The sequence below is a fragment of the Pinus tabuliformis genome, chromosome 3_2 (genome assembly GCF_031772625.1).
Source record: "Pinus tabuliformis cultivar Carrire ecotype Pingquan chromosome 3_2, CPIR1, whole genome shotgun sequence".
Lineage (NCBI taxonomy): Eukaryota > Viridiplantae > Streptophyta > Pinopsida > Pinales > Pinaceae > Pinus > Pinus tabuliformis.
The window spans coordinates 652,843,778-652,987,956 of record NC_142302.1 but is presented as its reverse complement, the minus strand read 5'-3'; the positions used below and the strand labels follow the sequence as shown (position 1 = coordinate 652,987,956).

At 40.5% G+C, this 144,179-nt stretch overlaps 2 protein-coding genes across 6 annotated transcripts; one reads left to right on the top strand and one right to left on the bottom strand.

The window, feature by feature from the left end:
• Positions 1-39,833: 39,833 nt before the first annotated feature.
• On the bottom strand, positions 39,834-102,173 carry LOC149182352 (uncharacterized). 5 transcript variants are annotated; one of them, XR_016257105.1, is made up of 7 exons: positions 101,761-102,159; positions 101,411-101,527; positions 101,246-101,295; positions 100,901-101,041; positions 99,209-99,340; positions 98,834-98,920; positions 98,421-98,619 (listed from the first exon to the last, which is right to left on the bottom strand). XR_016257105.1 is itself a non-coding variant. In XM_089416823.1 (5 exons), the coding sequence occupies exons 2-5, from the start codon at positions 42,792-42,794 to the stop codon at positions 39,962-39,964; spliced, it is 273 nt and encodes a 90-aa protein (XP_089272949.1). In that variant the 5' UTR covers positions 42,795-42,870; positions 101,761-102,173; the 3' UTR covers positions 39,834-39,961. The 5 variants fall into 5 exon arrangements, 2 of the variants coding, with proteins under 2 accessions (XP_089272949.1, XP_089272947.1); XR_016257104.1 differs by lacking the exons at positions 98,421-98,619; positions 98,834-98,920; positions 99,209-99,340; ... (1 more) ...; positions 101,246-101,295; positions 101,411-101,527 and adding exons at positions 39,834-39,965; positions 40,180-40,266; positions 40,554-40,685; positions 42,524-42,573; positions 42,708-42,870 and having other exon boundaries at positions 101,761-102,164; XR_016257103.1 differs by lacking the exons at positions 98,421-98,619; positions 98,834-98,920; positions 99,209-99,340; ... (1 more) ...; positions 101,246-101,295; positions 101,411-101,527 and adding exons at positions 39,834-39,965; positions 40,180-40,266; positions 40,554-40,685; positions 42,524-42,573; positions 42,689-42,870 and having other exon boundaries at positions 101,761-102,158.
• LOC149182353 (uncharacterized) lies at positions 62,985-63,867 on the top strand. Its single transcript, XM_089414533.1, has 2 exons — positions 62,985-63,084; positions 63,301-63,867. The coding sequence occupies exons 1-2, from the start codon at positions 62,985-62,987 to the stop codon at positions 63,786-63,788; spliced, it is 588 nt and encodes a 195-aa protein (XP_089270659.1). The 3' UTR covers positions 63,789-63,867.
• Positions 102,174-144,179: the final 42,006 nt, after the last annotated feature.

The following is a 144,179-nucleotide window of genomic DNA, read 5'->3' as shown; positions in this document are numbered from 1 at the left end:
CATGTCCTAGCTCGATGACACCCGCATCCGGGGTTCTATTTGTTTATCGTTACCAAAAGCCTTCCAATATTTTACATTATCAAGGATAACTAGCATGTGTCTTACTTCTACCACATACTTCCTATTGGGATGAAAAGCCATTTTTCAAGTGCTGGTTGAAACAACCAAGGCTTCAGCTAAAATATTTTGGCCTATAGGAATAACAGACAAATCATATTCAGAAAAGCATTGCAAAAAATCTAAGCCTACATTTCTATATGTTCTTAGTCTAGGGTGTTTAGTAGTTGTTGTAGTGGCTACTACCACCCTCCAAAATTTTTCCTTAGCTTCATTTTGGAGCCTCCCTACCAACCATCCTCAGCAACATGTCTTGTACTGACAAGTAGTTATGCTTTAGTTGAGTTTCTGTGGCTTATCAGCTTGTGTCTGCTAGCTTGTTTGCCTTCCGCCCGCAAGCTGACATCATGTGACTTGGTCACTAATTGGCTATTGTTCTCACTTGAGGAATTGCACAAAAATATAGGGAAACCAATCTTACCCTCTATAATTGTGTAGAGAATTAACACAACCTACTGCTCTCCAGAAATGCATAGAGCAAGTCGGCAACCTTACCTCTGAAACTTGCGCAGAGCAGCCCATCGATGGGCTTGCTCTCAAAATTTTTGCAAATCAGGCTGACAACCTTGACTTCAATCTAGAAATCATGTAGAGCCTGAGGGGCATCCAGAGCCACTCAACCTAGAAACTGTGCAGAAGTCATCCAGAGGCTTGCAGTCCGTTGCTTATGCTCCAAAGTTGACTGGTTCTCTCCGGGACTGAGAAATCTTGCTTTGCATGCATGGGCTGATTTTTCCCAAAAAAGAAAAAAAAAGAATGAAAATAATTCTTGGATTATAGGGATCCATTTTTAGCAGTTGGGGTTACATGCAAAAGGCGTTTTAGAAACCTCCTACCAAGTGTCGCTTTTTCCTAGATCTGTGTCATGCGCGTCATAAGCCTCGATCTTATCAAAACTATTTATTCGATGCTTCAGAGTTCATTCTTCACTTCGATCTCTGGCATCCCCCATCGCATATAGAAGCATTTGACACACTCAACTCAAATTTTTTCGGGTAAGTCCACTTTTCATGTCTTTTGTTTCTTTTCTGTCGCTTTTGTTGTTGTTGTTGTTGTGTGAGTGTTGTTTGCTTGGTTTTCTTGAACACTCGCTGTCGTTTAATGCATGTTAGCTTGTAGAAGCACTGTTTCAAGTTTTCCATTTCATCTCCTTGTTGTCGCATGCATGACTTTCTTTTTGCATTGACAGTCACCGTTGTGGCGACTCACTTCACACACCTACTTGTTTTCCCGTTTACTGAATCTTTCACTCACTGATTACATGCATGTTTACTCACTCATGTTTGTACTCAGCTTCGCACATGCATTTAGCCTTTACTGTTCTTCAGTTGCGCGTCGGCGGGTCTTGGCTGCCTTGGCCCAAACCTTGCCTTGCCCGGCTTGCATTGCACATTTATGAGAGTGAAGGCTCTGCCCTCTGCCCAAGAATTGTGTAGATCTTGCCTCACACTGGTCTCCTAGGATTTCTCTTCACAATTCTGAGAGGCGTGCCCTGTTGGCCCCTAGAATTGCACAGATGCAATTTTACCGGGTTACAGTCAAGCAGACTGAAACTGCGTATTGCACAATTTCAGTCCTCAGAAGGCAAAACTTGATTGTGCTCTGTGCAGTTTCAGCAGTCAGTCAGCTCACCGACTGTCCGGACTGTGTTCTAAACAGTTTTGGCAGTCAATCTCCCAGCGTTCCAGCGAAAATTGCACAAATCTTCCAGTCATCCACCCAAGTGTGTTACATCTCAATCCTCAAGTTGTTTTGGTTTTTCAACTGACATTGTTCTTTACATGAGTGTTGCTCTGTCTCCAGGTATCATAGGTGTTCATCTCTCTCAACAATATAGGTACAATGGCTTTTAAGAAAGCAGGGTCAAAGGACACCGATGTGGTCGAGCACGTGTCTATGAGCTTGCCAATCTATGAAGACACTAAGTTGTTCATAGACAAGGAGATCAAAATGAAATGGAAGGACATCAATGACATCTTTTTAGGCACATTTGAGGAGAATGTGGAGGACCGCAGGGTCTACGTCAACATACACAAGTTTGGCTTGTAGTGGATTGCATGCAGATATCCCGCGTTTCCATGCGCGAACATGATCCACTGGATTGTCTCGCGTACGTCTCCAGAGAGAATGGTGTTGAGTAGTGTCATTGGAACATAAATTTCTACCTTTAGGGCAAAGTAATTTCAAGCGATGTATAACTTGCCGCAGTCGGTGATCACGATGGATACACCCTTCACCAAACCAAACAACAGTGTAAACTCAAGAGACATCTTGAAGAGCTGGGTGAAAGAGTCATATAAGTTCATGATAACAACCAACCAAATGTACAAGACAAGGATACCGGGGAAGGATTATTAGGTCTTGGTCATCTTCACATGCCACATATACGGCCAAGAGAATACAGAAACATTCCCGCAGAGTTGGGTGATTGTGTTGGATTAGCTGGCGAATGAAGGAAGACATTTCAATTGGTCTGACGTGTTGGCTCTCCAGCTGAAGGAACAAGTAACAGAAGCCTAACATCCTCCTAAGGGTCAACAAGAAAATATTTTCATATCCGCTTACGTACTTGATGTAATTTGTGCTCGTCAACGGTTCCTAGGCTTAGGTTGGACATGGACAACTTTAGAAACCCCTGTGCACACCTATTGTAGGTTGTTCTTCGAATGCATCTTCCGTGGAGTTATCATAAAACTATCAGACCACTGCATCACCCCGGTGTACATGATGATATTTGAGAAGGATCCGCTTTGCCTGTTGCAGGCAACAATGAAGGCATTGATTGACATAAAAGATTGGTATGCCTCACCCCTTGGCATGTTCATACAGATGTACAACGTGGAGAAGGCTCAAAATGTTTTGCCGAAGTTTTCCATGGATAAGTTGGTCATGCAAGAAGTTGCATATCACATCTTGACAGGGTTGTTAGCAAGACTGCACAAGAAGAAGAAGGCACCTTGGCCCGATCTTCCTTTGCGGATCGGGTTGTATGGGATCTAGAATCTCAAGCATGATGAGGTCGAGACAGAGGAATTCAAGAGGTTCACCTTCCGCACCAGAAGTTTCAATCCATATGACCCGCATTGCTTAGTGAAAGACCAATGTGCAAAAGTGTATCATCCCTGGATCAACAGCAGCAGAGGGTAGCAGACCTGTGCTTGACAGAGGCAAGAGGAAGGTTATTGATAGCGCAGAGGCGGAGCAAAGTTGCAAGTTCAAAGAAGACCCACTTGTGTTAAGAGAAGCTTTGGATATTGAGGCAAAGAGGCGACAATGTGACAAAAGGATCGCGCAAAGGCAAAGGGAAAAGCAGAAGCTAGAGGAAGCAGAAAAGGAGTTGTAAGAGTTGAAGCAACAACTCAGGGAAGAACAAGAGCTGTGTAGAAGAGAGAAGGAAGCACAACATGAATAAGAACAATAGGAGGTGCAACATGCACATGTTGATGAAACTATGCCCATACATGTTATTGATTCATTCGAGCAGCCAACACATAGCAGATAGGGTGAGCAGTCGCAAGAGAAAGACTTTGCTCAGGAGATTGAATAGATGGATACGAATGTGGTTCAACTAGAGTTAGATCAAGACATTGACCTCATGCCTCAGAACCAAGAGGTAACTCCACCAACTTCACCAGATCTGGGAGTAGAGCAAGTCCTAAGTGGTCAAGGAGACACTGAAATCCTTGAGGACAATCTAGAAGTGAATGTGCAAAAAATATCTTTCGACGAGCGGCAACATAGAGTTGTGTAGTCGTGTAGAGTGCCATTAGGGGATTTTTGAGGTCTAAAATGGGCTTCCTAAGAAAAATGTGTAACCAAAATAAACTTTATAGAAACCAATAGGATTCAATATCATGATGTCAACTATGGGTGATGTTGAAATTAGCAACAAGAAATGCGAAATATAGAAGTGATAGATTTAGTACTGCTATAAATAGCATTTTGGGATACCTTCCTATTTTAGTTAGTCCTTGAACTAAAACAGAGAAGTAAAAATTCGAATTTGATCTTAGCAGTTTTTTGTAAAATAATTAATTAATTCACCTTGAGTTAATTAGTTGTAGATAGAAGTGATAAATTTAGTAATGCTATAAATAGCATTTTGGGATACCTTCCTATTTTAGTTAGTCCTTGAACTAAAACAGAGAAGTAAAAATTCGAATTTGATCTTAGCAGTTTTTTGTAAAATAATTAATTAATTCACCTTGAGTTAATTAGTTGTAGAAAATCAAGCATGAAGTCTATGTGGGGACATGCAACAATTTCTCCATTGATTGAGGAATTTATCCATCAGTTAAAGAATTGGCTCAGTTAACTGAGTCAAGTCCAGTTAGATTAATTCAAACAGTTTGTTGAATTAATTGTGAGTTTAGTTAGTTAATGCATGCATGCACATAACTACCGCACTTCAGATAACTAAATATTCTCTCATAAATAACTCATGCATGTCAGTTCAGACAGAAACCCAGTTGAGATCAGATGGAGGGACAATGTACTATCAGTTGTAGGAATATTCCATTGTGAATATCTCTTGCATGCAGAAGGAATTCATTCCTTGGAGATTGCACAGTTACTTCTTCAATTTAGTGAGTGTGATGAGGCCAATTCACACATGTGACATGATTGTACCCCAAGAAAAACTACGCAAGGAAATAGGAGGCTTGGAGGGCTGAGGGAAGGCATATCTAGGGCCTACTCAATCTGTGAGCTGTATTGTTTGATTGCAGAGAGAGCAGGATAGCTTGTGAGCTGATTCTTTTGGTAACTCGAACATATTTCCACTTGTATGATAATACAGAGATTGGGGTTTTAGGTTGAGGCTTTCCCCAGGTTATTTCTTTTGTGTTATGTGTGATTGATTTCTCATTCTCAGTTATATGTGTTCTCATTGATCTTGCTCATATTTGATTAAGCTTCTGCAAAGTTTGTTGCAGAATTAGATCTTGTATTTTGCTTTAGTATATTGCATAATCTGTTGATCTACAGTGGGAATTTTTACATGGTATCAGAGCAAAGGTGATCAAAGAGAATAGCAATATATAAGAAGGGAGAAGTTCGAAGTTTCAAGTTCCTGAATAGAGAAATCGAGTTCTTATAACATATCAATTTCACCAATGGCGTTCAACGGTTTAAGACTTGAGTATGCCCTTGACGACAGCTCGAATTATATAGCCTGGAAGGATCGCATGGAAGCAGTATTAGAGGATAACGGTTTAAAGGAATTCATTGATCAAGAAGTCCCCAAGCCGACTGATGCTACAGAATTGACGAAATGTAAGAAATGTGTGGCTAGAGCAAGGAGAATCCTCCTAGAGGGAGTTCGAGACCACATTGTCTTGAGCCTCCATGGGAAGGAGACAATGTTTTCGATGTGGAAAACATTGAAAGATCTATATCAAAACAACAACGATCAGAAGAAGCTGGCACTGAAAGAAAAGATTTGGAAAATCAAGTGTGAAAAGGGCGACATGATCTCTGCATATTTGAACAAGCTCACCACCTGCAGGGATGAGCTTGGAAGTGTAGGGATCATGACCGTTGATGATGACATGGCGAGTCTTGCACTCCTCGATCTTCCTAAGAGTTGGCATAGCTACTAAGACTCGGTTAATGGAAGAGAAAAACTTCTAGATTGGGAACGACTTTGGTCGGATATGATGCAGGAGGAGATAAGAAGAAGCAACAAAGATGGATTCTCATCGAAGAAATATGATGAGGGAAATATAGCCTTAGCGAGTAAGGCGAGGAAAGGGAAAGGGAAGGCGTCCCATCCCATATCCGGTTTTTCCCATGGTGGGAAGAAGTTTGACAAATCAAAAGTGCGATGCTTTCATTGTCATGAAGTGGGCCATTATGCTACGAATTGTCAACAGAGGTAATCCAATAAGGGATCCTCGAAGGGATCTAATGGTGAGGCACTGGCCTCACAGTTTGAGTTGGATTTCTCTCTTATCTCATGCATGGTTTCATCCATTGTGGGATGTGTGTGGTACCTGGACAATGGAGCTTCATTCCACATGTTAGGTGATATGAATCTTTTCAGTACCTTGGAGGAGAAGGATCTACAGATGCGGATCGAGATGGGTGATGATGGAAAGTATCGTGTTTCAGGTGAAGGTACAGTTGTGTTTCAGAGGGAGCATGGAGCTCCCCTCACCCTGACTGATGTAAAGTATGTACCAGGTCTGAAGAAGAATCTTGTGTCTGTCGCTATGCTAGAAGATAAAGGCTATGATGTAGTCTTTAGTAAAGGAAAGGTATTCTTGAGGCATATCGGTACTGGACAGACCAAGCGAATTGGGATTCGAGTAAAGAATCTCTACAAGCTGGAGGTAGACGACTGTGCTGCATTGAGTTCCAAAGATGAGATGGTGTAGAGCCAAGATGTTGGTGAGATATGGCATAGAAGACTGGGCCACTTGCACCATGGAGACCTGAAGATCATGCAACAGATTTCTACCAGACTTCCCAAGGGAAAACTAGGGCAGACGAATACATGCAAAGGTTGTACCTTGGGAAAGTATGCAAAATCTTCCTTTCCAAATCGAGACAATAGAGCTGGAGCAATCCTAGAGCAAGTTCACTCAGATGTTTGTGGACCTTTCTCTACAGCCTCCACCGCTAAACAAAGGTACTATGTTATTTTTATTAATGATTTTTCTCGTAGATGCTGGATCTACTTTATGAAAAAGAAGGATCAGACCTTCTTGAGGTTTTGTGAGTTTAAAGCCTTGGCAGAGAAAGAATCTGGAAAGAAAATAAAAGCCTTGCATAGCGACAACGGTGGAGAGTATGTCTCCAACAATTTAAAGACTTTTGCGCTGCAGAAGGAATTAAAGGGGAATTGACGACACCCCATAACCCACAACAGAATGGGGTGGGCGAAAGGAAGAATAGATCGATTGTGGGAGCAACTCGAGCGATGTTGCATGAACAAAGCCTACCACTGCATTTGTGGGCTGAGGCATGCAATACAGCAATATACTTTCAGAACAGAAGCCTGCACCGTATACTGGGAATGAAGAAACCTATGGAAGCCTTTTTCGGGAAGCGACCAGATGTGAGTCACTTCCGAATCTTTGGATCATCAGTTTACTGTCATGTGACCAAAGATGCTCGGAAGAAGCTGGATCCAACAGCTGAGTTGGGAATACTTGTGTGGTACATAGATACAGCCCACAACTATCGAGTGTACCTGCCTACTAGTTATAGGACAGTGGTAGGCAGGGATCTGAAGTTCTACGAGCAAAAATCCATGCGATTATCACTTGAGAGGGAGCTCAAGTTGCATGCAGAGGAGGAACTTTCAGTTCCTAAGGAGGAGGAGTCTCATATTGATGTGAAGTTGCCACATGCAGAGGATCTAGGAGTGGAGACATCCACTCATGCTGAGACTTCCAGAGATGGGTGGAAATGCTCAAGGGAAGTTGACAGGTTGATGCTAGATGCACTGGAGAATGTGGGACAACCATCTTCTCAGCGCAGACAGAGGAGGTCGTGTTGGGTCCCTATAATACTAGTGATTACCCCATTACTATTGTAGTTATACCCCTTATTTATATTGTTGTGCCCCTATTACCCCCATATTGTTATTTCTGTGCCCCTTAGAATCCCTCTATTGTTATTTTTGTGTCTTTATATTATTATTGTTAGGTCGGCTGGATTATATTGTCACTCCTTAGACTCCTATATATAGAAAGGAGGTTTTGTCATTTGTATCATCCAAGAATTGTTCATTTATGTAATGTAAAGGAGGTTGCCCCCTCGAAGAGGCTGAATTCTAAGGCGTTGATCTTTCTTTTCTATCTTTTCTTGAGTTGGTTTCATAACATTTGGTATCAGAGCTTTGGATTCTAGGGTTTCGCTGCTCCAAACAGGTCATTGTGGCATTTTCGCTATAACTTTTTTTCTATGATGTTTCAGAAGTCGCAAAAAAACCCATTTGAGAAGACATCGCGTTGAACCTTGGGTCCGAATTTCAGAGTATTTCGCGCGATATTTTCGGAGATATGATCTGAGGAAGTTGGTCTTTTTGCAGACTCCTGAATTACATTCAAAACAGGTGACCTGGGGAAAATCGTCATAACTTTCTTTCTGAGCATCAGATTGAAATTTCGTAAGAAGGTACAGAAAGAGGACGGACTGTAGTTTTCTTGTATATATGTTTCAGAGTCAAAGGTTTGAACAGTGACACGTTGCACTTCATACAAGTTCGCTCTACTGAACTAGTCTATAATCAGGTCACTGCGGGAGATTGTGCATAACTCTTTCTTGGAGAATCCAATTTGGATCAGACTAGTGGCATTGGAAAGAGGACATAGAAGGCTACTACAGGTCACAGTTTTAGAGCTGGATGATTCGAAATTACAGAGATAAATCAGATTCAATATCAGGCTTCTACAAAGTAAAAAAAGGGTGTGTAGTTTTTTTTTAATTTTTGCATAAGTTTGGTTTGAAGGAATTCAAAGGGCATAGTAAAGCATTATTATCGGTAACTGATGCCCCGAGGAAAGAAAATGCAAACACCTAGTAAGGAACCTGAAAGCTCTAGCATGACTCATGAAGAAGAGGAAGAAATGCTACATGATATATCAAAATTACAAGAACAAGTGCAACAAATGTCACGCTCACAAAAGCTAACAGATGCTAAGATAAATGGCGTGGAATCTAAGATAAATGGCATGGAATCTAAGATAAAGGGCATGGAAGCTAAGATGGATGATCTGAAGACAGATTTGAGGACAGATTTGAAGACAGACATGGCAGATTTGAAGACAGATTTGACAAATTTTCTACAAGAAATACTTACTAATGGTGAAAAGGTTGTAAAGGAAACTCATGATGTGAACAAAAGAAATGTTAATCATGATTCCATAGACTCTAATGTTGGATCGAAGACCCACCATGTTCCAAAAATCGATATGAGGAAGTTTGATGGCAAGGATCCCGCCACATGGATATTACAGATGGAGCAGTTCTTCGATCTCAATAATGTGCAAAACACACAAAAGGTACGTATGGCAACTTTATATTTGGAACCAAATCAGTTTGTATGGTATCAATGGCTTTGCTCTCGTAAACAATTTATCACTTGGGCAATTTTTACGGAAGAATTGATAGCACATTATGAGGATACAAAAAGCAACACTTTTTTTAGCCAATTGATAAGTCTCAAACAAAAGGGTTCAATAATGGAGCACATTGAGGAGTTCCAAAAATTGAACATAAGGGTAAAAGATATTCCAGAGGAGCATAGGATTGATGTGTTCATAGGATCTTTAAAGGATAATATCCAACATGATGTGCGCCTTTGGGAACCTGATTCATTAGAGAAGGCATTCAGGTTAGCAAGAAAAATGGAAAGCAAAATTATGGCAACTAGGAAGCATACCATTCACAACTATAAAGACGGAAGTGTTGTTGCCCATAGTCTTCCACAACCTACAAGGTTGACACCACAACAATTGGAAGAAAAAAGAGCAAAAGGGCTTTGTTACAATTGTGATAGCAAATACACAAAAGGTCATAAGTGTGCTGAGAAGAAATTATTCTACATAGATTGTGAAGAGGAAGAAGAAAAGGAGCAAGAAAGGTCAAAAGAAGAGGATATATTCCAGGAACAAAGCCTAGATGAAGAACAAATAAATCCGACCATATCTTGTAATGCATTGGCGGGAATTACCACTCCTCAAACCATCAAGATAGAAGGACAAATCAAGAAGAAAAAGGTAATAATGTTGATTGATTCAGGAAGCACCCACAATTTTATTCATTGTAGGGTAGCAAAAGAATTGAATTGCTTCCTATATCCAGCACCAGAGTGTCAAGTGATGATTGCAAATGGAGGAACAATAAATTGTTCTGGAAAGTGCCATAATATCAAGCTATCCATGGGAGAATATGTATTGACTAGCCCAATGCTTTCCATTCCAATGGGAGGTGCTGATGTTGTACTAGGAGTCCAATGGCTACAATCATTGGGTACAATAGCTTTTAATTTTCAAGAACTTTTCATGAAATTTTTTGTGGAAGGAAAGGAAGTTGAATTAAGGGGTATTGCAGGGAAACCAGGAAAGATAATCAGCTCTAATGGCATGACAAAGCTTCTAAAAAAGGAGCAAAGAGGTGTAATTGCACAATTATGTTCGCTAGATGTTTCCACATTGGAATCATCTATTTCTCCAGATCTCCAAAAAGTCCTGGACAATCATTCCAAGGTATTTGAGACTCCCAAAGGTCTCCCACCTATGCGTGATCATGATCATGGTATTCATCTGATTCCAGGAAGTTTTCCTCCAAACATCAGGCCGTACAGATATCCATATGTCCAAAAAAGTGAAATTGAACGTATGGTTGCAGAAATGCTAGAGGCTGGTATAATTCAACCGAGTCAAAGTTCTTTCTCAGCTCCAGTAGTATTGGTGCACAAGAAGGATGGATCATGGCGCATGTGTCCAGATTATAGGGAGCTCAACAAGCTCACTATTAAAGATAAGTTCCCCATTCCTGTCATTGATGAATTACTGGATGAATTGCATGGATCAATTTACTTCACCAAGTTGGATCTTCGTTCGGGATATCATCAAATCAGAATGAAGATTGAAGACATTCCGAAAACGGCATTTAGAACTCATGAGGGTCATTATGAATTTTTGGTCATGCCTTTTGGCCTTACCAATGCACCTTCAACATTTCAAGGTTTGATGAATTCAATTTTCAAACCATTCCTTAGAAAATTTGTGTTGGTATTTTTTGATGATATACTAATCTACAACAAGTCTTGGAAGGATCATGTTGAACATGTTGACAAGGTGCTACAACTATTGGAGGAGAAACAATTATATGCAAAAAGATCCAAATGTTTCTTTGGAGTCCAGGAGGTGGAATATTTGGGTCATATTGTATCTCATGAAGGAGTTAAGGTAGACCCTAGCAAAATTAAAGCCATTAAGGAATGGAAAATCCCCACATCCATAAAGCATCTGCGAGGATTTCTTGGGTTGACAGGGTATTATCGCAAGTTCGTTAAGAATTATGGGAGAATAGCAGCACCTCTAACAACATTATTGAAGAAAGATTCATTTTCATGGACTCCGGAAGCAACAAAGGCCTTTAAACATCTTAAAGAGGCAATGTGCCAAGCACCAGTCTTAGCTACACCGGACTTCACAAAAACCTTTATTGTGGAATGTGATGCTTCAGGAAATGGAATTGGTGCTGTTCTAATGCACGATGAAAGACCCATTGCTTTTGAAAGTCGTCCAATCAAGGGAAAGTTTTTAAGCAAAGCTATTTATGAGAAGGAAATGTTGGCAATACTCCATGCACTTAAGAAATGGCGACCCTACCTAATGGGAAGACACTTCAAGGTAAAAACGGATCATGATAGCCTTAAATACTTTTTAGAACAAAGATTATCCTCTGAAGAGCAACAAAAGTGGGTCACAAAGATGTTGGGTTATGACTTTGAAATCATCTAAAAAAAAGGGAAGCAAAATGTGGTGGCAGATGCACTCTCAAGAAAGGATGAGGATATGGAAGCATTTTTGTGTGCCATTTCTATTATCCAACCAGATTGGATAAACGAAGCAAAGGAGGAATGGAAGAATGACGAAGAAGTGTGGGCACTTATTCGAAAGGTACAACAAGATTCCAGTACTTCTGATACATTTAGCTGGCAAAATGGTTCGCTATGGTACAAAGATCGCTTATACCTCTGTAAGAATTCCCAGCTAAAACAAAAGATTCTTATGGAATTGCACACTTCTCCCTTAGGAGGGCACTCAGGATTTTTAAAAACTTACCACAGGGTTAAGAAGGAATTTTTTTGGGATGGCCTTAAATCAGATATTCAAAAGTTTGTGGCGGAATGTTTGGTTTGCCAACAAAATAAAGTTGAAACAATTAAGACACCGGGTCTATTACAACCTTTTTCCAAGCCAACGTTGGGAGGAGGTTTCAATGGATTTTATCACAGGTTTACCCAAGTCTGAGGGAAAGAGTGTCATCATGGTGGTAATTGACAGACTTACCAAGTATGCACACTTTTGTGCATTATCACATCCATTTAAAGCCAGTACAGTTTCTACTGCATTTATGGAAACAGTTCAAAAGCTACATGGAAATCCAAAGATTATTGTAAGTGACAGAGATCCGATTTTCACTGGAAATTTTTGGACAGAATTATTTTCTTGTCTTGGTACTCAGTTAGCTCATAGCTCATCTTATCATCCTCAATCTGATGGGCAAACTGAGATAGTAAACAAATGTTTGGAAGGATATCTTCGTTGCTTTGTATCTGATAAACAGACACAATGGGTCAAATGGTTGCCTCTGGCTGAATGGTGGTATAACACTTCCTTCCATACAGCAACAAAAATGACCCCATTTATGGCACTTTATGGGTACCAACCACCATCAATCACATCATATTTAAGAGAAAATTCTAAGGTTCAGGCAGTGGAACATCACATCGAACATCAACAACAAGTCCTCCAACTCTTAAAGGATAACCTCGTGTTGGCACAAAATAGAATGAAACAACAGGCAGATCAACATCACAGTGAAAGAAGTTTTGATGTAGGTGATTGGGTATCCCTACGGCTACAACCATATAAGCAAATGTCCCTAAAGCAAGCTAATAAAGATAATAAATTATCACCAAAGTATTATGGTCCGTACAAGGTGTTGGAAAAGATTGGTACTATGGCATACAAATTGGAGCTTCCTGCAGCTTCTCGATTGCACCCAGTTTTCCATGTTTCATGTTTAAAGAAGGTTATAGGCGACAAGCTCCTAGTTCAAACAATATTGCCAGAACTTGACGAGGAAGGAAAAATTATATTGGAACCGGAAGCAGTCATAGAAACAAGAACTCGACAGCTACGAAATCGATCAATTTCAGAGTATCTTATCAAGTGGAAGAACTTATCCGCTGAAGATTCCACATGGGAGGATGAGAATTTTATGCAGAAGTATCCAGAACTGCTCAAGCGTTGAGGACAACACTTTTTTGAAGGAGAGGGGCATGTTGGGTCCCTATAATACTAGTGATTACCCCATTACTATTGTAGTTATACCCCTTATTTATATTGTTGTGCCCCTATTACCCCCATATTGTTATTTCTGTGCCCCTTAGAATCCCTCTATTGTTATTTTTGTGACTTTATATTATTATTGTTAGGTCGGCTGGATTATATTGTGACTCCTTAGACTCCTATATATAGAAAGGAGGTTTTGTCATTTGTATCATCCAAGAATTGTTCATTTATGTAATGTAAAGGAGGTTGCCCCCTCGAAGAGGCTGAATTCTAAGGCGTTGATCTTTCTTTTCTATCTTTTCTTGAGCTGGTTTCATAACAGGTTGCCTGAGCGATACACTGGGTACATGGCCCTGGTTGGGGAGTGTGTAGATACCGAACCTTCTTCATTCGAGGAGGCTATGCAGCAACCAGTCTGGGTTGATGCAATGGTAGAGGAGTACGACTCTATCATTCAAAATAGTGTGTGGGATGTTGTCCCAAGACCTCAGGACAAGTCAGTGGTGAGTTCCAGATGGATGTACAAGGTAAAGCAGGCAGCTGATGGCAGTGTTGAGAAACATAAGGCAAGCTTTGTTGCCTGAGGTTTCTCACAGGTCGAGGGGATCTACTACGATGAGACCTTTGCTCTTGTAGCAAGGTACTCATCTATAAGATAGATGTTGGCACTATCAACTCAGATGGGTTGGAAGCTCCATCAGATGGACGTGAAGACAACATTCCTCAATGGGAAGATTGAAAAGGAGGTGTACATTGAGCAGCTAGAGGATTTCGAGACCTTCGATCGTGAGACACATGTGTGTCAACTCAAAAGGGATTTGTATGGGCTGAAGCAAGCACCTCGTGCTTGGTACACCAGGATCGACTGCTATTTCACCGGGTTGGGCTTCACTAAGAGTGAAGTAGATGTGAACCTTTACCACATCATGGTAGAAGGTAAACCATTGATCATTGTTATTTATGTCGATGATATGATTTTGACAAGTGATGATCAGCTGATACAGTCTTGCAAGGAGGACCTTGCAGAGAGTTTGAAATGAAAGAAATGGGTCTTATGCACTACTTTCTAGGCATGGAGGTGTGGCAGAAAGATGGTGAAGTATTTATGTCTCAAGGAAAATAAGCCAATGAGGTACTCAGGCGCTTTCACATGGAGAAGTGCAAGCCCATGCAGACTCCTCTAGCTGGGAACTGGAGGAAGGAGGATGCTACTTCAGGTGAGGTAGTAGCTGCTACTGTTTATCGGCAGCTGGTGGGTTCACTTATGTATTTGGTGAACACATGACCCAACTTATCCTTTGCAGTGAACCAACTGAGTCAAGCTATGGTTCAACCTACCAAGCTCTTTTGGAAGGCAATGAAGCATGTGCTGAGATACCTCAGAGGCACATCTCAATTCGGATTGTGGTACAGACGGATAGAGGGAGTGAAGCTTCAAGGCTTCATAGATGTGGATTGGGCAGGGAGTCCATCAGACCGGAAGAGCACTTCTGGAGGAATCTTCAACCTTGGTTCAGCTGCGGTTTCCTGGTACAGTAGGAAACAGAGGTCAGTTGCACTTAGCTCAACAGAGGCTAAATACATGGATGCTAGTCAGGCTGCATGTGAGGCCATTTGGATGCAGAAAATTCTAGTGGGATTGTTTGGTCAGAGGATGGATCCAACCGTGATCTACTGCGATAATCAAAGTTGTATCAAACTCTCTGAGAATCCATTTTTTCATGACAGGTCCAAGCACATTGATATCTGGTATCACCATATTCGAGACTGTGTGGTTAAGAGGATCATGTTGCTGTATTTTTCGACCGAGGAATAGGATGCAGATATTTTGACTAAGGCATTGTCAAAATGCAAGTTCGAGTTCCACAGAGACAAGATTGGGGTTACCTTGGGCATGGGCCACTTCCCCCGCATGTTCAACACTTGTCGAATCTTCCGTGGATGAACTATGGATATTATCCTGGTGCCCTGCATGGTGATGCTTCCCTCCACCATAGTGAAGCTGCCCTCTCTGATGCGACATGATTGCCTATGCAATACAATTCCAAACTGATTGCGTGGAGGGAACCCCAAATTTCTCACCAAAGCTAAACGCTGTAGTGTAATCTAAGAACCCAAGGACCCAACACTGATGTTGGTCACCATACCCAATGTTGAGATGATCCCCAAGCTAAGAAGGGGTGACTACAATCGAGTCCAACCCCCAGAATATGCACCACATGCAAAGAAAGAAGTAGATTCCAAGAAGCTCAAACACCACAACCCCCAAGCCAAGACACCCAACAACGAGATGCCCACCAAGGACCAGTAAAGGATATCTAAAGAGTTGAGACTGAAACTAGAACTAGGCAAGTCAAAGGGAAGGTAAGCTAGAAAAGAACTCAAATGTGTAAATAACTCTTTAACATAAACCCTCCACCATAGACACAGAGGACCCTTAAAAGGTGCTACAAAGATATTAATACCCACATTTCCTCCGCCACCAGCCCAATTCCACACACCAAGAAGAAAACAAAGTTGCGCTCGAAATCTAAATGCCACTGAAACAAGAAATACAACAAAGAAACAAAAATAAAAAGAGAGGATTACCTGCAATGCACAAGTGCCTAGGGTAGAAGGGTAACTGCACCACAAGTTGTAGCCAGTGTTCCCAAATTCTAGAAAAAGCCCACGGTAGAAACGTGAAACTCCAATCAATTTCACTCCAGGGTCCCAAATGAAAGTCTGGGAGCCGAACCTAAAACAAGTTGCTGCATGACGAGTTACCACTTTGTTTTGCTAGCTGAACCGACTTCAGGGCGAGTGTGCATGATTTTCCTGCTTTGAGAGAGCGTCAGATCTTCCCTTCATGATGATCATCTGTTGTAGTCTTTGCATTTCTTGATCTAGAGAATTTTGTGCTTGGAAGATATTTCCAAAAGTAAGTTGATTCCATTGCTTGATATTTTTTTTTTATATTTTTGAGTTTTTTTTGGAATTGATACATTTTGGATTTAAGAGATCTGTGGTTTGTGTCTTTTGAATCAGTGATCGGAGAATCCACAGTATGAACATTTTTACACCAACGTTGGTGTAAAAATGTTCATACTGTGGATTCTCCGATCACTGATTCAAAAAAATTGATACATTTTTGAGCCATCCAGGGGTTTGAAACTTTTCCAAACTGCATTTATCAGGTTGTTGAAGTCTGGATGCGTCAACCAGAATGCTTCAAAGCGGAAAGGTCGCCGTGTAGTATTACCTGGTCTTTTCCATTGGAGCGATATTGGCCAGTGATCTGAACGTGTGAGAGGTAAGATCGAGGCTGAGAAGTCTCCTCCAAGATGGATTGCATTGTCAGAAAGCAAAAATCTGTCCAATCGAGAGGCAATTTGATGTGTGCTTGCTTGTTTGTTATTCCAAGTGTAGATTCCATTATTAAATGGCATATCTATGAGCCAATTGTTTTGGATGAAGTTTTTTAAATGAATAGTTTCATTATCCAGTTTGGTCCTGCCTCCTATTTTTTCTTCCAGTTTTGTGATCATATTGAAATCTCCTCCCATAATCCAGAGTGGATGAGTTCTGTTGGAGTTGATCAAAGATAAAGTATTTAATATGTCTATCTTATGCATTGCCTCCTAGGGGAAGTAGACATTAGTTAGGTGACCATGCACATTTGTCCCTGTAATATGAAAAGTGGCCTGGATGAAGTGCTTACTCACATGAATGTTTGTAAGCGTGATAGCTCGTTCGTCCCAGACTATTGCTAGACCGCTTGAAGATTCTAAGGAATCCACTGCTACTGCTTGACTGTCTGGCCATGCTTTTGCCAGGGTTTGACCCGGTGTGGTAGAGTTGCATTTAGTTTATTGCATGAAGAAGACTTGGAGTTTCTCCTGCTAAATTATGTTTTTTTATCAATCTGTATTTCCCTGGGCTATTTAGCCCTCGAATATTCCATGAGGTGAGTGTTACACAGCAATTTGTCACCGTTTGTCACCGTCCCTGTTACCCCTCACCCACATACTGGAGGACTCATTCCGGGACCTGTGAGAAGTGACATGACCTGAAACCACTTGCATCATATTCCTCTTAGTATGAGCTTCATTTGCCCTGAAGACATCTCCTGCAAAATCCTCATGAAAATAGCTCTTTTTACATCAGCGCGGGTTCACAGTTCACTGCCCGCGCCAATGAGGGAAATCCTCTATAAAGGGCGCGCCATTGGCGCTCTGTCCCAGAGTCGAACTCGCGCCAACAGAATTGAGTAAAGTTTTCAACGACCAAACTCCCGAAGGTTCTCTTTAACCCATTCACCAACTGAATCTATGTTGAGCTAGGATGGTTTGGCTTTGAATCTCCATAGAAGGGAAAGTGGTTTGCCACCTTTCATGGAAGTTTCCAAGTGATAAAGCCAATCCCATGAATAATGTGGTTGATCCTATCTCTTTCCCTCTCTATCTATAAAAGCTTGCCTCTATGCCTTGAGCAAGCTAGTTGGAGTGGTAGTTAGAATTACAATAGCCTTCTTTGCACTCATAAGGCAAAATCTAAGTAAGGAGATTCTTGTCACCCAAAGAGAGAGAGGCTTGTCCCTCATCCCAACAAGCTTTGCAAGACTTGTGTAGCTGACTACCCAGCCAAAGGAGGATTTGACGTCAGAACAATGGTTGTATTATTCTTTGTTATTTATTAATAATAGATGACTATCATTATGGTTCCACTCTCATTGCTTTATGTTTGATGTTGAGTTATATCTTTTCTCACCGATATATAATTGCATCTACTAGATTTTACGCTTGTTTTCGTGTTGTTCTTTGCATGTGCAGGTATCCTATCACGGAGATCGTGCGGATCGTGACCGACCAGAGCAAAGGAACGAAGGCGACATCTCTTCGACGAACACTAGCGTTGGAATCCAAGTAGGTTCTCACCATCTACTTTGTATTTGCAGTTAGGAACTTGCGTGATAGCATTGTGTGATTGTTGCTAGACCCGGTCTGGGCTAGTAGGGATCGTGTCTGTCCGCAGAGAGGATTTACCTCCACAACAATTTGGCGACTCCGCTGGGGAGATCTTGTTGTTTGATTTGTAAACTTTAGACGGAGCCTGAAGCACGGCCAGGTAGCCTTCGAAACGCTATGGCTTTGCATTAGCGAAGTAGATCAACGCCACTTCAGTCAATCTCCGGTTTGGTTTACGAACTAAACAACTTGGAGTTTGTCTTGTCTCTTTGGTTTTTCTTGTTTTGATTGCTTAGATAGCTTTCTGGGTCAAATTTCTTGCTGTTTCTTGCTTCCTGGTTTGCCTAGATACTGTTCTCAAGCCCTGGGTCACCTGCTTTTGTTTTGATTTAAGTTAACTTGATTAGCGCGCTTTTTAGCCAAAAAGTCGCGCTATTGGTGCAAGTTTCTCGAAGACAACCCGCGCCAATCCTATAAAGGCGCGAGTTGCAGCCTGACAGTCGCGCCAGGCCTGTCAACTTTTCAAGTTCGCTTGTCCTTAAGCCCTCTGAGCTTGGATTTGTGTCTAGCTGTCTTTTTTTCAATTACTGGAGTGTGTTTGGTCCTGATTTGACTGGTTTTAGACCTTCATCATTCGGGTGTTTGCTTTTTTCTATCGGTTTCACATCTTAGCCCTAGGGCATCTAGTGGCATTGTGCGTCGAGCCTCCCGAAGGTGTTTTGTGTTCTCTGATCGTCCGGTCAACATTGTGGTTATTCCTTTGCATTCGCTCAGTAGTTGTCAAAGTTTTTTTTGTTATGCAAGTGATTTGTTTCTTTATCGCCTGGGTTTCACTTGGCTTCATTTGAGCTTGGATCACATAGCTCATAAGAGGCCTTTGTATTTTCTTTTTGGTTTGAAGGACTGTTTTGGTGTTTTTGGGATCCGTTTGTGTTCTCATTGAGTGAAATTGGTCTTTTGCTCGGTGTTACTTTCTCTCAAAATTCATTTTGTGCACTTTTCCATTGAAAAGGAAAACGAATAATCTTTGTTGCGTTACATTAGTTAATTGAAAGTAGAAGCTTTTCATTGATTTAGTGGTTTAAAACAAAAGAAAAGTTTCGTTTATTTGTCATTAGCTGCATCAAAGTGATTCGTGCTTGTTTGTGGTCATTTTGTTTGAAAAATCCTTAACTCTCTTGTAGTTAGCATTCATCGAACGAAATGATATTCTTTGGCATGTAGTTTGCATTTAGGAAATTGTGAGAGATTACATACGGTAGGACCTGAAACTGAAACTTAATCAAAGATCAACCATAAAATGAACTGAATGAACTTAAAAACGCATTGGAACATAACGCTCACTAAGTAGAGGTCTAGGCTAGAGACGTGCTCTGGCGTCATTAAATCTAGTCACTGTTGTTTCACACTACGGTTGGGTGATTCCTCCTTTTGTGACTCGATAGTGGTCTAGCACGGACTTGAGCTCCCACGTACCGTCGCGTATATAGGGGAGACTCCACTAGGTTATCATCCTTGATCCATAGGAAGCCGTGTCTGCCGCCTTACAAGCCGTAACGCACCGAACACAACATTCGGGAAGATTGATTGCAGTACGGAAAGTCCTTGGTTTTCATACGATTGCCAAGGTGTATAAGCAGTTTTACGGATTGTCTTGTAAACCCTTTGCCTAGTTTCTCCAGAGTAGTCACTTTTGATCCTTTTGAGACTCCTTAAACGAAAAGGCTCACTTGAGCAGTTTGTCACTTTGGGCTCATAAAACATTCGAAGGCGACTAGAGTCACCTTTTTGTCCTTTTCTCGACTCTTAAAATATGAAAAGGTCAAGTTGTGTCTTTGCGTCTTAAAATTCATTTGGCCACGATAAACATTACCTGGTTAGATCTTGTGTGCGTTAGTTTGAGTAGGGTCTTTTATCGTTAGAATCCCTTAGGTTTGTTTGAAGTTTGTCATCCTGGCTGAACCGTCGACTCCCGTTCCAAGTGATCAAGGCTCTCCATCTTCCGCTGCTCCTGAGGTACCGGTTGTGAGTGATACTCTTCCTGTTATCCCGAGTATCCAACCGATCAACTCTCGCACTCCGGAAGACGAGGGTTACGAAGTTCATTGGAACCCCATCTGGGAGCCTGACGACGACGATATCCTGTTACCCCACCTGGTGTTTCGTCTTCAATGTCTACCTCCCACATGGATGAGACATCTCCTAGCATGAGTGAGACACCTGTGGTGTCGAATATCGACACTCCCATCCCAGCTACTTCTCCACTCCCCCCACGCTATCAGTCGTTGAGGGACAGGGTAGCTGCCAGGACTTCTGCTTCGACCATGTGGGATCCTCATGTTACTCCCACCACGGGACCTTTTGTTTCACAACCCCATACTACACCTGTTACTTCAGTTCCGAAGAATCCAACTGTTTGTGTAGCACATTCAACTCCGGTCGTTAGTGCCGTAACAACGTCGTCATCTTTGAACACTGGTGCTGGTCCCCATCACGGTCAAGTGAGTAGTGGCCAGCCGGAACTCTCGCCTAGAGTTGTCCACCCTGCACAAAGTGCTCCATCCTCTTCTGGTCCCGTTCCAGGAGGAGGGCCGTATGATGCTTCTGGACAAGCTGTTCAGGATCCGAATGCGCAAGGTCCGTTATTTTATTATGATTCTACCGGTCAATACCTTCAACTATCTCAACCCTTGCCTACTCAACCTATGGTTGAGGTTTCGGTACCGTTATCCATTACTTGGGACCCTAACACTCACTCTTTTCATGGAGGCCAAGCAATGCCTGGACAGCTTCAGGGACCACCTAACCAAGGCCAGCCATCTTATCTGCAAACCCCCCAGGGGCAGCAATATTATGGCCAGTCTTACCCAGGACAATCTAGGGGCCTACAAGGACAACCCTATCAGGGACAACCTTTGGCCGCTGGCAGTCCGTCCTTCACCCATCTGACTCAACCTTCAGGTTATCCGGGGCAACCCGGTACCCAACAAGGTTACCCGTCTGGACAACCAGGACAACCTTATATTCAACAAGGCCAACCTGGTATTCAGCAGGGTTATCCCTCTGGACAAACCAGACAAACTTACATTCCACAAGGTCAACCGGCAGTCCAACAGGGGTATCCTTCTGGGCAAAGGGGGAAACCTTACATACAGCAAGGCCAACCCACTGCCCAGTCTAGTCATCCTTCTGGGCAAGGGGGGCAACCTTACTTACAGAAGGGCCAACCCACTGCCCAGCCTACTCATCCTTCTGGGCAAACGGGCCAGCTCTCCGCACAGCAAGGCCAACCCACTGCCCAGCTCAGTCATCCTTCTGGACAGGCTAGCCAACCTCAAGGTCAACCGGCCGTCCAGTCCACTCAACCGTCTGTCCCGCAAGGACGACCCTTGGTTGTTCAAGGACAACCTGGTACCCAGCAGACATATCCCTCTGGGCAACCAGGCCCGTCCCAAACCCAACCAAGCCAACCTTCCGGCCAGATGGTCCAAGCCCTGCCTGTTCAAGGACATTCTTCTGGGATCCAGACTCAACTTGGTTATCAAATGCAAGGTGGGCCACGACCCCAACCTTCGTACCAAGCGCAACCTTCTTATCAGGCCCAGTATGGAGCTCAGCAAATGTATGGCTACCAGCGACCCCAGGGGCAAACTCAATTTACCCCTTACCAAAATTATCAACAAATGCAGGTTACTCCTTATCAAAATTATCAGCAACAGTACGTTGCACCTGCAGGTCAAGTTGCTAATCCATGGGGAGCTGGGGGGCAGACCCAGGGTCAACTGTCTGCACATGGACAGAACCCCTACGGGCAAAATCCCTATGGGCAAGGCCCCTTCGGGCCAGGCCCATCCGGACAAAGTCCATGGGGGCAACCACCACCTGGTTGGAACCTTGGTACTACCTCTCTTCCACAGCCACAGATGTCCTTTAACCCTCAGTTTCCTTTCTTAGCGACGTTGGAACTTCCGGATGTGTCCAAGTTGACGAATGATCCCATTATTCATAATCCATATTGGCCACCAGTTCCGACTAAAATACCCGGTGATTGCCCAAAATTCGATGGCAAAGCTGGTGAAGACCCTCAAGCCCATGTCATGACCTATCACCTTTGGTGCTCATCGAATTCATGGCTTGATGACTCCATCCGACTTCGCCTCTTTCAAAGAACTCTCACCGGCTCAGCCGCTAAGTGGTATATTGAGCTGAATCGCGGAACATTTCAAGATTTCAACTCGCTGGCTATGGCTTTCCTAACTCATTTTCAGTTACCCATTCGGTATGAGACAGGGACACATCTCCTTACGTCTCTTAAACAGGACACGGCTACGCATATATCCGATCATATACATGAATGGAGACGACGTCGTCGCTTGATCAAATTTTGGATTCCTGATCAACTCCTGACCGATTGGTTCACGACTTCCTTTGTCCCTGCGATTGCGCGAGACATCGCCATGGGAGCTTGTGTAACTGAAGAGCAAGCTATCGCGCGTGCTCAGTACCTTGACTTAGTATACTCTCAGTCAGGTACTTTATATGATTATTTGCCAGACGCCCTGAGACCCGGACAATCCAAAGCTCCGCCAAAACCATCTGTTGACGGAGTTATTGGCTCTGTAAACTCGTCATCAAAGAAATCGCCCACGAACCCTGGGAATAAAAAACAGAACGCTTCTAATGGAAATACTTCTCAGGGCCAATCTAATTCTGGAAGTACCTCCGAGGTTAACGCCGTTCAGTCCACCGCGGCGGATAAATCCTCGAAAGGGAAGAAGAAAGGGAAAGCTAAGAATAAGACTGAACAGCCCAAACAGGACTCCCCTAAAAATCCAACCGAGGAAGGAGCCAAACGAAAACCTAAGTATCCTTGTCTTATCTGTGATGAGGATCACTACACTAAAGACTGCCCGAGGCGGTCCGAAGTTAGTCGGTTATTGAAAGGTGCTCCTGGGACCCCTTGTGCTTAAGGAACCTTTCCCTTCTCAGCAAACTCAAATGGTGGCAGACCCATCTCAACCCTCTTCCTCATTTGGCTCTCAAGTATTTATGGCTGGGACAATTCCCATCCATGTTACTACTCGAGCAAAAGAATATCCCTCTCCTGCCGGGAAAGAGCCGGAGGTCCCCTCCAGCGCTCCTCCGTCTAGTTCTGGTCCTCTCCACATCGAAAGGCCCAGCGCTGAGACGATCCCTCGACCCCCTCCGAAAGGTGTACTCCGGAAGTCGTCTTACAACCCTAATGCTCGTGCTGCCCAGCACTATAGCATTGTTGAGGACTTAGCTCAGGCTCCGTCTGCTATGTCCGCTCTAGAAGTCCTCCAGAGCTGCCCCTCCCAGAGGAAGTCCTTGCTATCGGCTATCGGTGGCATAGACCCGGCTGATTCGGATTTGATTTCTTTCGATATCGAGGGCTTTACACCGAGACTGCCCCACCAAGTCGCTTTCCTTATACAGGTCATCATCAATGGCAAAACAATTCATCGTACAGTCATTGATGAAGGTGCCTCAACTTGCATCATGTCTGTTGCTTGCTGGAAGGCTATTGGTTCTCCTACGTTAAGTCAGTCTCCTACGACGTTAGAAGCCTTTGATGGAAGAGAGTCTCGTCCTTATGGTATCCTCCAACGCTTGCCCATCTCCCTGGAAGGAAAGACGGTAGAAGTGGAGGTAGAAGTCGTTGACACTAATCTCACCTATAATCTCCTCCTCGGACGTAGCTGGACATATGCCATGCAAGCCGTGGCCTCCTCCCTTTTCCGTGTCATTCGTTTCCCTCATCAGGGGAAGATTGTCACGGTGGACAAGCTCTCCTTCTTCGCCTCTTCTTCTGAAGGTAATGTGCCATTTGTGGAGCATACCTCTAAATCATTCGAGAGTGTGGGAGCCGGACTTTTTAAAGATCCCGCTCTAATGGGTGTCTTTCCCCTTCCACCTCCGAATCTCGCCCCTATCAACATGATCTCTGTGCGTTCTGATCCGTGGGTCCTTCCTCCCGCTAATCAGGAAGAATCCTGGGGCGATATGATGCCGTTGAGTCCTGCCGAACTCAACTACGTCGAAGTTGTCGCTGTATCGACTCCCCCTGCTGAACCTGCTCTTCCGGGCAGTGTTCCCGATTCATATGTTCATTTCCCTTAGCTAGGAGATGATGCTACTTCGGATCCATTAAAGGAAATATTTCCTTCCGATGAAGCCATCATAGAGACCATGTCTCTTGAGCAAGCTAGTTGGAGTGATAGTTAGAATTACAATAGCCCCAGGAGTTTAAGAGTTTGAAGCTGCAAGAGCCTTCTTTGCACTCATAAGGCAAAATCTAAGTAAGGAGATTCTTGTCACCCAAAGAGAGAGAGGTTTGTCCCTCATCCCAACAATATTTGCAAGACTTGTGTAGCTGACTACCCAGCCAAAGGAGGATTTGACGTTAGAACAATGGTTGTATTCTTCTTTGTTATTTATTAATAATAGATGACTATCATTATGGTTCCACTCTCATTGCTTTATGTTTGATGTTGAGTTATATCTTTTCTGACCGATATATAATTGCATCTACTAGATTTTACTCTTGTTTTCGTGTTGTTCTTTGCATGTGCAGGTATCCTATCACGGAGATCGTGCGGATCGTGACCGGCCAGAGCAAAGGAACGAAGACGACATCTCTTCGACGAACACTAGCGTTGGAATCCAAGTAGGTTCTCACCATCTACTTTGTATTTGCAGTTAGGAACTTGCGTGATAGCATTGTGTGATTGTTGCTAGACCCGGTCTGGGCTAGTAGGGATCGTCTCTGTCCGCAGAGAGGATTTACCTCCACAACAGTGAGCTTCATGATTCATTATTGGGAAGGGGATTGTAATACTTTGTAATCTTGGAATATCTTCTCGATTCCACCAACATTTCCCCAATGCGGATGGTTCTTTGAAGATCTGTTTTCCTTCCTCTTTTTTTGTTTTCTTTAGGAATGTTTTTGCCATCCCATTGACTTCCAGGCTGAATGCCTAGGGTTCTTTGTTGGCGTGCTCTGGAAAGGATGACTTCCAAGTTTTCCAGTTGTCTTTCTGGGATCTTGTCATATTCCTTTTTCTTGCAAGCTTGTTCTAATCCAAGGATGTCTAGATATCTGATGTCTATGCTCTTAGGCTCCTCTTCCATGTGCTAAGCTTCGCTCCTTTCCTCTACTATTTCGGTTATAGTTGTGGTTTCTGGTTGCACATTGTCGATGTCCATGCCTTGAGATTTCCCTTCCGGAGTCAAATTGGGTGAGGAGGTAATGAGATCTATGGATTGCTTAGGCTTTTGGGGCTTCTTTGAGCTGGTGGGAATGAATTGTGATGTTAGCTTGGGCGCCTCCTCAGAGTGTGAGGGATTCTCAAAGTCATTTAGATCATGCTGGGCTAAGGTCTCAAAGCTATTGCTAGTGGATGTCATGGAAGTATTGGCGGAGGGTTTTTTAGGGTTTGAAACGGTGGTTTTTTTGTGGTTGCTAACCTTGGTAAATCCATCTGAGTCAGTTTTATCTGGGGTAGTAGAGGTTGGGGTTTTTAGATTTGATGGACAATCACGAAAGAGATGGCCAAGGGCATGGCATTTTCTGCATTAAAATGGAACATGCTCATAATCTATTGGTTGAATTCATTCAAAATCGTCATGATATAAACTTACGACATCTGGAAGAACCTTGCTTAGATGCATATAAACACAGATTCGGGCGTAGGAAGTATATCTTCGGAGTTTTGTCTCCTCCGCAGTTTTGATGAATTCCCCTAGACCATTTCCAATATCTTGCAGTGAATCTTCATCCCAGTACTCCAATGGAAGGGAATAGAGGCAGATCTAAACTGGTGCCCAGCTTAGATCTTCTTTGTCTGGGTTGAATGTTTCAATCTAGTCAAGGAGATACAGGCCCGTTGCATTAAAAAAGTATGGTCTGCCATCGAGGACTCCGTTTCGATCTTCTATGCAATTGAAAATTGCCGTAAAGAAACCCTTAGGCCCCAACTGCAGGGTAATGTGCCCTTTTGGTTTCCATTTGGCTGTGATCCATCAATGCAAAGCCTTCTCTATAGGTCAGAAGCCTATAAATTTCCCTATTAAGGCATGATCCTTCATGTACTGGATTTGGGTATTGATTCGTTGACTTGGGAGCTCAATCTTAGGTCTTTCAGTTGCAACAGGCTTACAGGTAGCTGATGTTGCGTTGGGAGCCGCATTTCTGTCCGTATTATCTGTCTGTATAGCAGGTCTCGTTCCCTTTTATTCCTGGGCATTTTTCTGGTATCTTTCGTCTGCATCTGAATGTTTTCACCGTCGTTGGGGGGAGGCGCCGTATCCTCCCCCTGGGGGATGTCCATGATTTGTGCACTATTCCTTGTCGTTTGTTGTTGTTCGTATTACTGGAAAGCTATGACAACGTCGTCGTGGTCTGTGCAGGTCTGACCCAAACCCTAAACCACCATCGTTTAGCCGATTCAAGACCTTGTTAAACATATATATATATATATATATATATATATTTTTTTTTTTTTCTGAGTAAAGAATATTCTATTAAGATTTAAAAGAGAAAAAATATTTACAAAGAGGTTTGAACCTCTGAGGGGGCCATAGCCTGCCCTCTGTCAAAGAACCGTTGTAGGTAGCGCTTTTCCTTCTGTTTACAAAAATGATAATCATAGCCTCAAAACTGCACAGAACTATATAGACCCAAGACTAAACAGAGCTAAACGCTTCAGAGTGAGCTACCCTATTACAAAATACTGTCCTTTACCACAATTACAAAAAAGGAAAGCCAAAATTATATCCTGGAGAATGAACAATTTCATGTTGATGATATCAGAAGCCATGCACACTGAAAATGACACACGAGATCCAGAAAACAAAAACTGACTTGCTGTCCTGTAGCTGAAGCCAAAGGTAATTAAACCTGCAGTGGCGCATCTGTAGCATTTTCATTAACCTGGTTGGGGGAGCTTGTCCAGGTTACCATCACCTCATCTTCAGCTTCCATCAAGTTGCCTTCTGGAGGAGGCACAAGGTGCAGAACACTGTCATAGAGGCGCGCCGGCTCGCAAGCTATGATTTGCTCTTGAGGAGAGTCCGGCTGAGGGCGAGAATCTTCCTGTTGACCCGCTTCGTGCACCGCAGCAGAAACATTGAGGACAGCACCAGCCAAGCTTCTCTGAGAATCATTGGAATTCTGAGAAAGCGACTGTTCCTTGGAAGTTTCATCTGAGCTTGTGAGCTCATCTTCTTCCTCCGAGAAGATAACAATAATTATAGCTGAGATGAGCGGTCTGTTAAGCCTGCTTTTGAACTTAAACCTGGATGTATGAAGAGAACTATTTAGGGAGGGTCCAGAATAGTCTGAGGGCGGAGATGAAGGCGAAGCAGTAGCTAACGGGGATATACGACGAGGCGCAGAGCTACCACGCCCCCTAGACCCTCCATGGGACCCCGAGTTGCTCCCACGCCTGGGAATACCACGACGACGGGCCATAACAAAATATAACAACGGAATGAAGATGCTAAAGGACAGAGGGTGAGGGAGAAGCAACTCGCAGACTAAGAGTAACCAAATTGAAAACCAGACCTTTGAATGTAAGACCCAGCAGCCTAGCACACATAAGATAGACTCGACCTCAAGAAAATACCCAACAGCGACTGAATAAGCCCAATACCCAACCCAGACACCTTCAACAAGGACCAAATCCAAATCCCTTATAGAGATGAACCAGAAGACTGACTTAAGACACCAGACGCAAATGGAGAAAACTAACTTAGTGCACCCGACGCCTTCTGAAAGAGGCAGAACTATATACCTGAAGCTTACCAAATGGGAACATTTATGAGGCCATGACCACCAGAGGAGACCTCTGCTTGAAGAAACCGGAAACACTACATTGATGCCTGAAAAAACCAGAACAAATGAACCATGGAGAGTGCGCACCATCCTGATAACTTCCATCTGTGTACCTCGAGCTCGGGCCTTCATTAATGCTGATTAATTACCTGCCTCGAACCGCCTTACCCTGCTTAATTGCTTGCCAATTGCCGGCTCCGCATGCTCCAGCATTAACATCTATTAAAGACACCCGCATCCGGGTAAGACCTTGTTAAACATTAGTTGCAATTAATTATATAATTTTAGAATTAAAAAAATATCATGAAATTAAAAAAAATATAGATAAAAATTAAATTTAAACTCTTTATGAATAATATTATCATATATGTCAAATAAATTTTTTGTTGTTTTTGTTTAAAGTTCGTCTTTATATTATATGGCCTTTGGGTGTGGAGGTCTCGACAAGTCTCAGTGGGTTGGACTCTGAAAATTGCTGGGGTATTTGGCTCTCCTGGACTGTTCAATATGCGACCTTCCTCGCGTCGTGGGCTCTCCTCCCCCCTACCAAACTAGTCTCTGCGAGTTGCGGGGACCAGGTGAGGCATTAGGGGAGTTTTGAGGTCTAAAATGGACCTACTAAGGAAATTATAAAATAATAGTGGAAATAATAAAATAAGATTAGATTACATCATCAAAGTTTAGAGGGAGAATATATATATATATATATATATATATATATTTATTTATTTTTATTTTATTATTATTATTATTAATTTTTTTTTCAACCTCTTATTTTCAACTTATCTCTCTGTGGGTTTACTCAAATTTGGAGTGGAAACACTCATTGGGTGCAAAATTTTATTCCTCATCCAAGGAGTACCCATGTTGCATACTTTCGATGGATTGTACAACACAAAAAATGAGAAATACATGAAAAATGTGATTACAATCACGCGTTTTCATGTATTTCTCATTTTTTATGAGGCAAGGTCCACCAAAAGTATGCAACATGGGTACTCCTTGGATGAGGAATTAAATTTTGTCTCCAACGATTACTCCGTTTCAAAATTTTAGTAAAAACCTAGGGAGATAAGTTGAAAATACGAGTTGAAAAAGTAGTTTTATTATTTTTTAATATTTTTACATTTTTACTCTGAAAATGCTGAATCATCCCCCATGCTTGACATCATCATATTGAATCTTATTAGTTCTTATAAAGTTTATTTTTGTTGTACATTTTTCTTAAGAGGATCATTTTAAACCTCAAAATTCCCCTAATGCTTGCTCCTTTAGAAGATTCGGCAATGGTGCCATTCGGGACGCGTCAGGGTGGCAACACTGTTGGTCGCTCATGGATATTGACTGTTGGAATGTGTGGCAGTCATGGTGACAGAAAGAAGGTTTCTCATGGAGGTGGAGGTGGGAGGTCTTAGTAACCTCAGTGAAGTGGTGGTGTGCGATGAGGTGGAATGACTAGTTGAGGGTCTAGTCGGCGTGTAGCTCCCAACCCACAGGTAATTCAACATTATTGTCAGGAGAATTGCTGGGAACTAATTGAATCTCTGCTAGATCGGGTGGAATCGGCTAAACGGGTTTGAAGGGAGGAGCATGTTGAGTTGGTGACCACCTTGGAAAGGATCCACTACTTCCTTTGCCAGTTCAGAGAGCGAGTCGTGGTGGTGTGGCGAGGCCAAAACCACCTTGCGGAAAAAGTGGAAAAGCTAGAGACTTGGTCATCGCACTTCGAAGGACATGTCTAGTGAAACTTCTGGCCTCCACCACCTTTAAGAATTACCCTGGATAACCCAACTTCCATTATGTCGGATGGCTAGTATGCTATCAAGTGTTTTCTATGTTTTTTATGTCTTTTGGTGCCTTTGGCCTTTTCATTTATGGACATTGTCCTTAGCCTCATTTTTGTATTTTTGTCGCTTGCTACAAACATTGGTCAACAAACCTAGTCGAGGTGAGACCACCTGCATTTTTCTCTACTGGATGTACATCTTTTTAACAATATGAATAAAATATCGACTTACAAAAAAATGGTTTGTCTTTATATTACTAATGCAAGGAGTTACAAAGAGGTAGTCCATAAGTTATGGGCTGCCTAGTTGGGAGAATGACCCAATAACACAGTTTGAGTTGTTTTATATTGGTAATGTATTTCTTATCAACATGTCATATACTGTGAAAGAGTAATTGTAGCTAAATCTGTTATATCAAGGATTAAAAAAGTGTTGACTCAGATCAGCTTGACCTTCTAGGCCACAACAAAAATTAACATAGTTTGCCATGCTTAAACTAATACAGTAGGTAAAGACATAAGATAACTTGGAGATCACAACGAGTTGATTTGTAGGATGGAGTCATGAATGCTAGAACTGCCAAGAGTTTCCAAGAATTTTCGTTTCAAAGTGCTACCACCGCACTCATACGCTCCAAGAGCTCTACCTTCGTATTCAGGAAAATTGATGAGGAGCAACAATCTAGGCACAAACGACTAAGCACTGACATTAAGTTTAGGCATCACAAACAATGTTCCAACTGAATCCATCCATTCCATCTGTTGTATGGGATTGGTCTGCATCCATGTTTTGAGCAACATTGCTCACTAGGTGATCCCATCTGATTGTCCAAAAGAGTGTTGACAAATTTGAACCCACGAACTCTCAATAGTAGAGCTTCTTTAACGATAGGGACTTGACTGATCAAACTAACCATCAAAGCTAAAATTAAGGCTATTAGATATTATTAAAATGATTATTTTTTAATAATTAATAAATTATAAAATTAAAATTAATTAAATTCTTTTAATAGTTACTAAATTATAGAATTAAAGTCAATTATATATATATATATATATATATATATAATGGAATTAAAAAAATAATTAATTCAATGTAAAAATATATATTTATTTAATTAATAAAAAATTATGAAAATTATTTATACATATTATTAACGTTAAAAATATAAAAAATATTTAAATTTAGATTAGATATCAAAACATACCATCATATCCCCGGATGCGGCTGGCACCATCACCCTTAATGCTTCTCATGCAGAGAATTAAAGTCCGGTACTGCCAGCTGCAAAGCAGTGTGGCTTCCCGAGACTTAACCTTATGCGAGCAGGAGGAAGGTATTAATGCAGGATCGTTTAGCAGATTTTCATTAATGGATTGCGCTGATCGACGCAACATTCTCTCAGTTATAATCATGTTGTTCCTTAGCGGTTTTATCATGCCTTATGCTCAGTCGGTCGGCAACGGAACCTGGTTAGCGGAGGTTGTTGGTGATGCACTGATTTTGGTTCACCGCCGCGAGCTCCAGGCCAACATTATCAAGGGTAAGTTCTCCCCTGTTCTGGATTTACGCACTGGTTGTATTGTGTTGTCGTCTGTGAGTTCTGTTGGGCATCCCTCTCACCTCAACCAACTCTGTTCTGTCGTCTCTCCTCTCTATAATTTCTCTGCGCCCTACCACCTGTCTATCATTATGGTTCGTTCAGGTAAGAGGCATCGTTCAGGGGGGCGTCGTGACAGCCGCTTGCATCCCTCGGCCAGTCACGCTATGGAAACTATGCCGGAACCCATCAACCCCCCCCGTCCACGAAGCTGGGCCATCATTAAGCTCTGGTCGTAAGCCTATTCCGTAAAGTGCCTTCCAAACCACGCACTTTAAATTTCAAAGTAATTTGAATAGGCCCCTTATTACTGCTCACATCACCATTATTCTTTTGGAAGAGGAAAATCAGGTCTCCCCTCTGGCCTGCATTGCTCCTGATCCTTCCCAAAGCAGTGAGCATTCCACGGACAAAGACAGCCTGGAGAACTGGAAAAATGAGAAGTCTGGACAGGAGGAATTTCTCAAAAATCTTCCTCCCCTTGAAGATACAGGACCTGCTGCTGAGGAAGGGACTCAAGGTGAAGCAAGCCATTCCATGGCAATCCCTAGCAGCGATTTGGGTGGCAATGAAAGTCTGAGAACCGGCGGTGCAGGTCTGGCTGAGGAGAAGAATCATGGCATGACAAAGGAGGGGTAGCGCCACCTGGTACTGCCTCTTTATTTTTTGTTTCGACTACTGTTTTAGGCTCACAGTCAGGTTTCAGCGCTCATGACCTACTGTTTTTGGCTTCCAGCTGGGGATTTGGTGATACATTTTGTGCTAGTTTGCATAGATTTTGTGTTTCTGTGGCTCAGTTCTCTTTCTCAGCTAAATATGTCACTCTCTATGTCTTTTATCTGGGTTCTTGATCATTGTAACTGGTCTCCCCAGCTTCTGTTTGTAAGGGGGCAGTTCTGTTCTGTTGAGCGCTCTCAAACTATGTTTCCTGAGGCCTCGACACTATGTAAAAATATTTTGCCTTACAGTTAATAGAATTTAGTATTTGCAGAGAAAAAAAAAAAATAATCATATATATATATATATATATATATATAGAGAGAGAGAGAGAGAGAGAGAGAGAGAGAATTAATATTATTTCTCTAAATTATGAAATTAAAAAAGTTATAATTTTATTAAATTATAATAACAAGATAATAAATATTATTTTTAATATTGATTAAATAAAAAATAATAATCAAATAAATATTTATAATTTAGTTATTTATATATAATTGAAATTATATAAATTTTATTAACATAATTTTATTTTTATTTTTTTTAAATATTTTTTAATTGCAATTCTTGAAATTCATTTCATTAATATAGTACAAAGGACGTGACATTTCATACAACAAATAGAGAGAGTGCACATAAAGACAACTCCACAAGATGGTAAGAAACAAAATGAGACCTTTCTAATGAACACTAAATTATACAACATATTGTCCATTTTTAAAGTGACATAAACACGATACTTCCATAAACGAGACACACTAAAGGAGCGAACCAATAATGTAAAAGTAACCACAAGTACATGTAGATCTGGAGGAGAAGAACACACATGAAATGCTTCTTATAGCACCCTCAAGTATGAGCCTCCCTCGCCATAAGATCTGTAATTGGATGGTCATCAACATACTCATATATCCAAAGCGACTAATACCAAAAATACCAAAACCAATACTTAAACTGACATAAAAAATTTCATGAATGACATGGACATGACTAATAAAAAATGAATAACACTGAAGATACCTTAAATTTATAGAAATATAATTCAAATTTCTCCATGACAATGCAATCCCAAAACATGCACCAGTAATCTTCACACTAATCTGATTAACCAAACCAAGTTGAAAGCGCCATAATGAAACCATACCTCGAGATGGATGACCAAAATTGAAGCAAAAAGAAGAAGACCAACAAAAGTTAATATTAATTAGAGAAGATAATTGTCAAGTATTGTGCATTGTCCATTGGAGGGTTAGTGTGATCACCAAGCAGGTCAGTGAGGTCACCTAAAGCTGAATCCGACACAAGAAAACTTTCAACCTTGGTTAATAACGAATCCATAATATAAACATAATTGTTTATTCATGAGCATATGTTTGGTGTCTTCAAGTGAAAAAAATACATTATAAATCTCGAACTACTTATCCCTAAAAATTAAATGCAACAAGGTATCCATTTGTTGGTGAAGAGATAAGAAACTCAAGAAATGAAACCTGAGTTTCCTGAATCTACCAGGAATAGGGACCCTAGTAATATCTTCATTAGCAATATTTGAATCTGAGTGATATGGATGCTCAATAGACTCTAACTCCAACAAGAGAATTTCCTTTCTCACTTCTAAGGGAATCACATTGAAAAAAGTCTCAACTGAATCATAAGCAAAAGAACGAATACATTTATGCTCAACAATACCCAAGTCGCCCCTTGTGCTCAACATTCTCTCGCGAGGAGGCATAACCATAATGACAAAATAACAAATAGGACCACTCAGAGACCCTCTACCCGTGAAGCAAGATGAAGAACAAAACGTCGATCTTGAAACCCTGACTAAAATATTAGCAGGTCGTGACCCACTAGCCACAACAGAGGACTAAACCCCAACAAATTACCAAATTCCCCACAACAAAAGACATAAAACATTATAATCTCCAATACCTTATTAGAGAGATTGATACAAACAAAGGACAAGAGAAAACTCAACACTCTGACCCAGAGGAAGGGTGAATCCAATGCTTAAAAAACTCAAAAACACTAGCACGGCGAAAGCAAATACTACCATATATAAACTCTACTTTGCAAAGCTGAAGGATAACGATAAAGAGGTACATATGCAACCAATGAAAACAACCTAGAGCAAAGACACCCTAATTGATAAAACAATGACCTATGTAGAGATAATAAGCTCCCAACCTTTGACATAATTCAGAACCAAAAAATGGGACAGAAGTACCTCCAAACTTGCTACCAAAGGCCTAGATTCAAATCGAAGTAGAAACCCAGACTTTGCAACCACACAACAATAAACAAAACACAACGTGGACTCATTGAATAAAAAACCCAAACAATACATCCATGCAACAAGAAACAACACACAACAACCACAAAAGTATCCAAAGGAGGTCGAGGATAACTCCTCACCTCCAATCCCACAGTTCATGTACTTTGGCCACCCCAGTGTCATTTAACATGCATTTAAACTGATGAGGCTGATATCATTCAAACCCAAAACCATCAAATGGTGACTGCCATGCCTTCCCCAAATTGTGACACATGTTATCTATTTTGCGTTTCATACAACAAAACTCCCTATCTACCCACATAACAACACCATCGGAGAAAATAAATTATAAAATTAAAAAAAATATTAATAAAAATGTAACATGAAAATATATTTTAATATTCTAAAAATTATTATTTATGAAAAAAAATTATAAATAAACTTTAATATATTAAACATTGAAATAGTATATTAATAAAATATGAATTTTATTTTAAAATTTTAGATTTAAATGAGTTTTTAAAACTTACCATATTAAAATTAAATTAATATACATAGATGAAATAAAAAAAATTATAAAATAATAATAATATATATTTATAATGATAATAATTAAATAATTTTTTATAATAATATTTGTAAATTTTATTTAATAATAATAATTTTTTTTTATAAATTTATAAAATAATAATGGAATAAATATTTATTATATTAATAATTAATTAAATATTTATAGCAATAATAGCTAAATAATTTTTTTAATAATATTTTCTAATTGTATTTAATAATAATTGTATTTAATAATAATAATAATTCATAGTTTTAAAACTCACAATATTAGAATTAAGTTATTTTTTTTTAATTATATATATATATATATATATATATATTTAATGAAATAATAATAATATATATTTATAATGATAATAATTAAATAATTTTTTAGAATAATATTTTCTAAATTTATTTAATAATAATAAATATAATAATATTTTATAATTTTATTTAATAATAATAAGGGGTTAAATATTATTTTTAGTAACAATGAAATAATACTTATAATCCCCGGATGCGGGTGTTATTGCTGTCATAAATGGCTCTGATGCCAACTGTTAATACCGCGTACTGCATGCTGCAGAGCAGCAGGGCTCCCTAGACCTTCACCTTAAGTAAAATGGATGATCAACAGTTCGACGGAAACGGTGGTGTCTGCGCATTTATGGTTTACTTGGTTCGAAGCATGGCAAGGATGGTTATATTCATTACCACCCGGCTCTTCCGTCTCATGGTGTGTTTCAATTATTCTGGCTCTAAGTTCTAGTCCGCGAAAACTCCAGGAAGTAAGAGGGTCCTCTTTCTCAGAGGCGCGCCTCGCAGGTTTCAGGCACGTCTCAGGGGTAAGCAGCTCACTCATCCTTCTCTGGCTCACACATTTTGTTTTTCAATTGCTCTCTCTGTTGTTTCTGTTGTTTCCGTAGCCCTTCCTTTGCTCTTCAATATGGTCCGACAAGGGGGCAGGAAGAGACCCAAAGGAAATCTCGGTGATGGCTCTCGGCCTTCTGCCAGTAGCTCTGATAACCCTAATCACTCACCTGCTAATCCCCCTCCTTCTCAGGCGAATGTGCAACCCTCTAGCTCTGTACGTAGGCCTATCCCAAACAGTGCTTTTCAGACCACCCATTTTAAATTATAGAGCAACCTCAATAGACCTCTGATCTCTGCCCATATCACCTTAATTCTCTCCGAAGAAGAAAACCAGATTCATCCTCTGGCATGTATCGCTCCGAAACCCTCTCAGAGCAGCGAGCAACAGTTGACCATGGGTAGCCCGGAGAAAGCTCTGGTGGATCAGCCAGGCCATATTGACAGCCAAGAATTACTCTGCCCCATGTAGATATTTACCCTCATGAGGGGGATGAAGCTCTGAATGACTCTAATCGCCCAATTTCGATCCCTGAGGACGATAAGGTCGGCAATGAAGTTCTGTGTTTGGCTAGTGACCGTCCAGCAGAAGAGAAGACTTCTGGCGGGGGCAAGGAAGACTAAGGCCACGCGGCAATGTTCTGGTTCATTTTGCTTTTTGTCTGTCAAGCAGATGACTGTTTCCAAGTTTCATTGATAACACACATGGCTCAATTCCGTCAGCTTGAAGTTTTCGCTCAGTTCCAGGGCAGAGGCAATGTTTTACAGACGAACTTGCAATGGCTACTCGCTTCTATGCTCTCATGCACAATCTTTCTTATCTACTGGTCCTTATCTGACATGTTTTTCTGTTATGAAGTTTTTTGTAGCACCTGTGCTCAGAATCCTTCCATTCTGAGGCGAACTTGCTGTGTACAGAGGCCTCATGTTTCTTCTGAGGCCTCGATTACTTGTAAAAATATTTTTATTTTAAGTTAATAGATATTAGTCTTTGCCGAGAAAAAAAAATAATACTTATAATAATAATAATTAAATAAATATTTATAAAAATATTTTATCTGGCTTGAAAATCATAATAATAATTATCAGATATATGTATTTTAATTTTTTATAATTTTATTAAATAATAATTAATTAAATGCATATATATATGTTTGTGTGTGTGGGGAAAGATTAAATATATTTGTAATATTTATTATATTATAATTTGATTAATTTTAATATACTTTTAAAAATTATTTTATATATTGATATGTTAGAATAATATAAATAATTTAGATATTTTCAAATAAATGATGAAGTTAATTATAGATATAACGGAAAATTACATTGATTATTTAAAATTGGGGATTTATTATTATTTAAAATTGTATAAATAAAAGTATATAAATAATAGTTTCTTTATATTTCAAAGGAACTTCTCTTGGCTTCAAGAATTTTGCGATATAAATTCTCTACTAACGAGGCCAACCACGTGAAGGTGGAAGTTCGTTTGGCCCCTCCCCCTCACTCCTAATTTATGGTTTACTACTGCTTCACTCATCACTCCCCCAGCCCCACCTTCTATGTGATTTCCCTAAGAAATATACTAAAGTTCATTTGAGCTACCCCCTCACTTGTAGATTCTATAATATTACTATTTCACTCAACACTCTCCCAATCCCCCCTTTTAATTTCATGTGCAATAAATTTAAATTGAAAATAGGCATCAAATTTTAATCATTACAAAAATATTATTGCAAATACAAAATGATCCCATATCAAATTTTTCTCATTCTCACACATTCCAAGCATATACCAATTTACAATCAACAATCATCATTACATTAAAAAATATTATATATATGCAAGCATCACATCAAATTTTCATCATTCCATTGAAAACCATATAGATACACAAGTACTAAAACATCATATCATATTTCCATCATTACATTCGAAAACATTATAAATACAAAAACACATAAACATTCCTTGAGATTTTATTACACACAAGATTGTAAATACCCAAACAAACACAATAAGAAAAACATACAATCAAGAATACAAACACATAATAAAAAATGCCTACAATCAAGAGTACACAACACACATACAATGAAGAGTACAAACATAGAATCAAGAGTACAAGTCAAATTTTAATCATTGCAAACAAGATTATAAGAACAAAAGAAATACAAACACACAATAAATACGCAAACATAACAAACATTACAAACACGCAATTATTCAACATCAAAAGCATTGCAAATAATCAAGAGTACAATTCAAGTTTTTAATCATTACAAACAAGATTGTAAGTACAAAAACAATACAAACACACAAGCATTACAAATACACAAACATTCGAACATCAAAAGCATTGCAAATACACAAGCATACAAACATCCCATCAAATTTCTTATTACACACACAAAATTATAAATACATACAAACATTTGCATATCAAATTTTGATCATCATACATAGAAGATTGTAAATATCCAAACATACAAAGTTGATGTAGATACTAAATAAAACCATATGCTAAAGAAAATTCACACACATTTCAAAGTACATACCAAGCATGTCATCCACATCCATTGTAAACGCATAACTATGCAAATGAATCCCAAACTACAACCATTGTCATACACATCACAAATACACATCAAATAATGAATATCACAAAAAGCATTGTAAACACACAAAGATACAAACATTAGATATCAAGCCTTGGCCATCCCACACATTGTAAACACACAAAGATACAAACATTAGATATCATGTCTTGGCCATCCCACACATTGTAAGCACACAAAGATACAAACATTGCATATCAAACTTTGTTCATCACACACAAAAATATACACATCAAATAATGAACATCACAAAACGCATTGTAAACACACAAAGGTACAAACATTAGATATCATGTCTTGGCCATCCCACACATTGTAAACACACAAAGATACAAACATTGCATATCAAATTTTGGTCATCACACACAAAAATATACACATCAAATAATGAACATCACAAAAAACATTGTAAACACACAAAGATACAAACATTGCATATCAAATTTTGGTCATCACACACAAAAATATACACATCAAATAATGAACATCACAAAAAGCATTGTAAACACACAAAGATACAAACATTAGATATCATGCCTTGGCCATCTCACACATTGTAAACACACAAAGATACAAACATTGCATATCAAATTTTGGTCATCACACACAAAAATATACACATAAAATAATGAACATCACTAAAAGCATTGTAAACACACAAAGATACAAACATTGCATATCAAATTTTGGTCATCCCACACAAAAATATACACATCAAATAATGAACATTACTAAAAGCATTGTAAACACACAAAGATACAAACATTAGATATCATGTCTTGGCCATCCCACACATTGTAAGCACACAAAGATACAAACATTGAATATCAAATTTTGGTTATCACACAAAAATATACACATCAAATAATGAACATCACAAAAAGCATTGTAAACACACAAAGATACAAACATTAGATATCATGTCTTGGTCATCCCACACATTGTACGCACGCATAGATACAAACATTGCATATCAAATTTGGGTCATCACACACAAAAATATACACATCAAATAATGAACATCACAAAAAACATTCTAAACACACAAAGATACAAATATTAGATATCAAGTCTTGGCCATCCCACACATTGTAAACACACAAAGATACAAACATTGCATATCAAATTTTGGACATTAGAAATTCATTGTAAACGCAATCGTATAAATGAAACTCAAAAAACAATCATTCCACAAAATTCTACATGTAAATTCAAGTAACAAAAAAACACGTCAATCAATCTATGCATTAAAAGATTTTAGTTTGCAATCTATTAAACTAAAAGTATCTAGTTCTAAAATAAGTAAATGAAAAAGTAAGGCGGAGAGAAGGACACAAACCCTTGAGGACGGCCATGGTCCATCCTCAAGAGCAACGAGAAAGGGCTTTTAGCCCTTTCAAACAAAATAATACTTTTATTATAATGATAATGTTCTTAGAGTAATTACAAAATAAAGATGAAAAATAAATCACTACTAGTTTAATTTGGGTCATAATAACATAATGAATTCATATCTTCTGTCATGACATGTAGATAGTTCATCTATCCTATCATGCTTGTATTTTTTTCAGGCTCTTAAATCATCTGCAAAAAACACAACAATTATTAAAATTTAGTGGTCATCTATTGGTTATCTATAAAGTAGAATTTTTTTTTGAATTAAATTTAATATTTTAAGCAAAGGGACTAACCCCTAATTTGATAACTTGCTAAGTGAATGCAAAGGTTAGAACATAGAGATATGATGAAATTAAAGGCAATGAATAAATTGAAAGTTGATATAAAGGTTTGAATTAACCTTTGCACCATTTGCACTATGGTGTATCTTTTTCTGCAACAACGGTGATATATCTATGCAATACAAGCCATCATACTCGCAGATAGCCTACAACTCATTGGGCATATTCATCCAATTAATTAAAATACATAATCAATCAAACATTCCCAGCACAACATGGAGTTTGACGTTTTGAAAGCTGAGAGTAAATAAAAGTAAAAAACACAACATGGAGTTTGACGGTTTTGAAAGCTGAGAGTAAATAAAAGTAAAAATATAGAAGTAAGAGGAAATGTATTTAATACAGCATACATATATTGAAGGATCATACAAGAAATTAAATGAATCTGAACATTCTTTTTTTCATTAAATATGTATTTAAAAAAATTGCTTACCTTTGACGGAAGAAATTAAATGGTTTCCTTTTTTCCATGCGCTTAGATTCAATGTTATTGGGAGAAGGGACGCTGCTGCACTGTGAGGAATGATCTGGGAGAAGGGACGCTGCTGCATTGGGAGAACGGACGCTGCAGTGGGAGAACAGAACAACCATGAATTTGGCATATAATATATATAGTCTATTTGGCAACACAAAAACCATCAATTTGGCATATAATGGTGTACAAATTCTTACGAAATTCCAAATGTATCCACCAATTTTTTGTTTTTATTTTTTATAATGGCAAGATATCCACCAAACACTGAGTGGGAACAATTGAATTTTATATGAATATAACAATAATGACAAACACACACCGAAGAATGAATGAGAGTGATCGATCACAACTCAAAACCTTTTTTGAAAACAAGCACTAGGAGACGAAATACAAAACAACTAGTCCAACATATTATTCACTGTCACTGTATATGCATCCAAAATAATAGGCAAAGTTTCTGTTGGCAGACTATTCTAAGGCATGTAAACTAACAAAGATGAGTAAATTTCTTACAAATGCAACCCCTACCAAAAGGCAAAGTTCCCTAGAAACTTTGGAGTAGAGTTGGAGTTCCGTGGTCTAGACTAGAATCTCTATAAATAGCTGTTAGCAAATCCAAGCACCCAAACCCAAGAAATCAATAAAACTGCGAATCTGGAAAAATAGAAAACACTGGTGGTGCCAAAACCAGTTTAATCAAACTTCTCCAAATATAATGAATAATTAATTTAGCATTTATGTTGTATTTCAAGTTCCCAAAACCACTGTAATTCAAGTTCTCCGGATATAATGAATAATTTAGCAAATTTTGTTAGCTTTATTATAAAAACCAGAAGGAAGCTTTTGGATTATGGGAGGAATGATTATGGTTTTGACTTTGAGGTTTCAAAAATTGATTCAAGTCATTTTAGGAGGATTGTTCAGGTCAATTGCAAATAATTGTGAACAAATCCAAGCACAAGTCCAAGTCCTGTTAAGCAAATCCAACAATAATTGCAAATAAATGTTAAGCAAATCCAACCACCCAAGCCCAAAAAATCAATAACTGCAAATTTGGACAAATAGAAAACACTCTTGGACCGAAGCCCAAAAAATCAATAACTGCAAATTTGGACAAATAGAAAACACTCTTGGACCGACACCAATAAAGGCCATCTTAGGATTTTTCATCTCTATTTGGTGCTGCTCACATCTAACACCAAATAAATTATGGTTATGCTGATTATGAGAAACCTCGGCCCAGGTTTATGATATATCCTTAGCTATAGTATGCAAGGGCAAGGAGATGAGTTTCAAGGATGTTCTGAGACAGAACCCAAATTCCCATCAAATTAGAAGATATATGTTTGACCATTTTAGATTTTGGAAGGTTGGAGTAGGAGAATCAACGTTTTATTCACAGCAATACATAAATTTATTATCAAACTCATGACATCATCACAGCCATGACTGTAAATTCATCATAAATGAATGAATTATCTAGAAAGTACAGTGAAATCTGAACATTCTCTTTATGACACATATATGTATGCATTTCTGATAAAATCCCCTATTCTCCTTGGTGCAATCGACAATGACACCCAACAAAATTAACATAGTCCGTCAAGAAAATGCTTACAGGCTTACCTCTGAGAGATGAATCCACATAGACATGATATTTGCAAGGGGCATTGCTCAATCCCTTTTTCTTTGCCCTTAGATTCTCCTCAAAAACGATTCTGTGCAACGAGGGATTTATGTTGCCGCCTCAGCATGGATGCAGATGATCTAATTAAGAAACATGGAAACCAAAGGATTTAAAAAACCAAAGGAAACCGCCTCAGCATGGATTCAAAGGATTTAATTAAAAAAACCAAGAAACATGGATTCAGAGGACTTAATTTAAAAAACCAAGAAACCGCCTCACATCGATGCAGAGGATCCCATACCTTGGCACAGCGAGGCACACTGACTGCAATCTGGTATCAGCATAGGATTCCTGTGGAATATGAATATGAAACCGTCTCAGCAGCATGGATGCACAAGATTTAATTTAAAAAACCGAAAAACATGGATGCAGAGGATCTAAATTAAAAAATCAAGAAACCGCTCACCATGGGTGCAGAGGATCACCAAGAAACCGCAGACTCTGAGGAATTTCTCCTCCAGAATAATGCTCCCAGTGGCCGGTATTTGACGATGGCCGCCGCCCAGATCCATATTGGCAGGCCCTGTTTCTCTCCATTTCTGTGCAATTAAGGATCTATACTGCCGCCTCACCAAGAATGCGGAATATCTAATTTAAAAAACCATACAACTCTGAACATCAATTTACCGGAATTAAATTTCTAAAATCAAATCGATTCCTCTCTCGTTCACCTAATTTTATTTGCAGCCCACAACCCATAATCAGAGTGATCGGATGCCTCAGTTAATTGTGATCCCTGGGCAGAGTTCGGATGCCTCATTTAACTGTCATCCCTGGGCAAAGTTGTCTTGATTCAGTAATTGATAGGCTACCTGCCTCTGCCTCTTCCTCTATGAAAACACAAGCACGCCTCTGCCTCCAGCTCTCAGAGAATACAACCACACCACACAGATAGACACACCAAACAGATGACAGAAACACACATAACAACAGAGACCAGACCACATTCATACACGCACAACACATGGAGCTCCAAACATACAGACGCACGAGACTAGACCACACAATGCAGAAACTCTGAGAGGAGGAGGAGGAGCAGCACAACAATGCCAATCCAATGCCAATATGAATCCAAAAATTAAATCGAATTAAAGCAATCAAGAACTTTAACCGTTGAGATAACCCGTTTGATAAGCAGCACCCTTTATCTCTCGCACTCTGCAAGGGACGGCTCGGATTATTCTCCAGCTTTTTTCACAATTCCTCTCAGCTCAGCACAATAAAAGCACAATCCATGTCATGCCAACAGAAATAGTAATAAAAGCACAATCCATGTCATCCCGACAGAAATAGTAATAAAAACATAATCCATGTCATCCCGACAGAAATAGTAATAAAAACATAATCCATGTAAGAAATAGTAATAAAAGCATAATCACTTGTAATTAAGCAAAAAAAGTAATAAAAGCACCATTCAAGCAATCAAATTAAAAATAGAATCCAATAAAATTTTTATTTTTTTTTAAAATAGAAGCATGCAGATATAGAAGAAAGCTCAAAACCCTTTTTCATGTCATCACAACATGTTTTAATTTAGGAATTAACTAATGAACTTAATTTAGGAATTAAATAATGAACTTAATTAAAATAATTAGAGAGCACTCTCACCCTTGCCTTAGTTTTTTCCTTTGATAAGCACTATGAGTTATCCTATGTCATTTTTCTCCTCTAATAAGCAGCACTATGTGTTGCCTCTTAGACGCTGCTATCACAGATTGCCAATTCTGAAGGGAGGGTTGGGATTGCAAGATGTGGAAGGATACCCCACTCAATGGAGGATGTAGCCACCTTTTACAACTAAACAACAAAAGCAAACCCTTTTGCATAAAGTATACTTTAGGTTTGCTTTCTCACAACAATGCAAAGCTCAAACTCTTCCCAATTTCCTCCTTGGAACATCCCTCCTAAATATCTTCCAAGACGCTAAGCTGCTCGCTATTGCTCACAATCAAGAAACACTTTGGTTGTGAAGGGGTGAAGAAACATCGATTCTATCATTGGAGGTATTGTCATTTTGATAATGAATGTTGCGACTTGTAGGAAAAAATGGTTAATGTCTTTCTTATTGAAAAACGTCGAACAACATAAGTGTTGAAATTGATGATGCACACCTAGATATTAATGTTAATAATTCAACCTCCACCTGCCCTTAGTGGGTTCTCATGGAAGAAAACCACTGTGAGAATAAGAATGAAGCTCTCTTCACTTCATCTAAGTTTCTAGATCAAGCAACAACTTGCACAATTAATCATAGACAATGGAAACAAAAAGAACTTGCTTTCTCAACAATTGATTGAAAAAATTCAAATTTCTACCACTCATCCCCAACCATATCATTTTGGATGCATCCATGAAGCAATATTTACTTTATGTTTGTAGTGGTTTATCAAATTTTCCATTAGACCATTCATTGATACAATTGATTGTGATGATACACCCTTCTATTGTTGAGATGTGATTTTTTCTGAGCCCTACCAATTTCACATAAAGACATAAAATTGTGGGTATTATAACTTCTACAAGCTCTGCAAGGAAAATAAGGTCTACAATGTCATCTCTTCTTTCCCTTATTTTGCATTTGCTAGAAGATAAGTTAATAACCATATATATATCCACAAGCTCAAAATTTTTAATATGTTCTAATGTTCATCCTTGTTGGCATTCATCTACTTGCTTTATAGTACTCACACTTTTGCATGGAGATGTCTTCCTGAGCATCGAGTCCAACTCCAATCCTCAACTTACTTCATACCATGCCCTAGTTAGCATCTTCTCCATGGTGCACCTCCAACTAAGGATATGAAGGTCATATCTTTTGCATAGGTGTTTCTGCTACAAATGATTAGCTTAATCTTATTAGGAGGACATTCTATAACTCAGCATCATGTTGTTGTAATTATTCCATGTACTCTCATTTCAAAATCCATTCTTCTAATATCCAATTAGGTTATTTCTGTCACCTCAGTTCCTACAAACGATGATGTCTTTAATGAGAAAGATTGTAAGATCACGTCATCATGATGACATTTTCATATCCTATTTTAGGGATTAAATAATTGTACCAAATTAAAATAATCAAAGTGCCCTCACGCTATGACAATTTTCTCCTCTGATGAGCACTATGAGTTATTCTATGTCAATTTTCTCCTCTCATAAGGACTATGAGTTATCTCTTAGATGTTGTTATCATAGAATACCAATTTGGATGGTAGGGCTGGGATTGTAGGATGTGGAAATATGCCCCATCCAATGGAGAATGTATCCACCTTTTACAACTAAACATCAAAAGCTAACCCTTTTGCATAAAGTATACTTTAGGTTTTCTTTCTCACATCGACACAAAGCTAAAACTCTTACCAATTTCCTTCTTGGATCTTCCCTCCTAAATATATTCCAAGATGCTAAGTTGCTCGTTTTTGCTCATAATCAAGAAACACCTAGTTTGACTGGCGAAGGGAAGAAGAAACATTGATTATATCAATAGGAAATATTTCCATTTTGATAATGAATGTTGTCACGACTTGTTGGCCAAAAAGGTCAATGCCTTTCTTATTGAACAATATCGAACAATAGAAGTGATGACATCGATGATGCACACCTAGATATTAATGTTAATAATTCAACATCCATATACCCTTAGTGGGTTATCATGGTGGAAAAACTACTTTGAGAACCAGAATGAAGCTCTCTTCACTTAATAGTTTCTAGATCAAGCAACAACTTGCACAATTAATTATAGACAATGTCTCCATTTGTGGGCCCTCTGTCAGTGGCTTGGTACAATGTGTTAAAGCTAAATGTTCATTTTGACTCTACACAAAGCATTATGCTCTTAGTTGAAGTATACTAAGGCCGCTAAATTGAAAAAATGAACATTTTCCAGGGACCGTTTAGTCCTATCCATTGTCTAGGCATTATTATGCCTAATCAAATTTGATATGTACTCAACTATTAATACATAATGGCTTTAGCAAGTATGTTTATGCATGATTTGACTCATATGGTATGATTTGACTCATATGATATAATTTGAAGCCTATAACTATTTTCATGATGGGCAAATTTTACCTTGTTGGTGCTTAGGTACATAATAGGAAGAGCATGTATCATACTAGGAGTTTCTTTAGCCTATTCACTTACAAGTGAGAAAATTTGGCACAATAGACACTTTATATGATAGAGATGTTTGGTAGAATTCAATAAACTAGTGAAAGCTTCATACAAACATATCCTAGAGCTACTACAATTTTTTATATGGCCGCCCCCATATGTGGCGATTCTTTTTCCCTTGAGAGGAATTAGAGCACCTAATTGGGATCAAGGAAGGTAGAGAAACTTGTTTTGTGTTTATAATACCCTTAAGGTTATTCTGGAAAAGAGATATGGTACAAAAAGGTCCTTTGAGTAAATGCAACCAATGAATATGGCATGTCGATTAGGAGATTCAACTAGTTTGGCTTCTCTTGTTGCCTATGATTTGAAGCCCTCATAAATGTTCCAAAACCAAGAGAGCATCTTAATGAAGTATGTATAGGACGTGGACAATAAGTATTCCATCTTTCATGACATTCTATCATGGTTTTGATGAGAAATCTAGCCTTGTTTTAAATGTCTAGGTATAACATCTTTTGAATCGGATTCTCAATTAATTTGTAGTATTGTAAAAATTGAAAACGTAAATTCTCGTATTAGGATAATACTCCCTATTACTCAATGCTGACTCTTTCCATTTAATATTATATTACTATCAATGTTGATATTGATACTTGATGAGACGTGGTGAATAATATGATTTTAATGTTTTTGTGTTATGTATGTATATATGTATAAAATATGGTACACCCCTTTACCTAATCGTGCCATTGTCACTGCATTCCCATGAACAAATCTTTGACACCTTAAAATGTACTTCTATCTGTTGCTTCAATTTTTTTTAATCCTTTCACATTTGTTTTATTATGCCAGTGTTTTACTCTTAATTTTCATCATTAGTTTATAGAGTTCAAACTTTTCGTTTTATGATATAGATATGTTGGAAATTAGGTATGGGATACAATTAACTCTTTGGCATTGTATTGGATAAAACTTCTTCTATCCACATTTATGGTTTGTTTGTAGATTTATGTTGTAGTCGTGAAGATCAATATATAAGTTGTTAGGTTGAATTTTAGGTCCAAGATAAAAATAGGTGAAACATTGGATTTCCCCTTTGCACATTTATGCCTTTTTACTAATCTTTTTTATAGTTTAAGATATAGGCAACAATTAACCATTTGGCATTGTGATAGATATAATTATTTTTTTCCCATGTTTGCAATATACTTTTTTGGTTTGTTTCTAGGTCTATGATGTAGTTTTTAAGATCAATATATTACTTTGTTGTTTAAGCTTCCAATCACTAAACTTGTTGAGATAGAAAATAGTGGAATTTAAAGATGCACGAAGAATAACAAAAGTATGGGGATTCGAGAATCATATGGAGGAAGAATAGTTGGATGATTGAATATCTTGCAAAAGACTAACACCTGTTGGAAAAAATGGAAAAAAACTATGGAAGCAGACATAAGGAAAAGAAAGATTTATGGGAAGGTAAATATATAATGAGGAAATAGGAAACATGTGAGAATACAATTAATGCATATTAATTGAAGACCCTCTAGGCCATGCATGGGAAAGAGATCGATCGCTCTAAGACAAATTAATGGATTTATGAGTTTTTCTATAAGAGAGATGTTTTCTTCTAACATCTCCCAACCACCCATCTTGTTGAGAAATCAAGAGGCTTACAATTTATATTAGATTTCTCTTTCCTTGATATTTTTTTATGAAGTGTGTTGGCCTTTTATTGATATTTATTATGTTATTCCATCAAACAATTACCAAAACATAAACATGAAGATCACAAGAAAAATAATGAACACAAGATATAGGCGCCAAGCCAGGCCAAAACCCCTCCAAGGGGAAAATCGAGAAAAAATATTTTCTTATAGAATTAGATCAAAGTAAGATATCCAAGACTTCAACCTTCTAGATTCCAAGTCAAACACTCCTACACAAAAAAATCATGAATAGCAAGAGACCAACAACAAATATTAAACAAGAGATATGATAAGGCAGAACTTCCAATAACCCTTCTTCAATTTCAGACTTGAACCCTTCTTCTTCTACGAAATTTCAGAACGAATCAAGAAAATTGTGTGTCCAAATGAGCTCATATCACCCTATATTTATATTGTCCAAAGGGGTTTGAATAGGCATTCCTTTTTGGGTAGGGCCGACTTGACATATAGAGGCATTTTTGACCCAACATTACATATTTTCTCTTTTTCTTTACAGGAAGTCCAATGAGGATTTTGATTCAACAAATCCTATAAGCATGATGAACATTCTTAACTACTAAAAATTAATAATAGTAATTTTTTTTCTTCTCTTTGCTTGTACATAAAATATACAATGACATAAGTACATGGATCATTATGAATACCAAACCTAGTTACATTTTCCAACACTCCCTCTTAACTAGGGAGGTATTCATTATTACATAATCGGTACAAGGATACTTCTCAAATTGAAATATTATCATAAGAAGAGTTATATTGATAAGCCATGTTGGGAGCACAATGTTGGGAGGCATACACATGGACACCATCATAGCCTCTCAAAAGACATGCCCCATTCGAATGTTCACAAGGTATTTCCTTCCGAAACTATTTTTATCTTCGATTCCCAATCCTTAAAAAATATTGTTCCTCATCGACCAATCTTACCTTGGATACGTTATCAGATCCTCAAAGATTTTTATTCCATGGGACTGCTTCCTATCCTGGATTCCCAATCCTCCAGGAGTAATGATTACTAGATGCTTATCCAATATTCCATTCTCCCTCCCAATGCCATAAACTAGACATGTGGCAATTAATCATGGCCTAGTGCATGACACATATGAAGAATATGGTGTCCATCATCACTCTCTTTCAACTAGGGAGGAGATCCTTACTCCTCAAAAAATGGAGGATATTTATTTCTCCCTCTCAATCAAGGAGACATCATCACCATCCTTAGCTGGTCGCATACATCATCTACTTGTTCTTCCATGGATATATAGTTGTAGATGCAAGGCCCCTTTCTCATGTATCATCATTACTGGGATTCAGCCTTCTGAGATGTCAAATAATTTACGGAGCTAAATTATCTCACATTTCATCTTCACGATAGGGTTTCTTGGCTCTTAATAGCATCACATCATATCAAAATTCAACCTTTCAAGATCTCAACAATTATCATTAAAATGTTCATCTATCATCTTCAAGGAGCCGAGCTTCCTCACAACTTCTAACACATGTATTCTTTCTTCATAACAACTTTATTCCTCATATTTTTCAAAAAGTCATATCAAATTTCCAATATCAATTTTTCTCTCATGCTTATCCAAGTCATCAATAGTGCTATCCATAGAATCTATGTGTTCCATGATCAAACCACGTAGTTTAGATCCAACAAATTATTTATTTCCATCCTTTGCATATACTATTGCAATATTCTTTTTCGGGGAGCCAAATCACATCTAAAATAAATCATCAATATCAGCCTTGCCAAATCATAATGGCCTCAAGTCAAGGTGTCAAATTTTGTTACTTTCCCCCTCTGAGGTCAATAATCCCTTGCACAATCTATCTCATATTACAACATATTTCAACTTTATGCTCTTTAGCTTTCAATCATCAATTCGAACTAATTAGGAGGCTTCAATATCGTAACCATTAGGACCTTTATAGCTCTATCTTTCCTTCTTGTTTCTTCCCATCCGATAGCCTTCGCGATACATACATCAAAATACTCCTTCCTTCATAGTCTTCATGCTAAGCCACATTCCTTCAAGTATTTCATCTACTTATTCAAACCTTACAAAGAACTTAGCCTTGACATGTAACTTTGACTAGAAGACTTATAAAAGAAAAAGGAGACAAAATATAAAGACAATAGCATTAATAATAATCAAGGTGTCAAATACTTATCTCTGGAGAAAGGTTGACTCCAGCTTACTCTTGGACCCCTTTTTATCAAATCCTGTTTTTCACATCATCATGATATAATATCTGCCAATATCTAGGTTCGTTTTCCTTTCAAAGCGGAAATTAGTTAGGGTTTCTATTTCTAGGGTTTATTCTTTCATTCCATACTTTTCTAGGGTTTACAAACCCTAGATACCAAGACCTGCCACTTACAAACTATAAAGTTGTACAACCACACAAAATAGTTAGATGCAAAACCCTATATTTTTAAGGTATTCAAGGTCTTGTTAGAAATAACATATTTTATACAAACCCTAGATTGATCAGAGTCATTAAGACTTGTCATTTTCAAAATTCTATAAGCATGTTGCAAAACCATAACAATTGACATGGTTTTTATCTTTAATGTCTCTAATTTATGCAGATTGTTTTTATGATCATTATCATGACCTATAAAATTATATACGTCATAGAAAATTATAAGTACCTCCTTTGATTTTACCTTTCCTCTTTTGCAGAGACCTGGTCGTGTTCCTTGAATTGACATTTATCCACATCATTTATTTAGGTCAACTTCATTGATGAAGTAAGTTGTTGGGAACGGATTCCCCTAGAGCCAATTTTGGGGTCAAAAGCCCATATTTTGGGGAAGAAAGGCCAAATTTTGTATGAAGAATGTAACATCTCCGCATTTTGTGGTCCCTGAGCATGAAGACGTAAAGAGTCATTAAGGGTTTTTGCCCTTCTTTTCTGTAAGTCATGTCAGCTTTAGAGATCTACCCATTGTCCACGGACCATGGCATTGTATAAAAAGAAGTTCTAGAAGAGTCTCTTAGTAGTTCATTTCAGTAGATCATGGATGAGTCATTGATGTAATGGGTCTGTGAGAGCTAAGAGCAAAGAATCTTAGCATAGGAAGAGGCTCTACAACTGAGTGCATAGAGGCCTAAGGTAGAAGTTCGCGGCTGAGTGCGCCGACCCCTGCAGCTATATGTGCAGGGAAGTTAGAGTCAGTTAGAGTCGGTTTTTTCAGTCCTCCTCAGAGATCAAAACTCTTTTTGCATTTCATTTTTAGGTGTCCCATTCTGCTCAGTCACCTGCATTCCATTTAGGAGCATGCCATATTCTGACGGAAGGACCTGGTCACTCATTTATCCCTCATGCCATGTCCTGCTGGCTCAACTCTGTTTATTAAAGTTCATTAAGACAGTCTTGAAATCATTTACAGTCTTGTTTTTATCACTTGATAAGTAAAGAGTCAACGTGGTCATTAGGTCTAAGGTTTGCAAATTTTTGTTCTCAAAGTGCTTCAATAATACTTGCAGGCCAGAGGAAGGCTCAATAATTCACTCAAATGATGTTTCTGAGCAAGAGAAGATGAATTTTAGAAAACTGAGAGAGGTTTTTGTCCAAAATAGGCCAAGGAAGAAAAACCTCCTTCACTTTTTACACAGGTGTCATGGTTTTAGAGAAATGTCAAAAATACAATTTCCTCGGGAGAATTGGTGCACCTCTAAAGTGACCTTGGGAAAATCAAGTTTTCTCCTAGCTTGGTTAGCCAAATGACTTGCTTGATGAGTAAAATGATAACTTGCTTGGAAAGGTGATTACACAGAGCAAACATGGCATATAGTTTTGCAGAAAATGGCATTGAACATATGCCTTACAGAAAACTAGCAAAATATCTCTATTTGATCACAATTTCTGCAAAATATTCATCGCTTGACTAAATTGGGACCATCCTGCAAAAAACCCATGTCTCGAAATTGAGAAATTCATCTTTGTTGCCCAAAAAATGAGCCCGAAAATCACCTACTGAAGATACTGCGTTTTTAAATGAAGTATACAGTAAAAAATTTCTTTAACCATCAAATCCATTTTCTGTCCTCATATAACACATAAATGGTTAGCCATGACGAGAAGAAGAAGAAGAATGGCTGTGGCTTTGGTGATGAATGCCTAGGCATACTTTGGATCCTGAAAAATAACCCTGTAGCTTCCAAAAATGCAATTTGTCTCCTGCCATTTGTATCAATCTGCTTGACTAGATACCTGCAGGGATTCCTGAGATTGATCAACCAAAATAAGTGGCCGAAAAGTATGGAAATGGGTTTGCTGATGTGGTGGCGGGAGTGCCAGATAACAACATTATATTGGGGGAAAAGTAATGGCAGGAGGTTACTTTGAAGGAAGGGGGTGGGGTCCGCAGGCATGAGGTGGCGGACAGGCAGTGGAGGGGAAAGGAGGGCATATGAGCGAATGGTGGGGATGGGGGAGTCCACATGGCAAGAGGTTAGTGGCGCGGGAGCAGCAAAGGTCAACGATCATAAATTAAAATTGCGATTAAATTAACTTAACAATTGATCTTAACACTAAAACTTAATCAACCATGTTTAAACACTGTGGTTAATTAATTTTATTTTTACTAATCTAATTCAACTGCGATTAAACTGTGTGGCTGATTCATTCACTAACCTAAACTAATTTTATTTAATCCAGTCTAATCACGTTTAAACAATGTGATTAAACTAACTAATATACTTCTCCTAATTCAATGTGGCATTCAAACAAGATGCGCACTTTATTGAAATTTTTCTAAGGTACTTCTAATGAAAATTTTCATTTTTGAGTGGCACTTTGACTTGCTCACTTGCATCCATATTTTTTATGGGGTATTTTCATTGTTTTTCTTGTTTTTTCATATTTTTATTTTTTACTCTTTTCACATGTATATATTTTTTATATCCCCATTTCTTTTCTTTTCTTTGCTATTTTTTCTTTAGAAATAGATTTGCAGAATGGAAGATTATTTACAACATCTCATATACAAAATTATAGCTATAATCAAGTCATCCTTTGATATATAGGACCCTAACAGTGGCTCCAATGGGGATGGCACTCTCCTTGTGAGGTGTCAAGAACACTGCAGATCAATAGCCTTGATCCATTGAGAAAAATCTCTTTATTCTGCAACTGAATCTGATCCACCTGTTGTCAATCATAAATATGGGTAACAAATCGTCAGAAGCTTAGGGCCTTCTCTTCGGGCTTCAATTTATGATGTGAGCCACTGTCGCTCTTGCAGTAGAATAGTAAAATGATATGTACAATGATTCTAAATGAAACTGATTTAAATTTGAGGAAAGTAGTATTTGAGAAGTCTACCATTGACAGGTCCACCAGGAAGTGCTTCTTCAATCAAGTCCTTCACGAAAAATGCATTATTGCCTCTGAAAGCTTCATTTTATATGGCCCTTTCCACAAACTATCGAACTTACCATGCTCACCTTTGTCTTCATTCCTTGATTCCCACTTTAACTCTAGGTCGCCTAATTGGAAATCATTTGCTTTTGTTCTCATGTCATAGATGTTTTTGATGTTGTCTTGAACAAGTTGAGTTTTTTTATACACCTCTTCCCTAGATTGTTGCAACTGTATGGTCTGGTTAATCCTCCTATGTAATTCATTAGTTTCCACTTGTGATTCTTGTAACAATTTTAAAACAGGAATTTCCAGAGAAACTGGAAACACAACATCAAATCCATATATTAACTGGAATGGAGACATTCGAATAGACTTTTTGGTGCTAATTCGGTCAGCCCACAGGGAATTAATCAACTTTTTATGCCATAAATTTTTATTCTCCTGCAGTAGATTTTTTATGATGTTGACTAAACTCTTGTTGGACGACTCAACTAACCCATTTCCTTGTGGGTAATAGGAAGTTGAGTGTCCTAATATTATGTGGTATTTGTTACAAAAATCAACCATTTTCTTTGACTTAAAGGAAACAACATTGTTAGTGATAATCTTATGGGGGCATCCAAACCTAGACAGAATGTTACCTTCTAAAAATTGGATAATGACAGTATCTGTGGCTTGCCTGGTTGGGATAGACTAAATACACTTGGTAAAGTAATCAATGGCTGTTAAGATCCATCTATGTTGGCCTGAGGAGCTGGGATGGATTTCACCAATGAAATCTAGGCCCCACTTCTAAAAAGGAGTTTCAACTAAAATGGGTTTCAATGGTAAAGGCAAAAGTTTTCTCTTGCCTTCAAAGGTTTGACAGTGGTGGAAAGTGGTGACTTTCTTATGCTCGTCTACAAACAAGGTAGGTCAGTAAAGCCAGACCTTAGGATTTTGTTGGTTGTGGTTTTCTAATACAAATGGCCTCCACAATGTCCTTGATGAAACTCTTCCATGACCCTGTTTGCTTCATCTTTCAGTAAACAGTTTAGTAAAATACCTCCACCATATTTCCAATATACATTTTGATCTAAAATATAGAATTTCATAGCTTTAATTTTAAGAAACCTAGCTTTTGTTTTGGTTAAACCAGGAGGAGCTTGTAATTTTTGTAGTACAAAGATAATGCCGACATGCCATGGTGAAGTAGCAAAGGTCTCAGACACCTGTGGAGTCGCCATCTCTTCATGTTCATCTAGTGAAATAATATAATTGATATCCAATGCATGAAAATTGGACTCAACCATTATCTTTTCCAATCCCTGACCTTTGATGATCTTGGTTGGTTTAATCTCAATGTCATACTCTAGGATCACAAAAATCCATTTCCCTCTTCAGCGATCTAGGCTAGTCTGTGTGAGAATATCTTTTACCACAACACTTGGTAAAAATGCAATGATATGAGAATGTAGGATATATACTATAAAATCCTTTAATGCCTTTACCAAAGAAAATGATTGTTTTTCCATAATGTTTTACTTTACAGATGCATCACTCAGAGCTCTGCTGAAAAAAGCTATGGGATGTTCATGGCCTTCATTGTTTTTCTGCAATAAAATAGTTGCAATAGTATGCTCAGATGCAAAAGAAAATTAATGAAATCCTTTGTAAATTCAGGGCTTATCAAAACATGAGCAATAGTTAAAGCTATCTTTACTTCATTAAAGGATTTCTTGGTTTCTGTATTCCATTTTATTTCCATGTCTTTCTTTAACATATTTGTAATGGATCTTAAGATTTCAGCCAAGTTAGGAATACATCTTCTGAGAAAATTTATCCTACCAATAAAGGATTGAACTTCTTTCTTGTTTCTGGGAGGGTCAATTTTTAGTATGGTTTCGACTCTGTTAGGATCAATTCTAATACCTTCTTTAGAAATGATATGACCTAGAAGTTTTCCCTCCTCTAAACCAAAAAGTATTTTCTTAGGGTTTAAGGAGATAACATATTTTCTGCACTTTTCAAAAACTCTTCTTAAATGGTGCAAGTGTTCTTCATCTGTTTTTGAAAACACAATTATATCATCTAGGTAAATCACAATGAACTTGTCAATTTCATCAGCAAAGGCTATCTCCACTGCTCTTTGGAAAGTGGCCCCAACATTCATCAGGCAAAAAGACATTTTTACATACATAAAATTTCCCCATGGTGTTGTAATTGTTGTATTGTGTTGATCTTCAGGGTGAATCAGAACCTGATTGTATCCTGAGAAACCATCCAGCAGTGAGATTATGTTGGAGCCAACTACCTTTTGTAGGATGTGATCCATTTTAGGAAGGGGATAATTATCTTTCAGAGAAACATTGTTAAGATTTCTAAAATATACACAACCTAATTTCACCTGTTTTCTTCCTAGTAGGTACTAGATTTGAGACGCATTTCGAAAATCTAAGGGGTATAATGATATTTGCATCAAAAAGTTTCTTGACTTCATTTTCTATCAAAGGAAGTAAAACTGGATTTATTCTCCTCAATTTCTATTTAAAAGGATTTTGATCTTCCCTGATGGGAATGGTGTGCTGAATGATACTTGTATCATAATATTTTAAGTCTTCATTGCTGCAGGCAAACACATCAGAGAATTCTTTAAAAAGCTCAATATATTTTTTTTTTCTTTAGGTGGTAAGGATTTAGACAGTTTGACAATTTTGGGGTTCTCTGCAGTTCCTATGTTACATTCATCTACCTCAGCTCATACTGGTTCTATTTTCGTCTTCTTGGCTACATCGTCAAAGTCAAGAATCTCTTCCAATGGTACCAATCCTCTTGGTAACACATTGTCCTTTAATTGTAGAACCTCAAGTTCTTCTTGATTATCATCTATTTCATTAACCACTATTTCTTTTTCATTTTTGTCTATATCATTTTCTATATCAATATTTACAGTCTCAAATTCATCTTTCATTTGTAAGAAGTTTTCTATTTGTTTATCATTACCAAAAGCCTTCCAATATTTTACATTATCAAGGACAAATAGCATGTGTCTTACTTCTACCACATACTTCCTATTGGGATGAAAAGGCATTTTTCAAGTGCTGGTTGAAACAACCAAGGCTTCAGCTAAAATATTTTGGCCTCTAGGAATAACAGACAAATCATATTCAGAAAAGCATTGGAAAAAATCTAAGCCTACATTTCTATATGTTCTTAGTCTAGGGTGTTTAGCAGTTGTTGTAGTGGCTACTACCACCCTCCAAAATTTTTCCTTAGCTTCATTTTGGAGCCTCCCTACCAAACATCCTCAACAACATGTCTTGCACTGACAAGTAGTTATGCTTTAGTTGAGTTTCTGTGGCTTATCAGCTTGTGTCTGCTAGCTTGTTTGCCTTCCACCTGCAAGCTGACATCCTGTGACTTGGTCATTAATTGGCTATTGTTCTCACTTGAAGAATTGCACAAAAGTAGAGGGAAACCAACCTTACCCTCTAGAATTGTGTAGAGAATTAACGCAACCTACTGCTCTCCAGAAATGCATAGAGAAAGCAGGCAACCTTCCCTCTGAAAATTGCGCAGAGCAGCCCATCGATGGGTTTCTCTCAAAATTTGCGCAGATCTGGCTGACAACCTTGACTTCAGTCTAGAAATCATGTAGAGCCTGAGGGGCATCCAGAGCCACTCAACCTAGAAACTGCGCAGAAGTCATCCAGAGGCTTGTAGTCCGTTGCATATGCTCCAAAGTTGACTGGTTCTCTCCGGGACTGAGAAATATTGCTTTGCATGCATGGGCTGATTTTTCCCAAAAAAGAAAAAAGAAAGAAGGAAAATAATTCTTGGATTTTAGGGATCCATTTTTAGTAGTAGGGGTTACATGCAAAAGGAATTTTAGAAACCTCCTGCCAAGTTTCGTTTTTTCCTAGATCTGTGGCATGTGCGTCATAAGCCTCGATCTTATCAAAACTATTTATTCGATGCTTCAGAGTTCATTCTTCACTTCGATCTTGGAGCTGTGGCATCCCCCATCGCATCTAGAAGCATTTGACACACTCAACTCAAATTTTTTCGGGTAAGTCCACTTTTCATGTCTTTTGTTTCTTTTCTGTCGCTTTTGTTGTTGTTGTTGTTGTTGTGTGAGTGTTGTTTGCTTGGTTTTGTTGAACACTTGCTGTCGTTTAATGCATGTTAGCTTGTAGAAGCACAATTTCAAGTTTTCCATTTCATCTCCTTATTGTTGCATGCATGACATTCTTTTTGCATTGACAGTCGTCGTTGCGGCGACTCACTTCACACACTTACTTGTTTTCTCGTTTACTGAATCTTTCACTCATTGATTACATGCATGTTTACTCACTCATGTTTGCACTCAGCTTCGCACATGCATTTAGCCTTTACTATTCTATGGTTGCGCGTCGGCGGGTCTTGGCTGCCTTGGCCCAGACCTTGCCTTGCCCGGCTTGCATTGCACATTTATGAGAGTGAAGGCTCTACCATCTGCCCAGGAATTGTGTAGATCTTGCCTCACACTGGCCTCCTAGGATTTCTCTTCACAATTCTAAGAGGCGTGCCTTGTTGGCCCCTAGAATTGCACAGATGCAATTTTACCGGGTTACAGTCAAGCAGACTGAAACTGCGCATTGCAAAATTTTAGTCCTCAGAAGGCAAAACTGGACTGTGCTCTGTGCAGTTTCAGCAGTCAGTCAGCTCACTGACGGTCCGGACTGTGTTCTACACAATTTTGGCAGTCAATCTCCCAGCGTTCCAGTGAAAATTGCACAAATCTTCCAGTCATCCACCCAAGTGTGTTACATCTCAGTCCTCAAGTTGTTTTGGTTTTTCAACTGACATTGTTCTTTACATGAGTGTTGCTATGTCTCCAGGTATCATAGGTGTTCGTCTCTCTCAACAATATAGGTATAATGGCTTTCAAGAGAGCAGGGTCAAAGGACACTGATGTGGTCGAGCACGTGTCTATGAGCTTGCCCATCTATGAAGACACTAAGTTGTTCATAGACAAGGAGATCAAAATGAAATGGAAGGACATCAATGACATCTTTTTAGGCACATTTGAGGAGAATATGGAGGATCGCAGGGTCTACGTCAACATACACAAGTTTGGCTTGTACCGGATTGCATGCAGATATCCCGCGTTTCCATGCGCGAACATGATCCACTGGATTGTCTCGCATACTTCTCCAGAGAGAATGGTGTTGAGTAGTGTCATTGGAACATAAATTTCTACCTTTAGGGCAAAGTAATTTCAAGCGATGTATAACTTGCCGCAGTCGGTGATCACGATGGATACACCCTTCACCAAACCAAACAACAGTGTAAACTCAAGAGACATCTTGAAGAGCTGGGTGAAAGAGTCATATAAGTTCATGATAACACCCAACCAAATGTACAAGACAAGGATACCAGGGAAGGATTATTAGCTCTTGGTCATCTTCACATGCCACATATAGGGCCAAGAGAGTACAGAAACATTCCCGCAGAGTTGGGTGATTGTGTTAGATTAGCTGGCGAATGAAGGAAGACATTTCAATTGGTCTGACGTGTTGGCTCTCCGGCTGAAGGAACAAGTAACAGAAGCCCAACATCCTCCCAAGGGTCAACAAGAAAATATTTTCATATCCGCTTACATACTTGATGTAATTTGTGCTCGTCAATGGTTCCCAGGCTTAGGTTGGACATGGACAACTTTAGAAACCCCTGTGCACACCTATTGCAGGTTGTTCTCCGAATGCATATTCCGTGGAGTTATCAAAAAACTATCAGACCACTGCATCACCCCAGTGTACATGATGATCTTTGAGAAGGATCCGCTTTGCCTGTCGCAGGCAACAATGAAGGCATTGATTGACATAAAAGATTGGTATGCCTCACCCCTTGGCATGTTCATACAGATGTACAACGTGGAGAAGGCTCAAAATGTTTTGCCGAAGTTTTCCATGGATAAGTTGGTCATGCAAGAAGTTGCATATCACATCTTGACAGGGTTGTTAGCAAGACTGCACAAGAAGAAGAAGGCACCTTGGCCCGCTCTTCCTTTGCGGATCGGGTTGTATGGGATCTAGAATCTCAAGCATGATGAGGTCGAGACAAAGGAATTCAAGAGGTTCACCTTCTGCACTAGAAGTTTCAATCCATATGACCCGCATTGCTTAGTGAAAGACCAATGTGAAAAAGTGCATCATCCTTGGATTCACGGGGCGTGTCATTGGCCTGAGGAAGATCCATGGAGATATTGCTACAACTTCTCTAGGCTCAATGAACCGTTCAAAATGGCTGTAGAGTGCAGAATGTAGCAACATCTCAGCGAGTAGCATCATCAACAGCAGCAGAGGGTAGCAGACCTGTGCTTGACAGAGGCAAGAGGAAGGTTATTGATAGTGCAGAGGCGGAGCAAAGTTGCAAGTTCAAAGAAGACCCACTTGTGTTAAGAGCAGCTTTGGAGATTGAGGCAAAGAGGCGACAATATGACAAAAGGATCACGCAAAGGCAAAGGGAAAAGCAGAAGCTAGAGGAAGAAGAAAAGTAGTTGCAAGAGTTGAAGCAACAACTCAGGGAAGAACAAGAGTTGTGTAGAAGAGAGAAGGAAGCACAACATGAATAAGAACAATAGGAGGTGCAACATGCACATGTTGATGAAACTATGCCCATACATGTTATTGATTCATTCGAGTAGCCAACACATAGCAGATAGGGTGATCAGTCGCAGGAGCAAGACTTTGCTCAGGAGATTGAAAAGATGGATACGAATGTGGTTCAACTAGAGTTAGATCAAGACATTGACCTCATGCCTCAGAACCAAGAGGTAACTCCACCAACTTCACCAGATCTGGGAGTAGAGCAAGTCCTAAGTGATCAAGGAGACACTGAAATCCTTGAGGACAATCTAGAAGTGAATGTGCAAAAAATATATTTCGACGAGCGGCAACACAGAGTTGTGCAGTTGTGTAGAGTGCCATTAGGGGATTTTGGAGGTCTAAAATGGGCCTCCTAAGAAAAATGTGCAACCAAAATAAACTTTATAGAAACCAATTGGATTCAATATCATGATGTCAACTATGGGGGATGTTGAAAATAGCAACAAGAAATGCTAAATATAGAAGTGATAAATTTAGTACTGCTATAAATAGCATTTCGGGATACCTTCCTCTTTTAGTTAGTCCTTGAACTAAAACAGAGAAGTAAAAATTCGAATTTGATCTTAGCAGTTGTTTGTAAAATAACTAGCATTTGCACCACATGTTGCAAAGGAAACGCCGTAAGGCAATGATATAAAAAACAATAGCATAGAAGAAAGAAGTCAAAATTTTATGCAAATGACATAAGAAACAACAACATAGAAGAAAGAAGTCAAATTTTTATGCAATTTTGTTTCTTTACCGGTGTTTATTTGTTAGCATCAACAAATGGCTAGATCATCTATTCATATTACCAAGTGCTTTCAGTTCATAAGGTTTATCCTAAGGTCCTTGATGGATGCCAAAACTGTCTTCTGACATTGCTTGATGAACATTTGACAAAGGATGAGAACAATGATGTAATTGAAATTCAAAGATTATGAATAAATAAGGAAGACCTTTATATAATGGAAATTAACTCAATATGTTCATTTTAAAGATATGCTATCACCAATATAATATTCATTAGGTTGGGGACAAATAGAAAATTAGCATTAGGTTTCTAACATCCAAATGGTCTCACCATTGTTTGAATTAAGCACTCCTAGTGATAAAAAGAGTGAAAATATGTTAAAAATTGGATTCTATGAGCTTCTAGAGGCCATTATGTGCTCTACTGTATCCCTTGGAATGCCTCCTCTCTTCAGAAGAATGCCCAGTGTTTTGTATGTATTCTCATTGGGTGAAGCCTTTAGTTTTAACATTTGATGAAAAACTTCAGCAGCCTCTCTCAATCTTCCATCTGCAATGAACAGGCTAATGACGCTATTAAAAGAAAGAACGTTAGTAAGAAATCCCGATTCTAACATTTCCTTTGCAATTTCAGTGGCTTCATTAAGCCTTCCATTCTTTTTGTATAAGGACAACATCATGGAAAAAGAAAATTCATTTGCCTGCTGCTTTTCCTTCAAGACATTGAATACTTCTTGTGCTTCAGTCACCATATCAGTGCGAGCATAAAGGTCAAGCATACAGCCTGATAAAAAGGCATCTGGTTCAACACCCAATTTCTGTATGCGTTTGTACGTTTCTTGTGCATCCTTCAAAAAACCACGTTTACTATAAACCTTAATCAAAGAACTATACACCACAGAGTTTCCCTGCAAAACCAGCGTTTTGCATTATTTGAAAGTAACGTACAGCTTCATCCACACATCCAGCTTCAGAAAATGCATTTATCAAGGCACCATAAACAAAAACATCTAGCTCCACACCTGCGTTAACCATCTTTTCAAACATCTTCTCTGCCTCTGCAGAGTGTGAAATAAACATGCTTATTTTGATTCATTAACTTTGAGGTAAATAATACTTATTTGTTTTGATTCATTAACTCTGAGATGAATATTTCTGAAAGTTACTCCAATTCAATTCTTTCCCGTACTTCCCTTTCAAAATACCTAATAAAATATATCGGGTACTTTTTATAACGTCCAAAAGTTTAAATTATTTTACCACAAAATCAACCCTGGTATCGAGTTATATGGTGGTGATAACCAGATGAACAGGGGTTTTTCAAAATATATCTTTGGATCCAAGATACTGTTCCAGCGCTTACTGGCATTTATACATGTAAGGGGGAGTGGATTTGGAGTTGATAAAGTGAGTACCCTTTCCGTTTACAAGAACGGATCTACGAGCGCTGAGAGGATTGAAAATTTTTATTTGAGCCATCCTTCTTGATGACCATCAAATGAGGGTGGAGCCGAGTAGGGCAAATCGATTTCACTGCGTGTATAACGAACATGATCATAGATGGCCGTATGGTATACATTACCAATCAAATGAACTCTGAGATGTTGGACGCCAGTGTTTTTTTACACTTCCAACCGGGTATGAGTTTTTCTCCACTTTTTAAACATTTCCAAGTTCGGAGTTCCCTGGTGCATAGAAACCAATGAAAGCAATTCAATTAAAACTCCATACAAGACTTCCGCACAGTATTTATTACAACACCCACCTCAACAACAAATTTTACTCCACAAGTGCAGTAAGTGAAACCCTATCTAAAAATGAATCCCAAGTGGACATGGGCAACATTCCAGATTCAGAATTCATTCAAAATGTCTTCAAAGTGGTTATGGAGGGGACATGGAACTGTTTGTCCAAAGCCCAAATCGCCTCCAGGCTAAATCCCTGCATTATGAGTGAGATCCTTCTGCAGATTGGCAGGCATGATGGAAACCTGGCATGGAGATTCTTCAAGTGGGTTGCCTACTTGCCACACTACCAGCACGCCACCCGCCCTTACTGGACCATAATCCATATTCTAATTTTAGTGTGTACTCATGGCTAATTGATGGTTATTGTGTCCAACACAATGAACCTTGTGTATACTTACAAGGCTCTTATTCATGGCTTTTGCAAGTCTGGGAAAATAGATGAAGCAAAGGATGTCCTGTTTGAAATGATTATTGCAGGTTTGTAATTTCCAACAAGATTTTATAATTAAAGAATTTTACTTCCTCTTATAATCCTGATTTTTACCCGCAACTATAGGTCTGGGTTTTTTTCATGTACCGTGACCAACTTCACCAATAGGATTTGTTGTATCCATTTCCGTTTGTGAGAAATGGGCCTGTTGCAATACTGAACATTGTATATTAATAAATCAGTTTGTTGTCTGTTGAGTGCAGGTTTTATGCCTAATTTTAGTGTGTACTCATGGCTAATTGATGGTTATTGTGTCCAACACAATGAAGAGGAAGCCCTGAAGCTGCCTGATGAATTTGTCAAAAGAGGTTTATCTGAAGATGTTTTTCTCTATAGTAGCATCATTCGAGGTTTGTGCAGGAAAGCCAAGCTGAGAAGTGCCGAAAAAGCATTCAATAAAATGTCTAGGAGGGGTCTTGTTGGTGATGCCCTTGTTTATACTACTCTTATTTATGCATACTTGGGAGCAGGTGAGCTAAATAAAGCTTCAGAACTTTGCGAAGAAATGGCTTCAAAAAGGATTCTGATCAATCTTAAAACATTTTATGTATTTGATAAGTATTCTCTAGAGATGGATGGCAGACCTGAGGTGTTCTGGAATGGGATGATAGAGAGAGGCTTAGTTGTGAAAAGTGTTGCTCAGAAAGTGAAAACTATTGCACAAGCTTCCACTTCCAGTATGCTATTTTGATATGTAACATTAAGGCTCTATGACCTCTTTTGAGTAAAATATTTGAGGTCCAATAGCTTGGGATGCCTCTCTGGAATTTTCTGAATGGTGTTTCCAACACAGAAGGAAAGTGCTTGAATATTGTTGAAAAAAAAGAAAGTGGTTTAATGATTCCAGAAGGGAATTGTAACTAATGTTGCACGCTTAGGCACTTTAAAGAACGAGATACATGAACTTGGGCTTCCGAAGAATATTAAAATAAGTCCGTGCCATCCACATCCATTTATCAGCATTTGACATGGGGCACTTAATATACGCAACTCAGATGAGTACACACACTTCAGAGCAGAGGATATCAGTACACTTACTTTCAGATTGCACATAATAAACAATGCCACAAAAGAAAAATAAGTGAAGAGACAAGCAAATTTTACCTAGAATATAATTAATTTACAGTGAGAGTCTCACTTTCTCAGGGAAAATTTTACAACGAGAAAATCTGACATATTATTAAAAATTACAACCAACAATGTGGAGAGATGCGAAGACGCTAGAGCTGACCTGAAAAGCTCAAAAGTAAGACCTAATTATATAGGAACTTCACATTTCCAAGGTTTCTGGCTTTGGAATGCAAGGGCGTCAGTTGATGTGATGATGTATTTTCTTACTTGATGGCACCTTTTCTCGCTTGAGTACTAATTCGTATACTGTTTTGGTGTCATTTCTTGTAGTTGTCTGTCGGCTTGTGCTTGTTATCTATATGAAGTTGCATTATCTATCAAAGCAACACATCCTGTGCTGAGATTTCGTTCAGATTAATGTTTCTTCTACCCCTTGCTCCAAACAGTTACCCTTAAACTCACTGCCCACTCTTTGGGTTTTTTTGCAGGATATATTCATCGAACTGCTCCGACCGCGCTCGCATCTGCCCAATAATATGTTCAGAAATTGGTCTCAAACATTTAGGCAACCACTGTTCCATCTGATCAAACCACTCTGCCAGGCTCTCAACCTCCAAATTTTGACGACTGCATTCAGCGCTTGAAAGAATCTTTTCGACAAGTTTGCCGCTGGACGAAACCACAGACTGAGGTGACGCAGGGTTTTGAATCACAGTTTTCTGTTTCTTGGCGACGGTTGCTTCTCAGGAACAAAGACACGTTTGGTCATTGCGAAGACACACGTTTCGGTTCAGTCATTGCGAAGAGTCTCATCGCCAAGAGTCCTGGCCTTTCATGGCCCATTGTCAGATCTTCCTCTCTGTCTTCCAGCTGGTAGAAAAAATAATATTTTTCTATGAAAAAAATAGATTAAATCAACGGCAGAAAACACCCCAATCGTCTAACACACAGAATCAATGGCTCAGGATTGCACACGTCACATTTTAGGGATGTCTTTCTCAGAGGGAACGCCTTACAGCGTAATTAATTAATTCACCTTGAGTTAATTAGTTGTAGAAAATCAAACATGAAGTCTATGTGGGGACATGCAACAATTTCTCCATTGATTGAGGAATTTATCCATCAGTTAAAGAGATAAGGATGAGTTGTAATTAGTTGGCTCAGTTAACTAAGTCAAGTCCAGTTAGATTAATTCAAATAGTTTGTTGAATTAATTGTGAGTTTAGTTAGTTAATGCATGCATGAACATAACTACCGCACTTCAGATAACTATATATTCTCTCATAAATAACTCATGCATGTCATTTCAGACAGAGACCCAGTTGAGATCAGATGGAGGGACAATGTACTATCAGTTGCAGGAATATTCCATTGTGAATATCTCTTGCATGCAGAAGGAATTCATTCCTTGGAGATTGCACAGTTACTTCTTCAATTTAGTGAGTGTGATGAGGCCAATTCACACATGTGACATGATTGTACCCCAAGAAAAACTACGCAAGGAAATAGGAGGCTTGGAGGGCTGAGGGAAGGCATATCTAGTGCCTACTCAATCTGTGAGCTGTATTGTTTGATTGCAGAGAGAGTAGGATAGCTTGTGAGCTGATTCTTTTGGTAACTCAAACATATTTCCACTTGTATGATAATACAGAGATTGGGGTTTTCGGTTGAGGCTTTCCTCGGGTTATTTCTTCTGTGTTATGTGTGATTGATTTCTCATTCTCAGTTATATGTGTTCTCATTGATCTTGCTCATATTTGATTAAGCTTCTGCAAAGTTTGTTGCAGAAGTAGATCTTGTATTTTTCTTTAGTATATTGCATAATCTATTGATCTACAGTGGGAATTTTTACATGGTATCAGAGCAAAGGTGATCAAAGAGAATAACAATATATAAGAAGGGAGAAGTTTCAAGTTTCAAGTTCCTGAATATAGAAATTGAGTTCTTATAACATCTCAACTTCACCAATGGCGTTCAACGGTTTAAGACTCGAGTATGCCCTTTACGACAACTCAAATTATATAGCCTAGAAGGATCGCATGGAAGCAGTATTAGAGGATAACGGTTTAAAGGACTTCATTGATCAAGAAGTCCCCAAGCCGACTGATGCTACAGAATTGACGAAATGGAAGAAATGTGTGGCTAGAGCAAGGAGAATCCTCCTGGAGGGAGTTCGAGACCACATTGTCTCGAGCCTCCATGGGAAGGAGACAATGTTTTCGATGCGGAAAACATTGAAAGATCTATATCAAAACAACATCAATCAGAAGAAGCTGGCACTGAAAGAAAAGCTTTGGAAAATCAAGTGTGAAAAGGGCGACACGATCTCTGCATATTTGAACAAGCTCACCACCTGTAGGGATGAGCTTGGAAGTGTAGGGATCATGACCGCTGATGATGACATGGTGAGTCTTGCACTCCTCGATCTTCCTAAGAGTTGGCCTAGCTACTAAGACTCAGTTAATGGAAGAGAAAAACTTCCAGATTGGGAACGACTTTGGTCGGATATGATGCAGGAGGAGATAAGAAGAAGCACCAGAGATGGATTCTCATCGAAGAAATATGATGAGGGAAATATAGCCTTAGCGAGTAAGGCGAGGAAAGGTAAAGGGAAGGCGTCCCATCCCATATCTGGTTCTTCCCATGGTGGGAAGAAGTTTGACAAATCAAAAGTGTGATGCTTTCATTGTCATGAAGTGGGCCATTATGCTACGAATTATCAACAGAAGAAATCCAATAAGGGATCCTCGACGGGATCTAATGGTGAGGCACTGGCCTCACTGTTTGAGCTGGATCTCTCTCTTATCTCATGCATGGTTTCATCCATGGTGGGATGTGTGTGGTACCTGGACAATGGAGCTTCATTCCACATGTTAGGTGATATGAATCTTTTCAGTACCTTGGAGGAGAAGGATCTACAGATGCGGATCGAGATGGGCGATGATGGAAAGTATTGTGTTTCAAGTAAAGGTACAATTGTGTTTCAGAGGGAGCATGGAGCTCCCCTCACCCTGACTGATGTAAAGTATGTACCAGGTCTGAAGAAGAATCTTGTGTTTGTCGCTATGCTAGAAGATAAGGGCTATGATGTAGTCTTTAGTAAAGGAAAGGTATTCTTGAGGCATATCGGTACTGGACAGACCAAGCAAATTGGGAATCGAGTAAAGAAACTCTACAAGCTGGAGGTAGACGACTGTGCTGCATTGAGTTCCAAAGATGAGATGGTAGAGAGCCAAGATGTTGGCGAGATATGGCATAGAAGACTGGGCCACTTTCACCATGGAGACCTGAAGATCATGCAACAGATTTCTACCAGACTTCCCAAGGGAAAACTAGGGCAGACGAATACATGCAAAGGTTGTACCTTGGGTAAGTATGCAAAATCTTCCTTTCCAAATCGAGAAAATAGAGCTGCAACAATCCTGGAGCAAGTTCACTCAGATGTTTGTGGACCTTTCTCTACAGCCTCCACCGTTAAACAAAGGTACTATGTTATTTTTATTAATGATTTTTCTCGTAGATGCTGGATCTACTTTATGCAAAAGAAGGATCAGACCTTCTTGAGGTTTTGTGAGTTTAAAGCCTTGGCAGAGAAAGAATCTGGAAAGAAAATAAAAGCCTTGCATAGCGACAACGGTGGAGAGTATGTCTCCCAACAGTTTAAAGACTTTTGTGCTGCAGAAGGAATTAAAGGGGAATTGACGACACCCCATAACCCACAACAGAATGGGGTGGCCGAAAGGAAGAACAGATTGATTGTGGGAGAAACTCGAGCGATGTTGCATGAACAAAGCCTACCACTGCATTTGTGGGCTGAGGCATGCAATACAGCAATATACTTGCAGAATAGAAATCCGCACCGTATACTGGGAATGAAGACACCTATGGAAGCCTTTTTCGGGAACCGACCAGATGTGAGTCAATTTTGAATATTTGGATCATCAGTTTACTGTCATGTGACCAAATATGCCCGGAAGACGCTGGATCCAACAGCTGAGTTGGGAATTCTTGTGGGGTACATAGATACAGCCCACAACTATCGGGTGTACCTGCCTACCATTTAGAGGATAGTGGTACGCAGGGATCTGAAGTTGTATGAGCAAAAATGCATGCGATTATCACTTGAGAGGGAGCTCAAGTTGCATGCAGAGGAGGAACTTTCAGTTCCTAAGGAGGAGGAGTCTCAGATTGATGCGAAGTAGCCGCATGCAGAGGATTTGAGAGTGGAGACATCCACTCATGCTGAGACTTCCAAAGATGGGTGGAAATGCTCAAGGGAAGTTGACAGGTTGATGCTAGATGCACTGGAGAATGTGGGACAACCATCTTCTCAGCGCAGACAGAGGAGGTCGCCCGAGCGGTACACTGCGTACATGGCCCTAGTTGGGGAGTGTGTAGATACCGAACCTTCTTCATTCGAGGAGGCTGTGCAGCAACCAGTCTGGGTTGATGCAATGGTAGAGGAGTACGACTCTATCATTCAAAATAGTGTGTGGGATGTTGTCCCAAGACATCAGGGCAAGTCAATGGTGAGTTCCAGATGGATGTACAAGGTAAAGCAGGCAGCTGATGGCAGTGTTGAGAAACATAAGGCAAGGTTTGTTGCCTGAGGTTTCTCACAGGTCGAGGGGATCGAATACGATAAGACCTTTGCTCTTGTGGCAAGGTACTCATCTATCCGATAGATGTTGGCACTATCAACTCAGATTGGTTGGAAGATCCATCAGATGGACGTGAAGACAACATTCCTCAATGGGAAGATTGAGGAGGAGGTGTACATTGAGCAGCTAGAGGGTTTCGAGACCTTCGATCGCGCGTCGCATGTGTGTCGACTCAAAAGGGATTTGTATGGGCTGAAGCAATCACCCCGTGCTTGGTACACCAGGATCGACAGCTATTTCACCAGGTTGGGCTTCACCAAGAGTGAAGTAGATATGAACCTTTACCACATCATGGTAGAAGGTAAACCATTGATCATTGTTATTTATGTCGATGATCTGATTTTGACAAGTGATGATCAACTGATACAATATTGCAAGGAGGACCTTGCAGAGAGTTTGAAATGAAAGACATGGGTCTTATGCACTACTTTCTAGGCATGGAGGTGTGGCAAAAAGATGGTGAAGTATTTATGTCTCAAGGAAAATATGCCAATGAGATACTCAGGCGCTTTCACATGGAGAAGTGCAAGCCCATGTAGAGTCCTCTAGCTGGGAACTGGAGGAAGGAGGATGCTACTTCAGGTGAGGTAGTAGCTGCTACTGTTTATCGGAAGCTGGTGGGTTCACTTATGTATTTGGTGAACACACGACCCAACTTATCCTTTGCAGTGAACCAACTAAGTCAAGCTATGGTTCAGCCTACCAAGATGTTTCGGAACGCAACGAAGCATGTGCTGAGATACCTCAGAGGCACATCTCAATTCGGATTGTGGTACGGACAGAGGGAGTGAAGCTTCAAGGCTTCATAGATGTGGATTGGGCAGGGAGTCCATCAGACTAGAAGAGCACTTCTGGAGGAATCTTCAACCTTGGTTCAGTTGCAGTTTCCTGGTACAGTAGGAAACAGAGGTCAGGTGCACTTAGCTCAATAGAGGCTGAATACATGGATGCTAGTTAGGCTGCATGTGAGGCCATTTGGATGCGGAAAATTCTAGTGGGATTGTTTGGTCAGAAGATGGATCCAACCGTGATCTACTGCGATAATCAGAGTTGTATCAAACTCTCTGAGAATCCATTTTTTCATGTCAGGTCCAAGCACATTGATATCTGGTATCACCATATTCGAGAATGTGTGGTCAAGAGGATCATGTTGTTGTATTTTTCGATCAAGGAACAGGATGCAGATATTTTGACTAAGGCATTGTCAAAATGCAAGTTCGAGTTCCACAGAGACAGGATTGGGGTTACCTTGGGCATGGGCCACTTCCCCCGCATGTTCAACACTTGCCGAATCTTCCGTGGATGAACTATGGATATTATCCTGGTGCCCTGCATGGTCATGCTTCCCTCCACCATAGTGAAGCTGCCCTCTCTTATGCAACATGATTGCCTATGAAATACAATTCCAAACTGATTGCGCGGAGGGAACCCCAAATTTCTCACCAGAGCTAAATGCTGTAGTGTAATCTAAGAACCCAAGGACCCAACATTGATGTTGGTCACCATACCCAATGTTGAGATGATCCCCAAGCTAAGAAGGAGTGACTACAATCGATTCCAACCCCCGGAATATGCACCACATGCAAAGAAAGAAGTAGATTCCAAGAAGCTCAAACACCACAACCCCCAAGCCAAGACACCCAACAACGAGATGCCCACCAAGGACCAGTAACGGATATCTAAAGAGTTGAGACCGAAACTAGAACTAGGCAAGTCAAAGGGAAGGTAAGCTAGAAAAGAACTCAAATGTGTAAATAACTCTTTAACATAAACCCTCCACCACAGACATAGAGGACACTTAAAAGGTTCTACAAAGATATTAATACCCACATTTCCTCCGCCACTAGCCCAATTCCACACACCAAGAAGAAAACAAAGTTGCGCTCGAAATCTAAATGCCACTGAAACAAGAAACACAACAAAGAAACAAAAATAAAAAGAGAGGATTACCTTCAATGCACAAGGGCCTAGGCTAGAAGGGTAACTGCACCACAAGTTGTAGCCAGTGTTCCCAAATTCTAGACAAAGCCCACGGTAGAAACCTGATAATCCAATCAATTTCGCTCCAGGGTCCAAAACGAAAGTCTGGGAGCCGACCTAAAACAAGTTGCTGCATGACGAGTTACCACTTTGTTTTGCTAGCTGAACCGACTTCAGGGCGAGTATGCATGATTTTCCTGCTTTGAGAGAGCGTCAGATCTTCCCTTCGTGATGATCATCTGTTGTAGTCTTTGCATTTCTTGATCTAGAGAATTTTGTGCTTGGAAGATATTGCCAAAAGTAAGTTGATTCCATTGCTTGATATTTTTTTTTAGATTTTTGAGTTTTTTTTGGAATTGATACATTTTTTAGCCATCCAGGGGTTTGAAACTTTTCCAAACCGCATTTTTCAGGTTGTTGAAGTCTGGATGCATCAACTAGAATGCTTCAAAGTGGAAAGGTCACCGTGTAGTATTACCTGGTCATTTCCATTGGAGCGATATTGGCCAGTGACCTGAACCTGTGAGAGGTAAGATGAAGGTTGAGAAGTCTCCTCCAAGATGGATTGCATTGTTGGAAAGTAAAAATCTGTCCAATCAAGAGGCAATTTGATGTGTGCTTGCTTTTTTGTTATTCCAAGTGTATATTCCATTATTGAATGGCATATCTATGAGCCAGTTGTTTTGGATGAAGTTTTTTAAATGAATACTTTCATTATCTAGTTTGGTCCTGCCTCCTATTTTTTCTTCCAGTTTTGTAATCATATTGAAATCTCCTCTTATAATCCAGAGTGGACGAGTTCTGTTGGAGTTGATCAAAGATAAATTATTTAATATGTCTATCTTATGCATTGCCTCTTGGGGGAAGTAGACATTAGTTAGGTGACCATGCACATTTGTCCCTGTAATATGAAAGGTGGCCTGAATGAAGTGCTTACTCGCATGAATGTTTGTAAGCGTGATATCTCATTCGTCCCAGACTATTGCTAGACCTCCTGAAGATCCTAAGGAATCCACTGCTACTGCTTGACTGCCTAGCCATGCTTTTGCCAGGGTTTGACCTAGTGTGGTAGAGTTGCATTTAGTTTATTGCATGAAGAAGACTTGGGGTTTCTCCTGCTAAATCATGTTTTTTTTTATCAATCTGTATTTCCCCGGGCTATTTAGCCCTCGAATATTCCATGAGGTGAGCTTCACGATTCATTATTGGGAAGGGGATTGTAATACTTTGTAATCTTGGAATATCTTCTCGATTCCACCAGCATTTCCCCAATGCGGATGGTTCTTTGAAGATCTGTTTTCCTTCCTCTTTTTTTGTTTTCTTTAGGAATGTTTTTGCCATCCCATTGACTTCCATGCTGAATGCCTAGGGTTCTTTGTTGGCGTGCTCTGGAAAGGATGACTTCCAAGTTTTCCAGTTGTCTTTTTGGGATCTTGTCATATTCCTTTTTCTTGCAAGCTTGTCCTAAACCAAGGATGTCTAGATCTCCAATGTCTATGCTCTTAGGCTTCTCTTCCATGTGCTAAGCTTCGCTCCTTTCCTCTACTATTTCTGTTACAGCTGTGGTTTCTGGCTGCACATTGTCAATGTCCATGCCTTGAGATTTCCCTTCCAGAGTCAAATTGGGTGAGGAGGTAATGAGATCTATGGATTGCTTAGGCTTTTGGGGCTTCTTAGAGCTGGTGGGAATGAATTGTGATGTTAGCATGGGTGCCTCCTCAGAGTGTGAGGGATTCTCAAAGTCATTTAGATCATGCTGGGCTAAGGTCTCAAAGCTATTGCTAGTGGATGTCATGGAAGTATTGGCGGAGGGATTTTAGGGTTTGAAACAGGTTTTTTGTGGTTCTTTTTGTGGTTGCTAACCTTGGTAAATCCATCTGAGTCAGTTTTATCTGGGGCAGTAGAGGTTGGGGTTTTTAGATTTGATGGACAATCACGAAAGAGATGGACAAGGGCATGGCATTTTCTACATCAAAATTGAACATGCTCATAATCTATTGATTGAATTCATTCAAAATCGTCATGATATAGACTTACCACATCTGGAAGAGCCTTGCTTAGATGCATATAAACACAGATTCGGGCGTAGGAAGTATATCTTCGGAGTTTTGTCTCCTCCGCAGTTTTGATGAATTCCCCTAGACCATTTCCAATATCTTGCAGTGAATCTTCATCCCAGTACTCCAATGGAAGGGAATAGAGGCGGATCTAAACTGGTGCCCAGCTTAGATCTTCTTTGTCTGGGTTGAATCTTTCAATCTAGTAAAGTAGATACAGGCCCGTTGCATTAAAAAAGTATGGTCCGCCATCAAGGACTCTGTTTCGATCTTCTATGCAATTGAAAACTGTCGTAAAGAAACCCTTAGGCCCCAACTGCAGGGTAATGTGCCCTTGTGGTTTCCATTTGGCTGTGATCCATCCATGCAAAGCCTTCTCTGTAGGCCAGAAGCCTATAAATTTCCCTATTAAGGCATGATCCTCCATGTACTGGATTTGGGTATTGATTCGTTGACTTGGGAGCTCAATCTTAGGTCTTTCAGTTGCAACAGGCTTACAGGTAGCTGATGTTGCGTTGGGAGCCGCATTTTTGTCCGTATTATCTGTCTGTATAGCAGGTCTCGTTCCCTTTTATTCCTGGGCATTTTTCTGGCATCTTTCGTCTGCATCTGAATGTTTTCACCGTCGTTGGGGGGAGGCGCCGTATCCTCCCCCTAGGGGATGTCCATGATTTGTGCACTATTCCTTGTCGTTTGTTGTTGTTCGTATTACTGGAAAGCTATGACAGCGTCGTCGTGGTCTGTGCAGGTCTGACCCAAACCCTAAACCACCATCGTTTCGCCGATTCAAGACCTTGTTAAACATTAGTTGCAATTAATTATATAATTTTAGAATTAAAAAAAATATTATGAAATTCAAAAAAAATATAGTTAAAAATTAAATTTTAAACTCTTTATGAATAATATTATCATATATGTCAAATAAATTTTTTGTTGTTTTTGTTTAAAGTTCGTCTTTATATTATATGGCCTTTGGGTGTGGAGGTCTCGATAAGTCTCAGTGGGTTGGACTCTGAAAATTGCTGGGGTATTTGGCTCTCTTGGACTGTTCAATATGCGACCTTCCTCGCGTCGTGGGCTCTCCTCCCCCTACCAAACTAGGCTCTGCGAGTTGCGGGGACCAGGCGAGGCATTAGGGGAGTTTTGAGGTCTAAAATGGACCTACTAAGGAAATTATAAAATAATAGTGGAAATAATAAAATAAGATTAGATTACATCATTAAAGTTTAGAGGGAGAAATATATATATATATATATATATATATATAGATATATATATATATATATATATATATATATATATATATATATATATATATATATATTTATTTATTTTTATTTTTATTTATTTATTATTATTATTATTATTTTTTAACCTCGTATTTTCAACTTATCTCTCTGTGGGTTTACTCAAATTTGGAGTGGAAACTCTCATTGGATGCAAAATTTTATTCCTCATCCAAGGAGTACCCATGTTGCATACTTTCGATGGATTGTACAACACAAAAAATGAGAAATACATGAAAATGTGATTACAATCACGCGTTTTCATGTATTTCTCATTTTTTATGAGGCAAGGTCCACCTAAAGTATGCAACATGGGTACTCCTTGGATGAGGAATTAAATTTTGTCTCCAACGATTACTCCGTTTCAAAATTTTAGTAACAACCTAGGGAGATAAGTTGAAAATACGAGTTGAAAAAGTAGTTTTATTATTTTTTAATATTTTTACATTGTTACTGAAAATGGTGAATCATCCCCCATGCTTGACATCATCATATTGAATCTTATTAGTTCTTATAAAGTTTATTTTTGTTGTACATTTTTCTTAGGAGGATCATTTTAAACCTCAAAATTCCCCTAATGCTTGCTCCTTTAGAAGATTCGACAATGGTGCCATTCGGGACGCGTCAGGGTGGCAAGACTGTTGGTCGCTCATGGATATTGACTGTTGGTATGTGTGGCAGTCATGGTGACAGAAAGAAGGTTTCTCATGGAGGTGGAGGTGGGAGGTCTCAGTAACCTCAGTGAAGTGGTGGTGTGCGGTGAGGTGGAATGACTAGTTGAGGGTCTAGTCGGCGTGTAGCTCCCAACCCACAGGTAATTCAACATTATTGTCAGGAGAATTGCTAGGAACTAATTGAATCTCTGCTAGATCGTGTGGAATCGGCTAAACGAGTTTGAAGGGAGGAGCATGTTGAGTTGGTCACCACCTTGGAAAGGATCCACTACTTTCTTTGCCAGTTCAGAGAGCGAGTCGTGGTGGTGTGGTGAGGCCAAAACCACCTTGTGGAAAAAGTGGAAAAGCTAGAGACTTGGTCATCGCACTTCGAAGGACATGTCTAGTGAAACTTTTGGCCTCCACCACCTTTAAGAATTACCCTGGATAACCCAACTTCCATTATGTCGGATGGCTAGTATGCTATCAAGTGTTTTCTATGTTTTTTATGTCTTTTGGTGCCTTTGGCCCTTTCATTTATGGACATTGTCCTTAGCCTCATTTTTGTATTTTTGTCGCTTGCTACAAACATTGGTCAACAAACCTAGTCGAGGTGAGACCACCTGCATTTTTCTCTACTGGATGTACATCTTTTTATCAATATGAATAAAATATCGACTTAGAAAAAAATTGTTTGTCTTTATATTACTAATGCAAGGAGTTACAAAGAGGTAGTCCATACGTTATGGGCTGCCTAGTTGGGAGAATGACCCAATAACACAGTTTGAGTTGTTTTATATTGCTAATGTATTTCTTATCAACATGTCATATACTGTGAAAGAGTAATTGTAGCTAAATCTGTTATATCAAGGATTAAAAAAGTGTTGACTCAGATCAGCTTGACCTTCTAGGCCACAACAAAAATTAACATAGTTTTCCATGCTTAAACTAATACAGTAGGTAAAGACATAAGATAACTTGGAGATCACAACGAGTTAACTTGTCGGATGGAGTCATGAATGCTAGAACTGCCAAGAGTTTCCAAGAATTTTTGTTTCAAAGTGCTACCACCGTACTCATACGCTCCAAGAGCTCTACCTTCGTATTCAGGAAAATTGATGAGGAGCATGAATCTAGGCACAAACGACTAAGCACTGACATTAAGTTTAGGCATCACAAACAATGTTCCAACTGAATCCATCCATTCCATCTGTTGTATGGGATTGGTCTGCATCCATGTTTTGAGCAACATTGCTCACTAGGTGATCCCATCTGATTGTCCAAAAGAGTGTTGACAAAATTGAACCCACGAACTCTCAATAGTAGAGGTTCTTTAACGATAGGGACTTGACTAATCAAACTAACCATCAAAGCTAAAATTAAGGCTATTAGATATTATTAAAATGATTATTTTTTAATAATTAATAAATTATAAAATTAAAATTAATTAAATTCTTTTAATAGTTACTAAATTATAGAATTAAAATCAATTAATTATATATATATATATATATATATATATATGATGGAATTAAAAAAATAATTAATTCAATGTAAAATATATATTTATTTAATTAATAAAAAATTATGAAAATTATTTATATATATTATTAATGCTAAAAATATTAAAAATATTTAAATTTAGATTAGATATCAAAACATACCATCATATCCCCGGATGCGGGTGGTACCATCACCCTTAATGCTTCTCATGCAGAGAATTAAAGTCCAGTACTGCCAGCTGCAAAGCAGCGTGGCTTCTCGAGACTTAACCTTATGCGAGCAGGAGGAAGGTATTAATGCAGGATCGGTTAGCAGATTTGCATTAATGGATTGCGCTGATCGACACAACATTCTCTCAATTATAATCATGCTGTTCCTCAGCGGTTTTATCATGCCTTATGCTCAGTCGCTCGACAATGGAACCTGGTGTTACACAGTAATTTATCACTGCCTTCCTGTCAGTCACCCTGCTGTGTCCAGAAGTCACAATCACTAAGTGTTTGATCCCTGAACTGGCTTAAAAACCCATTTTTCCAAAGTTTTGTGCATCAGCGCGTCTGTTCCTAAAATAACCGCGATGACCAGCGCCTCACAGTGTATTTCGTGCGCTGCCATCGCAGAAGAACATCACTTTTCCGCGATGACGCACAGCGCGGCTTTCCCATGTTCTTCCGCGCTGACATGACTTGTTCAGTTATTGTTATGTGCTGACAGCGCGGCAGTCTCCATATAATCCGCGCTGATCCAGTTTGGGCAAATTTGTTCAAACAACCAGCCTTCCAGATCTCTCCAGGCTTGGTTGTTAGCTTTGTGAATATCGACTCCCTTCTATGGCATGTTTGTTCGACCCTTTGCAACTACTCCCCTTGAGGATAAGCTCATCCTTCCACCTTTTTAGGAGACTCCTTCTCCTATATAAACTTCCACCATTACCATGAGCAGCTAGTTAGAACTAGTGAGAACTAGCTAGACTTAGCTTGGATTGTACAGAGCTTGTAGTGCTCAGATTGCTGCTATAGGTTTGGTGTGTTAGGAGTGGAAGTGATTGATTGCTTGGGGAAGTTTGTTTGTGACATTTGTGTGAGAGAGAGAGAGTTGTTTCCCTTGGGAGAACCATCCTCAAAGGTGAATGCTTGAGACACATGCTGACTGATCCCTCCTGAGAAGTTTATCGACGTCAGAACATTTGGTTGTATTCTTCTCTATTCTGATTAATAATAGATGACTGCTATTATTGTTCCATTCTCGTTTGTTTACGCAATGGATAAATGTGAATTATGTCTTTTCTGACTGACATATAGTTGCTTTTACTAGATTTCACGCTTGCGTTTGCTTTCTCTTCGTGTGTGCAGGTGTCCGTTCGCGGGGATCGCGGAGGACGGTGACCAGCTGAAGCGAAGGAGCGAAGGAGACATCTCTTCGTCCAACGACAACGCAGGAATCCAAGTAGGTGCTCTTTACTTCTTGTTTAATTGTAACTAGGAACATGCGTGGCAGCATTGTGTGATTGTTGCTAGACCCCTATTGGGCTAGTAGGGATCGCCTCTATCCGTAGAGGGGATTTACCTCTCCAACAATTTGGCGACTCCGCTGGGGATGAGCCTTATTGTCTCTTGAGTCCACTTTTGTGTTGGTTTTGATTGACCTCTTTTCGAGTTTTTGGGATTGTCTTTATTGCTTACAAACTTTCTGGGTGTTTCTGGAAAGCATCTTTATTATTAAAAAGCTCCTGCCTTTGGTTTGGGAAGTTTTTGTTTTGGCTTTCCTTGTTTTTTACTCCCAGCGCGTTTTATTTCGGAATAGTCGCGCTGACATCGCGACCCCGTTCTTTGGTTTTCTCTTCATCGCGCCTGTACGTCTAACAGCCGCGCTGACCTCGTTTTCAAGGGCAGCGCGCTTTATTCATGTTCTTCCGCGCTGACATCGCGCCCCCTCTTCTTTGTGACTTCGGTCATCGCGTCTGTCTGCCTTATATCTGCGCTGACCTCGTTTGTTCTAAGGCAGCGCGCTTTTTCCCTGACTTTCCGCGCTAACGTCGCAAAGTTGCTGAAGGCCTCCTCCTGTCAGCGCCAAGTTGCTGAAGGCTACCCGCGCTGAGCCTGAAAAACTCATTTTTGTCCAAATTGACCTCCTGAACCTCTTGCTGTGACTTTCCCTTCTTCTCCCCACTTGTCTGATGACTTGTTTTTCACTCTCTGAACTTTGAACTGTTTGATTACGGAGCTCAGCTCCATAGGGTTTCGTTTTGCTTGGTTTTGAGTTTGCAAACAACTTCCCTTCTCGCTGCTTGGTTCGTGTTTTCATCCTTACTTTTGCGATTGCTGGATTGCGTTGGGTCTCTAATTGACTGGTTGTGACTCTGGTCCGTCGGATGTTTGCTTTTCTCTATTGATTTCGCACTCTGAACCCTAGGACATCTAGTGGCCGTGTGTGTGTCAAGCCTCCCGTGAGGATCCCTGTTTGCTTGATTGACCAGCTCGTTCTAGACTCGTTTTCGCATTTTTTTCAGTGATTGTCAGAGTGTATTGGATTGTGCTTCCAAGTGGTCTTTTCGCTTCCTCCTTGCTTGCGATCCTTGCTTGTTTTGCAGAGCTTAGATCACATAGCTCGTGCATTGCCTAGTTCCCTTTTGATTTCGAGACTTTGGTTGAGTGTTTTTGGGAACTTTGTGTGCTCTCATTAAGTAGTTTACTTGGTGTTCAGGTTCCTCCAAATTCCTTTAGGTGTTTTATGTCACTGAAAAGAAAACAAATTAGTAGCTTGCTTTAAAATTCGAAAAGGAAAAGAACATTTCATTGACTCGCATTTTCAAAAGAAAAGTTTCCTTTCCTCGCTTTAGTTGCATTTAGCTGCTTGTTTGTTTGTATTCGTTTTGTTTAAAAAATTCTTTGCTCTCTCGTAGCTAGAATTCATCGAACGAAACGAAATTCTTTTGCATATAGATTGCATCTAAGTAATTGTGAGCGAACATACGATAGAGCTTGAAATCGAAACTTAATCTCAAGATCAACTATAAAATGAACCAAATGAATCTAAAAACGCATTGGAACTAAACGCAAATATTTAGAGGTCTAGGTTAGAGACGTGTTCCGGCGTCTTAAAACATAGTCACTGTTGTTTCACATTAGGTTGGGTGATTCCTCCTTCTGTGACTCGATAGTGGTCTAATACGGACTGCGCTCCCACGTACCGTCGAGTATATAGGGAGACCCCACTAGGCTTTTATCCTTTATCCATAGGAAGCCGAGTCGGCCGCCCTACAATTCGCAATGCAGTGAACACAGCATTCACAAAGATTGACCACCCGTACCCTAAAAAGTATTCTGTGGTTTTGCGAAGAGTTTGGCACACAATTTGGCGACTCCGCTGGGGGCATAGTAAATCCAATAATAATTTGTACACCCTTCTGTCTCTGTCTCATCGACATGAGACAGAGGTATAATAATTTGTGATGAGATAGCGAACGAGGTTGCATTGTGGCAGAGGACAACTTCTCTTGAACATATAACGACACTGTAACGGATTTGGCAGTACTTGACATCAAATGAGCAGCGGATAAGATAGTGACGGCAATGAACAGATGAGAGGTCAAATAGGATATCCCAAACCCATGGAGGCTAGTGAAAACGAGATGAGATGACCCCACCCAGACACGAAACAGTGGAGTGCCATGTTCAAGAGTGACGTACTGCCGAGACGACTGTAATCAAAGTTCCATTTTCCCCACCTTTGCAGGCAGGTACCCCGATTATTTTTGGATGACAAGCTTTGACGGGGATAACATATGCTTGATGTGTGTCATGTTGACAATATCCGATGTCATTGAGTGTTTAACGAGCCTGACAAAGGAAAAACTCGGCTTCTTTTCTTGTTTCGAGAGTCTGAAAAGAATGCGGAAAAGGAGACTCCAGGGGGGTCCTTTTTCGTACAGTTGTGTCTCTCGAGCCCGAAAAAGTATAAAACTGTGCTCGAAAGAACCGCCCGGTCATTACAACCGAGGAGTACTTTTCATGAATAGTGTCCCCGACCGGAAAAAGTAAAAAAGTGGTCGAAGACACGTCGTTTTAGAGCCAATATCGAGTGCGAAACGATAAACACCCGGCGATCTTTTTGGTTTAATGGTCGGAAAAAGAGCTTAAAAACGACCGCCTTTCGTTCCCTTTAACGAGCTGAAAGGAAGCTCGGCCATCTTCTCTTGTTTAACGTCGGAAAAGAGCTTAGAGACGACACTTTGGGAATCACATGAATTGTGGACTGTCATGACCAAGCTGCGATACCTGTACCTGCACAAGGGCACTACCCGCATAAATCCATTCGATATACATAAAAAACACATTGAAACATGCTTGAAAACAGAACCAAGGCTAGTTTTATGGCTAAAAATGGTAAAAACCCAAAAAATATGGTAATTTAGGAGTTTTTACTATAAATAGGGGGGGGGTAATAAGTCATTTTACCATTTTACTATTTGGAGCGCGAAGAACGTGGAGAAGCCAAAAAGTTGACGGAGCGATTTCCAGCCCATCCGGAGACCATTTTCAGATCTGCTTCTTCCAGGTAGGTTCTCATTCCTTTGCCCTGCATTCTGGTTCATTTTAGGAGTTTTTTAACGGTTGAATGGGCCCAATTGGGCATTTTTTATTTGCATGGGTGCGCCCTCGGTCAGCGCGGAAATCGCCCACGGGGTCGCGCTGACCGAAAAATAACCAATGTAACCAACTTCGGGTCAGCGCGGAAAAGGCGTGTTCTTCCGCGCTGACCTCGCATTTTTTACACAGAGCCGCCATTGTCATCGCGGCTGTTTCTAAAACAGCCGCGATGGCGCGGAAAAATTTTGTTTTTTAATAAATGAACGTAAATTTCTCCATGAAAACAATTCTGATTGGTTTTTATTGTTCATGCAGGACATCATGGCCTTTCAATGGCAAGAGAGAGTTCACGATGTAGAGGATGTGGCTGCTTGGGGAGACGTGAATTGCTGCAACGCCATGCGGGCGTGCGGATTCATGAAATTCTTCCTTACGCCGCGTCTGAGGGCCCAACATGATCTGCTGGAGCTGCTGATCAGGGCATGGAACCCGGTGGACCAAAAATTCACCATCCGTGGTCATGACATCGAGTTTGACCACATGGACATATTTTTCTTGACTGGATTGTCGCGCCGAGGTGCGAGGCCCATCCTGGAGCGGCAGCGCCCTAGCGGCGGTACTTTGGATGACTTGATGGCTCAGGTTTGCTCGGGGGCGGTGAAGACGCGGAGTGGGAAGTGCTCGATCCCCACTGTGAGAGACATAGTGCTGCGCACCATCCTGTTCATGGTGACCCGGGCAGCGGGCAGCATGGCGAACCACGAGGCATCCAAGACTCATCTCCTACTAGCCCTCGAGTGCCTCGAGCCTACCGTGTTTGACTGGTGCACTGCAGTGTGCAACAACATGAAGAGGCAATTGAGCAACTGCCGTCGCGGAGAGACGAAGCAGTTCGGGTATGGATCGATCCTGGTCCCGCTCATTCTGGAGCGAGTACCAGCCATGCGACTGCAGTCTATGGCTGTGGATGCCCCCACAGATCCTCGAGAGACGAGGGCCTCACGATGGGCTCGGATTATGCCACGTGGGGGTGGCGGCCGACCACATAGCTGGGGGGCATTTTTCAGAGACTGGTTGGACCAGCAGGAGATCTTCGTACAGGATTGGCCATATGCGGGGATGGATTTCCGCAATGATCCTGACTTGGTGCTGCCTCCGGGTGAACAGTGGGATGATGCAGGTATGACACTTTTTGTCTTTTGAGTTTTGTATTGTTTTTTAATTTTTTATGTACATGTCCTAATAAATGTCTTGTCATGCAGATGTGGGGCCTACTAGACCGATTGGCCTGGCTGCCACGGCACGGAGAGAGGGCCCGGGAGCCGGAGCTTTGGCCTTAGCCCCTCCAGGGGCCAACACACCAGAGGTTGTGGCTCGCAACCTTGAGGGGTTGCTGGAGGGGGTGCCGGACTTCCAAGGGGTCGAGGAGGTTCCTGTGGAGCATCAGATTCACACAGTGGGTGTGGAACCCAGAGTGCACCGCCTTCTGAGGCGGGTGGCACGAGCGGCTGTGTACTACAGAGAGCACCATCCAGCCGATTAGTCACCTAGGTTTTATTTCCACTGTTTATTTTGAGACATTATGACTCAGATGTATTGAGATTTTGGGACATGCACTTCTATTTTTGAGCGCCTTAGTGCGCCACACGATATATATATATATACATACCGATTTTTGGATGAGTCGTTGTTACATGTGATGATGTGTTATCTTGTGTTATGCGTTTGTTCAGTACAATTTGTGATCTTATGTATGAATTTGCACGACACTCGACTCATGGATTTTATATGCTTAATGCAAGCTTAAAAACACACATGCGCAAACTATGCTTGAGATGATTTATTTACATATGCTTATGGTCTTACTATGCTGTTCTATACTTCCTTGTATGATGTTTATCTGTTTCGCAAATGTCTATCTAATACATGATTTGCCAATGCATCAGTCAACGTGTTTAATCGTCTCGGAATATGCTGATAAGTAATGTAATCAAAATTCCGTTCTAACAATCTTACACGTAGGTACAGCCTTAATATGCGCTGGTCTCTGACGGAATATCGCCTGTTGAGTTGATGGACAACCAGCTGGGAGTCCAGGTTCACCACTAGCTCTCGGATGCCGAGGTCAACTGCTTCGGCAAGTAATTCTATTACAGCGCTGTACTCGGCAACGTTGTTAGTGGTACGTCCTAGGCAGACACCCTGAAGGTCTATCAACTCTCCGTGAGGATCGTAGATCACCCACGCTGTCGAAGACAAATTACAAGTACTACGGCAGGCACCATCAGCGAAACCAACATAAGGGGTACGAGACATCTGCGCAGGAAAGAGAAAGCATAATAAGGGGCAAAACACGCCTTCACACCAAAGCAAAAGAAAACTCATGCAGTAAAAACTCAAAAACACACGTATATACAAAGTGAATGTGAGCAGCTATGCATAGTACTTCTTCAGATACAGCCCATTACGGGGCTTGTCGAGAGGATTTCCTTCATAATCAATCAACTCATATGCGCCCTTTTGTAAAACACGTTTCACGATGTAGGGACCTAACCACATGGATTCGAGTTTTCCTGCCCCCAGCTTATCCTTAGCTTGATCGTAGAGCAGTACTAAATCTCCCTCAACAAAGGAACGAGGATGAATATTCTGATCGAAGTGAGCTTTGACTCTCTTCTTCTGCGCTTCGATAGCCAGAGAGGCCAAACGACGAGTCTCGTCTAACCGTTCTAGGTAAAGAAGCCGTTCCTTCACTGGAGTGGTGTTGGGAAGTAACTCGACAGCTAATTTTAATGAAGGAATTTCACATTCGACGGGAAGGGTAGCCTCCAGTCCATAGACCAGTTGAAACGGGGTGAAACCGGTGGCATCCTTCACAGAAGTCCGATAGGCCCACAAGGCTGGGAAAAGCATTAGATGCCAGTTTGACTTGTGTATATTGACGGTGCGTTGAAGCATGGTGATCAAAACTTTGTTCACGGCTTCAACTTGACCGTTAGATTGAGGATAGTACGGTGACGAACTATCTTGACACAAGCCTAACTGGGTCGTTAACTCTGTCATCATATGATTTCGGAAATGTTTTCCATGATCTGTAACAATAGCCTGAGGGACTCCGAAGCGAGTGATGATATGATTGAATAAAAACTGCGCCGTTGTGTGACCGTCTTCGTTTAATGTAGGCATTGCTTCGGCCCACTTGGTGAAATAATCCACGGCAACGATAATGTACCCATGCCCCCCGGCCGAACGAGGGTTACAGGACGTATAATCGATGCCCCATTTGGCAAATGGACCTACGGTTACGACAGGGTGCAGTGGTGCAACAGGTGCACGCATCTTCCGGTGGTAAACCTGGCATTCATGGCATGCGCGTACAACAAGGATGCAATCCTTGAATATAGAAGGCCAGAAATAACCAGCGCGGAGGATCTTTTGAGCGGTAGCGTATCCAGACATATGGCCGCCACAAGCGCCGGAGTGGCAGTCATTCATGACTCGCTCAGCTTCCTCGAGAGTTAAGCATCGGCGAAGAATAGAATCGACGCCGAGGCGGTACAGGGTGTCGCCCAAAATGCGATACGGTTGAGCCTGATGACGTATCCGTCGTCGAGCTTCCTTTGATGTATTGGGACGAAACGAAGACGTTTGTAAATATACAATGATGTCCCCGTACCATGGGTCGAGAGTGCTGATGAGAAAGAGCGTTTCATCCGGAATTTGCTCCTCTGTATGAGATGGTGCAGACTGAGATGGTAAGGAACAGAGCAGTTCAGCAAAGACCAGTGATTTCTTAGACTTGGCGGCAGTAAATTCCAAGTCGAACTCTTGGAGGATTACGATCCACTTCGAGTATTTGCCCCCCAGCAGCTGACGTGACAAAATATAGGTCATGGGGTTGCAGTCAGAGATCACGGTCGTTGTGCGCAACAGGATGTAATGACGGAAACGTTGGACGGCACAAACAGCGGCCAATGCCAACTTTTCGACATATGCATAGCGAGTCTCCGTATCGAGGAGGTTGCGACTAAGATAGTATACAACGTGCTCCGAGCCATCGTCGTCGTCTTGCACTAAAACCATGCCGATGGTGGTATCGGCAGCGGCCAGATAAAGGGTGTAGTCACGGTGGTAATTTGGAGGTCTTAGGAGCGGAGCTGAGACCAGAAGGTCTTTAAGACGCTCAAAAGATTGCTGAGCGATAGCGTCCCAATGAAAGGGCGTGTCTCGCTTTAGTAAGCGTGTGAAACCCTTGGCCACCTCGGCATAATTTGGGATGAATCGTCTAAGAAAATTGGCTTTTCCCTGCAAGCTTTGTAACTGCTGTAGAGTGGCAGGGGGAGGAAGATTCACAATGGCCTCGACTTTAAGGGGATCCAAGCAGATGCCCTCTCGGGAGACGATAAACCCGAGTAGTCGGCCAGATTCCACGCAGAAGACACACTTATGCGGATTGAGTCGAATACGGTAGTGTCGACAGCGAAGGAAGATTTCGCGTAAATGAGATGGATGGTCTTGACGTTTAGCTGAATGAGCGGGTAGGTCATCCAGGTAAGGTTGTACGATGTGTCGGATATCATGAAAAGCATACGACATCGCACGTTGGAAAGTGGCGCCGGCATTTTTGAGACCGAAAGGTAGCTTCTTGTAAGCGAAGGTGCCCCAAGGACAAATGAAAGCAGTCTTGTGCTGGTCTGCGGGGGCTATGTTGATCTGGTTGTAACCAGAGAAGCCGTCCATGAACGAATAAATTTCGCTTCCTGCGCAATCATCGATAAGCTGATCAATAAAAGGCGTAGGAAAGTTATCTTTTGGACAGGCGCGGTTGATATCGCGATAGTCAACACAAACCCGAATAGTGCCCTGTTTTTTATTGACAGGAACTATATTAGATACCCATTCTGTGAGGGGAATGGCATAAATGAAACCAGCTCGAAAAAGCTTTTCAACTTCGGCCTTGATGGCTGCAGCCTTTCGAGGGTGCACTGGGCGTAAACGCTGACGAACAGGCTTAGCCCCAGGATAGGTAGGGATTTCGTGCTCCACGATACTGGGGTCAATGCCGGGCATTTCTTCGTAAGACCATGCGAAAACATCACGAAATTCACGAAATAGATCTTTGTAGATTTGAATTTCCTCAAGAGTACATGTGACTCCAATATGAATATTTTCGACAACCCCTGTTTTGACAGAGATGTCGATAGCCAAAGTCTGCGTAATATTACCCATGTTCCCTTCCGAAGACACTTGATATAACTGGATAGGTGTTTGGAGAGGGATATGTGGGAGACATGAAGCAAACTTTCCGAGACACGTGGCCATTTCCGAATGAGGAGGGAGAAACGAAGAGCGATGGTGGTGGTCTGACCAAGGGAGCTCTTCGGGAGACATAGTCTCGATAATAGCCTCGTCGGATGGGAATGATTCCTTCAGGGGGTCCGAAGTGGCCTTCTCTCCAACCAAGGGAAGGTTTCAGGTGAATCGGGAACGCTGCCTGGAATAGCAGGTTCGGAGATTGAAGCCGATGCAGCAACTATTTCGATGTAGTTGAGCTCGGCTGGGCTCAACGGCATCATCTCGCCCCAGGAGTCTTCTTGATTCACGGGAGGGAGAACCCATGGGTCAGAATGCGTTGTGATCATGTTAACGGAGGCGAGATTTGGAGGTGGGAGGGGAAAGACTCCCATCAGGGAGGGATCTTTAAATAATCCGGCACCCACACTCTCGAGCGATTTGAAGGTATGCTCCACGAATGGTACATTCCCTTCAGAAGAGGAAGCAAAAAAGGACAGCTGGTCCACCGTGACGATTTTTCCTTGATGGGGAAAACGAACGACACGGAATAAAGAGGAAGCCACGGCTTGCATGGCATAAGTCCAGCTTCGTCCTAGAAGGAGGTTGTAAGTGAGATTAGCGTCAACGACTTCAACCTCGACTTCTACAGTTTTCCCCTCTAAAGAGATAGGTAAACGCGGGAGGATACCAAGTGGACGAGATTCTCTTCCATCGAACGCCTCTAGGGTGGTGGGAGACTGGCTCAGAGCAGGCGAACCAATAGCCTTCCAACAAGCAACCGACATGATGCAGGTTGAGGCTCCTTCATCAATGACAGTACGGTGAATCGTCTTGCCTTTGATGAGAACTTGTATAAGGAAAGCCACCTGATGAGGCAATCTCTGCGTGAAACCTTCGAGGTCAAAAGAAATTAGATCCGAATCTGCCGGGTCGATGCCACCAATCGCTGATAGCAGGGACTTCCTCTGGGAGGGGCGGCTCTGGAGGACTTCTAACGCGGACATAGCAGACGGAGCCTGAGCTAAGTCCTCGACAATGCTATAATGCTGAGCGGCACGAGCATTGGGGTTATAAGATGACTTCCTGAGTACACCTTTGGGAGGGGGTCGGGGGATCGTCTCGGTGCTGGGCCGTTCAATGTGAAGAGGGCCAGAACTAGACGCGGGAGCGCTGGAGGGGACCTCGGCTCCTTCCCGGCGGAAGATGGATATTCTTTCGTTCGAGTCGTAATATGGACGGGGATGGTTCCTGCCATGAATACTTGAGAACCGAACGAGGAAGAGGATTGAGAAGGGTCTGCCACCTGATGGGCTGGAAATCGCTCCGTCAACTTTTTGGCTTCTCCACGTTCTTCGCGCTCCAAATAGTAAAATGGTAAAATGACTTATTACCCCCCCCTATTTATAGTAAAAACTCCTAAATTACCATATTTTTTGGGTTTTTACCATTTTTAGCCATAAAACTAGCCTTGGTTCTGTTTTCAAGCATGTTTCAATGTGTTTTTTATGTATATCGAATGGATTTATGCGGGTAGTGCCCTTGTGCAGGTACAGGTATCGCAGCTTGGTCATGACAGTCCACAATTCATGTGATTCCCAAAGTGTCGTCTCTAAGCTCTTTTCCGACGTTAAACAAGAGAAGATGGCCGAGCTTCCTTTCAGCTCGTTAAAGGGAACGAAAGGCGGTCGTTTTTAAGCTCTTTTTCCGACCATTAAACCAAAAAGATCGCCGGGTGTTTGTCGTTTCGCACTCGATATTGGCTCTAAAACGACGTGTCTTCGACCACTTTTTTACTTTTTCCGGTCGGGGACACTATTCATGAAAAGTACTCCTCGGTTGTAATGACCGGGCGGTTCTTTCGAGCACAGTTTTATACTTTTTCGGGCTCGAGAGACACAACTGTACGAAAAAGGACCCCCCTGGAGTCTCCTTTTCCGCATTCTTTTCAGACTCTCGAAACAAGAAAAGAAGCCGAGTTTTTCCTTTGTCAGGCTCGTTAAACACTCAATGACATCGGATATTGTCAACATGACACACATCAAGCATATGTTATCCCCGTCAAAGCTTGTCATCCAAAAATAATCGGGGTACCTGCCTGCAAAGGTGGGGAAAATGGAACTTTGATTACAGTCGTCTCGGCAGTACGTCACTCTTGAACATGGCACTCCGCTGTTTCGTGTCTGGGTGGGGTCATCTCATCTCGTTTTCACTAGCCTCCATGGGTTTGGGATATCCTATTTGACCTCTCATCTGTTCATTGCCGTCACTATCTTATCCGCTGCTCATTTGATGTCAAGTACTGCCAAATCCGTTACAGTGCCGTTATATGTTCAAGAGAAGTTGTCCTCTGCCACAATGCAACCTCGTTCGCTATCTCATCACAAATTATTATACCTCTGTCTCATGTCGATGATGTGGGAATCATCATGGCCCACCTTCGATCAAGGTCACTTCTCGTCGACTTCAGCTCATTATCCGAGAAAATGACTTAGAGACTCCTTCCAGGTGCCTTGGAGCCTGCATGCCTCAATGGCAGGTTCCTCGTGTTCGATGCAAGGTTTACATCATTGACCTACGATCGAATGATTCCGTGGGTGTTCGACACCAGCTCATTGATTCACACGCCACGGATTGTACCTATAGTACCTTGAGGGCCATTGTCATTATTGGTGGTACCTCTCGCGTCTGTTAACGGTTTTCATCATCGGCCGGTAATCAGACGATGTTCATGCATGTTCGACTCCAACCCATGTATTCACATGTTTGGACTTGTACTTTGTTCGGGTTGAGATGGAGCGTAAGACCCTGGATCCTTGCTCATTGTGGTCCAGGTTGCGATTTTATGGATAATCATTATGTGACTCATTGATGGATGGCTGCGCCCATACCTGAGTCTTCATGGATGGCTGCGACCATACCTTGTCATTATTATGGTCTCTTTAGCTGGGTGGCTGCGTCCATACCATAGACCAGTCTCGCATGTCTTTTGGATGGCTGCGCCCATGCCTAGACTGCATGTATATGATTGTCAGAGATTTTTTCGGTACTTCCTGGTGGTGTTCCAGTTCGGCGTGTGTTGTAAAGCATTTCACCCCTCCCACTCTCTCGGTCTTCATGCTTTAGGGGGCATCTGTTACACAGTAATTTATCACTGCCTTCCTGTCAGTCACCCTGCTGTGTCCAGAAGTCACAATCACTAAGTGTTTGATCCCTGAACTGGCTTAAAAACCCATTTTTCCAAAGTTTTGTGCATCAGCGCGTCTGTTCCTAAAATAATTGCGATGACCAGCGCCTCACAGTGTATTTCGTGCGCTGCCATCGCGGAAGAACATCACTTTTCCGCGATGACGCACAACGCGGCTTTCCCGTGTTCTTCCGCGCTGACATGACTTGTTCAGTTATTGTTATGTGCTGACAGCGCGGCAGTCTCCATATAATCCGCGCTGATCCAGTTTGGGCGAATTTGTTCAAACAACCAGCCTTCCAGATCTCTCCAGGCTTGGTTGTTAGCTTTGTGAATATCGACTCCCTTCTATGGCATGTCTGTTCGACCCTTTGCAACTACTCCCCTTGAGGATAAGCTCATCCTTCCACCTTTTTAGGAGACTCCTTCTCCTATATAAACTTCCACCATTACCATGAGCAGCTAGTTAGAACTAGTGAGAACTAGCTAGACTTAGCTTGGATTGTACAGAGCTTGTAGTGCTCAGATTGCTGCTATAGGTTTGGTGTGTTAGGAGTGGAAGTGATTGATTGCTTGGGGAAGTTTGTTTGTGACATTTGTGTGAGAGAGAGAGAGTTGTTTCTCTTGGGAGAACCATCCTCAAAGGTGAATGCTTGAGACACATGCTGACTGATCCCTCCTGAGAAGTTTATCGACGTCAGAACATTTGGTTGTATTCTTCTCTATTCTGATTAATAATAGATGACTGCTATTATTGTTCCATTCTCGTTTGTTTACGCAATGGATAAATGTGAATTATGTCTTTTCTGACTGACATATAGTTGCTTTTACTAGATTTCACGCTTGCGTTTGCTTTCTCTTCGTGTGTGCAGGTGTCCGTTCGCGGGGATCGCGGAGGACGGTGACCAGCTGAAGCGAAGGAGCGAAGGAGACATCTCTTCGTCCAACGACAGCGCAGGAATCCAAGTAGGTGCTCTTTACTTCTTGTTTAATTGTAACTAGGAACATGCGTGGCAGCATTGTGTGATTGTTGCTAGACCCCTATTGGGCTAGTAGGGATCGCCTCTATCCGTAGAGGGGATTTACCTCTCCAACACCTGGTTAGTGGAGGCTATTGGTGATGGACTGATTTTGGTTCACCGCCGCGAGCTCCAGGCCAACATTATCAAGGGTAAGTTCTCCCCTGTTCTGGATTTATGCATTGGTTGTATTGTGTTGTCGTCTGTGAGTTCTGTTGGGCATCCCTCTCACCTCAACCGACTCTGTTCTGTCGTCTCTCCTGTCTATAATTTCTCTGCGCCCTACCACCTGTCTGTCATTATGGTTCGTTCGGGTAAGAGGCATCGTTCAGGGGGGCTTCGTGACAACCGCTTGCATCCCTCGGCCGGTCACGCTATGGAAACTGCACCGAAACCCATCAATCCCCCCCCGTCCACGAAGCTGGGACATCATTAAGCTCTGGTCGTAAGCCTATTCCGAACAGTGCCTTCCAAACCACGCACTTTAAATTTCAAAGTAATTTGAACAGGCCCCTTATTACTGCTCACATCACCATTATTCTTTCGGAAGAGGAAAATCAGGTCTCCCCTTTGGCCTGCATTGATCCTGATCCTTCCCAAAGCAGTGAGCATTCCACGGACAAAGACAGCCTGGAGAACTGGAAAAATGAGAAGTCTGGACAGGAGGAATTTCTCAAAAATCTTCCTCCCCTTGAAGATACAGGACCTGCTGCTGAGGAAGGGAATCAAGGTGAAGCAAGCCATTCGATGGCAATCCCTAGCAGCGATTTGGGTGGCAATGAAAGTCTGAGAACCGGTGGTGCAGGTCTGGCTGAGGAGAAGAATCATGGCATGACAAAGGAGGGGTAGCGCCACCTGGGACTGCCTCTTTATTTTTTGTTTCGGCTACTATTTCAGGCTCAAAGTCAGGTTTCAGCGCTCATGACCTACTGTTTTTGGCTTCCATCTGGGGATTTGGTGATACATTTTGTGTTGGTTTGCATTGATTTTGTGTTTCTGTGGCTCAGTTCTCTTTCTTAGCTAAATATGTCACTCTCTATGTCTTTTATCTGGGTTCTTGATCATTGTAACTGGTCTCCCCAGCTTCTGTTTGTAAGGGTGCAGTTATGTTCTGTTGAGCGCTCTCAAACTATGTCTCCTAAGGCCTCGACACTATGTAAAAATATTTTGCCTTACAGTTAATAGAATTTAGTATTTGCAGAGAAAAAAAAAAAACATACCATCATATTATATATATATATATATATATATATATATATATATATATATATATATATATATATATCTATATTATATAGAGAGTGTAAAGAAAATTAATATTATTTCTCTAAATTATGAAATTAAAAAAGTTATAGTTTTATTAAATTATAATAACAAGATAATAAATATTATTTTTAATATTGATTAAATAAAAAATAATAATCAAATAAATATTTATAATTTAGTTATTTATATATAATTGAAATTACTAAATTTTATTAAAATAATTTTATTTTTATTTCTTTTTAATATTTTTTAATTGCAATTCTTGAATTTCATTTCATTAATATAGTACAAAGGACGTGACATTTCATACAACAAATAGAGAGAGTGCACATAAAGACAACTCCACAAGATGGTAAGAAACAAAATGAGACCTTTCTAATGAACACTAAATTATACAACATATTGTCCATTTTTAAAGTGAAATAAACACGATACTTCCATAAACGAGACATGTTACGCAGTAATTTGTCACTGTCTCCCTGTCAGTCTCCCTAATGTCTCATGAAATCAAATGCACCATGCTCATGCTCTCTGAAACTGGCCGAATGACCCACTTTTCCAAAGTTTACTGCATCAGCGCGTCTGTTATTAAAATAACCGCGCTGACGGGCGGCTTATAGTGTTACTGGTGCGCTGCCAGCGCGGAAGCACACGGGTTTCCCGCGCTGGTCGAATTTTGTGCGCCAGCGCAGCCTATCAAAGTATCAAGCCGCGCTGACACAGCCTCCACTGTTATTATGATGCGCTGTCAGCGCGTCAGTTCAGTGTTGTACCCGCGCTGATCCAGTTTGGGCGAATTTGTTCCAACAGCTAGCCTTCCAGATGGTTCCAGGTCTGGTTGTTAGCCTTGTGAGTGTCGCACTCCTTTCTATGGCATGTCTGTTCATCATTTGGAACCACCTTCCTTGAGGATAAGCTTCTCCTCCCACCATTCGTGGAGACTCCTTCTCTACTTAAACCTCCACCATTACCATGAGCAGCTAGTTTGGATAGTGTGGAATTCATAGTGCTTGGATTGCTGCTGTTAGTAGGTAATTGGTGTGACAAGTGTGGTTTTGTTAGAGGAAGCTCAAGGAAGGTTGTGAGTATTGCTTGTGTGAGAGAGAGCTTTTTGTATTGGGAGAACTTACCTCCAAGGGTGAATGCTTAAGAGATTTGCTGGCTGGACCCTCAAGAGAAGGACTCAGCGTCAGAACATTGGTTGTACCTTTCTCTGTTATTGATTTAATAATAGATGACTACTCTTATGGTTCCATTCTCATTTTTCGTTGCAATGATTAATGTGAATTACATCCTTTCTGACTGATGTATAATTGCTTTTATTAGATTTCACGCTTGTGTTTGTCTGTCTCTTCGTGTGTGCAGGTATCTATTCACGGAGATCGTGGAAGATCGTGACCGGCCAGAGCGAAGGAGTGAGAGCGGCATCTCTTCATCAAACGATAGCGTTGGAATCCAAGTAGGTGTTCTTTACCTCTTCTTTAATTGCAATTAGGAACTTGCACAGTAGCATTGTTTGATTGTTGCTAGTCCCATTCTGGGCTAGTAGGGATCGCCTCTATCCGTAGAGGGGATTTACCTCTCCAACAAGACACATTAAAGGAGTGAACCAATAATGTAAAAGTAACCACAAGTACATGTAGATCTGGAGGAGAAGAACACGCATGAAATGCTTCTCATAGCACCCTCAAGTATGAGCCTCCCTCGCCATAAGATCTGTAATTGGATGGTCATCAACATACTCATATATCCAAAGCGACTAATACCAAAAATACCAAAACCAATACTTAAACTGACATAAAAAATTTCATGAATGACATGGACATGACTAATAAAAAATGAATAACACTGAAGTTACCTTAAATTTATAGAAATATAATTTAAATTTCTCCATGACAATGCAATCCCAAAACACGCACCAGTAACCTTCACACTAATCTGATTAACCAAACCAAGTTGAAAGCGTCATAATGAAACCATACCTCGAGATGGATGACCAAAATTGAAGCAAAAAGAAGAAGACCAACAAAAGTTAATCTTAATTAGAGAAGATAATTGTCAAGTATTGTGCATTGTCCATTGGAGGGTTAGTGTGATCACCAAGCAGGTCAGTGAGGTCACCTAAAGCTGAATCCGACACAAGAAAACTTTCAACCTTGGTTAATAACGAATCCATAATATAAACATAATTGTTTATTCATGAGCATATGTTTGGTGTCTTCAAGTGAAAAAAATACATTATAATTATGGAACTACTTGTCCCTAAAAATTAAATGCAACAAGGTATCCATTTGTTGGTGAAGAGCTAAGAAACTCAAGAAATGAAACCCGAGTTTCCTGAATCTACCAGGAATAGGGACCCTAGTAATATCTTCATCAGCAATATTTGAATCTGAGTGATATGGATGCTCAATAGACTCTAACTCCAACAAGAGAATTTCCTTTCTCACTTCTAAGGGAATCACATTGAAAAAGTCTCAACTGAATCATAAGCAAAAGAACGAATACATTTATGCTCAACAATACCCAAGTCGCCCCTTGTGCTCAACATTCTCTCGCGAGGAGGCATAACCATAATGACAAAATAACAAATAGGACCACTCAGAGACCCTCTACCCGTGAAGCAAGATGAAGAACAAAACATCGATCTTGAAACCCTGACTAAAATATTAGCAGGCCGTGACCCACTAGCCACAACAGAGGACTAAACCCCAACAAATTATCAAATTCCCCACAACAAAAAGACATAAAACATTATAATCTCCAATACCTTATTAGAGAGATTGACACAAACAAAGGACAAGAGAAAACTCAACACTCTGACCCAGAGGAAGGGTGAATCCAATGCTTAAAAAGCTCAGAAACACTAGCAAGGCGAAAGCAAATACTACCATATATAACCTCTACTTTGCAAAGCTGAAGGATAACAATAAAGAGGTACTACCTATAAATATATATATTTTTAATTTTAAATATATATTTATAATTAAAAAAATTATAAATAAATTTTAATATATTAAACATTGATATAGTATTTTAATATTAAACATTGATTTTTAAATTAGTTTTTAAAACCTACCATATTAAAATTAAATTAATATACATACTTATTTATTGATGAAATAAAAAATATTTTTTTTTTTATAAAATAATAATAATATATATTTATAATGATAATAATTAAATAATTTTTATAATAATATTTGTAAATTTTATTTAATAATAATAAAAATATTTTTATAAATTTATTAAATAATAATGGAATAAATATTTATTATATTAATAATTAATTAAATATTTATAACAATAATAACTAACTATTTTTTTTTTAATAATATTTTCTTAGTGTATTTAATAATAATAATAATTTATAGTTTTAAAACTCACAATATTAAAATTAAGTTATTTTTTTTAATTTATAATATATATATATATATATATATATAATAATATTTTCTTATTGTATTTAATAATAATAATAATTTATAGTTTTAAAACTCACAATATTAAAATTAAGTTATTTTTTTTTTTTAATTTATAATATATATATATATATATATATATATATATATATATATTATATATATATAGAATGAAATAATAATAATAATAATAATATATATTTATAATGATAATAATTAAATAATTTTTTAGAATAATATTTTCTAAATTTATTTAATGATAATAAATATAATAATATTTTATAATTTTATTTAATAATAATAATAATAAGTTAAATATTATTTTTAGTAACAATGAAATAATACTTATAATAATAATAATTAAATAAATATTTAGAAAAATATTTTAACTCCCTTGAAAATCATAATAATAATTATTGAATATATGTATTTTAATTTTTTATAATTTTATTAAATAATAATTAATTAAATGCATATATATATATTGTTTGTGTGTGTGGGGAAAGATTAAATATATATTTGTAATATTTATTATATTATAATTTGATTAATTTTAATATACTTTTAAAAATTATTTTATATATTGATATATTAGGATAATATAAATAATTTAGATATTTTTAAATAAATGATGAAGTTAATTATAGATATAACGGAAAATTATATTGATTATTTAAAATTGTGGATTTATTATTATTTAAAATTTGATAAATAAAAGTATATAAATAATAATTTCTTTATATTTCAAAGGAACTTCTCTTGGCTTCGAGAATTTTGCAATATAAATTCTCTACTAACGAGGCCAACCACGTGAAGGTGGAAGTTCGTTTGGCCCCTCCCCCTCACTCCTAATTTATGGTCTACTACTATTTCACTCATCACTCCCCCTGCCCCACCTTCTATTTGATTTCCCTAAGAAATATACTAAAGTTCATTTGAGCTACCCACTCACTTGTAGATTCTATAATATTACTATTTCACTCAACACTCTCCCAATCCCCCCTTTTAATTTCATGTGCAATAAATTTAAATTGAAAATAGGCATCAAATTTTGATCATTACAAAAATATTATTGCAAATACAAAATGATCCCATATTAAATTTTTTTCATTCTCACACATTCCAAGCATATACCAATTTACAATCAACAATCATCATTACATTAAAAAATATTATATATATGCAAGCATCACATCAAATTTTCATCATTCCATTAAAAACCATATAGATACACAAGTACTAAAACATCATATCATATTTCCATCATTACATTCGAAAACATTATAAATACACAAACACATAAACATTCCTTGAGATTTTATTACACAAAAGATTGTAAATACCCAAACAAACACTAAGAAAAACATACAATCAAGAATACAAACACATAATAAAAATGCCTACAATCAAGAGTACACAACGGACATACAATGAAGAGTACAAACATAGAATCAAGAGTACAATTCAAATTTTAATCATTGCAAACAAGATTATAAGAACAAAAGAAATACAAACACACAATAAATACGCAAACATAACAAACATTACAAACACGCAATTATTCAAACATCAAAAGCATTGCAAATAATCAAGAGTACAATTCAAGTTTTTAATCATTACAAACAAGATTGTAAGTACAAAAACAATACAAACACACAAGCATTACAAATACACAAACATTTGAACATCAAAAGCATTGCAAATACACAAGCATACAAACATCCCATCAAATTTCTTATTACACACACAAAATTATAAATACATACAAACATTTGCATATCAAATTTTGATCATCATACATAGAAGATTGTAAATATCCAAACATACAAAGTTGATGTAGACACTAAATAAAACCATATGCTAAAAAAAATTCACACACATTTCAAAGTACATACCAAGCATGTCATCCACATCCATTGTAAACGCATAACTATGAAAATGAATCCCAAACAACAACCATTGCCATACACATCACAAATACACATCAAATAATGAATATCACAAAAAGCATTGTAAACACACAAAGATACAAACATTAGATATCAAGCCTTGGCCATCCCACACATTGTAAACACACAAAGATACAAACATTAGATATCATGTCTTGGCCATCCCACACATTGTAAGCACACAAAGATACAAACATTGCATATCAAACTTTGTTCATCACACACAAAAATATACACATCAAATAATGAACATCACAAAACGCATTGTAAACACACAAAGGTACAAACATTAGATATCATGTCTTGGCCATCCCACACATTGTAAGCACACAAAGATACAAACATTGCATATCAAATTTTGGTCATCACACACAAAAATATACACATCAAATAATGAACATCACAAAAAACATTGTAAACACACAAAGATACAAACATTGCATATCAAATTTTGGTCATCACACAAAAATATACACATCAAATAATGAACATCACAAAAAGCATTGTAAACACACAAAGATACAAACATTAGATATCATGCCTTGGCCATCTCACACATTGTAAACACACAAAGATACAAACATTGCATATCAATTTTGGTCATCACACACAAAAATATACACATAAAACAATGAACATCACTAAAAGCATTGTAAACACACAAAGATACAAACATTGCATATCAAATTTTGGTCATCCCACACAAAAATATACACATCAAATAATGAACATTACTAAAAGCATTGTAAACACACAAAGATACAAACATTAGATATCATGTCTTGGCCATCCCACACATTGTAAGCACACAAAGATACAAACATTCAATATCAAATTTTGGTTATCACACAAAAATATACACATCAAATAATGAACATCACAAAAAGCATTGTAAACACACAAAGATACAAACATTAGATATCATGTCTTGGTCATCCCACACATTGTAAGCACGCATAGATACAAACATTGCATATCAAATTTGGGTCATCACACACAAAAATATACACATCAAATAATGAACATCACAAAAAGCATTGTAAACACACAAAGATACAAATATTAGATATCAAGTCTTGGCCATTCCACACATTGTAAACACACAAAGATACAAACATTGCATATCAAATTTTGGACATTAGAAATTCATTGTAAACGCAATCGTATAAATGAAACTCAAAAAACAATCATTCCACAAAATTCTACATGTAAATTCAAGTAACAAAAAAACACGTCAATCAATCTATGCATTAAAAGATTTTAGTTTGCAATCTATTAAACTAAAAGTATCTAGTTCTAAAATAAGTAAATGAAAAAGTAAGGCGGAGAGAAGGACACAAACCCTTGAGGACGGCCATGGTCCATCCTCAAGAGCAACGAGAAAGGGCTTTTAGCCCTTTCAAACAAAATAATACTTTTATTATAATGATAATGTTTTTAGAGTAATTACAAAATAAAGATGAAAAATAAATCACTACTAGTTTAATTTGGGTCATAATAACATAATGAATTCATATCTTCTGTCATGACATGTAGATAGTTCATCTATCCTATCATGCTTGTATTTTTTTCAGGCTCTTAAATCATCTGCAAAAAACACAACAATTATTAAAATTTAGTGGTCATCTATTGGTTATCTATAAAGTAGAATTTTTTTTTGAATTAAATTTAATATTTTAAGCAAAGGGACTAACCCCTAATTTGATAACTTGCTAAGTGAATGCAAAGGTTAGAACATAGAGATATGATGAAATTAAAGGCAATGAATAAATTGAAAGTTGATATAAAGGTTTGAATTAACCTTTGCACCATTTGCACTATGGTGTATCTTTTTCTGCAACAACGGTGATATATCTATGCAATACAAGCCATCATACTCGCAGATAGCCTACAACTCATTGGGCATATTCATCCAATTAATTAAAATACATAATCAATCAAACATTCCCAGCACAACATGGAGTTTGACGTTTTGAAAGCTGAGAGTAAATAAAAGTAAAAAAACACAACATGGAGTTTGACGGTTTTGAAAGCTGAGAGTAAATAAAAGTAAAAAAATAAAAGTAAGAGGAAATGTATTTAATACAGCATACATATATTGAAGGATCATACAAGAAATTAAATGAATCTGAACATTCTTTTTTTCATTAAATATGTATTTAAAAAAATTGCTTACCTTTGACGGAAGAAATTAAATGGTTTCCTTTTTTCCATGCGCTTAGATTCAATGTTATTGGGAGAAGGGACGCTGCTGCACTGTGAGGAATGATCTGGGAGAAGGGACGTTGCTGCATTGGGAGAACGGACGCTGCAGTGGGAGAACAGAACAACCATGAATTTGGCATATAATATATATAGTCTATTTGGCAACACAAAAACCATCAATTTGGCATATAATGGTGTACAAATTCTTACGAAATTCCAAATGTATCCACCAATTTTTTATTTTTAATTTTTATAATGGCAAGATATCCACCAAACACTGAGTGGGAACAATTGAATTTTATATGAATATAACAATAATGACAAACACACACCGAAGAATGAATGAGAGTGATCGATCACAACTCAAAACCTTTTTTGAAAACAAGCACTAGGAGACGAAATACAAAACAACTAGTCCAACATATTATTCACTGTCATTGTATATGCATCCAAAATAATAGGCAAAGTTTCTGTTGGCAGACTATTCTAAGGCATGTAAACTAACAAAGATGAGTAAATTTCTTACAAATGCAACCCCTACCAAAAGGCAAAGTTCCCTAGAAACTTTGGAGTAGAGTTGGAGTTCCGTGGTCTAGACTAGAATCTCTATAAATAGCTGTTAGCAAATCCAAGCACCCAAACCCAAGAAATCAATAAAACTGCGAATCTGGAAAAATAGAAAACACTGGTGGTGCCAAAACCAGTTTAATCAAACTTCTCCAAATATAATGAATAATTAATTTAGCATTTATGTTGTATTTCAAGTTCCCAAAACCACTGTAATTCAAGTTCTCCGGATATAATGAATAATTTAGCAAATTTTGTTAGCTTTATTATAAAAGGCCAGAAGGAAGCTTTTGGATTATGGGAGAAATGATTATGGTTTTGACTTTGAGGTTTCAAAAATTGATTCAAGTCATTTTAGGAGGATTGTTCAGGTCAATTGCAAATAATTGTGAACAAATCCAAGCACCCAAGTCCAAGAAATCAATAATTGCAAATAACTGTTAAGCAAATCCAACCACCCAAGCCCAAAAAATCAATAACTGCAAATTTGGACAAATAGAAAACACTCTTGGACCGACACCAATAAAGGCCATCTTAGGATTTTTCATCTCTATTTGGTGCTGCTCACATCTAACACCAAATAAATTATGGTTATGCCGATTATGAGAAACCTCGGCCCAGGTTTATGATATATCCTTAGCTATAGTATGCAAGGGCAAGGAGATGAGTTTCAAGGATGTTCTGAGACAGAACCCAAATTCCCATCAAATTAGTTTGACCATTTTAGATTTTGGAAGGTTGGAGTAGGAGAATCAACGTTTTATTCACAGCAATACATAAAATCTGAGACAGAACCCAAATTCCCATCAAATTAGTTTGACCATTTTAGATTTTGGAAGGTTGGAGTAGGAGAATCAACGTTTTATTCACAGCAATACATAAATTTATTATCAAACTCATGACATCATCACAGCCATGACTGTAAATTCATCATAAATGAATGAATTATCTAGAAAGTACAGTGAAATCTGAACATTCTCTTTATGACACATATATGTATGCATTTCTGATAAAATCCCCTATTCTCCTTGGTGCAATCGACAATGACACCCAACAAAATTAACATAGTCCGTCAAGAAAATGCTTACAGGCTTACCTCTGAGAGATGAATCCACATAGACATGATATTTGCAAGGGGCATTGCTCAATCCCTTTTTCTTTGCCCTTAGATTCTCCTCAAAAACGATTCTGTGCAACGAGGGATTTATGTTGCCGCCTCAGCATGGATGCAGATGATCTAATTAAGAAACATGGAAACCAAAGGATTTAAAAAACCAAAGGAAACCGCCTCAGCATGGATTCAAAGGATTTAAAAAACCAAAGGAAACCGCCTCAGCATGGATTCAAAGGATTTAATTAAAAAAACCAAGAAACATGGATTCAGAGGACTTAATTTAAAAAACCAAGAAACCGCCTCACATCGATGCAGAGGATCCCATACCTTGGCACAGCGAGGCACACTGACTGCAATCTGGGATCAGCATAGGATTCCTGTGGAATATGAATATGAAACCGTCTCAGCAGCATGGATGCACAAGATTTAATTTAAAAAACCGAAAAACATGGATGCAGAGGATCTAAATTAAAAATTCAAGAAACCGCTCACCATGGGTGCAGAGGATCACCAAGAAACCGCAGACTCTGAGGAATTTCTCCTCCAGAATAATGCTCCCAGTGGCCAGTATTTGACGATGGCCGCCGCCCAGATCCATATTGGCAGGCCCTGTTTCTCTCCATTTCTGTGCAATTAAGGATCTATGCAATTAAGGATCTATACTGCCGCCTCACCAAGAATGCGGAAAATCTAATTTAAAAAACCATACAACTCTGAACATCAATTTACCGGAATTAAATTTCTAAAATCAAATCGATTCCTCTCTCGTTCACCTAATTTTATTTGCAGCCCACAACCCATAATTAGAGTGATCTATACAAAGAGTTTAAAAATAAATTTACCAGAATGCCTCATTTAACTGTGATCGGATGCCTCAGTTAATTGTGATCCCTGGGCAGAGTTCGGATGCCTCATTTAACTTTCATCCCTGGGCAAAGTTGTCTTGATTCAGTAATTGATAGGCTACCTGCCTCTGCCTCTGCCTCTATGAAAACACAAGCACGCCTCTGCCTCCAGCTCTCAGAGAATACAACCACACCACACAGATAGACACACCAAACAGATGACAGAAACACACATAACAACAGAGACCAGACCACACAGACAACACATGGAGCTCCAAACATACAGACGCACCAGACTAGACCACACAATGCAGAAACTCTGAGAGGAGGAGGAGGAGCAGCACAACAATGCCAATCCAATGCCAATATGAATCCAAAAATTAAATCGAATTAAAGCAATCAAGAACTTTAACCGTTGAGATAACCCGTTTGATAAGCAGCACCCTTTATCTCTCGCACTCTGCAACGGACGGCTCGGATTATTCTCCAGCTTTTTTCACAACAAAAGCACAATCCCTCTCAGCTCCATGTCATCCCAACAGAAATAGTAATAAAAGCACAATCCATGTCATCCCGACAGAAATAGTAATAAAAACATAATCCATGTCATCCCGACAGAAATAGTAATAAAAACATAATCCATGTAAGAAATAGTAATAAAAGCATAATCACTGTAATTGAAGCAAAAAAAGTAATAAAAGCACCATTCAAGCAATCAAATTAAAAATAGAATCCAATAAAATTTTTATTTTTTTTAAATAGAAGCATGCAGATATAGAAGAAAGCTCAAAACCCTTTTTCATGTCATCACAACATGTCTTAATTTAGGAATTAACTAATGAACTTAATTTAGGAATTAAATAATGAACTTAATTAAAATAATTAGAGAGCACTCTCACCCTTGCCTTAGTTTTTTCCTTTGATAAGCACTATGAGTTATCCTATGTCATTTTTCTCCTCTAATAAGCAGCACTATGTGTTGCCTCTTAGACGCTGCTATCACAGATTGCCAATTCTGAAGGGAGGGTTGGGATTGCAAGATGTGGAAGGATACCCCACTCAATGGAGGATGTAGCCACCTTTTACAACTAAACAACAAAAGCAAACCATTTTGCATAAAGTATACTTTAGGTTTGCTTTCTCACAACAATGCAAAGCTCAAACTCTTCCCAATTTCCTCCTTGGAACATCCCTCCTAAATATCTTCCAAGACGCTAAGCTGCTCGCTATTGCTCACAATCAAGAAACACTTTGGTTGTGAAGGGGCGAAGAAACATCGATTCTATCATTGGAGGTATTGTCATTTTGATAATGAATGTTGCGACTTGTAGGAAAAAATGGTTAATGTCTTTCTTATTGAAAAACGTCGAACAACATAAGTGTTGACATTGATGATGCACACCTAGATATTAATGTTAATAATTCAACCTCCACCTGCCCTTAGTGGGTTCTCATGGAAGAAAACCACTGTGAGAATAAGAATGAAGCTCTCTTCACTTCATCTAAGTTTCTAGATCAAGCAACAACTTGCACAATTAATCATAGACAATGGAAACAAAAAGAACTTGCTTTCTCAACAATTGATTAAAAAAATTCAAATTTCTACCACTCATCCCCAACCATATCATTTTGGATGCATCCATGAAGCAATATTTACTTTATGTTTGTAGTGGTTTATCAAATTTTCCATTAGACCATTCATTGATACAATTGATTGTGATGATACACCCTTCTATTGTTGAGATGTGATTTTTTCTGAGCCCTACCAATTTCACATAAAGACATAAAATTGTGGGTATTATAACTTCTACAAGCTCTGCAAGGAAAATAAGGTCTACAATGTCATCTCTTCTTTCCCTTATTTTGCATTTGCTAGAAGATAAGTTAATAACCATATAGATATCCACAAGCTCAAAATTTTTAATATGTTCTAATGTTCATCCTTGTTGGCATTCATCTACTTGCTTTATAGTACTCACACTTTTGCATGGAGATGTCTTCCTGAGCATCGAGTCCAACTCCAATCCTCAACTTACTTCATACCATGCCCTAGTTAGCATCTTCTCCATGGTGCACCTCCAACTAAGGATATGAAGGTCATATCTTTTGCATAGGTGTTTCTGCTACAAATGATTAGCTTAATCTTATTAGGAGGACATTCTATAACTCAGCATCATGTTGTTGTAATTATTCCATGTACTCTCATTTCAAAATCCATTCTTCTAATATCCAATTAGGTTATTTCTGTCACCTCAGTTCCTACAAACGATGATGTCTTTAATGAGAAAGATTGTAAGATCACGTCATCATGATGACATTTTCATATCCTATTTTAGGGATTAAATAATTGTACCAAATTAAAATAATCAAAGTGCCCTCACGCTATGACAATTTTCTCCTCTGATGAGCACTATGAGTTATTCTATGTCAATTTTCTCCTCTCATAAGGACTATGAGTTATCTCTTAGATGTTGTTATCATAGAATACCAATTTGGATGGTAGGGCTGGGATTGTAGGATGTGGAAATATGCCCCATCCAATGGAGAATGTATCCACCTTTTACAACTAAACATCAAAAGCTAACCCTTTTGCATAAAGTATACTTTAGGTTTTCTTTCTCACATCGACACAAAGCTAAAACTCTTACCAATTTCCTTCTTGGATCTTCCCTCCTAAATATATTCCAAGATGCTAAGTTGCTCGTTTTTGCTCATAATCAAGAAACACCTAGTTTGACTGGCGAAGGGAAGAAGAAACATTGATTATATCAATAGGAAATATTGCCATTTTGATAATGAATGTTGTCACGACTTGTTGGCCAAAAAGGTCAATGCCTTTCTTATTGAACAATATCGAACAATAGAAGTGATGACATCGATGATGCACACCTAGATATTAATGTTAATAATTCAACATCCATATACCCTTAGTGGGTTATCATGGTGGAAAAACTACTTTGAGAACTAGAATGAAGCTCTCTTCACTTAATAGTTTCTAGATCAAGCAACAACTTGCACAATTAATTATAGACAATGTCTCCATTTGTGGGCCCTCTGTCAGTGGCTTGGTACAATGTGTTAAAGCTAAATGTTCATTTTGACTCTACACAAAGCATTATGCTCTTAGTTGAAGTATACTAAGGCCGCTAAATTGAAAAAATGAACATTTTCCAGGGACCGTTTAGTCCTATCCATTGTCTAGGCATTATTATGCCTAATCAAATTTGATATGTACTCAACTACTAATACATAATGGCTTTAGCAAGTATGTTTATGCATGATTTGACTCATATGGTATGATTTGACTCATATGATATAATTTGAAGCCTATAACTATTTTCATGATGGGCAAATTTTACCTTGTTGGTGCTTAGGTACATAATAGGAAGAGCATGTATCATACTAGGAGTTTCTTTAGCCTATTCACTTACAAGTGAGAAAATTTGGCACAATAGACACTTTATATGATAGAGATGTTTGGTAGAATTCAATAAACTAGTGAAAGCTTCATACAAACATATCCTAGAGCTACTACAATTTTTTATATGGCCGCCCCCATATGTGGCGATTCTTTTTCCCCTGAGAGGAATTAGAGCACCTAATTGGGATCAAGGAAGGTAGAGAAACTTGTTTTGTGTTTATAATACCCTTAAGGTTATTCTGGAAAAGAGATATGGTACAAAAAGGTCCTTTGAGTAAATGCAACCAATGAATATGGCATGTTGATTAGGAGATTCAACTAGTTTGGCTTCTCTTGTTGCCTATGATTTGAAGCCCTCATAAATGTTCCAAAACCAAGAGAGCATCTTAATGAAGTATGTATAGGACGTGGACAATAAGTATTCCATCTTTCATGACATTCTATCATGGTTTTGATGAGAAATCTAGCCTTGTTTTAAATGTCTAGGTATAACATCTTTTGAATCGGATTCTCAATTAATTTGTAGTATTGTAAAAATTGAAAACGTAAATTCTCGTATTAGGATAATACTCCCTATTACTCAATGCTGACTCTTTCCATTTAATATTATATTACTATCAATGTTGATATTGATACTTGATGAGACGTGGTGAATAATATGATTTTAATGTTTTTGTGTTATGTATGTATATATGTATAAAATATGGTACACCCCTTTACCTAATCGTGACATTGTCACTGCATTCCCATGAACAAATCTTTGACACCTTAAAATGTACTTCTATCTGTTGCTTCAATTTTTTTTAATCCTTTCACATTTGTTTTATTATGCCAGTGTTTTACTCTTAATTTTCATCATTAGTTTATAGAGTTCAAACTTTTCGTTTTATGATATAGATATGTTGGAAATTAGGTATGGGATACAATTAACTCTTTGGCATTGTATTGGATAAAACTTCTTCTGTCCACATTTATGGTTTGTTTGTAGATTTATGTTGTAGTCGTGAAGATCAATATATAAGTTTTTAGGTTGAATTTTAGGTCCAAGATAAAAATAGGTGAAACATTGGATTTCCCCTTTGCACATTTATGCCTTTTTACTAATCTTTTTTATAGTTTAAGATATAGGCAACAATTAACCGTTTGGCATTGTGATAGATATAATTATTTTTTTCCCATGTTTGCAATATACTTTTTTGGTTTGTTTCTAGGTCTATGATGTAGTTTTTAAGATCAATATATTACTTTGTTGTTTAAGCTTCCAATCACTAAACTTGTTGAGATAGAAAATAGTGGAATTTAAAGATGCACGAAGAATAAAAAAAGTATGGGGATTCGAGAATCATATGGAGGAAGAATAGTTGGATGATTGAATATCTTGCAAAAGACTAACACCTGTTGGAAAAAATGGAAAAAAACTATGGAAGCAGACATAAGGAAAAGAAAGATTTATGGGAAGGTAAATATATAATGAGGAAATAGGAAACATGTGAGAATACAATTAATGCATATTAATTGAAGACCCTCTAGGCCATGCATGGGAAAGAGATCGATCGCTCTAAGACAAATTAATGGATTTATGAGTTTTTCTATAAGAGAGATGTTTTCTTCTAACATCTCCCAACCACCCATCTTGTTGAGAAATCAAGAGGCTTACAATTTATATTAGATTTCTCTTTCCTTGATATTATTTTATGAAGTGTGTTGGCCTTTTATTGATATTTATTATGTTATTCCATCAAACAATTACCAAAACATAAACATGAAGATCACAAGAAAAATAATGAACACAAGATATAGGCGCCAAGCCAGGCCAAAACCCCTCCAAGGGGAAAATCGAGAAAAAATATTTTCTTATAGAATTAGATCAAAGTAAGATATCCAAGACTTCAACCTTCTAGATTCCAAGTCAAACACTCCTACACAAAAAAATCATGAATAGCAAGAGACCAACAACAAATATTAAACAAGAGATATGATAAGGCAGAACTTCCAAAAACCCTTCTTCAATTTCAGACTTGAACCCTCCTTCTTCTACGAAATTTCAGAACGAATCAAGAAAATTGTGTGTCCAAATGAGCTCATATCACCCTATATTTATATTGTCCAAAGGGGTTTGAATAGGCATTCCTTTTTGGGTAGGGCCGACTTGACATATAGAGGCATTTTTGACCCAACATTACATATTTTCTCTTTTTCTTTACAGGAAGTCCAATGAGGATTTTGATTCAACAAATCCTATAAGCATGATGAACATTCTTAACTACTAAAAATTAATAATAGTAATTTTTTTCTTCTCTTTGCTTGTACATAAAATATACAATGACATAAGTACATGGATCATTATGAATACCAAACCTAGTTACATTTTCCAACACTCCCTCTTAACTAGGGAGGTATTCATTATTACATAATCGGTACAAGGATACTTCTCAAATTGAAATATTATCATAAGAAGAGTTATATTGATAAGCCATGTTGGGAGCACAATGTTGGGAGGCATACACATGGACACCATCATAGCCTCTCAAAAGACATGCCCCATTCGAATGTTCACAAGGTATTTCCTTCCGAAACTATTTTTATCTTCGATTCCCAATCCTTAAAAAATATTGTTCCTCATCGACCAATCTTACCTTGGATACGTTATCAGATCCTCGAAGAGTTTTATTCCATGGGACTGCTTCCTATCCTGGATTCCCAATCCTCCAGGAGTAATGATTACTAGATGCTTATCCAATATTCCATTCTCCCTCCCAATGCCATAAACTAGACATGTGGCAATTAATCATGGCCTAGTGCATGACACATATGAAGAATATGGTGTCCATCATCACTCTCTTTCAACTAGGGAGGAGATCCTTACTCCTCAAAAAATGGAGGATATTTATTTCTCCCTCTCAATCAAGGAGACATCATCACCATCCTTAGCTGGTCGCATACATCATCTACTTGTTCTTCCATGGATATATAGTTGTAGATGCAAGGCCCCTTTCTCATGTATCATCATTACTGGGATTCAGCCTTCTGAGATGTCAAATAATTTACGGAGCTAAATTATCTCACATTTCATCTTCACGATAGGGTTTCTTGGCTCTTAATAGCATCACATCATATCAAAATTCAACCTTTCAAGATCTCAACAATTATCATTAAAATGTTCATCTATCATCTTCAAGGAGCCGAGCTTCCTCACAACTTCTAACACATGTATTCTTTCTTCATAACAACTTTATTCCTCATATTTTTCAAAAAGTCATATCAAATTTCCAATATCAATTTTTCTCTCATGCTTATCCAAGTCATCAATAGTGCTATCCATAGAATCTATGTGTTCCATGATCAAACCACGTAGTTTAGATCCAACAAATTATTTATTTCCATCCTTTGCATATACTATTGCAATATTCTTTTTCGGGGAGCCAAATCACATCTAAAATAAATCATCAATATCAGCCTTGCCAAATCATAATGGCCTCAAGTCAAGGTGTCAAATTTTGTTACTTTCCCCCTCTGAGGTCAATAATCCCTTGCACAATCTATCTCATATTACAACATATTTCAACTTTATGCTCTTTAGCTTTCAATCATCAATTCGAACTAATTAGGAGGCTTCAATATCGTAACCATTAGGACCTTTATAGCTCTATCTTTCCTTCTTGTTTCTTCCCATCCGATAGCCTTCGCGATACATACATCAAAATACTCCTTCCTTCATAGTCTTCATGCTAAGCCACATTCCTTCAAGTATTTCATCTACTTATTCAAGCCTTACAAAGAACTTAGCCTTGACATGTAACTTTGACTAGAAGACTTATAAAAGAAAAAGGAGACAAAATATAAAGACAATAGCATTAATAATAATCAAGGTGTCAAATACTTATCTCTGGAGAAAGGTTGACTCCAGCTTACTCTTGGACCCCTTTTTATCAAATCCTGTTTTTCACATCATCATGATATAATATCTGCCAATATCTAGGTTCGTTTTCCTTTCAAAGCGGAAATTAGTTAGGGTTTCTATTTCTAGGGTTTATTCTTTCATTCCATACTTTTCTAGGGTTTACAAACCCTAGATACCAAGACCTGCCACTTACAAACTATAAAGTTGTACAACCACACAAAATAGTTAGATGCAAAACCCTATATTTTTAAGGTATTCAAGGTCTTGTTAGAAATAACATATTTTATACAAACCCTAGATTGATCAGAGTCATTAAGACTTGTCATTTTCAAAATTCTATAAGCATGTTGCAAAACCATAACAATTGACATGGTTTTTATCTTTAATGTCTCTAATTTATGCAGATTGTTTTTATGATCATTATCATGACCTATAAAATTATATACGTCATAGAAAATTATAAGTACCTCCTTTGATTTTACCTTTCCTCTTTTGCAGAGACCTGGTCGTGTTCCTTGAATTGACATTTATCCACATCATTTATTTAGGTCAACTTCATTGATGAAGTAAGTTGTTGGGAACGGATTCCCCTAGAGCCAATTTTGGGGTCAAAAGCCCATATTTTGGGGAAGAAAGGCCAAATTTTGTATGAAGAATGTAACATCTCCGCATTTTGTGGTCCCTGAGCATGAAGACGTAAAGAGTCATTAAGGGTTTTTGCCCTTCTTTTCTGTAAGTCATGTCAGCTTTAGAGATCTACCCATTGTCCACGGACCATGGGATTGTATAAAAAGAAGTTCTAGAAGAGTCTCTTAGTAGTTCATTTCAGTAGATCATGGATGAGTCATTGATGTAATGGGTCTGTGAGAGCTAAGAGCAAAGAATCTTAGCATAGGAAGAGGCTCTACAACTGAGTGCATAGAGGCCTAAGGTAGAAGTTCGCGGCTGAGTGCGCCGACCCCTGCAGCTGTATGTGCAGGGAAGTTAGAGTCTGTTAGAGTCGGTTTTTTCAGTCCTCCTCAGAGATCAAAACTCTTTTTGCATTTCATTTTTAGGTGTCCCATTCTGCTCGGTCACCTGCATTCCATTTAGGAGCATGCCATATTCTGACGGAAGGACCTGGTCACTCATTTATCCCTCATGCCATGTCCTGCTGGCTCAACTCTGTTTATTAAAGTTCATTAAGACAGTCTTGAAATCATTTACAGTCTTGTTTTTATCACTTGATAAGCAAAGAGTCAACGTGGTCATTAGGTCTAAGGTTTGCAAATTTTTGTTCTCAAAGTGCTTCAATAATACTTGCAGGCCAGAGGAAGGCTCAATAATTCACTCAAATGATGTTTCTGAGCAAGAGAAGATGAATTTTAGAAAACTGAGAGAGGTTTTTGTCCAAAATAGGCCAAGGAAGAAAAACCTCCTTCACTTTTTACACAGGTGTCATGGTTTTAGAGAAATGTCAAAAATACAATTTCCTCGGGAGAATTGGTGCACCTCTAAAGTGACCTTGGGAAAATCAAGTTTTCTCCTAGCTTGGTTAGCCAAATGACTTGCTTGATGAGTAAAATGATAACTTGCTTGGAAAGGTGACTACACAGAGCAAACATGGCATATAGTTTTGCGGAAAATGGCATTGAACATATGCCTTACAGAAAACTAGCAAAATATCTCTATTTGATCACAATTTCTGCAAAATATTCATCGCTTGACTAAATTGGGACCATCCTGCAAAAAACCCATGTCTCGAAATTGAGAAATTCATCTTTGTTGCCCAAAAAATGAGCCCGAAAATCACCTACTGAAGATACTGCGTTTTTAAATGAAGTATACAGTAAAAAATTTCTTCAACCATCAAATCCATTTTCTGTCCTCATATAACACATAAATGGTTAGCCATGACGAGAAGAAGAAGAAGAATGGCTGTGGCTTTGGTGATGAATGCCTAGGCATACTTTGGATCCTGAAAAATAACCCTGTAGCTTCCAAAAATGCAATTTGTCTCCTGCCATTTGTATCAATCTGCTTGACTAGATACCTGCAGGGATTCCTGAGATTGATCAACCAAAATAAGTGGCCGAAAAGTATGGAAATGGGTTTGCTGATGTGGTGGCGGGAGTGCCAGATAACAACATTATATTGGGGGAAAAGTAATGGCAGGAGGTTACTTTGAAGGAAGGGGGTGGGGTCTGCAGGCATGAGGTGGCGGACAGGCAGTGGAGGGGAAAGGAGGGCATATGAGCGAATGGTGGGGACGGGGGAGTCCACATGGCAAGAGGTTAGTGGCGCGGGAGCAGCAAAGGTCAACGATCATAAATTAAAATTGCGATTAAATTAACTTAACAATTGATCTTAACACTAAAACTTAATCAACCATGTTTAAACACTGTGGTTAATTAATTTTATTTTTACTAATCTAATTCAATTGCGATTAAACTGTGTGGCTGATTCATTCACTAACCTAAACTAATTTTATTTAATCCAGTCTAATCACGTTTAAACAATGTGATTAAACTAACTAATATACTTCTCCTAATTCAATGTGGCATTCAAACAAGATGCGCACTTTATTGAAATTTTTCTAAGGTACTTCTAATGAAAATTTTCATTTTTGAGTGGCACTTTGACTTGCTCACTTGCATCCATATTTTTTATGGGGTATTTTCATTGTTTTTCTTGTTTTTTCATATTTTTATTTTTTACTCTTTTCACATGTATATATTTTTTATATCCCCATTTCTTTTCTTTTATTTGCTATTTTTTCTTTAGAAATAGATTTGCAGAATGGAAGATTATTTACAACATCTCATATACAAAATTATAGCTATAATCAAGTCATCCTTTGATATATAGGACCCTAACAGTGGCTCCAATGGGGATGGCACTATCCTTGTGAGGTGTCAAGAACACTGCAGATCAATAGCCTTGATCCATTGAGAAAAATCTCTTTATTCTGCAACTGAATCTGATCCACCCGTTGTCAATCATAAATATGGGTAACAAATCGTCAGAAGCTTAGGGCCTTCTCTTCGGGCTTCAATTTATGATGTGAGCCACTGTCGCTCTTGCAGTAGAATAGTAAAATGATATGTACAATGATTCTAAATGAAACTGATTTAAATTTGAGGAAAGTAGTATTTGAGAAGTCTACCATTGACAGGTCCACCAGGAAGTGCTTCTTCAATCAAGTCCTTCACGAAAAATGCATTATTGCCTCTGAAAGCTTCATTTTATATGGCCCTTTCCACAAACTATCGAACTTACCATGCTCGCCTTTGTCTTCATTCCTTGATTCCCACTTTAACTCTAGGTCGCCTAATTGGAAATCATTTGCTTTTGTTCTCATGTCATAGATGTTTTTGATGTTGTCTTGAACAAGTTGAGTTTTTTTATACACCTCTTCCCTAGATTGTTGCAACTGTATGGTCTGGTTAATCCTCCTATGCAATTCATTAGTTTCCACTTGTGATTCTTGTAACAATTTTAAAACAGGAATTTCCAGAGAAACTGGAAACACAACATCAAATCCATATATTAACTGGAATGGAGACATTCGAATAGACTTTTTGGTGCTAATTCGGTCAGCCCACAGGGAATTAATCAACTTTTTATGCCATAAATTTTTATTCTCCTGCAGTAGATTTTTTATGATGTTGACTAAACTCTTGTTGGACGACTCAACTAACCCATTTCCTTGTGGGTAATAGGAAGTTGAGTGTCCTAATATTATGTGGTATTTGTTACAAAAATCAACCATTTTCTTTGACTTAAAGGAAACAACATTGTTAGTGATAATCTTATGGGGGCATCCAAACCTAGACAGAATGTTACCTTCTAAAAATTGGATAATGACAGTATCTGTGGCTTGCCTGGTTGGGATAGACTAAATACACTTGGTAAAGTAATCAATGGCTGTTAAGATCCATCTATGTTGGCCTGAGGAGCTGGGATGGATTTCACCAATGAAATCTAGGCCCCACTTCTAAAAAGGAGTTTCAACTAAAATGGGTTTCAATGGTAAAGGAAAAAGTTTTCTCTTGCCTTCAAAGGTTTGACAGTGGTGGAAAGTGGTGACTTTCTTATGCTCGTCTACAAACAAGGTAGGTCAGTAAAGCCAGACCTTAGGATTTTTTTGGTTGTGGTTTTCTAATACAAATGGCCTCCACAATGTCCTTGATGAAACTCTTCCATGACCCTGTTTGCTTCATCTTTCAGTAAACAGTTTAGTAAAATACCTCCACCATATTTCCAATATACATTTTGATCTAAAATATAGAATTTCATAGCTTTAATTTTAAGAAACCTAGCTTTTGTTTTGGTTAAACCAGGAGGAGCTTGTAATTTTTGTAGTACAAAGATAATGCCGACATGCCATGGTGAAGTAGCAAAGGTCTCAGACACCTGTGGAGTCGCCATCTCTTCATGTTCATCTAGTGAAATAATATAATTGATATCCAATGCATGAAAATTGGACTCAACCATTATCTTTTCCAATCCCTGACCTTTGATGATCTTGGTTGGTTTAATCTCAATGTCATACTCTAGGATCACAAAAATCCATTTCCCTCTTCAGCGATCTAGGCTAGTCTGTGTGAGAATATCTTTTACCACAACACTTGGTAAAAATGCAATGATATGAGAATGTAGGATATATACTATAAAATCCTTTAATGCCTTTACCAAAGAAAATGATTGTTTTTCCATAATGTTTTACTTTACAGATGCATCACTCAGAGCTCTGCTGAAAAAAGCTATGGGATGTTCATGGCCTTCATTGTTTTTCTGCAATAAAATAGTTGCAATAGTATGCTCAGGTGCAAAAGAAAAATTAATGAAATCCTTTGTAAATTCAGGGCTTATCAAAACATGAGCAATAGTTAAAGCTATCTTTACTTCATTAAAGGATTTCTTGGTTTCTGTATTCCATTTTATTTCCATGTCTTTCTTTAACATATTTGTAATGGATCTTAAGATTTCAGCCAAGTTAGGAATACATCTTCTGAGAAAATTTATCCTACCAATAAAGGATTGAACTTCTTTCTTGTTTCTGGGAGGGTCAATTTTTAGTATGGTTTCGACTCTGTTAGGATCAATTCTAATACCTTCTTTAGAAATGATATGACCTAGAAGTTTTCCCTCCTCTAAACCAAAAAGTATTTTCTTAGGGTTTAAGGAGATAACATATTTTCTGCACTTTTCAAAAACTCTTCTTAAATGGTGCAAGTGTTCTTCATCTGTTTTTGAAAACACAATTATATCATCTAGGTAAATCACAATGAACTTGTCAATTTCATCAGCAAAGGCTATCTCCACTGCTCTTTGGAAAGTGGCCCCAACATTCATCAGGCAAAAAGACATTTTTACATACATAAAATTTCCCCATGGTGTTGTAATTGTTGTATTGTGTTGATCTTCAGGGTGAATCAGAACCTGATTGTATCCTGAGAAACCATCCAGCAGTGAGATTATGTTGGAGCCAACTACCTTTTGTAGGATGTGATCCATTTTAGGAAGGGGATAATTATCTTTCAGAGAAACATTGTTAAGATTTCTAAAATATACACAACCTAATTTCACCTGTTTTCTTCCTAGTAGGTACTAGATTTGAGACGCATTTTGAAAATCTAAGGGGTATAATGATATTTGCATCAAAAAGTTTCTTGACTTCATTTTCTATCAAAGGAAGTAAAACTGGATTTATTCTCCTCAATTTCTATTTAAAAGGATTTTGATCTTCCCTGATGGGAATGGTGTGCTGAATGATACTTGTATCATAATATTTTAAGTCTTCATTGCTGCAGGCAAACACATCAGAGAATTCTTTAAAAAGCTCAATATATATTTTTTTTCTTTAGGTGGTAAGGATTTAGACAGTTTGACAATTTTTGGGTTCTCTGCAGTTCCTATGTTACATTCATCTACCTCAGCTCATACTGGTTCTATTTTCGTCTTCTTGGCTACATCGTCAAAGTCAAGAATCTCTTCCAATGGTACCAATCCTCTTGGTAACACATTGTCCTTTAATTGTAGAACCTCAAGTTCTTCTTGATTATCATCTATTTCATTAACCACTATTTCTTTTTCATTTTTGTCTATATCATTTTCTATATCAATATTTACAGTCTCAAATTCATCTTTCATTTGTAAGAAGTTTTCTATTTGTTTATCATTACCAAATGCCTTCCAATATTTTACATTATCAAGGACAAATAGCATGTGTCTTACTTCTACCACATACTTCCTATTGGGATGAAAAGGCATTTTTCAAGTGCTGGTTGAAACAACCAAGGCTTCAGCTAAAATATTTTGGCCTCTAGGAATAACAGACAAATCATATTCAGAAAAGCATTGGAAAAAATCTAAGCCTACATTTCTATATGTTCTTAGTCTAGGGTGTTTAGCAGTTGTTGTAGTGGCTACTACCACCCTCCAAAATTTTTCCTTAGCTTCATTTTGGAGCCTCCCTACCAAACATCCTCAGCAACATGTCTTGCACTGACAAGTAGTTATGCTTTAGTTGAGTTTCTGTGGCTTATCAGCTTGTGTCTGCTAGCTTGTTTGCCTTCCACCTGCAAGCTGACATCCTGTGACTTGGTCATTAATTGGCTATTGTTCTCACTTGAAGAATTGCACAAAAGTAGAGGGAAACCAACCTTACCCTCTAGAATTGTGTAGAGAATTAACGCAACCTACTGCTCTCCAGAAATGCATAGAGCAAGCAGGCAACATTCCCTCTGAAAATTGCGCAGAGCAGCCCATCGATGGGCTTTCTCTCAAAATTTGCGCAGATCTGGCTGACAACCTTGACTTCAGTCTAGAAATCATGTAGAGCCTGAGGGGCATCCAGAGCCACTCAACCTAGAAACTGCGCAGAAGTCATCCAGGGGCTTGTAGTCCGTTGCATATGCTCCAAAGTTGACTGGTTCTCTCCGGGACTGAGACATATTGCTTTGCATGCATGGGCTGATTTTTCCCAAAAAAGAAAAAAGAAAGAAGGAAAATAATTCTTGGATTTTAGGGATCCATTTTTAGCAGTTGGGGTTACATGCAAAAGGAATTTTAGAAACCTCCTGCCAAGTTTCGCTTTTTCCTAGATCTGTGGCATGTGCGTCATAAGCCTCGATCTTATCAAAACTATTTATTCGATGCTTCAGAGTTCATTCTTCACTTCGATCTTGGAGCTGTGGCATCCCCCATTGCATCTAGAAGCATTTGACACACTCAACTCAAATTTTTTCGGGTAAGTCCACTTTTCATGTCTTTTGTTTCTTTTCTGTCGCTTTTGTTGTTGTTGTTGTTGTTGTGTGAGTGTTGTTTGCTTGGTTTTGTTGAACACTTGCTGTCGTTTAATGCATGTTAGCTTGTAGAAGCACAATTTCAAGTTTTCCATTTCATCTCCTTATTGTTGCATGCATGACATTCTTTTTGCATTGACAGTCGTCGTTGCGGCGACTCACTTCACACACTTACTTGTTTTCTCGTTTACTGAATCTTTCACTCATTGATTACATGCATGTTTACTCACTCATGTTTGCACTCAGCTTCGCACATGCATTTAGCCTTTACTGTTCTATAGTTGCGCGTCGGCGGGTCTTGGCTGCCTTGGCCCAGACCTTGCCTTGCCCGGCTTGCATTGCACATTTATGAGAGTGAAGGCTCTACCATCTGCCCAGGAATTGTGTAGATCTTGCCTCACACTGGCCTCCTAGGATTTCTCTTCACAATTCTAAGAGGCGTGCCTTGTTGGCCCCTAGAATTGCACAGATGCAATTTTACCGGGTTACAGTCAAGCAGACTGAAACTGCGCATTGCACAATTTTAGTCCTCAGAAGGCAAAACTGGACTGTGATCGCAAAACTGGACTGTGATCTGTGCAGTTTCAGCAGTCAGTCAGCTCACTGACGGTCCGGACTGTGTTCTACACAGTTTTGGCAGTCAATCTCCCAGCGTTCCAGTGAAAATTGCACAAATCTTCCAGTCATCCACCCAAGTGTGTTACATCTCAGTCCTCAAGTTGTTTTGGTTTTTCAACTGACATTGTTCTTTACATGAGTGTTTCTATGTCTCCAGGTATCATAGGTGTTCGTCTCTCTCAACAATATAGGTATAATGGCTTTCAAGAGAGCAGGGTCAAAGGACACTGATGTGGTCGAGCACGTGTCTATGAGCTTGCCCATCTATGAAGACACTAATTTGTTCATAGACAAGGAGATCAAAATGAAATGGAAGGACATCAATGACATCTTTTTAGGCACATTTGAGGAGAATATGGAGGATCGCAGGGTCTACGTCAACATACACAAGTTTGGCTTGTACCGGATTGCATGCAGATATCCCGCGTTTCCATGCGCGAACATGATCCACTGGATTGTCTCGCATACTTCTCCAGAGAGAATGGTGTTGAGTAGTGTCATTGGAACATAAATTTCTACCTTTAGGGCAAAGTAATTTCAAGTGATGTATAACTTGCCGCAGTCGGTGATCACGATGGATACACCCTTCACCAAACCAAACAACAGTGTAAACTCAAGAGACATCTTGAAGAGCTGGGTGAAAGAGTCATATAAGTTCATGATAACACCCAACCAAATGTACAAGACAAGGATACCAGGGAAGGATTATTAGCTCTTGGTCATCTTCACATGCCACATATAGGGCCAAGAGAGTACAGAAACATTCCCGCAGAGTTGGGTGATTGTGTTGGATTAGCTGGCGAATGAAGGAAGACATTTCAATTGGTCTGACGTGTTGGCTCTCCGGCTGAAGGAACAAGTAACAGAAGCCCAACATCCTCCCAAGGGTCAACAAGAAAATATTTTCATATCCGCTTACATACTTGATGTAATTTGTGCTCGTCAACGGTTCCCAGGCTTAGGTTGGACATGGACAACTTTAGAAACCCCTGTGCACACCTATTGCAGGTTGTTCTCCGAATGCATCTTCCGTGGAGTTATCAAAAACTATCAGACCACTGCATCACCCCAGTGTACATGATGATCTTTGAGAAGGATCCGCTTTGCTTGTCGCAGGCAACAATGAAGGCATTGATTGACATAAAATATTGGTATGCCTCACCCCTTGGCATGTTCATACAGATGTACAACGTGGAGAAGGCTCAAAATGTTTTGCCGAAGTTTTCCATGGATAAGTTGGTCATGCAAGAAGTTGCATATCACATCTTGACAGGGTTGTTAGCAAGACTGCACAAGAAGAAGAAGGCACCTTGGCCCGCTCTTCCTTTGCGGATCGGGTTGTATGGGATCTAGAATCTCAAGCATGATGAGGTCGAGACAAAGGAATTCAAGAGGTTCACCTTCCGCACTAGAAGTTTCAATCCATATGACCCGCATTGCTTAGTGAAAGACCAATGTGAAAAAGTGTATCATCCTTGGATTCACGGGGCGTGTCATTGGCCTGAGGAAGATCCATGGAGATATTGCTACAACTTCTCTAGGCTCAATGAACCGTTCAAAATGGCTGTAGAGTGCAGAATGTAGCAACATCTCAGCGAGTAGCATCATCAACAGCAGCAGAGGGTAGCAGACCTGTGCTTGACAGAGGCAAGAGGAAGGTTATTGATAGTGCAGAGGCGGAGCAAAGTTGCAAGTTCAAAGAAGACCCACTTGTGTTAAGAGCAGCTTTGGAGATTGAGGCAAAGAGGCGACAATGTGACAAAAGGATCACGCAAAGGCAAAGGGAAAAGCAGAAGCTAGAGGAAGCAGAAAAGTAGTTGCAAGAGTTGAAGCAACAACTCAGGGAAGAACAAGAGTTGTGTAGAAGAGAGAAGGAAGCACAACATGAATAAGAACAATAGGAGGTGCAACATGCACATGTTGATGAAACTATGCCCATACATGTTATTGATTCATTCGAGCAGCCAACACATAGCAGATAGGGTGATCAGTCGCAGGAGCAAGACTTTGCTCAGGAGATTGAACAGATGGATACGAATGTGGTTCAACTAGAGTTAGATCAAGACATTGACCTCATGCCTCAGAACCAAGAGGTAACTCCACCAACTTCACCAGATCCGGGAGTAGAGCAAGTCCTAAGTGATCAAGGAGACACTGAAATCCTTGAGGACAATCTAGAAGTGAATGTGCAAAAAATATATTTCGACGAGCGGCAACACAGAGTTGTGCAGTTGTGTAGAGTGCCATTAGGGGATTTTTGAGGTCTAAAATGGGCCTCCTAAGAAAAATGTGCAACCAAAATAAACTTTATAGAAACCAATTGGATTCAATATCATGATGTCAACTATGGGGGATGTTGAAAATAGCAACAAGAAATGCTAAATATAGAAGTGATAAATTTAGTACTGCTATAAATAGCATTTCGGGATACCTTCCTCTTTTAGTTAGTCCTTGAACTAAAACAGAGAAGTAAAAATTCGAATTTGATCTTAGCAGTTGTTTGTAAAATAATTAATTAATTCACCTTGAGTTAATTAGTTGTAGAAAATCAAACATGAAGTCTATGTGGGGACATGCAACAATTTCTCCATTGATTGAGGAATTTATCCATCAGTTAAAGAGATAAGGATGAGTTGTAATTAGTTGGCTCAGTTAACTAAGTCAAGTCCAGTTAGATTAATTCAAACAGTTTGTTGAATTAATTGTGAGTTTAGTTAGTTAATGCATGCATGAACATAACTACCGCACTTCAGATAACTATATATTCTCTCATAAATAACTCATGCATGTCAGTTCAGACAGAGACCCAGTTGAGATCAGATGGAGGGACAATGTACTATCAGTTTCAGGAATATTCCATTGTGAATATCTCTTGCATGCAGAAGGAATTCATTCCTTGGAGATTGCACAGTTACTTCTTCAATTTAGTGAGTGTGATGAGGCCAATTCACACATGTGACATGATTGTACCCCAAGAAAAACTACGCAAGGAAATAGGAGGCTTGGAGGGCTGAGGGAAGGCATATCTAGTGCCTACTCAATCTGTGAGCTGTATTGTTTGATTGCAGAGAGAGTAGGATAGCTTGTGAGCTGATTCTTTTGGTAACTCGAACATATTTCCACTTGTATGATAATACAGAGATTGGGGTTTTCGGTTGAGGCTTTCCCCGGGTTATTTCTTCTGTGTTATGTGTGATTGATTTCTCATTCTCAGTTATATGTGTTCTCATTGATCTTGCTCATATTTGATTAAGCTTCCGCAAAGTTTGTTGCAGAAGTAGATCTTGTATTTTGCTTTAGTATATTGCATAATCTGTTGATCTACAGTGGGAATTTTTACATGGTATCAGAGCAAAGGTGATCAAAGAGAATAACAATATATAAGAAGGGAGAAGTTTCAAGTTTCAAGTTCCTGAATATAGAAATCGAGTTCTTATAACATCTCAACTTCACCAATGGCGTTCAACGGTTTAAGACTCGAGTATGCCCTTTACGGCAGCTCAAATTATATAGCCTAGAAGGATCGCATGGAAGCAGTATTAGAGGATAACGGTTTAAAGGACTTCATTGATCAAGAAGTCCCCAAGCCGACTGATGCTACAGAATTGACGAAATGGAAGAAATGTGTGGCTAGAGCAAGGAGAATCCTCCTGGAGGGAGTTCGAGACCACATTGTCTCGAGCCTCCATGGGAAGGAGACAATGTTTTCGATGCGGAAAACATTGAAAGATCTATATCAAAACAACATCAATCAGAAGAAGCTGGCACTGAAAGAAAAGCTTTGGAAAATCAAGTGTGAAAAGGGCGACACGATCTCTGCATATTTGAACAAGCTCACCACCTGTAGGGATGAGCTTGGAAGTGTAGGGATCATGACCGCTGATGATGACATGGTGAGTCTTGCACTCCTCGATCTTCCTAAGAGTTGGCATAGCTACTAAGACTCAGTTAATGGAAGAGAAAAACTTCCAGATTGGGAACGACTTTGGTCGGATATGATGCAGGAGGAGATAAGAAGAAGCACCAGAGATGGATTCTCATCGAAGAAATATGATGAGGGAAATATAGCCTTAGCGAGTAAGGCGAGGAAAGGTAAAGGGAAGGCGTCCCATCCCATATCTGGTTCTTCCCATGGTGGGAAGAAGTTTGACAAATCAAAAGTGTGATGCTTTCATTGTCATGAAGTGGGCCATTATGCTACGAATTATCAACAGAAGAAATCCAATAAGGGATCCTCGACGGGATCTAATGGTGAGGCACTGGCCTCACTGTTTGAGCTGGATTTCTCTCTTATCTCATGCATGGTTTCATCCATGGTGGGATGTGTGTGGTACCTGGACAATGGAGCTTCATTCCACATGTTAGGTGATATGAATCTTTTCAGTACCTTGGAGGAGAAGGATCTACAGATGCGGATCGAGATGGGCGATGATGGAAAGTATTGTGTTTCAAGTAAAGGTACAGTTGTGTTTCAGAGGGAGCATGGAGCTCCCCTCACCCTGACTGATGTAAAGTATGTACCAGGTCTGAAGAAGAATCTTGTGTTTGTCGCTATGCTAGAAGATAAGGGCTATGATGTAGTCTTTAGTAAAGGAAAGGTATTCTTGAGGCATATCGGTACTGGACAGACCAAGCAAATTGGGATTCGAGTAAAGAATCTCTACAAGCTGGAGGTAGACGACTGTGCTGCATTGAGTTCCAAAGATGAGATGGTAGAGAGCCAAGATGTTGGCGAGATATGGCATAGAAGACTGGGCCACTTGCACCATGGAGACCTGAAGATCATGCAACAGATTTCTACCAGACTTCCCAAGGGAAAACTAGGGCAGACGAATACATGCAAAGGTTGTACCTTGGGTAAGTATGCAAAATCTTCCTTTCCAAATCGAGAAAATAGAGCTGCAACAATCCTGGAGCAAGTTCACTCAGATGTTTGTGGACCTTTCTCTACAGCCTCCACCGTTAAACAAAGGTACTATGTTATTTTTATTAATGATTTTTCTCGTAGATGCTGGATCTACTTTATGCAAAAGAAGGATCAGACCTTCTTGAGGTTTTGTGAGTTTAAAGCCTTGGCAGAGAAAGAATCTGGAAAGAAAATAAAAGCCTTGCATAGCGACAACGGTGGAGAGTATGTCTCCCAACAGTTTAAAGACTTTTGCGATGCAGAAGGAATTAAAGGGGAATTGACGACACCCCATAACCCACAACAGAATGGGGTGGCCGAAAGGAAGAACAGATCGATTGTGGGAGCAACTCGAGCGATGTTGCATGAACAAAGCCTACCACTGCATTTGTGGGCTGAGGCATGCAATACAACAATATACTTGCAGAATAGAAACCCGCACTGTATACTGGGAATGAAGACACCTATGGAAGCCTTTTTCGGGAACCGACCAGATGTGAGTCACTTTTGAATCTTTGGATCATCAGTTTACTGTCATGTGACCAAAGATGCCCAGAAGACGCTGGATCCAACAGCTGAGTTGGGAATTCTTGTGGGGTACATAGATACAGCCCACAACTATCGGGTGTACCTGCCTACCATTTAGAGGATAGTGGTACGCAGGGATCTGAAGTTGTATGAGCAAAAATGCATGCGATTATCACTTGAGAGGGAGCTCAAGTTGCATGCAGAGGAGGAACTTTCAGTTCCTAAGGAGGAGGAGTCTCAGATTGATGCGAAGTAGCCGCATGCAGAGGATTTGAGAGTGGAGACATCCACTCATGCTGAGACTTCCAAAGATGGGTGGAAATGCTCAAGGGAAGTTGACAGGTTGATGCTAGATGCACTGGAGAATGTGGGACAACCATCTTCTCAGCGCAGACAGAGGAGGTCGCCTGAGCGGTACACTGGGTACATGGCCCTAGTTGGGGAGTGTGTAGATACCGAACCTTCTTCATTCGAGGAGGCTGTGCAGCAACCAGTCTGGATTGATGCAATGGTAGAGGAGTACGACTCTATCATTCAAAATAGTGTGTGGGATGTTGTCCCAAGACCTCAGGGCAAGTCAGTGGTGAGTTCCAGATGGATGTACAAGGTAAAGCAGGCAGCTGATGGCAGTGTTGAGAAACATAAGGCAAGGTTTGTTGCCTGAGGTTTCTCACAGGTCGAGGGGATCGACTACGATGAGACCTTTGCTCTTGTGGCAAGGTACTCATCTATCAGATAGATGTTGGCACTATCAACTCAGATTGGTTGGAAGATCCATCAGATGGACGTGAAGACAACATTCCTCAATGGGAAGATTGAGGAGGAGGTGTACATTGAGCAGCTAGAGGGTTTCGAGACCTTCGATCGTGCGTCGCATGTGTGTCGACTCAAAAGGGATTTGTATGGGCTGAAGCAAGCACCCCGTGCTTGGTACACCAGGATCGACAGCTATTTCACCAGGTTGGGCTTCACCAAGAGTGAAGTAGATGTGAACCTTTACCACATCATGGTAGAAGGTAAACCATTGATCATTGTTATTTATGTCGATGATCTGATTTTGACAAGTGATGATCAGCTGATACAGTCTTGCAAGGAGGACCTTGCAGAGAGTTTGAAATGAAAGACATGGGTCTTATGCACTACTTTCTAGGCATGGAGGTGTGGCAAAAAGATGGTGAAGTATTTATGTCTCAAGGCAAATATGCCAATGAGATACTCAGGCGCTTTCACATGGAGAAGTGCAAGCCCATGTAGACTCCTCTAGCTGGGAACTGGAGGAAGGAGGATGCTACTTCAGGTGAGGTAGTAGCTGCTACTGTTTATCGGAAGCTGGTGGGTTCACTTATGTATTTGGTGAACACATGACCCAACTTATCCTTTGCAGTGAACCAACTGAGTCAAGCTATGGTTCAGCCTACCAAGCTGTTTCGGAAGGCAACGAAGCATGTGCTGAGATACCTCAGAGGCACATCTCAATTCGGATTGTGGTACGGACAGAGGGAGTGAAGCTTCAAGGCTTCATAGATGTGGATTGGGCAGGGAGTCCATCAGACTAGAAGAGCACTTTTGGAGGAATCTTCAACCTTGGTTCAGTTGCAGTTTCCTGGTACAGTAGGAAACAGAGGTCAGGTGCACTTAGCTCAATAGAGGCTGAATACATGGATGCTAGTTAGGCTGCATGTGAGGCCATTTGGATGCGGAAAATTCTAGTGGGATTGTTTGGTCAGAAGATGGATCCAACCGTGATCTACTGCGATAATCAGAGTTGTATCAAACTCTCTGAGAATCCATTTTTTCATGTCAGGTCCAAGCACATTGATATCTGGTATCACCATATTCGAGAATGTGTGGTCAAGAGGATCATGTTGCTGTATTTTTCGATCAAGGAACAGGATGCAGATATTTTGACTAAGGCATTGTCAAAATGCAAGTTCGAGTTCCACAGAGACAGGATTGGGGTTACCTTGGGCATGGGCCACTTCCCCCGCATGTTCAACACTTGCCGAATCTTCCGTGGATGAACTATGGATATTATCCTGGTGCCCTGCATGGTCATGCTTCCCTCCACCATAGTGAAGCTGCCCTCTCTTATGCAACATGATTGCCTATGAAATACAATTCCAAACTGATTGCGCGGAGGGAACCCCAAATTTCTCACCAGAGCTAAATGCTGTAGTGTAATCTAAGAACCCAAGGACCCAACATTGATGTTGGTAACCATACCCAATGTTGAGATGATCCCCAAGCTAAGAAGGAGTGACTACAATCGATTCCAACCCCCGGAATATGCACCACATGCAAAGAAAGAAGTAGATTCCAAGAAGCTCAAACACCACAACCCCCAAGCCAAGACACCCAACAACGAGATGCCCAACCAAGGACCAGTAATGGATATCTAAAGAGTTGAGACTGAGATGTTAATACCCACATTTCCTCCGCCACCAGCCCAATTCCACACACCAAGAAGAAAACAAAGTTGCGCTCGAAATCTAAATGCCACTGAAACAAGAAACACAACAAAGAAACAAAAATAAAAAGAGAGGATTACCTTCAATGCACAAGGGCCTAGGCTAGAAGGGTAACTGCACCACAAGTTGTAGCCAGTGTTCCCAAATTCTAGACAAAGCCCACGGTAGAAACCTGATAATCCAATCAATTTCGCTCCAGGGTCCAAAACGAAAGTCTGGGAGCCGACCTAAAATAAGTTGATGCATGACGAGTTACCACTTTGTTTTGCTAGCTGAACCGACTTCAGGGCGAGTATGCATGATTTTCCTGCTTTGAGAGAGCGTCAGATCTTCCCTTCGTGATGATCATCTGTTGTAGTCTTTGCATTTCTTGATCTAGAGAATTTTGTGCTTGGAAGATATTGCCAAAAGTAAGTTGATTCCATTGCTTGATATTTTTTTTAGATTTTTGAGTTTTTTTTGGAATTGATACATTTTTGAGCCATCCAGGGTTTGAAACTTTTCCAAACCGCATTTATCAGGTTGTTGAAGTCTGGATGCGTCAACTAGAATGCTTCAAAGCGGAAAGGTCACCGTGTAGTATTACCTGGTCTTTTCCATTGGAGCGATATTGGCCAGTGACCTGAACCTGTGAGAGGTAAGATCGAGGTTGAGAAGTCTCCTCCAAGATGGATTGCATTGTCGGAAAGCAAAAATCTGTCCAATCAAGAGGCAATTTGATGTGTGCTTGCTTTTTTGTTATTCCAAGTGTAGATTCCATTATTGAATGGCATATCTATGAGCCAGTTGTTTTGGATGAAGTTTTTTAAATGAATACTTTCATTATCTAGTTTGGTCCTGCCTCCTATTTTTTCTTCCAGTTTTGTAATCATATTGAAATCTCCTCCTATAATCCAGAGTGGACGAGTTCTGTTGGAGTTGATCAAAGATAAAGTATTTAATATGTCTATCTTATGCATTTCCTCTTGGGGGAAGTAGACATTAGTTAGGTGACCATGCACATTTGTCCCTGTAATATGAAAGGTGGCCTGAATGAAGTGCTTACTCGCATGAATGTTTGTAAGCGTGATAGCTCATTCGTCCCAGACTATTGCTAGACCTCCTGAAGATCCTAAGGAATCCACTGCTACTGCTTGACTGCCTGGCCATGCTTTTGCCAGGGTTTGACCTAGTGTGGTAGAGTTGCATTTAGTTTATTGCATGAAGAAGACTTGGGGTTTCTCCTGCTAAATCATGTTTTTTTATCAATCTGTATTTCCCCGGGCTATTTAGCCCTTGAATATTCCATGAGGTGAGCTTCACGATTCATTATTGGGAAGGGGATTGTAATACTTTGTGTTACGCAGTAATTTGTCACTGTCTCCCTGTCAGTCTCCCTACTGTCTCATGAAATCAAATGCACCATGCTCATGCTCTCTAAACTGGCCAAATGACCCACTTTGCCAAAGTTTATTGCATCAGCGCGTCTGTTATTAAAATAACCGCGCTGACGGGCGGCTTATAGTCTAACTGGTGCGCTGCCAGCGCGGAAGCACACGGGTTTCCCGCGCTGGTCGAATTTTATGCGCCAGCGCATCCTATGAAAGTATCGAGCCGCGCTGACACAGTCTGCTCTGTTTATGTGATGCGCTGTCAGCGCGTCAGTCCAGTGTTACACCCGCGCTGATCCAGTTTGGGCGAATTTGTTCCAACAGCCAGCCTTCCAGATGGTTCCAGGCCTGGTTGTTAGCCTTGTGAGTGTCGCCCTCCTTTCTATGGCATGTCTGTTCGTCATTTGGAACCACCTTCCTTGAAGATAAGCTTGTCCTCCCACCATTCATGGAGACTCCTTCTCTATTTAAACCTCCACCATTACCATGAGCAGCTAGTTTGGATAGTGTGGAATTCATAGTGCTTGGATTGCTGCTGCTAGTAGGTAGTTGGTGTGACAAGTGTGGTTTTGTTAGAGGGAGCTTAAGGAAGGTTGTGAGTATTGCTTGTGTGAGAGAGAGCTTCTTGTGTTGGGAGAATCCACTTCCAAGGGTGAATGCTTAAGAGACTTGCTGGCTGGACCCTCAAGAGAAGGACTCAGCATCAGAACTTTGGTTGTACCTTTCTCTGTTATTGATTTAATAATAGATGACTACTGTTATGGTTCCATTCTCATTTGTCTTGTGATGGTTAATGTGAATTACATCCTTTCTGACTGATGTATAATTGCTTTTATTAGATTTCATGCTTGTGTTTGTCTTTCTCTTCGTGTGTGCAGGTATCTATTCGCGGGGATCGCGGAAGATTGTGACCGGCCAAGGCGAAGGAGCGAGAGCGGCATCTCTTCATCAAACAATAGCGTTGGAATCCAAGTAGGTGTTCTTTGCCTCTCTTTTAATTGCAATTAGGAACTTGCACAGTAGCATTGATTGATTGTTGCTAGTCCCATTCTGGGCTAGTAGGGATCGCCTCTATCCGTAGAGGGGATTTACCTCTCCAACAATTTGGCGACTCCGCTGGGGAGCTGGCCTTTTGTCTCTTTTGTCCATCTTTGTGTTTGAGTTTGATTGTTCTCTCTTTTTGAAATTGGGGATTAGTTCTCTGCTTTTAACCCTCCTGGTTCAATCTGGGAAGTGTCTTAATTGTTTAAAGAGTTCTGGCCTTGGTTTGGGAGTTTTTGGCTTGATTTTGCCTCTTTTTTTAACCTCAGCGCGGTTTATATCAAAACAGTTGCGCTGACAGCGCATAGCTGTTTCTTTAAACCTGTTGTCATCGCGCTTGTACGTAAAACAGTCGCGACGGTTCTGAAATCGAACCAGCGCGCTTAATCCGTGTCCTTCCGCGCTGACAGCGCCAAGTTGCTACGCGTGACCTCTTGTCAGCGCACAGTTGCTGAGAGCTGCCCGCGCTGATCCTGTAAAATTGAATTTGTTTCAATTTTACCTCCTGAGCCTGTTGGTTCCACTATCTCCAGCTTTTTCTACTTGGTTTATGACTTGATATTTATTGCTTGAACTGTTACACACTTGCTTGCGAAGTCTTGTTGGACGGATTTCATTTTTGTGTCCTGTGACCTAGTGCCATCATCCCGTTTTCACTGGATTGACCTTGTTTTGCTCACTTGTTCACTTGTTCACAAAAGTTCGTTGCTGCTTGCCTTTGCTATTGCGGAAACCTTCCTCTTTTTGCTTTCTTTGCTTGTTTGCTTGAGGTGATTGTTGTTGAACCGATCCTCGGATTGTTTCACTACCCAGACACAGATCACGGTTGCTAGGGTTCAATCAGCTCTTTTCACGCTTGTTGTGCTTTTCATTGAGTGATTTTACTTCTTTTTGCTCGGTGTTACTGTCTCTCAAAATTCATTTTAAAGTGCATAGTGCCATTGAAAAAGAAATCAAACTAGCATCTTTTGCATCCAACAGTTAATGAAAAGAAGAGCATTTCATTGATTCGTGTTCTCAAAAGAAAAATTTCATTTCTTTGTCATTAGCTGCATTAGATCGTTTGATTATTTGAGTTCATTTTGTTTGATTGAAAATTCTTGACCCTCTCATAGTTAGAATTCATCGAACGAAATGGTGTTCTTTGGCATGTAGTTTGCATCTAGGAAATTGTGAGAGATCATACGATAAGGCCTGAAACCGAAACTTAATTCAAGATCAACCATAAAATAAACTGAATAAATCTAAAAACGCATTGGAACTTAACGCTCATATTGTAGAGGTCTAGGCTAGAGACGTGCTCCGGCGTCGTTAAACCTAGTCACTGTTGTTTCACATTACGGTTGGGTGATTCCTCCTCTTGTGACTCGATAGTGGTCTAGCAAGGATTTGAGCTCCCACGTACCGTCGCGTATATAGGGGAGACCCCACTAGGTTATCGACCTTGATCCATAGGAAGCCGAGTCTGCCGCCCTGCGAACCGTAACGCACCGAACACAGCATTCGGGAAGATTGACTGCAGTACGGAAAGTCCTTGGTTCTCATATGATTGCCAAGGTGTATAAGCAGTTTTACGGATTGCTTGGTAAACCCTTTGCCTAGAATCTCCAGAGCAGTCACTTTTGATCCTTTTTGGACTCCCTAAATGAAAAGGTGCCAGTGAGCTTCTTGTCACTTCGTGCTCATTAAACATTCGAAGGAGACTAGAGTCATCTTTTCGTCCTTTTCTCGACTCTTGAAACATGAAAAGGTCAAGTTCAGTTCCTTTGTCTTAAAAATTTATTCGGCCACGATAACATCACCTGGTTAGATTTTGTATGCGTTAGTTTGAGTAGGGTCTTTGTCGTTAGTTTCCTTTAGGGTTTTGTGTGGGGTTTGTCATCCTGGCTGACCCGTCAACTCCCGGTCCAAGTGAGCAAGGTTCTCCATCTTCTTTTTCTCCTGAGGTACCAGTTGTAAGCGATACTCTTCCGGTTATCCCGAGTATCCAGCCTATCAACGTACGTGCCCCGGGCGACCCGGATTACGAAGAAGATTGGAACCCTATCTGGGAGCCTGACGAGGACGATATTCCTGTTACTCCTCCCAGTATGTCGTCTCCGATGTCCACTTCCAACATGGACGAGACATCTCCCAGCGCAGGTGAGACACCCGTGGTGTCAAGTGTTGAATCTCCCATCCCAGCTACTTCTCCACTCCCTCCACGGTATCAGTCAATGAGGGATAGAATAGCTGCCAGAATGCCTTCTACGACTATATGGGATCCTAGTCTCATTGCCACCACGGAGCCTTTTCTTTCGCAACCCCCTAATACACCTGTTACCTCAGTTCCCACAAATCCAACCGTTTGTGTAGCGTACTCAACTCCAGTCGTCAGTGATGTCACAACATCTTCATCCACAAACCCTCGGGCTGGTCCCTCTCACAGTCAAGTGAGCAGTGGCCAACCAGGGGTTTCGTCTGGAGTCATCGATCCTGCACAAAGTGCTCAGCCCTCTTCTGGTCCTGTTCCAGGAGCGGGGCCGTATGATGCCCATGGGCAACCCATTGTGGACCCGAATTACCAAGGTCCACTCTTTTATTATGATTCTAACGGTCAGTACCTCGAGCACGTTCAATCCGCGCCTCTTCAACATTTCGTTGAAGTCTCGACACCGTTAAACATTACTTATGATCCCGTTACTCATACTTTTCGTGGGCGCCAGGAAATTCCTGGACAGCCTCAAGGACCACCTAATCTAGGCCAGCCACCTTATGTGCAAGCCTCCCAAGGGCAACCACTTTATGGCCAGTCTTACCCAGGACAATCTGGGGGCCCACAAGGACAACCCTACCCGGGACAACCTTCGGCCATGGGAGGTCCATCTTTTTCCTATCAGAGTCAACCTTCTGGTTACCCAGGGCAACCTGGTACCCAGCAAGGTTATCCGTCTGGTCAGCCAGGGCAGCCTTACATCCAACAAGGCCAACCTGGTTTCCAGCAAGGGTATCCCACTAGACAAGCTGGGCAAAATTACACCCCTCAAGGTCAACCAGCAGTCCAACAAGGGTATCCTTCTGGGCAGGGGGGGCAACCCTACGTGCAGCAGGGCCAACCCGCTGTCCAGTCTAGTCATCTTTCTGGGCAAGGGGGGCAACCCTACGTACAACAGGGCCAACCCACTGCTCAGCCCGTGCAACCTTCTGGGCAAGGGGGGCAACCCTACGTACAGCAGGGCCAACCCACTGCTCAGCCAGTACAACCTTCCGGACAAACGGGCCAGCCCTCTGTGCAACAAGGCCAACCCACTGTCCGTCCTACCCATCCAGCTGGACAGGCTAGCCGACCGCAAGGTCAACCAGCCATCCAGCCAGCTCGGCCATCTGGTCCGCAAGGACAACCCTTGGTTGCTCAAGGACAGCCTGGCACCCAGCAAGTACGTCCTTCTGGGCAAGCAGGTCCATCCCAAATTCAACCGGGCCAACCTTCCGGCCAGATGATCCAAGCCCAACCGGTTCAAGGACATTATTCTGGGCCTCAAACTCAAATGAGTTATCAAATGCAAGGCGGGCCACAGCCCCAGCCTTCCTACCAAGCGCAGCCTGCTTACCAGGCTCAGTATGGAGCCCAGCAAATGTATGGCTACCAGCAACCCCAGGGGCAAACTCAGTTTACCCCTTACCAGAATTATCAACAGATGCAGGTCACTCCTTACCAAAATTATCAGTATGTTGCACCTGCGGGTCAAGTTGCTAACACATGGGGTGCTGGGGGACAAGGTCCCTATGCGCCAGGCCCTTTTGGGCCAGGTCCATCTGGACAAGGTCCTTATGCACCAGGCCCTTTTGGGCCAGGTCCATCTGGACAGAGTTCGTGGGGGCAACCACCTTCTGGTTGGAACCCTAATACTGCCTTGAATCCACAACCACAAATGTCCTTTAACCCTCAGTTGCCATTCTTAGCGACATTGGAACTTCCGGATGTGTCCAAGTTAACGAATGATCCCATTCTGCATAATGCGTATTGGCCACCAGTCCCAACTAAAATACCCGGTGATTGTCCAAAATTTGATGGCAAAGCGGGTGAGGATCCTCAAGCACATGTTATGACCTATCACCTCTGGTGTTCATCGAACTCATGGCTTGATGACTCTATCCGACTTCGCCTCTTTCATAGAACTCTCACCGGCTCAGCCGCTAAGTGGTACATTGAGCTGAATCGTGGCATGTTTCAAGATTTCAACTCGCTGGTTATGGCGTTTTTAACTCATTTTCAGTTACCCATTCGGTACGAGACAGGGACAAATCTTCTCACGTCTCTAAAACAGGACACGACTACGCACATATCTGATCATATACATGAATGGAGAAGGCGTCGTCGCTTGATCAAATTCTGGATTCCTGATCAATTCCTGACCGATTGGTTTACAACTTCCTTTGTCCCTAAAATTGCAAAAGACATCGCCATGGGAGCTTGTGTAACTGAAGAGCAAGCGATCGCGCAAGCTCAGTACCTAGACTTAGTATACTCTCAGTCGGGTACCCTATATGATTATTTGCCAGACGCCCCGAGGCCCGGACAGACCAAGGCTCCGCCCAAACCATCTGTTGATGGGGTCATTGGCTCTTGTTACACAGTAAATTGTCACTGTCTCCCTGTCAGTCACCCTACTGTGTCAGGAATTCACAATAATCAAGTTCATGCCTTCTGAACTGGCCAAAAACCCACTTTTCCAAAGTTTTCCTCATCAGCGCGTCTGTTTCTAAAATACCCGCGATGACTGGCGCTTCATAACAGACCGCGTGCGCTGCCAGCGCGGAAGCACACGACTTTCCCGCGCTGATCGAATTTCATGACCAGCGCAGCCTCTATTTGTATTAACCCGCGCTGACAACAACTTGACCGTTATTGCCTTGCGACGTCAGCGCGCCAGACCAGTTATGCACCCGCGCTGATCCAGTTTGGGCGAATTTGTTCCAACAACCAGCCTTCCAGATAACTCCAGACTTGGTTGTTGGCCTTGTGAGTATCGCCTCCCTTCTATGGCATGCCTGTTCGACCCTTTGCAACTGCTTCCCTTGAAGATAAGCTCATCCTTCCACCATTCAAGGAGACTCCTTCTCCTATATAAACCTCTACCATTATCATGAGCAGCTAGTTTGGAATAGCTTGGATTGTGTGGAGCTTATAGTGCTCAGATTGCTGCTACTATAGGTAGTTGGTGTGATAAGTGTGGAAGTGCTTGATAGCTTAGGGAAGGTTGTGTTGTGTTGCTAGTGTGAGAGAGAGAGCTCTTGTCTTGGGAGAATCATTTCCAAAGGTGAATGCTTAAGAGACTTGCTGACTGGCCCCTCCTGAGAAGGATATCGACGTCAGAACATTTGGTTGTACTCTTCTCTGTTGTTGATTAATAATAGATGACTACTATTATTGTTCCATTCTCATTTGTCTATGCGATGGTTAATGTGAATTACATCCTTTCTGACTGATGTATAATTGCTTTTATTAGATTTCACGCTTGTGTTTGTCTTCTCTTCATGTGCGCAGGTATCTATTCGCGGAGGATCGTGACCAGCCAGAGCGAAGGAGCGAAGGTGGCATCTCTTCATCAAACAACAGCGCTGGAATCCAAGTAGGTGTTCTTTGCCTACCTTTTAATTGCAATTAGGAACTTGCATAGTAGCATTGACTGATTGTTGCTAGACCCATTCTGGGCTAGTAGGGATCGCCTCTATCCGTAGAGGGGATTTGCCTCTCCAACAATTTGGCGACTCCACTGGGGAATTCAGCCTTCTGTCTCTTGTGTCCATTTTTGTGTTTGAGTTTGATTGTTCTCTCTTTTCAAAATTGGGGATTAGTTCTCTGCTGTTAGACTTCCTGGGTCAGTCTGGGAGGTGTATGAATTGTTTAAAGAGTTCTGGCCTTGGTTTGGGAGTCTTTGGCTTGGTTTTGCCTCTTTTTTAACCTCAGCGCGGTTTTTATCAAAACAGTTGCGCTGACAGCGCATAGCTGTTTCTTTAAACCTGTTGTCATCGCGCTTGTACGTAAAACAGTCGCGACGGTTCTGAAATCGAACCAGCGCGCTTAATCCGTGTCCTTCCGCGCTGACAGCACCAAGTTGCTACGCGTGACCTAGTTTCAGCGCACAGTTGCTGAACGCTACCCGCGCTGATACTGTAAAATTGAAATTGTATCAGTTTTACCTCCTGAACCTCTTGGTTTGGCTATCTCCAGCTCTTTCTACTTGGTTTGTGACTTGATATTCATTGTTTGAACTGTTGCACACTTGCTTGCAAAGCCTTGTCGAACGAATTTCGTTTTTGCGTCCCGTGACCTAGTGCCATCATCCAGTTTCCACTGGACCAACCTTGTTTTGTTCGCTTGTTCACTTGTTCGCAAAAGTTCGTTGCTGCTTGCCTTTGCTGTTACGGAAACCTTCCTTTTCGCTTTCTTTGCTTGGTTGTTTAGGTGATTGTCCTCGAACCAGTCCTTCGGTTGTTTCGGCTACTCTTCGCCACCCAGACATAGATTACAATTGCTTGGGTTCAACCAGCTTTTTTCACGCTTGTTGTGTGTTCCATTGAGTGATTTTTGTTTTCTTTACTCGGTGTTGTTGTCTCTCAAAATTCATTGTAAGTGCATTATGTCATTGAAAAGAGAATCGAACTAATATCTTTTGCATTCAATAGTTAATCAAAGGAAAGAGCATTTTGTTGATTTGCATTCTCAAAAGAAAAGTCTCATTTCTTTGTCATTAGCTGCATTAGATTGTTTGATTGATTGAGTTCGTTTTGTTTGATTAAAAGCTCTTAACCTTCTCATAGTTAGAATTCATCGAACGAAATGATGTTCTTTGGCATATAGCTTGCATCTAGGTAATTCTGAGAGATCACACGATAGGGCCTGAAATCGAAACTTAAATTCAAGATCAACCATAAAATGAACTGAATTAACCTAAAAACGCATTGAAACTAAACGCAAACATCTAGAGGTCTAGGTTAGAGACGTGTTCCGGCGTCTTTAAACATAGTCACTATTGTTTCACATTACGGTTGGGTGATTCCTCCTTCTGTGACTCGATAGTGGTCTAACACGGACTGTGCTCCCACGTACCGTCGCGTATATAGGGAGACCCCACTAGGCTTTTATCCTTGATCCATAGGAAGCCGAGTCTGCCGCCTTGTGAACCGTAACGCACCGAACACAGCATTCGGGAAGATTGACTGCAGTACGGAAAGTCCTTGGCTCTCATACGATTGCTAAGGTGTATAAGCAGTTTTACGGATCGCTTGGTAAACCCTTTACCTAGAGTCTCCAGAGTAGTCACTTTTGATCCTTTTCGGACTCCCTAAATGAAAAGGTGCCTGTGAGCGTCTTGTCACTTCGTGCTCATTAAACATTCGAAGGAGACTGGAGTCATATTTTCGTCCTTTTCTCGACTCTTGAAACATGAAAAGGTCAAGTTTGGTTCCTGTGTCTTAAAATTTATTCGGCCACGATAACATCACCTGGTTAGATCTTGTGTGCGTTAGCTTGAGTAGGGTCTTTATCATTAGTTTTCTTTAGGTTTCTAAGGGGTCTTGTCATCCTGGCTGACCCGTCAACTCCTGGTCCGAGTGATCAAGGTTCTCCATCTTCTGTTGCTCCTGAGGTACCAGTTGTAAGCGATACTCTTCCCATTGTTCCGAGTATCCGGCCTATCAACGTACGTGCCCCGGGCGACGAAGATTACATAGAAGATTGGAATCCTATCTGGGAGCCTGACAGCGACTATACCCCTCGTACTCCTTCCGGTATGTCGTCCCCGATGTCCACTTCCCACATGGATGAGACATCTCCCAGCACAGGTGAGACACCCGTGGTGACAGATATTGAAACTCCAATCCCAGCTACCTCTCCGCTCCCTCCACGATATCAGTCAGTGAGGGATAGGATAGCTGCTAGAGCTACTTCTACGACTATATGGGATCCTAGTCTTATTGCCACCACAGGGCCCTTTATTTCGCGACCTTCTAACACACCTGTTACCTCAGTTCCTACCAATCCGACCGTTTGTGTAGCGCACTCGACTCCGGTCGTTAGTGCCGTGTCAGCGTCTTCGTCTGTGAACGTTGGTGCTGGTCCTTCTCACAGTCAGGGCCAGCCAGAATTTCATCTGGAGTCGTTGATCCTACGCAGAGTCCTCAACCCTCTTCTGGTGGTGTTCCAGGAGCAGGGCCGTATGATGCCCATGGGCAGCCCATTGTGGACCCAGATTACCAAGGTCCACTCTTCTATTATGATGCTAACGGTCAGTACCTCGAGCACGTTTCATCCCTGCCTCGTCAACCTTTCATTGAAAACTCGGCACCGTTAGACGTTACTTATGATCCTGTTACTCATACTTTTCGCGGGCGCCGGAATCCTCCTGGACAGCCCCAAGGACCACCTAATCTAGGCCAGCCACCTTACGTGCAAGCCCCCCAAGGGCAACCACTGTATGGCCAGTCTTACCCAGGACAATCTGGGGGCCACAAGGACAACCCTACCCGGGACAAACTTCGGCCATGGGAGGTCCATCCTTTTCCTATCAGAGTCAACCTTCTGGTTACCCAAGGCAACCTGGTATCCAGCAAGGCTATCCTTCTGGTCAGCCGGGGCAGCCTTACATCCAACAAGGCCAACCTGGTTTTCAGCAAGGGTATCCCACTGGACAAGCTGGGCAAAATTACACTCCTCAAGGTCAACCAGCAGTCCAGCAGGGGTATCCTCTTGGGCAGGGGGGGCAACCCTACTTACAGCAGGGCCAACCTACTACCCAGTCTGGTCATCCTTCTGGGCAAGGAGGGCAACCCTACGTTCAGCAGGGTCAACCCACTGCTCAATCCATGCATCCTTCTAGGCAAGGGGGGCAGCCTGCTATACAGCAAGGCCAACCCTCTGCTCAGCCTGTGCACCCTGGGGGGCAGACGGGCCAACCTTCTATACAGCAAGGGCAACCCGCTGTCCGCCCTAATCCTCCATCTGGACAAGCTGGCCAACCTCAGGGTCAACCAGCCGTCCAGCCGGCTCAGCCATCTGTTCCGCAAGGACAACCCTTGGTGGTTCACGGACAACCTGGCACCCAGCAAGTTCGTCCTTCTGGGCAGGCAGGTCCATCCCAAACCCAACCAAGTCAACCTTCGGGCCAGATGATCCAAACCCAACCGGTTCAAGGACATTATTCTGGGCCTCAAACTCAAATGGGTTATCAGATGCAAGGTGGGCCACAGCCTCAACCTTCTTACCAGATGCAGCCTCCCTATCAGGCTCAATATGGGGCCCAGCAGACGTATGGCTACCAGCAACCCCAGGGGCAAACTCAGTTTGCTCCTTATCAAAATTATCAACAACCGCAGGTCACCCCTTACCAAAATTATCAGTATGCTGCACCTGCAGGTCAAGTTGCTAATACGTGGGGAGCTGGGGGGCAGACACAGGGACAACTGTCCGCATATGGCCAAAATACATACGGGCAGAACCCCTACGGACAAGGTCCCTATGCGCCAGGCCCTTTTGGGCCAGGTCCATCCGGACAAAGTTCTTATGCACCAGGTCCTTTTGGGCCAGGTCCATCAGGACAAAGTGCTTACGCGCCAGGCCCTTTTGGGCCAGGTCCATCTGGACAGAGTTCGTGGGGGAAACCACCACCTGGTTGGAACCCTAATGCTGCCTCGAATCCGCAGCCACAAATGTCCTTTAACCTCAGTTACCGTTCTTAGCGACGTTGGAACTGCCTGATGTGTCCAAGTTAACAAATGACCCTATTTTGCATAATCCATATTGGCCACCAGTTCCGACCAAAATACCAGGCGATTGTCCAAAATTTGATGGCAAAGCTGGTGAAGATCCTCAAGCCCATGTAATGACTTATCACCTTTGGTGTTCATCGAACTCATGGCTTGATGACTCTATCCGGCTCCGCCTCTTTCAGAGAACTCTCACTGGTTCAGCCGCTAAGTGGTACATCGAACTGAATCGCGGCATGTTTCAAGATTTTAACTCGTTGGATATGGCCTTCTTGACTCATTTTCAGTTACCCATTCGGTACGAGACTGGGACACACCTCCTCACGTCTCTCAAACAGGATACGGCTACGCACATCTCTGATCATATACATGAATGGAGAAGGCGCCGTCGTCTGATCAAATTCTGGATTCCTGATCAACTCCTGACCGATTGGTTCACGACTTCCTTTGTCCCTAAGATTGCAAAAGACATCGCAATGGGAGCGTGTGTAACTGAAGAGCAAGCAATCGCGCGATCTCAGTACCTCGACTTAGTGTACTCTCAGTAAGGTACTTTGTATGAGTATTTGCCAGATGCCCCGAGGCCTGGACAGCCCAAGGCTCCGCCAAAACCTTCTGTTGATGGAGTCATTGGTTCTGTGAATTCGTCATCAAAGAAATCGGCCGCGAACCCTGGCAAGCAGAAACAGAACGCCTCTAACGAAAATGCTTCTCAGGGCCAATCAATTTCTGGGAGTACCTCCGAGGTAAACGCCGTTCAGTCCACCGCGGCGGACAAATCCTCAAAAGGGAAAAAGAAAGGGAAAGCTAAAGATAAATCTGGACAGCCCAAGCAGGATCCCCCTAAGCCTCCCTCCGAGGAAGGAGCTAAGCGAAAACCTAAGCATCCTTGTCTCATCTGCGATGAGGATCACTATACCAAGGATTTCCTGAGGCGGTCCGAAGTTAGTCGACTTTTGAAAGGTGCTCCGGGGCCTCCTGCTATGCTTAAAGAGCCTTTCCCTTCCCAGCAGACCCAAATGGTGGCAGATCCGTCTCAATCCTCTTCCTCGTTCGGTTCTCAAGTGTTCATGGCTGGAACGATTCCCATCCATGTTTCAACTCGAGCGAAAGATTATCCATCTCAAGCCGGGAAAGAGCCGGAGGTTCCCTCCAGCGCTCCTCCGTCCAGTTCTGGTCCCCTTCACATCGAACGACCCAGCACTGAGATGATCCCCCGACCCCCTCCCAAAGGTGTACTCAGGAAGTCATCTTATAACCCCAATGCTCGTGCTGCCCAGCACTATAGCATTGTCGAGGACTTAGCTCAGGCTCCGTCTACTATGTCCGCCTTAGAAGTCCTCCAGAGCTGCCCCTCCCAGAGGAAGTCCTTGCTATCAGCTATTGGTGGCATCGACCCGGCAGATTCAGATTTAATTTCTTTTGATCTCGAGGGTTTCACACAGAGACTGCCTCACCAAGTGGCTTTCCTTATACAGGTCCTCATCAATGGCAAAACGATCCATCGTACAGTCATCGATGAGGGTGCCTCAACCTGCATCATGTCTGTTGCTTGCTGGAAGGCTATTGGTTCTCCTGCTTTGAGCCAGTCTCCTACGACCCTGGAAGCTTTCGATGGAAGAGAATCTCGTCCATATGGTATCCTCCAACGATTGCCTATCTCTTTAGAAGGGAAGACCGTAGAGGTAGAGGTTGAAGTTGTTGACGCTAATCTCACTTACAACCTCCTCCTTGGCCGAAGCTGGACATATGCCATGCAAGCCGTGGCTTCCTCCTTGTTCCGTGTCGTTCGCTTCCCTCATCAAGGAAAGATCGTCACGGTAGACCAGCTGTCCTTTTTTGCTTCTTCTTCTGAAGGTAATGTGCCCTTCGTGGAGCATACCTCCAAGTCATTAGTGAGTGTGGGTGCCGGACTGTTCAAAGATCCCTCCTTAATGGGAGTCTTTCCCCTCCCACCTCCGAATCTCGCCCCGGTTAACATGATTTCAGTACATTCTGATCCATGGGTTCTTCCTCCCTTGAATCAGGAAGATTCCTGGGGTGATATGATGCCGTTGAGTCCTGCCGAGCTCAACTACATCGAGATTGTCGCTGCATCGGCTCCCCCTCCTGAACCTGCTTTTTCAAGCAGTGTTCCCGATTCATATGATCATTTCCCTTGGCTGGGTGATGAGGCCACTTCGGATCCCTTGAAGGAAACATTTCCCTCCGATGAGGCCATCATAGAGACTATGTCTCTCGAAGAACTTCCTTGGTCAGATCACCACCATCGTTCTTCGTTTCTCCCTCCACATTCGGAAATGGTCGCATGTCTCGAGCGGTTTGCTTCATGTGTCCCATCCCCGCCCCTCCAAACGCCTGTTCAGCTATATCAAGTGTCTTCAGAGGGCAATATGGGCAACATTACGCAAACCCAGCCTATTGACATCTCTGTCAAACCAGGGATTGTCGAGAATATTTTTATCGGAGTCACGTTCACTCCTGAGGAAGTTCATCTCTATACTGCCTTATTTCGCGAATTCCATGATGTCTTCGCATGGTCCTACGAGGAAATGCCCGGCATTGACCCTAGTATCGTGGTGCACGAAATACCTACTTATCTAGATGCTAAGCCTGTTCGTCAGCGCTTACGTCCAGTGCACCCTCGAAAGGCTGCAGCCATCAAGGCCGAAGTCGAAAAGCTTCTTCGAGCTGGTTTCATCTATGCCATCCCCCTCACAGAGTGGGTGTCCAATATAGTCCCTGTGAATAAAAAGCAGGGCACTATCCGGGTCTGTGTTTACTACCGCGATATCAATCGTGCCTGTCCAAAAGATAACTTTCCTACGCCTTTCATTGATCAGCTTATTGATGACTGCGCAGGAAGCGAGATTTATTCGTTTATGGACGGCTTCTCTGGCTATAACCAGATCAACATAGCCCCTGCAGACCAGCATAAGACAGCTTTCATTTGTCCTTGGGGCACCTTCGCCTATAAGAAGCTCCCTTTCGGTCTCAAAAATGCCGGTGCCACTTTCCAGCGTGCGATGTCATATGCTTTTCATGATATTCGACACATCGTGCAGCCTTACCTGGATGACCTCCCAGCTCATTCAGCTAAGCGTAAGGACCATCCATCTCATCTACGCGAAATTTTTCTCCGCTGTCGACACTACCGTATTCGACTCAATCCGCATAAGTGTGTCTTCTGCGTAGAATCTGGCCGACTACTCGGGTTCATCGTCTCCCGGGAAGGCATCCGTCTGGATCCCCTCAAAGTCGAGGCCATCTTGAATCTTCCTCCCCCTGCCTCTTTATAGCAATTGCAGAGCTTACAGGGTAAAGCTAATTTTCTAAGACGATTCATTCCGAATTATGCCGAGGTGGCTAAGGGTTTCACACGGTTATTAAAGCGAGACACACCCTTTCGTTGGGATGCTATCGCCCAAGAGTCTTTCGAGCGCATTAAATACCTTCTTGTCTCAGCTCCGCTCTTAAGACCTCCGAACTACCACCGTGATTACACTCTCTATCTAGCTGCCGCTGACACCACCATCGGCATGGTTCTAGTGCAGGACGATGATGCCGGCACCGAGCACGTTATTTATTATCTTAGTCGCAACCTTCTGGATACGGAAACTCGCTACGCATATGTCGAGAAGTTGGCATTGGTAGCTGTCTGCGCCGTTCAACGATTCCAGCATTATATCCTGTTGCGCACAACGACCGTGATCTCTGACTGCAACCCCATGACCTACATTTTGTCGCGTCAACTGCTGGGGGGCAAATACTCGAAGTGGATTGTAATCCTCCAAGAGTTCGACTTGGAATTTACTGCGGCCAAGTCTAAGAAATCTCTGGTCTTTGCTGAACTGCTCTGTTCCTTACCATCTCATTCTGCACCATCTCGTTCGGAGGAGCATATCCCGGATGAAACATTGTTTCTCATCAGCACCCTCGACCCGTGGTACGGGGACATTATCGTATACTTGCAGACGTCTTCCTTCCGTCCCAATGTGTCGAAAGATGCTCGACGGCGAATTCGTCACCAATCTCAACCCTATCGCATTTTGGGCGATACCCTGTACCGCCTCGGCGTTGATTCTGTTCTTCGCCGATGTTTGACTCTCGAGGAGGCTGAGCGGGTGTTGAACGACTGCCACTCTGGTGCTTGTGGCGGCCACATGTCCGGATATGCTACCGCCCAGAAAATTCTCCGTGCTGGTTACTTCTGGCCTTCTATCTTCAAAGATTGCATTCTTGCCGTTCGCGCATGCCATGAATGCCAGGTGTACCACCGGAAAATGCGTGCCCCTCCTGCACCACTGCACCCTGTTGTTACCGTAGGTCCATTTGCACAATGGGGCATCGATTATACGTCCTGTAACCCTCGTTCGGCCGGGGGGCATGGGTATATCATCGTTGCCGTGGATTATTTCACCAAGTGGGCCGAAGCGATGCCTACATTGAACGAAGACGGTTACACAGCGGCGCAGTTTTTGTTTAATCATGTTATTACTCGTTTCAGAGTCCCTCAGGCTATCGTCACGGATCACAGAAAGCATTTCCGTAATCACATGATGACGGAACTAACGACCCAACTAGGCTTGCGTCAAGATAGTTCGACACCGTACTATCCACAATCCAACGGTCAAGTCGAGGCCGTGAACAAAGTTTTGATCACTATGCTTCAACGCACCGTCAATACGCACAAGTCTAATTGGCATCTGATGTTGTTCCCTGCCTTGTGGGCCTACCGGACTTCTGTGAAGGACGCCACCGGTTTCACTCCGTTTCAGTTGGTTTATGGACTGGAGGCCACCCTTCCCGTTGAGTGTGAGATTCCTTCGTTGAAATTAGCTGTCGAGTTGCTTCCCAACACCACTCCGGTGGAGGAACGGCTTCTTTACCTAGAACGGTTAGACGAGACCCATCGTTTAGCTTCTCTGGCTATCGAAGCGCAAAAGAAGAGAGTCAAGGCTCACTTTGACCAGAATATTCAGCCTCGTTCCTTCGTTGAGGGAGATCTAGTACTGCTCTATGATCAAGCTAAAGATAAGCTGGGGGCAGGAAAACTCGAATCCATGTGGCTAGGTCCCTATATCGTGAAGAGAGTTTTACAAAAGGGCGCATATGAGTTGATTGATTACGAAGGAAATCCTCTTGACAAGCCCCGCAACGGGCTTTATTTGAAGAAATATTATGCATGACTTCGTGCACTCAGTTTGTACATACGCGTGTTTAGTGTGTTTTGTGTGCATGATTTCATTTTTTGCTTTGGTGTGAAGGCGTGTTTGCCTCTTATTGTGTTTTCTCCTTCTTGTGCAGATGTCTAGTGCACCTTATGTTGGTTTCGCTGATGGCGCCTGCCGTAGTACTTGCAATTTGTCCTCTGCGGCGTGGGCAATCTATGATCCTCACGGAGAGTTGCTAGATCTTCAAGGAGTCTGCCTCGGTCATACCACTAATAATGTTGCGAATACAGTGTCGTAATTGAGCTACTAGCCGAAGCAGTTGATCTCGGCATTCGTGCAATGATGGTAAACCTGGACTCCCAGCTTGTCGTCCATCAACTCAACGGGCGATATTCCGTCAGAGACCAACGCATCCTAAGGTTGTATCTACGTGTCAGATTGTTAGAAAGGAATTTTGACTATATCACATATCAACATATCCCGAGACGAATAAACACGTTGACTGATGCATTGGCAAATCATGTGTTAGACAGACATTTGCGGAATAGATAAGCATCATACAAGAAAACGTAGAAAGCATAATAAGACCATAGAGTAAAGCATATGTAAATAAGATATTTCTCAAGCATAGTTTGCATGCGTGTCATGTGTGCTTTTAAGCTTGCATTTAAAAAATTAAAATACATGGGTCATGTGTTGTGCAATTCATACATAAGATTACATTTGTACTGAACATCTGCATAGCATATAAGAAACATCATCACATGTAACAAGATCCATCCAAAAATCGGTATGTATATATATATATATCGTGTGGCGTACTAAGGCGCTCAAAAAATAAATGTATATGTCAAAATAGAGTCATGGTCCTCAATACAATCCAAGACATATGTGGAAATAAACCTAGGCGACTACTGTGCTGGGTTATGCTCTCTGTAGCATACAGCTGCTCGTGCCACCCGCCTCAAAAGGCGGTGCATCCTGGGTGCCACCCCCACTGTGTGGATCTGATGCTCTATAGGGACCTCCTCGACCCCCTGGTAATCTGGCACTCCCTCCAGCAAACCCTCGAGGTTGCGAGCTACAGTCTCCGACGTATCAACTCCTGGAGGAACTAAGGCCAGGGCTCCCGCTCCTTGCCCCTCTCTCCGTGCCGTTGGGGCTAGGCCAATGGGTCTCACGGGTCCCACATCTGCACCGTGACATTTATTAAGACATGTACATGAAAAATAAAAAAACATCAAAAAATATTAAAAGAGATCAAGTGTCATACCTCCATCGTCCCAATGCTCTCCTGCGGGCAGTGGCATGTCAGGATCATTGCGGAAGTCCATGCCAGCATATGGCCAGTCCTCCACAATGACAACCTGGCGATCCAGCCACTCTCTGAAGTACACTCCCCAAGATACTGGGCGGCCCCCACCTCCACGTGGCATGACGCGGGCCCATCGGCTGGCCCTCGTCTCCTGGGGACCTCTAGGTGGATCCATAGCCATCGTCTGTAACTGTAGGGCCGACACCCGCTCCAGCATGAGCGGAAGTAGAAGCGACCCATATGCAAACTGCTTCGTCTCTCCGCGACAGCAGTTGTTTAGTTGCCTCTTCATGCTGGTAGTCACAACTGCTGCCCAGTTGAAAATGGTGGGTTGTAGGCACTCCAAAGCTAGTAGTAGTTGGTTCTTCGAGGCCTCATGATTGGCCAAAGAACCCGCTGCCCGTGTCACTAGGAAGAGTATAGTGCGAAGAGGCATGTCTCGTACTGTCGGGATACCCACCTTCCCGCTCCGTGTTTTGACGGCTCCTGGGCATACTCGAGCCATCAGCTGATCCAAAGTCTCGCCGCTGGGTCACTGCCCCTCCAGGATGGGTATCTGACCCCGGCGTGACAATCCAGTCAAAAAGTAGATGTCCGTGGAGTCGAACTCGATATCTTGACCACGGATTGTGAATTTT

Bases quoted from the DNA above. Each gene is read 5' to 3' on its own strand.
- LOC149182352 (XM_089416821.1), bottom strand. From the start codon at position 42,819: ATGGAGAGAAACAGGGCCTGCCAATATGGATCTGGGCGGCGGCCATCG. The intron at 42,574-42,688 runs GTGAGCGGTTTC...CATATTCCACAG, and splicing joins GGTGATCCTCTGCACCCATG to GAATCCTATGCTGATACCAG. The intron at 40,686-42,523 runs GTATGGGATCCT...CTCCCACTGCAG, and splicing joins GTGTGCCTCGCTGTGCCAAG to CGTCCGTTCTCCCAATGCAG.
- LOC149182353 (XM_089414533.1), top strand. From the start codon at position 62,985: ATGAACCTTGTGTATACTTACAAGGCTCTTATTCATGGCTTTTGCAAG. The intron at 63,085-63,300 runs GTTTGTAATTTC...TGTTGAGTGCAG, and splicing joins GTTTGAAATGATTATTGCAG to GTTTTATGCCTAATTTTAGT.